This window comes from Syngnathus leptorhynchus, chromosome 6 (genome assembly GCF_054491065.1).
Source record: "Syngnathus leptorhynchus isolate UIUO chromosome 6, UIUO_Slep, whole genome shotgun sequence".
Classification (NCBI taxonomy): Eukaryota; Metazoa; Chordata; class Actinopteri; order Syngnathiformes; family Syngnathidae; genus Syngnathus; species Syngnathus leptorhynchus.
The window spans coordinates 16592635-16736813 of record NC_141200.1 but is presented as its reverse complement, the minus strand read 5'-3'; the positions used below and the strand labels follow the sequence as shown (position 1 = coordinate 16736813).

General features: G+C 40.4%; 5 protein-coding genes and 2 long non-coding RNA genes across 18 annotated transcripts in view; 5 read left to right on the top strand and 2 right to left on the bottom strand.

The window, feature by feature from the left end:
• The first annotated feature begins 16576 nt into the window (after positions 1-16576).
• Positions 16577-22078, top strand: LOC147056196 (uncharacterized). Its single transcript, XR_015066478.1, has 2 exons — positions 16577-18792; positions 18973-22078. It is a non-coding gene; the product is annotated as an uncharacterized LOC147056196 (long non-coding RNA).
• A 7625-nt stretch (positions 22079-29703) lies between these two features.
• Positions 29704-43066, top strand: LOC147056195 (uncharacterized). The gene is made up of 3 exons (XR_015066454.1): positions 29704-30218; positions 30398-30452; positions 35918-43066. It is a non-coding gene; the product is annotated as an uncharacterized LOC147056195 (long non-coding RNA).
• A 3651-nt stretch (positions 43067-46717) lies between these two features.
• Positions 46718-61102, bottom strand: chst6 (carbohydrate sulfotransferase 6). 9 transcript variants are annotated; one of them, XM_085914879.1, is made up of 4 exons: positions 60673-61065; positions 57035-57115; positions 52539-54922; positions 46718-51584 (listed from the first exon to the last, which is right to left on the bottom strand). In XM_085914879.1, the coding sequence occupies exons 3-4, from the start codon at positions 52541-52543 to the stop codon at positions 50348-50350; spliced, it is 1242 nt and encodes a 413-aa protein (XP_085771005.1). In that variant the 5' UTR covers positions 52544-54922; positions 57035-57115; positions 60673-61065; the 3' UTR covers positions 46718-50347. The 9 variants fall into 9 exon arrangements, with proteins under 9 accessions (XP_085771005.1, XP_085771002.1, XP_085771004.1 ...); XM_085914876.1 differs by lacking the exons at positions 52539-54922; positions 57035-57115 and adding an exon at positions 55529-55682; XM_085914878.1 differs by lacking the exon at positions 57035-57115.
• Positions 61103-64083: 2981 nt separating this feature from the next.
• LOC147056193 (uncharacterized) lies at positions 64084-86766 on the top strand. Its single transcript, XM_085914990.1, has 2 exons — positions 64084-64146; positions 73011-86766. Exon 2 carries the CDS (start codon positions 73166-73168, stop codon positions 73658-73660), a length of 495 nt encoding a protein of 164 aa, XP_085771116.1. The 5' UTR covers positions 64084-64146; positions 73011-73165; the 3' UTR covers positions 73661-86766.
• On the bottom strand, positions 75948-130648 carry tmem231 (transmembrane protein 231). 2 transcript variants are annotated; one of them, XM_085914984.1, is made up of 7 exons: positions 130187-130648; positions 129913-130079; positions 129692-129820; positions 91326-91469; positions 81347-81428; positions 76554-76659; positions 75948-76419 (listed from the first exon to the last, which is right to left on the bottom strand). In XM_085914984.1, exons 1-7 carry the CDS (start codon positions 130344-130346, stop codon positions 76257-76259), a joined length of 951 nt encoding a protein of 316 aa, XP_085771110.1. In that variant the 5' UTR covers positions 130347-130648; the 3' UTR covers positions 75948-76256. The 2 variants fall into 2 exon arrangements, with proteins under 2 accessions (XP_085771110.1, XP_085771111.1); XM_085914985.1 differs by lacking the exon at positions 91326-91469.
• On the top strand, positions 86811-89563 carry LOC147056192 (general transcription factor II-I repeat domain-containing protein 2A-like). The gene has a single exon (XM_085914983.1). The coding sequence runs from the start codon at positions 87439-87441 to the stop codon at positions 89242-89244; it is 1806 nt and encodes a 601-aa protein (XP_085771109.1). The 5' UTR covers positions 86811-87438; the 3' UTR covers positions 89245-89563.
• An 11811-nt stretch (positions 130649-142459) lies between the features above and the next one.
• The window catches only part of coq9 (coenzyme Q9 homolog (S. cerevisiae)), a 19525-nt gene continuing 17805 nt past the window's right edge, over positions 142460-144179 (top strand). For 2 of the 3 annotated variants that reach the window (XR_015066477.1, XM_085914986.1), the window contains exons 1-3: positions 142468-142618; positions 143138-143324; positions 143500-143617. Coding sequence is in view for 2 of the 3 variants with exons in the window: in XM_085914986.1 (XP_085771112.1) it covers positions 142561-142618; positions 143138-143324; positions 143500-143617 (363 nt within the window). In the remaining variant the exon portion in view is untranslated. Of the gene's footprint in view, positions 142619-143137; positions 143325-143499; positions 143618-144179 lie in introns of all 3 variants that reach the window. The other variant, XM_085914987.1, reaches the window with a different exon arrangement.

Here is a 144179-nt window from a genome sequence, read left to right as displayed (position 1 = left end):
TCCAGTGTCTGTGTGCCTCTGGTGGGACACATGATGTGCTGTCTATATTTTGGGAGTTCGTGTGAGAGGTTTGCTCTGTTAAAATCCCACAAAACAATAACCAGTGAGTTTGGGATTTTTTTCTCCAAGTCTGTTATATGGTCAGCTGGCAACTGCGTGCCTTCGATCACACGTGCGAGTGGTGGAATGTAACCAGCTGCCATTACGATCGAGGAGAATTCCCGCGGTGAATAAAAAAGGTGTCTCTAAGAGAAGGCTGCAAGACTCAACACTGTGACATCAGTACACAAACCTCCATTAATATAGAAGCATAGACCAGCAATGCTGGTAACGATCGTGCTGCGATTCATGTGCCTTCGTCAACTCGGCACTCTGAAGTCCCCAAGAGCATTTTTATTCTGCCAACCTAACCACAGTGAAGATAGGTGGACAATTAGAAAATGTGTTCAGCGTAGCTTGAAAATGCGATTGGAGCAATAAAAAGTGAAAGTCACACAAACACTACATCCATCTGCTCCTGGTTCGGCCCCCCAGTCAAAATTTAGAACCCAATTTGGCCCAGCCCGCAAGTGAAAATGTTTGCCCACCCCTGATCTAAACCAAATGTTGCAGGTGGTTATTTCTTCATGTGCCTTTGTCAACTCAGCATTCTGAGGTCCCCAAAAGCATTGCAGATGTTAATTTCTTCATATGCGAGGTCAACTCAGCATTTGCTCCAAAACCTTTTTAAACTGTTGTATACTGCATTTCTGTTTTACTGTACATTAAACAGAATGTTCAGAATTCATTTGTGCTGTCTCTTTGGTGAAGTAGATTACAAAAGAAAAGCCGATTGGTGGAAAAAGTTGAAGGACAAAAGTTTGATATTTCAAAAATCACATCACATTTCTCTACCTTTTACCCATTTGATGTTTTGCAAAATTTTACTGGTATTAGTAGATGGCTCACAATTTTTTAACAACTGGATTGTAAACAGTGATTTAGTACAATAGTACTGTAATGCTTCTCAGTGCGTCAAGGATGTCAAGGACACGTTTTTTTCGCCGCTTTTATTAAACAAGAAAAGGCAACGGAAAATCACATGCAGACAGGATTTGCTGGTGCCACAACTCACACCCATGTGCTCCACACACCAAATGATTGCCAAGCTAACCAGCCCGCACAACCCACCCGCATGACGTCACTTCTCACTCCTGCTCCCCCCCCTCACATGCACAACTACAAGGACAAATAATTCAAGACATTACAGTACATTATTCGTAATTAGTTTAGTATGTATGTTATTGGTATGTTACTGTAAAGTTGCAACTTTTCCTCATTTACCAACTGTTAATAAATGAAGACATGCTGCAACTTTACAATAACCGCCCTGATCTGTGACGTCAGTGCATATCCTCTATTAGCAAGGCCTGCTGAAGCTGGATAACACCCCTGGTGAAAAGCATGGCACATGCTTTCAGAAAATGTGAAGAATCAAGAACAACTAATAAAGATACACATATACACATTAAATGTGATTTAAAGCTAAAAAGATAAAAGAAAAAGTGATTTATTGGTGGACTGCACATGCAAGAAAAAGGAGCATGTTTGTGTTTCTGATGAAAGCGGAAAGCCTATCTTTGTTAAATTTGTATGTTTGTGTGCCAAAATGGTCTGGACTAAGACGTCTCCTCACTCATCTTTTGTCTGCAAAATCGCCATTCGTCCGAGAACAGTCAAACTGCTTCATCCTTCAGATGCAATGCCCATCTCTGACATTTTCACCTTTATTTTGTTCCCTTTACCACTGTCAGGGTGGATTTAAATTTTCTGTTAGCAAAACACATACTATATTAATAGATCCATTGTTTTAAAGAGCATGAATTTATCTGTATTCACCACACCATAATTTAATTAACTACGCCAAAAGGTTTCTTCTAATGTATTTTAAAAGGGAAGATTTACCTAAAGCTTTTCATGGCTGACAGGTGATGTCCTCCAGCTGCTGAGGGCCAGGGATAAAGTCTTCAGAGCTGGGGATGAACAGGGCTTGAAAAGAGCGAGAGCCAACCTGTCCCGTGGCATTAAGAAAGCAAAATGGGAGGACACGAAAAAGATATCTATTCATTTTAAGGAAAGCAGAGATGCACAACAGATCCTGTGGCGGGGCATGTGGGCCATCACGGACTACAAGCCTGCGCCACAGAAGCTGTGAGAGCAACATCTCTCTGCTGAACGACTTGAACAGTTTTTTGCATGCTTTGAAGCACAGAACAGTACATGCCCTGAGAAGACTCCTCCCCCTCCTCACAAGTAGACTGCACCTCTTCATTGACATGGTGAAATCAACCCCCGCAAAGCAACAGGACCAAATGGCATCCCAGGTCGTGTGCTGAAGGAGTCCGCAGAGGCGCTCAAGGATGTCTTCACTGATGTCTTTAACACCTTCTTGGTGAAAGCCATTGTTCCATCACTTTTCAAAACCACCACCATCATACCAGTGCCAAAGAAATCTACTCCATCCTGTTTCAATGACTGCACTGACACGCATCATCATAAAGTGCTTTAAACTGGTATAGTGGAGCCTCGGTTTTCGAACACAATTCGTTCCAGAAGGCTGTTCCAGAAGTGAATCGTTCCAAATCATGTTTTCCCATTACAAATAATGGAAAACAAATTAATCCGTTCCAAGAAAAAAAACGCCTTTTTAAAGCATTTTTTCATTTGCGCATTTCTGTCCGATCACGCAACTTCAGTGCACTGCCGAACGCGAAACCCTAGCGCGTCACCGACCGCTCAACTGCACCGCGCTGATCGCATTATTGTGACAAAGCCATCGCTGAAATTTAGAAAATATTTTTAAAGTCTTGATGTACTTTCCAAAAATTTAAGTGGACCTCAGTGCGCAGGAAGTTCAATTTTGTCCGATCGCGCAACTGCAGCGCACAGCCGAACAACCGTAAAGTGTCACCGACCGCGCAATGCACTGCACTGGTCGCATTATTGTGACAGAGCCGTCGCTGAGATTTAGAAAATATTTTTAAAGTCCTGATGTACCTTCCAAAATTTAAGTGGACTTCAGTGCGCAGTGTTAGGATACGGATTTTAGCTATTGATCTGACTCCAAATTGCGATCAACACTTAACACAAGTTTCTATGTCCCAATCCACACACTGGCGCACCTAACAATTTTGCGAGTTCGTTCTGTCAAAGAGAAGACCAGTAGATCAATCAGACCAAATTTACCAAATGTTTATTCCTAACAAAGCGCACTAATACAGACCTGGGTCCCGGGTCCCTCACACTAAAACTCGTGCGTTTTTGTGACCACCAAAAGACGACACATTCTTCCGGGTTGCCCAGTTTTAAAGAAACACAATATGAATATTAAAGCATGCAAAATATTGTGTGATGATTGGTCGATGGTCATCTCCTCCCCGTCGAGGTGTCATCACTGTGGTCAGGGGGTTGGTTGTTTTCCTCTCGAAGCCCAACCACCTGGACGTGGTATTGTTCTTTGTTCTCGTTCCTCACCGACCTTGAGGTGTTATCGTCCAGTACTCCCTTCGTCTCGTGCCATCTCGTACTGCCTGTCTGGTACTCCCTTCCTGGGCCTGTTCCATAACTCTTAGAAGAAAACAAGTTCATGCAGTGTGCCTGCACATTCCTCACCCCCCACCAATCCACACAAGCACTCCAATACTTAGATATTATATTGATATGATTATATGTTTCACACAACCTTAAAAAATAGGTTTGCAAACCGCTGAAAGCACATTTCCCTTTAGCAGGGAGCTTAATTTTGTCCGATCGCGCAACTGCAGCGCACCACCGAACGCGCAACCGTAGCGCGCCGCCGACCGCGCAACTGCACCGCGCTGGTCGCATTACTGTGACAGCGGTCGCTAAAATTTATAATATATCTTTAAAGTCCTAATGGACTTTCCAAAATTTAAGTGGACCTCAGTGCACAGAGAGCTTAATTTGGTCAAATTGCGCAACCGCAGCGCGCCGGCCGGGCGCTCACTGTCGCATTGCTTTAGGAGCGTCTTTTTGTTTCAGAATGGCTTTACTGCTCCCACTTGCTTCATTTGGAGGCATGATTAGAGTTGATGCAATTCTCAGACTAACGAGAATGTAATAACGAACGGAGTCAGTTGGCATGCGGGTCCTCTAGGCTCATCTCGCGAGGTTTGACAACCAAATTTCGTTCGACATCTGAAGCAAAAAATCTCGAATTTTTTGTTTGAATACCGAATTGTTCGAGAACCGGGACGTTCGAAAACCGAGGCTCCACTGTAGTCAGTCATGTCACACATCAAACGCAACCTCCCCACTGTTACATATCAGTCATGTCACAATTGTTCGAGAACCGGGACGTTCGAAAACCGAGGCTCCACTGTAGTCAGTCATGTCACACATCAAATGCAACCTCCCCACTGTCACATATGTCAATATGTAGTGGGTTTTGCAGCAGTGTGGTAACGCCTTCGATATCAGTGCATTCAACGGCTGTGGATGGGGCTCTTGCGCATGAGCACTGGTTCACGTCTCTCAGTTGTGCGCATGCCACCTGTATCACAAATAAACGGAGTTTGATAACCACACGACTCGGATCATCTTACACCCACCCACCATGGACAGTTTGCCCACAGAGTAAAGCAATCTAGAGTGAATGCAATCTTCTCTGCCCTCCACCACCCTCACCCACCTGGACAAGGATTCTTATGTGAAGATGTCGTTCATCGACTTCAGTTCAGCATTCAACACCATAATCCAGGGGTGTCCAAACTTTTTGCAAAGCGGGCCAGATTTGGTTAGATGAAAATGTATAGGGGCTGACCATTCGCACAGCATCCCTTGAACCATTACCATTTTAAATGAACTTGTAAATATGAAATTATATCCTTTGCTGTCTGCAGCCATTTTGTTGATATTGCAAAAGAGAATCTGTTGTCAATTGCACTACCAGAAAAGTTAAAGATTAAAATAGTAATAAATTGAATACAAATAAACAATTTCATGAAAGTTGAAAATTTTTTTTTATTAGATGTATTAGTTTGTTTTATTATTGTTCTTGTTGTATTCATGAGAAGGGTGATATTGGTGTTTGTGACTGCTGTAAACAGGCCAGGTTGCATCATATCAGATTTTTATTGCAAATTGAATTATTCTCTATTTTATCTTTTTTATTTCAACTTCATACGCAACAAATTACTTCATAATCACAAAATAATAATCCAGTCTGTTTGTTTATGATCACTGTGAGTGCGCGGCGCGGACGCGTAGTAGTGTGGTGAGTTAGTACAAAGTAGACAGCTCTCACCAGTAGTCCAGGGTTGTTGTTTTTTTTGCCTTTCCCTGTGCAGCGTCACTTGCAGTGTCTCTGATTTTTGCGTCAACTTAGTCCTTTGTGTGTGGACATTTGTGTCACTGATTATCTTGCAAATAGACACCTGTGTGTGCGTGAACTGTGAAGGGACGGAGGAGACACGCTGCAACCGATCATGAGCGCTGGCTCATGTGCACGTTCCCGTTAGGATGAGTTTCATTTCTGTGGCTCGCTCTGGGTCACGTAGGTCCCCGCGACAGTGCCAGCAGGCCACTTATTATTGATTTTATGACACAATGTTTTGGGCCAGTCTAAATTTTAACACGGGCCACATTTGGCCCGTGGGCCGGACTTTGGACATGCCTGCCATAATCTCACAACATATCTGCAAATTGGACAAGATGGGGATCAGCACCTCCCTCTGCAACTGGCTGTTAGACTTCCTCATTCATAGGCCTCAAGCTGTAAGAGTTGGCAACTTGAGTACTATCACCCTGAACACAGACCCCCCCCCCCAAAGCTATGTGCTCAGTCCTCTGCTCTTTACCCTGATGACATATGACTGCACAATATCCCAACAGTCTAACCACAGTGAAATTTGTGGACGATACAACTGGTGGGTCTTGTCACCAAGAGAGATTAAACTACAGGGAAGAGGTCTATCTTCAGACCTGTTTATACAAATACACTGTAGAGAAAGTGAGGAGCACCAAACTCATAGGGGTGCACATTAGTGAGGACCTTTCCTGTACTACCAACATCACATCTCTGACGAAGAAGGCCGAGCAACACCTCCACTTCCTGCGCGAACTCAAGAAGGCAAGTTCTCCACCATCCACCATGAACACAGGGGCACCATCGAAAGCATCCTGACCAGCTGCACCACAATATGGGCCGGAAGCTGCACAGACTATAACAGAAAATCTGTTCCAGGCATTGTGAACACACCTGCCTGTATCATTGGTGCCCCTCTCCCAGCCCTGCAAGACATACAGTCGTAAGCAGATGTTTGGGCACCCCTGATCATTTTCATGATTTTCCTTTATAAATAATTGGTTGTTTGGGTCAGCAATTTCAGTTGAATATATCATATAGCTGACAAACACAGTGATATTTGAGAAGTAAAATGAAGTTTATAGGATTTACAAAAAGTGTGCAATCATTACTTGAACAAAAGTAGGCTGGTGCATATATTTGGTCACTCCAACAGAAAAATCCTCCTTTGGCAGAAATAACAGCCTCTACATGCTTCATATAGCTTCCAATGATAGTCTGGATTCTGGTTGAAGGTATTTTGACCATTCTTCTTTACAAAACATCTCCAGTTACCGGTATTTAAGGTGGCCAGTTGCAAGTCGTTCTCCTCTTAGCATCTTCTCTGAGGAGTGGCAACATGGGAGCCTCAAAACAACTGACAAATGACCTGAAAACAAAGATTGTTCAACGTCATAGTTTAGGGCAGGGGTGTCCAAACTTTTTGCAAGGAGGGCCGGATTTGATCAAGTGAAGGGGCCCGGGGGCCAACAGGTTTTGGACATTTTTTAACTCCAAACATTTCATGCAAATTCACAGTGTTATAAAACAAATTTCATTGTCACAATTGTCTTTATTTTTCAAATGACAAAATAACCAAGTATAAGTCACTCAAGCAGATGTGAACAACTCTAAAAACAAATTCTAGATTTCCTACTGGACAAGAGTAGGCGAAACTTCCAGTCGGAAGTTACTGCTGAAACTGTCAGAAAAAGCTACTAAGGTATGACCTTGCAACTTGTCTGAACAAAAGAATACTATGGCTAGGCACAGTTCTAGTTAGGGCCCGGAGTGGCAGGCCAAGAAAAATCTCAGATAAGCAGAGGCAAAGGATGGTGAGAACAGTCAAAGTCAACCCACAGAGCAGCTCCAAAGAACTAGAACATGATCTGTGCATCGTTCAACTATTCAGTGCACTATGTACACAGAGATGCTGTATGGAAGAATGCAGAAACGTTTTCTGCGCACATGCCACAAACAGTCACTTGAGGTATGCTAAAGCACTTTTGGACAAGCCAGCTTCGTTCTGGAATAAGGTGCAGTGGACGGATGAAACTAAAATTTAGTTATTCGGACATAAGGGGCAGTATGCTTAGAGGAAGAAGAACACAGCATTCCATGACAAACACTTGCTACCCACAGTCAGATTTGGCAGTGGTTTCATCATCCTGTGGAGCTGTGTGGCCAGTGCAGGTACTGGCAATCTTGTTAAAGTTGAAGGTCGCATGGATTCAAGTCAGTATCAGCAGATTCTTGCAAACAATGTTCAAGAATCAGTGACAAAGTTGAAGTTGCGCAGGGGCTGGATACCTCAACAAGAAAACGACCCCAAACACTGCTCGAATTCTACTAAGGCATTCATGCAGAGGAACATTCTGGAATGGCCATCTCAGTTCCCAGACCTTAATATTATTGAAAATCTGTGGTGTGATTTAAAGCGAGCTGTCCATGTTCGGAAACCATTAAACCTGACTGAACTGGAGATATTTGTCAAGAAGAATGGTCAAAAATACCTTCAACCAGAAGGCAGGCTCTCATTGGAAGCTATAGGAAGCGTTTAGAGGCTTTTATATCTGTAAAAGGATTTCTAAAATATTGATGTCATTTTTCTGTTGGGGTGCCCAAATTTAGGCACCTGCCTACTTTTGTTCAAGTAATGATTGCACACTTTCTGTAAATCCTATAAACTTTATTTCACTTCTCAAATATCACTCTGTTTGTCTGCTATATAATATAGAGTATTTCACTGAAATTGCTGATCGGAACAACCAATGATTTATAAAGAAAAATCTTGAAAATGATCAGGGGTGCCCGAACTTTTGCATACGACTGTATACACCACCCACCTCACCCGCAAGGCAATCACTATTGTTGGGGATGCAAGCCATCCTGCCCACAACCTATTCAGCCTCCCGTCCTCTTGGAGGAGGTACAAGAGCCTATGTTTCCGCACCACCAAACTCAAAAACAACTTTGTCCACCAGGCTATAAGGATGTTGAACTCTCTCCCCTCAGGTCCATCAAGGCTGTCATGAAGCTGAGGAACTGTCTTCACTACTTTATTTTATTATTGTATTTATTAATATTATACTATTTATCATCGAATGTCATGCACTGTCTCTCTTACTACATTACTGAATGTTGTGCACTTTGTTATTTTAGTCCTTGTTGCTAAACTCTCATCACGAGCACTTTACTTGACTAATGTCACTGGAGTATTAGGTTGGACTTAGCATTAGGTGAACTCAGCTTTGACAGTATTGTTACTTGGTCTCTATGTCTTGTCGTGTTACCACCGTGGGATAGTGAGGAACGTACATTCAGTTCCTTTGCATGTCTGCTACATGTGAAGAAATTGACAAAAAAAACAGATTTTGAGCGCTTTACCGACTCTTTGATAATTGGAGCAGTTGAAAAGGTAATGATGTATATCATATTATTTGAAGAGATATGACGCTATCAGTGTAAAGGGAAATGTGCTTTCAGCAGTTTGCAAACATCTTTTTTAAGGTTGTGTTAAACTTATAATCATATCAATATAATATCTAGTATTGGAGTGCTCGTGTGGATTGGTCGGTGGCGAAGAGTGTGCAGGCAAACTGCATGAACTTGTTTTCTTTGAAGTGTTGTGGAACAGGCCCAGACAGGGAGTACCGGATGAAGGGAGTACCGGGCGATAACACCTCAAGGTCGGTGAGAAACGAGAACAACAACATGTCCAGGTGGTTGGGCTTCGCGGGGAAAACCCAACCGCCTGACCACAGCGATAACACCTCAACGGGGAGGAGAAAAATTGCAAATCGCAAAATTGTTAGGTGCGCCAATGTGTGGATTGGGACATAGCAACTCGTGTTAAGTGTTGATCGCAATTTGGAGTCAGATCAATAGCTAAAATCCGTATCCTAACAAGCGTTATATCTGTGTTAGCTTGGTGACTGGAAAGTAACACGTAGTCATGCCCCAAATGTGGAAAGGTTGCCGTGCTTAGAGTTATTATATTGTGGTACATGTGTACTATATTTAGCAACAAACTAACCTCCATAGGGTCTCCTTACTGTGAGGTCTGCTTCCCCTCAAGCCTCTTCTGCCTAATCTTTTTTATGTCAAATTTTCCTGTCTTATATGTGCAGTTTTTCAAAAAGTGTTGACTGTTCATATTGAAATCTTGTCCAGCTTCATATGAGGCCTCTTATTTTCTGTTTGTTTTCTTTACCCTTACCCAGTCATCCCTCTCAGTTCACTCTACTTCGTCTGTTTGTCCTACACTTCTCGCAAATCCTGCCCAACCAGCAGGAATAAGGCTCTCTAACAGCAGCACCTGAATCAACTCTTTGTTTGATCACATTCTGTGTAGAACAGAAAACTCCCTCATAACGATGTTATGTCAAGCTTCACTCATGTTTACACACATCCTGTCGAGGCTCACAATTCCACAGAGGATATTTGTAACTGTCTGCTAAATGTGCTTCAAGGGGAATGTTTTCTAAAACTACTCGGGTACTGACCCACAAATTGAAAGTTAAACCTGCTGATTTTAAAGCCCAAATATCACGGTAATAAATTCTACTGTTTTACATTTTATTCATTTAGTTGTGGTCTGTATAAAGTGGAACAACGATGCTTTTGTCTCAATTCCTCGTTTTGATACCATCACAGGTCCCTCTTTTCTACTTGTTCTCAGGTGCGGCTAAGAGCAAGCCGTTTTGGTACGGTCTCTTTATATTATCTATATATAAAAAGGTTAACCGAGGTAGCATTTACTTGCGCCGCAAACGTCTTGATTGATTAAAAGATATCAATGAGAGAAGACTTATCCATATAACCATACATGACACGTAATAAAATAAATCCCCACACAATATTGATGAATGTCTTGTAAACAAGCACTGCATTCAAGCTACTTCGTAGCCAATGCTAGCGCTAGCGAGAAGCTAACAAATGCATGAAACACATTGTGTGACCTAAGAATAATACAGCACCTTCGATGCAATTCATCTGATACAACTACTCAAAACACACCCACAAGAAGTGAAAACCTAGAGCGCACAGCTCCAATATCAGCAGAAAGACTGACGCTAATAGGTATGAAAACGAATGCAGATACAATATTATTCAAGTGAAATACTTTAATTTACTTTTTTTTTAACAAATTATTTTTGTGTCATATCAAGCTTACCGCTATACTTTGTTCGACGTTTTCATAGACTGAGGAACGTAACCATGAATGAAACAAAATCTATCAGCGAATCTTTCTCTGTACGGACAAAAGATTTCTGAAATACTCGTCCTTGAAAAAGCATGACTTTGCCCACAGACGTGGGAACACTGCTTGAAAAATGAAATTTGACCAGGCACTTCTATTAGGTTCTGATGTTGTGCAATGAATTGTGTGGATTGATGCATCCGACAAGGAAACATTTTGATCTCTCCACTTCGGCCTCCTTGAGTTGTTTGGACTACAAAGGTCTACAAAGTAATAAACAAGGCGGATTAGTTCTAAAAACATGGCAGATCTGCGAATCCACCATGTTTATTACTTGGATTTTCGTTTGGCAACACCCATTACCTTGTTTTGTCCCGCCCCAACAGATGTGACGTAATAGGTAAAAAAAAAAAAACCTAATAGAAAACGGAGAGAAAAATAGTAACGGAGTAAAAAATAGCCCCCCAAAATGATCATAACAGTATCTCTGCACAGCACCTGGAGGTATATATTACACGTTTCTACATTCCTGGATACTCCAGATACACAAGAACATTATTTTAAAAGCAAAAAAAGTAGATTTTCCATGATACGTGCCCTTTACTGTTAACCAGAATGAAAATTCAAACAAAGTAGGAAATGCGTGATTAATTATGTATTTATCTGCATGAGCATCACTCACAGTTTTGCATCTGATTGCAACAAAAATGTGAAATAATTTTGTACACTGTATGTTGTATCAATATACATTACATTTTTTAAAATATTATTTACAATATACAATATGCTGCAAACTGACTATTATTTTGGCCTTTGTACCTCCAAATGCATTTGTAATACTATGAGTGCCCCCCAATGCATACCGGCTGATGATTCTCCAAATGGAAAGCAAAACACATTTGATTGTTAAGTGAAAAACGTTTTATTGTGTTTCCCTAATTTAAACATTGTCATTTTTTAACTCCAACATAAAAACTATGTTGCCTTGAAAATAAATAAGTACAATAAAATTCATTTGAAGCCAATAATTCAGGTCTTTTACAACGGCATTTAAACTTTCAATATTAGGAACTGTTGCATGTTTTGCGGGATGTCCGTTGTTGGGAAACAAAGGTGTGGAGTTTAGAGTTGGTTCTTTATTGGCAAGATCTTGAGTTGTTTAATGGCGGCCATTACACAAGGTACGGCAACAGATGAAACAACAGCTTCTGTCTCCAGCTTGTTTTATACTGTCCAGAAAGGTGGGAGCTTGTCACATGACCATTTCGTACCTGAGGCGGGAACTTGTCACATGACCATTTCGTACCTGAGTGTGGGGGGCGGCACCCCCCAGTGTGTACGTGTGTGTTTGCCTATGTGTGTTGTATTCGTGTTCTGATTGAGCAGTTATGTTTGTATAAAATGATAAAAGAATTGTACATATATGAGCATCATATTGTACAGAGATTATCCACCCTGATAGAACATGTCCACATTGCTGTTGCTCCCTCTTCAGAACAAACCACTGAACAAGAATAATATTCAGACCCACTAAATCAGTTGTACTTTGTTTTTATCAGTCATTTGAGCGTTTATGAGACACTTGACGACACACAGCTGTTGTGATTTTGGTGCGCTCGCACCACATTCCCAATTGAACACGTGAACAAATTACGACTCATTCATCCGCAGCTCTAGTTTCCATGTACCCCTGCAACATGTTCATATAGGTCATATGTTAAGTGTACCTGTGTTTGGGAAAAACTGATCTTGGGCACTCTTCGAGTTTTATTTATGGCATTTTGCTTTTTAAATTAAAAACACTTTTGATTTTCACAGGCAGTAATCCCTCGTTTATCGCGGATAATTGGTGCTAAAACCACCTGCGATAGGTGAAAATCTGCAATGTAGAGAAAATGTTTACTAAAGTGCTTAAGAGTACAAAAACATTTAAAAGTACAATATACAGTTTAAAAACACAATAAAATACAATAAGTTTTGGGTCACTTCCGGTTTGCCTGAGGTCACTTCCGGTCTATTTGGGTTCACTTCCGGTTCATTGGGGGTCACTTCCGGTTCATTTGGGGTCACTTCCGGTCTATTTGGGGTCACTTCCGGTTGGCCTGAGGTCACTTCCGGTTCATTGGGGGTCACTTCCGGTTCATTGGGTGTCACTTCCGGGGTCCCTGGGGTCACTTCTGGTCCAATCAGGGCTCATTGGGGTCACTTTAGGGTCAATCCAAGATGCCCGCCACATAGTGGAAGTGGGGGTCAAGGGGGTGAATATGGGAAGCATAAGGTGAATAAAGTTGGAATGGGTTGAATCGGTTGAAAAATGTGGAATTTAGAGGAAAAACACCGAATTTTGTAGAATTTGGTGGAATTTCTAAATTGAAAATGCGGAATTTTGGGGAAGTGGGAATTTGGGGAATAGCGTGGAAGAATATGAAGAGTTGAAAGCTGGAATGGGTTGAATCGGTTGAAAAACGTGGAAATTTAGAGGTGAAAAACGGAATTTGGGGGAATTTGGTGGAATTTTATGGAATTTCAAATTTTAAAATGCGGAATTTTTGGGAAGTGGGAATTTGGGGAATAGCGTGGAAGAATATGAAGAGTTGAACGCTGACATGGGTTGAATGGTTTGAAAAACGTGGAATTTAGAGGTGAAAAACGGAATTTTGGGGAATTTGGTGGAATTTCAAAATTGAAAATGTGGAATTTTTGGGAAGTGGGAATTTGGGGAATGTTGAGAATCTTTCCCAATGTGATGTGAATGTGCTGAATGACGTGAATTTGAAACTGGAATGACGTGAATTTCAAACTGGAATGACGTGAATGTGAAATGTTGAATGTGCCATTGAGAATGAATGCGGAAAAATTTGTCGGGAATTTGGGAATTTTGCGGAATCTGAGAATTTGCGGAATACGAAAAATGGAAGCGCTCATCTCGTGAATATTTGGAATGAGTGAAAAGTGGAATGGAGTGAATGGGTTGAATTGTTTGGAAGAAGAAGGACAGAAATCGCGGAGAATAAAATAGAAGAAGAAGAAGAAGAACTAGAATTGGCAATTTCTGGAGAAATTGCGTGTGAAGGCGAAGGCACTTCACACTATTGTGGGACTCGAAATAATGATTAAATGAAATAAAAATGGTAAATTAATAATGATGATTAAATAAAATAAAAATGGTAAATTAAAGATGATGATGAAAATAATTATTTAAAGTGATGTGTTAAAATTGAATGAGTGAAAAATGAATGAATAAAAAATAATGGCCAAGCGGGTTTCGAACTCGCTCGCAAACATGGCTCGTGTTGAAAGCGCCATTCTCTTCTTACTGAGCTAAACAGCGACTTAGTGTTGTTGTAGTGGAATGATGCTATTAAACGAGAAATAAAAATGGTAAATGACGTTTGGTAAAAATGTTTTTAAATTAAAATTAAATGAATAAATAAATGAATGAAAAATAAATAAATAAAAAATAAATGGGTTAAATAAATGAGTTAAGGAAAGAAATCATGAGAAAAGTTGTCAGATGTCAAAATTCGAACTCGCTGGGGATCATGGCTCGTGTTGAATGCGCCATTAAGAATGAATGGGGGATTTTAAGGCACAAATTTGCTAATTATGCAAAAACGGTAAATGTTGTGAACAAATAAAATACTAGCAGTCATGCCGTGAATTTTTGGAACGTGTGAAAGTTGGAATGGGGTGAATCGGTTAAAGCATGTGGGAGTAGTTAGGTGTCAAAAAAGTGGGAGAAATAAATTGTTTAATAATAACTAGAATTGGCAATTTCTGGAGAAATTGCGTGTGAAGGCGAAGGCACTTCACACTATTGTGGGACTCGAAATGATGATTAAATGACATAAAAATGGTATATTAATAATGATGATTAAATAAAATAAAAATGGTAAATTAATGATGATGATGATGAAAATAATTATTAAAGTGGTGTTAAAATTGAATGAATGAAAAAAAAATATTGGTCAAGCGGGATTCGAACTCGCACGGGAACAGCGCTCGTGCTCCAAATTCCAGTCTCTTCTTACTGAGCTAAACAGCGGCTTAGTGTTGCTGTGGTGGAATGATGATATTAAACAAGAAATAAAAGTGGTAAATGCCGTTAAAACGGTAAAATGATGTTTTTAACTTAAAATTAAATGAATAACTAAATGAATGAATGGAAAATAAATAAATAAAAAATAAAAGAGTTAAATAAACGAGTTAAGGAAAGAAATCATGAAAAAAGTTGTCAGATGTCAAAATTTGAACTCACTCCTGAACGTCGCTCGTGTCTAATGCGCCATTAAGAATGAATGGGGGATTTTAAGGCACAAATTTGCTAATTATGCAAAAACGGTAAATGTTATGAACAAATAAAATACTAGCAATCATGCCGTGAATTTTTGGAACGTGTGAAAGTTGGAATGGGGTGAATCGGTTAAAGAATGTGGGAGTAGTTAGGTGTCAAAAAAGTGGGAGGAATAAAGTAGGATAATAATAACTAGAATTGGCAATTTCTGGAGAAATTGCGTGTGAAGGCGAAGGCACTTCACACTATTGTGGGACTCGAAATAATGATTAAATGAAATAAAAATGGTAAATTAATGATTAAATAAAATAAAAATGGTAAATTAATGATGATGATGAAAATAATTATTAAAATGTGTTAAAATTGAATGAATGAAAAAAAAATATTGGTCAAGCGGGATTCGAACTCGCACGGGAACAGCGCTCGTGCTCCAAATTCCAGTCTCTTCTTACTGAGCTAAACAGCGGCTTAGTGTTGCTGTGGTGGAATGATGATATTAAACAAGAAATAAAAATGGTAAATGCCGTTAAAACGGTAAAATGATGTTTTTAACTTAAAATTAAATGAATAACTAAATGAATGAATGGAAAATAAATAAATAAAAAATAAAAGAGTTAAATAAACGAGTTAAGGAAAGAAATCATGAAAAAAGTTGTCAGATGTCAAAATTTGAACTCACTCCTGAACGTCGCTCGTGTCTAATGCGCCATTAAGAATGAATGGGGGATTTTAAGGCACAAATTTGCTAATTATGCAAAAACGGTAAATGTTATGAACAAATGAAATACTAGCAGTCATGCCGTGAATTTTTGGAACGTGTGAAAGTTGGAATGGAGTGAATCGGTTAAAGCATGTGGGAGTAGTTAAGTGTCAAAAAAGTGGGAGGAATAAAGTAGGATAATAATAAGAAGAAAAATAAAGTAGAATAACAATAGTGTGAAGGGCTTCGCCTTCACACTAATAAAGTACAATAACAATAGTGTGAAGGCCTTCGCCTTCACACTAACAATAATAAGAAAAACTAGAATTGGCAATTTCTGGAGAAATTGCGTGTGAAGGCGAAGGCACTTCACACTATTGTGGGACTCGAAATGATGATTAAATGAAATAAAAATGGTAAATTAATGATGATTAAATAAAATAAAAATAATAAATTAATGATGATGAAAATAATTATTAAAATGTGTTAAAATTGAATGAATGAAAAATTAATGAATAAAAAAATTATCGCCAACCGGGATCGAACTCCCTCGCGGAAGTGGCTCGTGTTCCAAACGCCATTGTATTCTTACTGAGCTAAACAGCGGCTTAGTGTTGCTGTGGTGGAGTGATGATATTAAACAAGAAATCGGTAAAAACGGTAAAATGATGTTTTTAACTTAAAATTAAATGAATAACTAAATGAATGATGAAAATAATTATTAAAATGTGTTAAAATTGAATGAATGAAAAATTAATGAATAAAAAAATTATGGCCAAGCGGGACTCGAACTCGCTCGCGGACGTGGCTCGTGTTCAATGGACCATTGTCTTCTTACTGAGCTAAACAGTGACTTAGTGTTGCTACGGTGGAATGATGATATTAAACAAGAAATAAAAACGGTAAAATGATGTTTTTAACTTAAAATTAAATGAATAACTAAATGAATGAACGGAAAATAAATAAATAAAAAATAAAAGAGTTAAATAAACGAGTTAAGGAAAGAAATCGTGAAAAAAGTTGTCAGATGTCAAAATTTGAACTCACTCCTGAACGTCGCTCGTGTCTAATGCGCCATTAAGAATGAATGGGGGATTTTAAGGCACAAATTTGCTAATTATGCAAAAACGGTAAATGTTATGAACAAATAAAATACTAGCAGTCATGCCGTGAATTTTTGGAACGTGTGAAAGTTGGAATGGGGTGAATCGGTTAAAGCATGTGGGAGTAGTTAAGTGTCAAAAAAGTGGGAGGAATAAAGTAGGATAATAATAAGAAGAAAAATAAAGTAGAATAACAATAGTGTGAAGGCCTTCGCCTTCACACTAACTAGAATTGGCAATTTCTGGAGAAATTGCGTGTGAAGGCGAAGGCACTTCACACTATTGTGGGACTCGAAATGATGATTAAATGACATAAAAATGTTAAATTAATGATGATGATGAAAATAATTATTAAAGTGATGTGTTAAAATTGAATGAATGAAAAAAAAATATTGGTCAAGCCGGATTCGAACTCGCACGGAACAGCGCTCGTGCTCCAAATTCCAGTCTCTTCTTACTGAGCTAAACAGCGGCTTAGTGTTGCTGCGGTGGAATGATGATATTAAACAAGAAATAAAAATGGTAAATGCCGTTAAAACGGTAAAATGATGTTTTTAACTTAAAATTAAATGAATAACTAAATGAATGAATGGAAAATAAATAAATAAAAAATAAAAGAGTTAAATAAACGAGTTAAGGAAAGAAATCATGAAAAAAGTTGTCAGATGTCAAAATTTGAACTCACTCCTGAACGTCGCTCGTGTCTAATGCGCCATTAAGAATGAATGGGGGATTTTAAGGCACAAATTTGCTAATTATGCAAAAACGGTAAATGTTATGAACAAATGAAATACTAGCAGTCATGCCGTGAATTTTTGGAACGTGTGAAAGTTGGAATGGGGTGAATCGGTTAAAGCATGTGGGAGTAGTTAGGTGTCAAAAAAGTGGGAGGAATAAAGTAGGATAATAATAAGAAGAAAAATAAAGTAGAATAACAATAGTGTGAAGGCCTTCGCCTTCACACTAACTAGAATTGGCAATTTCTGGAGAAATTGCGTGTGAAGGCGAAGGCACTTCACACTATTGTGTGACTCGAAATAATGATTAAATGAAATAAAAATGGTAAATTAATATAATGATTAAATAAAATAAAAATGGTAAATTAATGATGATGATGAAAATAATTATTAAAATGTGTTAAAATTGAATGAATGAAAAATTAATGAATAAAAAAATTATGGCCAAGCGGGATTCGAACGTCCTCGTGGAAGTGGCTCATGTTCAAAGCGCCATTGTCTTCTTACTGAGCTAAACAGCGACTTAGAGCTGCTCTGGTGGAATGATGCTATTAAACGAGAAATAAAAATGGTACATGCCGTTAAAACGGTAAAATGATGTTTTTAACTTAAAATTAAATGAATAACTAAATGAATGATGAAAATAATTATTAAAATGTGTTAAAATTGAATGAATGAAAAATTAATGAATAAAAAAATTATTGCCAAGCGGGATTCGAACTCGCTCGCGGACGTGGCTCGTGTTCAATGGACCATTGTCTTCTTACTGAGCTAAACAGCGACTTAGTGTTGCTGCGGTGGAATGATGATATTAAACAAGAAATAAAAATGGTAAATGCCGTTAAAACGGTAAAATTATGTTTTTAACTTAAAATTAAATGAATAACTAAATGAATGAATGGAAAATAAATAAATAAAAAATAAAAGAGTTAAATAAACGAGTTAAGGAAAGAAATCATGAAAAAAGTTGTCAGATGTCAAAATTTGAACTCACTCCTGAACGTCGCTCGTGTCTAATGCGCCATTAAGAATGAATGGGGGATTTTAAGGCACAAATTTGCTAATTATGCAAAAACGGTAAATGTTATGAACAAATAAAATACTAGCAATTATGCCGTGAATTTTTGGAACGTGTGAAAGTTGGAATGGGGTGAATCGGTTAAAGCATGTGGGAGTAGTTAGGTGTCAAAAAAGTGGGAGGAATAAATTGTTTAATAATAATAATAAGAAGAAGAAAAATAAAGTAGAATAACAATAGTGTGAAGGCCTTCGCCTTCACACTAATAACTAGAATTTGCAATTTCTGGAGAAATTGCGTGTGAAGGCGAAGAAGCTTAATATTTTTTTGGGGGGAATACTGTGGAATGATTTTGGAATGAGTTGAATTTCTCGAGAAAAGTAGAATTTAGAGGTGAAAACGGAATTTGGGGGAATTTGGTGGAATATGGTGGAATTTGGTGGAATTTGGTGGAATTTCAAATTTGAAAATGCGGAATTTTTGGGAAGTGGGAATTTGGGGAATAGCGTGGAAGAATATGAAGAGTTGAAAACTGGAATGGGTTGAATCGGTTGAAAAACGTGGAATTTAGAGGTGAAAAACGGAATTTTGGGGAATTTGGTGGAATTTGGTGGAATTTCAAATTTGAAAATGCGGAATTTTTGGGAAGTGGGAATTTGGGGAATAGCGTGGAAGAATATGAAGAGTTGAAAGCTGGAATGGGTTGAATCGGTTGAAAAACGTGGAATTTAGAGGTGAAAAACGGAATTTTGGGGAATTTGGTGGAATTTGGCGGAATTTTTGGGAAGTGGGAATTTGGGGAATGTTGAGAATCTTTCCCAATGTGATGTGAATGTGCTGAATGACGTGAATTTCAAACTGGAATGACGTGAATGTGAAACGTTGAATGTGCCATTGAGAATGAATGGGGAAAAATTTGTCGGGAATTTGGGAATTTTGCGGAATCTGAGAATTTTCGGAATACGAAAAATGGAAGCGCTCATCTCGGGAATAGTTGGAATGAGTGAAAAGTGGAATGGAGTGAATGGGTTGAATTGTGTGGAAGAAGAAGAAGGACAGAAATCGCGGAGAATAAAATAGAAGAATAATAATAACTAGAATTGGCAATTTCTGGAGAAATTGCGTGTGAAGGCGAAGGCACTTCACACTATTGTGGGACTCGAAATGATGATTAAATGACATAAAATTGGTAAATTGATGATTAAATAAAATAAAAATGTTAAATTAATGATGATGATGAAAATAATTATTAAAGTGATGTGTTAAAATTGAATGAATGAAAAAAAAATATTGGTCAAGCCGGATTCGAACTCGCACGGGAACAGCGCTCGTGCTTCAAATTCCAGTCTCTTCTTACTGAGCTAAACAGCGGCTCAGTGTTGCTGTGGTGGAATGATGATATTAAACGAGAAATAAAAATGGTACATGCCGTTAAAACGGTAAAATGATGTTTTTAACTTAAAATTAAATGAATAACTAAATGAATGATGAAAATAATTATTAAAATGTGTTAAAATTGAATGAATGAAAAATTAATGAATAAAAAAATTATCACCAACCGGGATCGAACTCGCTCACGGACGTGGCTCGTGTTCAAAGGACCATTGTCTTCTTACTGAGCTAAACGGTGGCTTAGTGTTGCTGCGGTGGAATGATGATATTAAACAAGAAATAAAAACGGTAAATGCCGTTAAAACGGTAAAATGATGTTTTTAACTTAAAATTAAATGAATAACTAAATGAATGAATGGAAAATAAATAAATAAAAAATAAAAGAGTTAAATAAACGAGTTAAGGAAAGAAATCATGAAAAAAGTTGTCAGATGTCAAAATTCGAACTAGGAACGTCGCTCGTGTCTAATGCGCCATTAAGAATGAATGGGGGATTTTAAGGCACAAATTTGCTAATTATGCAAAAACGGTAAATGTTATGAACAAATGAAATACTAGCAGTCATGCCGTGAATTTTTGGAACGTGTGAAAGTTGGAATGGAGTGAATCGGTTAAAGCATGTGGGAGTAGTTAAGTGTCAAAAAAGTGGGAGGAATAAAGTAGGATAATAATAAGAAGAACTAGAATTGGCAATTTCTGGAGAAATTGCGTGTGAAGGCGAAGGCACTTCACACTATTGTGGGACTCGAAATGATGATTAAATGACATAAAAATGGTAAATTGATGATGATTAAATAAAATAAAAATGGTAAATTAATGATGATGATGAAAATAATTATTAAAGTAATGTGTTAAAATTGAATGAATGAAAAAAAAATATTGGTCAAGCGGAATTCGAACTCGCACGGGAACAGCGCTCGTGCTCTAAATTCCAGTCTCTTCTTACTGAGCTAAACAGCGGCTTAGTGTTGCTGTGGTGGAATGATGATATTAAACAAGAAATAAAAATGGTAAATGCCGTTAAAACGGTAAAATGATGTTTTTAACTCAAAATTAAATGAATAACTAAATGAATGAATGGAAAATAAATAAATAAAAAATAAAAGAGTTAAATAAACGAGTTAAGGAAAGAAATCATGAAAAAAGTTGTCAGATGTCAAAATTTGAACTCACTCCTGAACGTCGCTCGTGTCTAATGCGCCATTAAGAATGAATGGGGGATTTTAAGGCACAAATTTGCTAATTATGCAAAAACGGTAAATGTTATGAACAAATGAAATACTAGCAGTCATGCCGTGAATTTTTGGAACGTGTGAAAGTTGGAATGGGGTGAATCGGTTAAAGCATGTGGGAGTAGTTAGGTGTCAAAAAAGTGGGAGGAATAAAGTAGGATAATAATAAGAAGAAGAAAAATAAAGTAGAATAACAATAGTGTGAAGGCCTTCGCCTTCACACTAAAAATAAAGTAGAATAACAATAGTGTGAAGGCCTTCGCCTTCACACTAATAAGAAGAAGAAAAACTAGAATTGGCAATTTCTGGAGAAATTGCGTGTGAAGGCGAAGGCACTTCACACTATTGTGGGACTCAAAATGATGATTAAATGACATACAAATGGTAAATTGATGATTAAATAAAATAAAAATGGCACGGCATTGATGATGATGATGAAAATAATTATTAAAATGTGTTAAAATTGAAAGAATGAAAAATTAATGAATAAAAAAATTATGGCCAAGCGGGATTCGAACTCGCTCGCGGACGTGGCTCGTGTTCAATGGACCATTGTCTTCTTACTGAGCTAAACAGCGATTTAGTGTTGCTGCGGTGGAATGATGATATTAAACAAGAAATAAAAACGGTAAAATGTTTTTAACTTAAAATTAAATGAATAACTAAATGAATGAACGGAAAATAAATAAATAAAAAATAAAAGAGTTAAATAAACGAGTTAAGGAAAGAAATCATGAAAAAAGTTGTCAGATGTCAAAATTTGAACTCACTCCTGAACGTCGCTCGTGTCTAATGCGCCATTAAGAATGAATGGGGGATTTTAAGGCACAAATTTGCTAATTATGCAAAAACGGTAAATGTTATGAACAAATGAAATACTAGCAGTCATGCCGTGAATTTTTGGAACGTGTGAAAGTTGGAATGGGGTGAATCGGTTAAAGCATGTGGGAGTAGTTAAGTGTCAAAAAAGTGGGAGGAATAAAGTAGGATAATAATAAGAAGAAAAATAAAGTAGAATAACAATAGTGTGAAGGCCTTCGCCTTCACACTAATAAAGTAGAATAACAATAGTGTGAAGGCCTTCGCCTTCACACTAATAATAAGAAGAAAAACTAGAATTGGCAATTTCTGGAGAAATTGCGTGTGAAGGCGAAGGCACTTCACACTATTGTGGGACTCGAAATGATGATTAAATGACATAAAAATGGTAAATTGATAATGCTGATTAAATAAATATTAAAAATGGTAATTTAATGATGATGATGAAAATAATTATTAAAATGTGTTAAAATTGAATGAATGAAAAATTAATGAATAAAAAAATTAGAGCCAACCGGGATTCGAACTCGCTCGCGGAAGTGGCTCGTGGTCAGATGACCATTGTATTCTTACTGAGCTAAACAGCGACTTAATGTTCCTGCGGTGGAATGATGCTATTAAACAAGAAATAAAAATGGTGAATTCCGTTAAAACGGTAAAATGATGTTTTTAACTTAAAATTAAATGAATAACTAAATGAATTAATGATGATGATGAAAATAATTATTAAAGTGATGTGTTAAAATTGAATGAATGAAAAAAAATATTAGTCAAGCGGGATTCGAACTCGCACGGGAACAGCGGTCGTGTTCCAAATTCCCGTCTCTTCTTACTGAGCTAAACAGCGGCTTAGTGTTGCTGAGGTGGAATGATGATATTAAACAAGAAATAAAAAAGGTAAATGCCGTTAAAACGGTAAAATGATGTTTTTAACTTAAAATTAAATGAAAAACTAAATGAATGATGAAAATAATTATTAAAATGTGTTAAAATTGAATGAATGAAAAATTAATGAATAAAAAAATTATGGCCAACCGGGACTCGAACTCACTCGCGGACGTGGCTCGTGTTCTTAGGATCATTGTCTTCTTACTGAGCTAAACAGCGGCTTGGTGTTACTGCGGTGGAATGATGATATTAAACAAGAAATAAAAACGGTAAATGCCGTTAAAACGGTAAAATGATGTTTTTAACTTAAAATTAAATGAATAACTAAATGAATGAATGGAAAATAAATAAATAAAAAATAAAAGAGTTAAATAAACGAGTTAAGGAAAGAAATCATGAAAAAAGTTGTCAGATGTCAAAATTCGAACTAGGAACGTCGCTCGTGTCTAATGCGCCATTAAGAATGAATGGGGGATTTTAAGGCACAAATTTGCTAATTATGCAAAAACGGTAAATGTTATGAACAAATGAAATACTAGCAGTCATGCCGTGAATTTTTGGAACGTGTGAAAGTTGGAATGGAGTGAATCGGTTAAAGCATGTGGGAGTAGTTAAGTGTCAAAAAAGTGGGAGGAATAAAGTAGGATAATAAGAAGAAGAAAAATAAAGTAGAATAACAATAGTGTGAAGGCCTTCGCCTTCACACTAACTAGAATTTGCAATTCCTGAGGAAATTGCGTGTGAAGGTGAAGAAGTTGAATAAATACTCGGGGAATGCCGAAGAATGATGTTGAAACGAGTCGAATCGGTTGAAAAATGTCGAAATTAGAGTGGAAAAAGGAAATTTCGGAAAATTCGGTTGAATTTCAAATTTGAAAATTTGGAATTTATGGTAAGTGTGAATTTGTGGAATAGGGAGGAAGAATATGAAGAGTTGAAAGTTGAAACGAGTTGAATCGGTTGAAAAATGTAGAAATTAGAGTGGAAAAAGGAAATTTTGGAAAATTTGGTTGAATTTCAAATTTGAAAAATGTGGAATTTTTGTTAAGTGGGAATTTGGGGAATAGGTAGGAAGAATATGAAGAGTTGAAAAGTTGGAATGGGTTGAATCGGTTGAAAAATGTGGAAATTAGAGTGGAAAAAGGAAATTTTGCAGAATTTGGTTGAATTTCAAATTTGAAAAATGTGAAATTTTTGCTGAATGGGAAGGTGTGGAATAGGTAGGGAAAAGATGAACAGTTGAAAGTTGGAACGAGTTGAATCGGTTGAAGTATGTAGAAATTAGAAGTGAAAAAGGAAATTTTGTGGAATTTTGTGGAATTTTGTGAAATTTTGTGAAATTTTGAAACGTGAATATGTGAAAATTTTGAATTTGCCAAGTTTGGGAATGTCCCCAATGTGATTTGAATGGGTTGAATGATGTGAATTTCAAACTGGAACAACGTAAATGTGAAATGTTGAATCTGCCATTAAGAATGAATGGGGAAAAATTGCCGGAAATTTGTGAATTTTGTGAAAACGGAAATTTTTTTGAATGTGTAAAATTTGAGCACGCAATTCCTGAATATTTTGAATAAGTGAAAAGTGGAACGGAGTGAATCGGTTGAAGTATGTGGAAGTAGTTAAACATCGAAAAAACAGGCAGAATAAGTAAAATAATAATAATAATAATAATAATAATAATAAAGGACAGGAATAACAATAGTGTGAAGGTCTTCACCTTCACACTAAAAAATAAAGTAGAATAACAATAGTGTGAAGGCCTTCGCCTTCACACTAATAACTAGAATTGGCAATTTCTGGAGAAATTGCGTGTGAAGGCGAAGGCACTTCACACTATTGTGGGACTCGAAATGATGATTAAATGACATAAAAATGGTAAATTGATGATGATTAAATAAAATAAAAATGGTAAATTAATGATGATGATGAAAATAATTATTAAAGTGATGTGTTAAAATTGAATGAATGAAAAAAAAATATTGGTCAAGCGGGATTCGAACTCGCACGGGAACAGCGCTCGTGCTCTAAATTCCAGTCTCTTCTTACTGAGCTAAACAGCGACTTAGTGTTGCTGTGGTGGAATGATGCTATTAAACGAGAAATAAAGATGGTAAATGCCGTTTGGTAAAATGATGTTTTTAAATTAAAATTAAATGAATAAATAAATGAATGAATAAAAAATAAAAAAATAAATGAGTTAAGGAAAGAAATCATGAAAAAAGTTGTCAGATGTCAAAATTCGAAGTGTTTGTGGGAGTAGTTAGGTGTCAAAAAAGTGGTAGGAATAAATTGTTTAATAATAATAATAAGAAAAATAAAGTAAAATAACAATAGTGTGAAGGCGAAGGCCTAATAATAATAATAAGAAGAAGAAAAATAAAGTAGAATAACAATAGTCCTTCACACATTCACACTAATAAAAAAAAAATAAAGTAGAATAACAATAGTGCGCCTTCACACTAAAAAAAAGAAGAAGAAGAAAAATAAAGTAGAATAACAATAGTGTGAAGGCCTTCGCCTTCACACTAATAATAATAATAATAAGAAGAAAAATAAAGTAGAATAACATTAGTGTGAAGGCCTTCGCCTTCACACTAATAAAGGACAGGAATAACAATAGTGTGAAGGCCTTCGCCTTCACACAATAATAATAAAGTAAAAGGAGTAGAATAACATAAGTGTGAAGGCCTTCGCCTTCACACAATAAACAGGAAAATAAAGAAAATAAATAAGAGTATATATATATATATATATATATATATATATATATATAGACAAAATGAGCACAAGACCTTTATTGTAGTTTTATACACTTTAAAACTACGTGCAATCACTATTTATTATTTACTTTCTGTACATACCTCATTTATTTAATATAATTACCCACTTGCTACCCACAGTCAGATTTGGTGGTGGTTTCATCATCCCGTGGGGCTGTGTGGCCAGTGCAAGTACTGGCAATCTTGTTAAAGTTGAAGGTCGCATGGATTCAAGTATCAGCAAATTCTTGTAAACAATGTTCAAGAATCAGTGACAAAGTTGAAGTCGTGCAGGGGCTGGATACCTCAACAAGACAACGACCCCAAACCAAACACTGCTCAAATTCTACCAAGACATTTATCCAGAGGAACAAGTACAACGTTCTGGAATGGCCATCTCAGTCCCCAGACCTGAATATTATGAAAATTTGTGGTGTGATTTAAAGCAGGCTGTCCATGCTCGGAAACCATCAAACCTGACAGAACTGGAGATATTTTGTCAAGAAGAATGGTCAAAAATACCTTCAACCAAAATCCAAACTCTCATTGGAAGCTATAGGAAGTGTTTAGAGGCTGTTATTTCTCCAAATGGAGGATCTACTAAATGTTGATGTCATTTGTCTGTTGGGGTGCCCAAATTTATGCACCTGCCTACTTTTGTTTGGGTAACGATTGCTCACTTTCTGTAAATCATATTAACTTCATCTCACTTCTCAAATATCCCTGATTTTGTCTGCTATACAATACATTTAACTGAAATTGCTGATCCGAACAACCAATGATTTATAAAAGAAAATCTTGAAAATGATCAGGGGTACCCAAACCTTTGCAAATGACTGTATACACCACCCACCTCACCCGCAAGGCAATCACTATTGTTGGGGATGCAAGCCATCCTGCCCACAACCTATTCAGCCCCCTGTCCTCTGGGAGGAGGTACAGGAGCCTATGTTTCCGCACCACCAAACTCAAAAACAACTTTGTCCACCAGGCTATAAGGATGTTTAACTCTCTCCCCTCAGGTCCATCAAGGCTGTCATGAAGCTGAGGAACTGTCTTCACTACTTTATTTTATTATTGTATTTATTAATATTATACTATTTATCATCGAATGTCATGCACTGTCTCTCTTACTACATTACTGAATGTTGTGCACTTTGTTATTTTAGTCCTTGTTGCTAAACTCTCATCACGGGCACTTTATTTGACTAATGTCACTGGAGTATTAGGTTGGACTTAGCATTAGGTGAACTCAGCTTTGTATATAGAGCCACCTCATCTGGCTCCTCTCAACGTGGAGGAGCAGCGGCTCTACTCCAAGTCTCTCCCAGATGACCGAGCTTCTCACCTTATCTCTAAGGGAGAGCCCGGACACCCTGCGGAGGAAACTCATTTCGGCTGCTTGTATCCGGGATCTTGTTCTTTCGATCACGAGCTATGGGTTGTGACCATAGGTGAGGGTAGGAGTGGTAGCTCGACCAGTAAATTGAGAGCTTTGCCTTTTGGGCTCAGCTCTCTCTTCACCATGACGGATCAGTACAGGGTCTGCATTACAGCAATCCGCCTGTCGATCTCACGCTCCATCCTGCCCTCGCTTGCGAACAAGACCCCAAGATACTTGAACTCCTCCACTTGGAGCAGAATCTCATCCCCGATCCAAAGAGGGCATTCCACCTTTTTATGACTGAGGACCATGGACTCAGATTTGGAGGTGCTGATCCTCATTCTGACCGCTTCACACTCAGCTGCGAACCGCTCCAGTGAGTGCTGGAGATCATGGCTTGAAGAAGCCAACAGCACCACGTTGTCTGCAAAAACCAGAGATGCAACGAAAAAGGGCAGCCTTGGCGCAGTCCAACCCTGACTGGGAACGAATCTAACTTACTGCTGGAAATGCGGACCAAACTCTGGCATCATACAGGGACTGAACTGCCCTTATCGGTTGGCTCGGCACCCCGTACTCCCAAAGCACCCTCCACAGAAGGAACCAGAGGAACACGGCCGAACGCCTTCTCCAAGTACACTGCCAAGGGTATAGAGCTGATCCACTGTTCCATGGCCAGGACGAAAACCACACTGCTCCTCCTGAATCCGAGATTCGACCTCCCGCGGACATTCCTCTCCAGCCCCCCTGTATAGACCTTACCAGGGAGGCTGAGGAGTGTGGATTCCTCTGTAGTGGGAGCACACCTTCCAGTCCCCCTTCTTAAAGAGTGGAACCACCACCCTAGTCTGCCAATCCAGAGGCACCGTCCCCGATGTTCACGAAATGCTGTAGAGGCGTGTCAGCCATGACAGCCCCACAACATCTAGAGCCTTTAAAAACTCCGGGCGGATCTCATCCACCCCTGGGGCCTTGCCCCCGAGGAGTTTTTTAACTACCTCAGTGACTTTGATCGCAGAGATTGGAGAGTCCACTTCAGAGTCTCCAGGCCCTGCTTCCACAATGGAAGGCGTGTCGGTGGAATTGAGAAGGTCTTCGAAGTATTCTCCCCACCGACTCACGGCGTCCTAAGTCGAGGTCAGCAGCACGCCATCTCCACTGTAAACAGTATTGATGGTGCACTGCTTCCCCCTCCTGAGACGCCGGATTTTGGACCAGAATTTCCTCGAAGCCGTCCGGAAGTTGTTCTCCATGGCCTCGCCGAATTCCTCCCACGCCTGGGTTTTTGCCTCAGCAACCGCCGAAGCCACGTTCCACTTGGCCTTGTACCTGTCGGCTGCCTCCCGAGTCCCACAGGCAAAAATGGCCAGATAGGAGTCCTTCTTCAGCTTGACGGCATCCCTTACCGCCGGTGTCCACCAGCGAGTTTGGGGATTGCCGACACGACAGGCACCGACGACCTTACGGCCACAGCTCCGGTCATCCGCCTCAACAATGGAAGCACGGAACATGGTCCAGTCGGACTCAATGTCCCCCGCCTCCTCTGGGATGTGGGAAAAGCTCTGCCGGAGGCCGGAGTTGAAGCTCCGCGTTACAGGGGATTATATGTGTTGCACAGCAGCTTTGGCCCATCATTGTCATCTGTGTTACACTCCCAACCCTCATGAGGATAATAATTTCAGAGGATTAATGAATGTTTAAAAAAAAAAAAAAAAACTTATTGTCGCATGATCTATTTATTTGGAAAATGTGGGATCATTGTTCTAATTGTAATCTTGTACAATTTGTACTCGTTGCAAAGATGCACTGAGACACTGGAGACATGTATTACATTGTATGACATTTGCAATTTGATATCAATGACTAATGTCATTCTGTTGTGAATGATTGCATAAAGTTTTGGAAATCTGTCCATCCTATTTCTGTTTCAAGAAATGAGCCATGCCAATGAAGTATAACTGCTAACTAGTAACTATCGGAATACATTTTTAAAGTAATTCTCCCAACTCTGGTGGTACTGTAAGGGCTGTGTGTGGATAAGGACCCAAATGCATGGAAGCAGGAGGTGTTCAAAATTAAATTGTAATGAATTTAAAAAAAACAACAAGGTGAACAAGGTACTACTGTGTTACTGTACAAAACAAACATAAGTCTGTAACAGAAAACAAAGTATTAAAACAAAATACAAGCAAAAGGAGTTGGACTTTAACTGGGCAGCAGACAAAACTACAGCAGCAAGACGTGACACAGACGAGATGTGATGCAAACAATGATAAATACAAATAAATACAAACCTAAATACAAACAAACGAATGAGACAACAACAAAAACCTAGACAAGTCACAAAGCGGAGGAGCAAGCAGATTTAGTAACATGTGGGATTGGATAATTGAACACAATAACCTAATGGGACACACTGAGCGCAGGAACACAAATTGATAGCAGGACACAAGGAAAACAAACTTGAGACTAGATAAAATGTGAATCAAACACAGATCATGAGAGGAACATTACATACAGTTTGGTTTGTTCTAACAAGCATGATTACACGTCAGTGGCCACTCAAGCCTAGCATCTTTTTAGTTACTAATCCACTGAGTGAATTTGTATGGCAAGTGAGGGGGTTATGTTTTAACAGGCAAACCCACACTGGCTGACTGTTTGCGATGAACAAACTTTCCACTTCTTGGCACACACAGAGTGTGTGTGTGTTTGTGTGTGTGAGTGCGTGCGTACGTGTGCGAATGCGTGTGATCGTAAGCTAAGTAAACTCCATCGTGGTCCAGGCCCAAAATGAATGAAAGTGCTCTTTGTCAGGCAAGGTTGAGGAAGCAGAGTGGGTGGGGCAGGGACTAGCCAGTCTGGAACAAACATGAATGTACCCTCAGTTCCCTCAGACATTGCACGTCTCTGATGACTTTCACAGAGCCACTAGAAGAGAGGAGGTGGACCTCAATGTCGATGAAGGAGGGGCAGGAGTGTGACGGGTATCAATCCGTTCATTGGAAGTGAGGGGTTGGGTTTAGTCATACAATCAGTCAGCTTATTGGAACACCAGTAATTTTTTATCCTCCTACCCAGCATGTAGATTTTGGAAAACACTAGGGCTTCAGCTCTCTCAGTCTCCCCAGACCATGGGAGCAGAGAAGAGACCTAAGCGTTCTCATATACTTCAGCCCATCTGACTTTCCTAAGGGCCTCTTTTGGCATTCAGATGTCAATCTTGAGACTCTGAGGTTTCGATGGCTTTTTGAGTGAGTTTTACTTTTTGATTCTTGTGTTATTTAATTTTTCGTAACTTTTTCCGCATCATTTCCTCAACCGAGAAGACAGATTATTAGAGTGAGTGTAAGTTTGACTGTTTTATTTTTGTATTGCTTAATTTTTTTTCTCAGCTTGTACACTGTACTAGAATCTGGCAACCCTGTAATTGTGGGATAATTCACCTCAGAAAAGTGAAAGAGTGAGATACAGAAATATACCCTTATTGGAAATGGGTTTTTTTTCTATCTCTCCCTCAGCTGTCTGGTGCTTCTATGGAAAAGGACCCTCTTGTCTCATTGCCTCTTGGATGGGGTATGTTTCCTTCTTTTAAGTTTCAAGCCAAATTTTTATTTGGATATTTAGCATTTTTCTGAGTACAATAAACAAACCTCCACTATATTGCGGATGAGTTTCCCTGGTATTTCCCACTTTTTAAAATTGTATTCATATTTCTATTTAACCACTAAAATATAAATAAACCATCCCAAATTCTGAATCTAAGCTGTTTTTCCTCAATCACCTTGAACATCAAACAGTCTACATAGATGGATGACTAAATGGTTGAGGCAAAAATAGATGGATTGCCGTAACCTTACAATATGAATTAGCCCCAACAAAACTTTGAGCCCATGAACTTCCAAACATTATCGGAAAATACTATTGTTGGGACTCTATATTTTCCAGCATTTTCTCAAATGGCCGTAACATTAAGGGCCGTATTTTCATGCTGGGTGCTAGTCTAGTGCAAAGCGCAAACTTTCTGTCACCGAATTCAGGTGCGTCGCGGGTGAGGCTCCTTTATACACAACATGGCTACTTACATGCAAAACTTCACCTTGTGCTAGCTCAAAAATCAAGTTACTATCGTTTTTGTCATATGGGCGCCTACCAAAATAGGGCCCTAAATCTTATGTCGCACATTCATGCATGAATGTTTCTGAAAGATTCCATCTCATTCACGTTTCATGTTGTGCAGTCGCAAAGGCATGAGGTTCATTTGAGGATGGGAAAGGTGGGGAGTGTGCCCCCACAAAGGTGATTTTACTCCTACACATGCACACACCACACACACGCACACACACACCTAAGCTACATATGTTACACATGCACGCACACACACACACACTCACACACACACACACACACACACACACACACACACACACACACACACACACACACACACTCGCACACGTGGGCGATACACACACAGAAATCACAAGTTCAAATTTATTTTCATGCATTCCCTGGGATGGCAAGTTCTATGGGTAAGGACTGTTGGCCAAAGTCCTTATAGCTGAATCCTATGCAATAAAAAGTCTCAGTATTTACCATTTCAATGCCGTTTTCTTAGAAATAACAGTCTAAATTTAGCTAGCAAGCACAAGAAGTGTTACATGACGTGCTTATTACTTTGTCAGTAATAAGGGGTCAAGTTAGGAACGTTCTCGTCGTGACCCTGTTAATCTGTAAGGAGACCAATCCTAACATTACACGCCAAAAACAGTCCAACCAATTGCAATCTTGTGGGTGGTAAAAGGATAAACCCTCGGACCACTGATAACATGAATATCTGTAAAACGTTGCAATGGAGGTGGCAGTTGCTAAAATCACTTCTGATGTTTAAGCATTTTGGAATTAAACTCATTCCTGTCACACTGTCCCAGTTTTTATTCTATTGTACACATGTTCTCATCTGTGTTTACTTCCCTTAGACTTGATTTTAGTAATTGTAGTGGGTTTCTTCTGTAGCCTCAGCTTCCTTCTGGAAGGGCCGCCGAGCACATCTGACTTGAGGAGGGAAAAAACTTCTGGGACACTCGATTGAAAAAACATTTTGTTCTTCTCAATACTTGCTGATGCTATTCAAAGTGTCTTTCCCCCCCAAAATGACGCGCCGTTCACAGGGTCCCTAATTTATACATCCTTGATAATTTTTTATCTTGTCCAGCTGTTCACATTCCTCTACAGAATGAGCACCATCCAATATTTTTTTTAGGAAGCGCATCCTTCACCTTCCCTTCTTATGAGGCCCAACGTCCATACGGTTTGTGCAATCTTCAGGCACTATACCTTGAGCAATCTGATTCATTCTGAGTTTTATGTAACCATTTTGGTACTAGGCATGTATAGCTATATGGCATGTATAGATATATTCATAATATAAAATATGAATTATTTTATAATTCCACCGTGAGTCGTCACCTTATCGTGGTGGAGGGGTTTGCGTGCCCCTATGATCCTAGGAGCCATGTTGTCTGGGGCTTCATGCCCCTGGTAGGGTCACCCATGGCAGAAGGGTCCTAGGTGAGGGGCCAGACAAAGCACGGCTCAGAAGACCCCTTATGAGGAATACAATAAATGGATGTCGTTTTCCCTCGCCCGGACGCGGGTCACCGGGCCCCTCTCTGGAGCCAGGCCTGGAGGTGGGGCTCGAAGGCGAGCGCCTGGTGGCCGGGCCTTCGCTCATGGGGTCCGGTCGAGCATAGCCCGAAAAGAAAACGTGGGTCCCCCTTCCAATGGGCTCACCACCTATAGGAGGGGCCAAAGGGGTCGGGTGCATAGTGAGCTGGGCGGCGGCCAAAGGCGGGGACCTTGGCGGTCCGATCCCCGGCTGCAGAGGCTGGCTCTAGGGACATGGAATGTCACCTCTCTGGCTGGAAAGGAGCCCGAGCTGGTGTGCGAGGCAGAAAAGTTCCGACTAGACATAGTCGGACTTGCCTCCACACATAGTTTGGGCTCTGGTACAAACCCTCTCGAGAGGGACTGGACTCTCTTCCACTCTGGAATTGCCCACGGTGAGAGGCGTCGAGCAGGTGTTGGCATACTTATTGCCCCCCGGCTGGGCGCCTGCACATTGGGGTTCACCCCGGTGAGCGAGAGGGTAGCCTCCCTCCGCCTTCGGGTGGGGGGGACGGGTCCTGACTGTTGTTTGTGTCTATGCACCGAACGGCAGCTCAGAGTACCCACCCTTCTTAGAGTCCCTGGAGGAAGTGCTGGAGAGCGCCCCTTCTGGGGACTCCATCGTTCTACTGGGTGACTTCAATGCTCACGTGGGCAATGACAGTGAGACCTGGAAGGGCGTGATTGGGAGGAACGGCCCCCCCGATCTGAACCCGAGCGGTGTTCTATTGTTGGAATTCTGTGCTCGACGCGGATTTTCTATAATGAACACCATGTTCAAGCATAAGGGTGTCCATGTGTGCACTTGGCACCAGGACACCCTAGGCCGCAGTTCGTTGATCGACCTTGTAGTCGTGTCATCGAATTTGCGGCCGCATGTTTTGGACACTCGGTGAAGAGAGGGGCGGAGCTGTCAACTGATCATCACCTGGTGGTGGGTTGGCTCCGATGATGGGGGAAGATGCCGGTCGAACCTGGCAGGCCCAAACGCTCTGTGAGGGTCTGCTGGGAACGTCTGTCAGAATCCCCTGTCAGGAAGAGCTTCAACTCTCACCTCCGGCAGAGCTTTTTCCACGTCCCGGGGGAGGCGGGGGACATTGAGTCCGAGTGGACCTTGTTCCGCGCCTCCATTGTTGAGGCAGCCGACCGGAGCTGTGGCCGTAAGGTTGTTGGTGCCTGTCGTGGCGGCAATCCCCGAACCCGGTGGTGGACACCAGCGGTAAGGGATGCCGTCAAGCTGAAGAAGGAGTCCTATAGGGCCTTTTTGGCCTGCGGGACTCCAGAGGCAGCTGACAGGTACCGGATGGCCAAGCGGAACGCGGCTTTGGCGGTTGCTGAGGCAAAAACCCGGGCGTGGGAGGAGTTTGGCGAGGCCATGGAGAATGACTTCCGGACGGCTTCGAGGAAATTCTGGCCCACCATCCGGCGTCTCAGGAGGGGGAAGCAGTGCACGGTCAACACTGTTTACAGTGGAGATGGTGTGCTGCTGACCTCGACTCGGGATGTCGTGAGTCGGTGGGGGGAATACTTCGAAGACCTCCTCAATTCCACCGACACACCTTCCATTGTGGAAGCAGGGCCTGGGGACTCTGAGGCGGACTCTCCAATCTCGGAGGTCGAAGTCACTGAGGTAGTTAAAAAACTCCTCGGTGGCAAGGCCCCGGGGGTGGATGAGATCCGCCCGGAGTTCTTAAAGGCTCTGGATGTTGTGGGGCTGTCATGGCTGACACGCCTCTACAGCCGCAAAGTTAGCCGCAAAAGGAGCTGCTCAGGGACCGCACAATCTCATGGAGGGGGTGAGAGGTATTGCCCATGATGGATGGATGAATGGATGGATGGATGGATGGACGGACGGATGGACGGACGGACAGACGAGTGGGCGGACTGATGGATGGCTGTGAGGATGGATGGATGGATGAATGTAAGGATGGATGGACGGTTGGGCGGGCAGATTTTCTTCCAGTGGGTTAAGCAGATTTACCTCATATTACATCAGATAAGTGTTTCGGCAACCATGATATTGCCACACAAGAGTTTTTGCAAAAAGCTGTTTCTGTGGCATCACTCTGTTTGCCAAGAAAACAACTTGTGAGGGTCCTGACATGCACAAAACTTGTAAAACTTGGCAAAAGCTTCGTAAAACTTGGCAAACTGGTAACAACATCTATAGGATATATTTATTGTACAAATTTTCAAAAATGGCTCAGTAGCTCCCCCTTCAAAAGTTCAACAAAGCAGCCCCGTTTGTATGTCTCAGAGATCTACAAAAATCTGAAAACAGCCCGAGACCATAAAGAAACTGTAAAACCTAAACCGAATCTGGCCGCTTTTTTGGTCTTTCATAGAGGTCACATTTTAAACTCCTACAAGAAGTCGCTCTTGAAACTAGGGTTTTCACGTTATTTTTCAAGACAACAAGGCAAAGCTAGTTGTACTAAGTTCATTCTGTTTCCTTTTTTCAATCACTTTTTGGTTCTTTTATCACAAACAGGGTATTTTAGGTTGCATTACCTGACATGTTTCGGCATGAACTTCCGCCTTCATCAGAGTGTCACTGCTGTAATTGTGACGCGTCTTTATCAGCCGCTTATTTTGCTTCGGCTAGAGATGTTCAGGATATATAAGAAAAGCTTTTCATTTTAACCAATACACTTACCATGGTGACGCACTGTTTGCTAAGATTTTGATGGTTTTAACATTTGTAAAACCATATGAAACCTGGCTTACACATCACAGAAATAATCACTATTTCATAAGTTTCTTGTGCTATTTGAAAAAAAAAAAAAAAAGCTTATTTGTACCTCTGCACATTTTTAACAAAGCAGCCCCAATTGAACATTTCACCAAAATCTATCAAAATTTAGAGGCATGTGAACAGCCCAAGACATCAAAGGTCTCTGGAGCCCTACGCTAAACCCAAAAGGAATTCAACCATTTTTGGTTTCCTTTCCAATTTTGCCTCTTATTTGCCCTTTTGATAGCTCATGTTTATTTAAAGTGGCCTTTTTTTATGTACTTTCCAATGTACAATATATATATATTTTTTAGATGAGCTAGCATCTCACTGTGCTAGTAACCAATGTTGCCAGGGTTGTGAAGGCCTTTTATAGCTACTCGTTGCTTTCATTGTTTTTCTTTTTTAACCAGTTGTACACTTGTTTCACACTGTAGTTTGACTATTTTTTCCAGGAAGAAAAGGGAAAAAAAACCCAGCCTTACACAAACTCTTTGATGATATGCATTTTATTGCAGACAGCACCACTGAATATTTAAGGAAATAAAAAAGAATTCTTAATAATTTTGACTGCAAAGTAAAGCATGTTAAAATATATTTTTCTTAACCGTGCTTTGCTTTTTTTTTTTTTTTTTTTCAGTCCAATGCATGCCAAGGCATGTGAAGACCTCAGTGTCCACACAGATGATTTTTGAAGAATCATTTCAGCAGGTGCTGATCATGCTTGCCACAAATGAATACACACATATCGCTGACATCATATATAATTACAGTGATCCTTCGCCACTTCGTACCTCACCTTTCACGAATGCGCTAATTCGGGCGGAGAGAACGACGTTTAAATACACGCTGATATGTGCAACACGGACTGATTATTGAGAGCATCCGAAAAGGGTTAAAGGGGAAAAGAGTGTCTAGAACGCCAGCAGGGCGGGTGCACGAGGCGACTCACGAACCGGTCAGCGGGCTCGCGTCGTTGTGGCATCTCGTCACATGGCAGATCAGATCACAGGAATCAGGTGTCAGGCGTGCGTGTGACAAGGCAGGCAACCAGCTAGGTGTACCCCTACACAGCGGATCAGGCAAACGCGTAAGCCGGCCAGCAGGGCGAGACCAGAGACGTAACACATCCGCACACGAGGAAAAATTTTACTGCCGTGCAGAAAGAGGCGGGGCAGCGACAATGAGTGCTCATAGCACTGGGCGTGCCTCTGAGCAGTGTGGATCATAGAGTGCAGGGCGCGTGGCTAGTTGCCTCACACGTAGGAAAAAAGCGCTGCTGTCCAGGGGTCGGGACAATGACAATGAGCCCTGATAGCGTGGGGCGTGCCTCTGAGCAATGTAGGAAAAAAGCACTGCCGTCCAGGAGTCGGGAGAGCGTCCATGAGCGCTGATAGCGCCAGCCGTTCCTCTGCACAAAGTGCGTCACTGCGGACGTGACAGAGTTCAAGCGCAGAGGCGGCAGCCGGACACGCGAAGGAAGGAGCAGCAACAGGTGCAGTAGGAGTCGGGACACGTGACAATATCACATCTTTTTTTTTTTTTTTTACTGTAAATGTACAATTCATGCACAGAAAAGTTTGGGAATGTTCATTGGCGGAATGGGAAATGTTTATGTAGCGTAAAGGTATCGGGGAGGGTTTAAAAAGCCTTAATATTGTGTACTGGACCACAATGTTCTTACATGTGATTCGTGTGCAACCGTGACTTAGAAACACTACGTCTTGGAAATTTCTACACAGTCGAGTTTAATTTTTAAATAAGAGTAAACAAAATATACCATTTCTACATTGCAGATTTTTGTGTTCTGGAACGAAACTCCCGCAAAAAAAAAAAAAAAAGGGAATCACGGTATTTGGTAAATTTAATTTTTCAAAAATCTTGTTCAGACCACTTGTGTGGGTTTTATTTTCATGAGTCCAATATTAAGTATTTATGGCTTACTTGCTTTCATGATGCGATGTTAATTGTATAAGCCAGGGGTGGGCAATTATTTTTTCCATGGGGCCACATGAGAAACTGAAAATATTGTGGAGGGCCGGCCAAAAGGCTGAACTCAATTCTTCATATTATTAATTGCATTTCTTTATAAAAAGCACATTATTTTTGACAAGCTGGTAACAGTATATATCATAATTAAGTAATGAAAAAGTGAGTTTTCCTTGCAAAAAATGTCATTTATTCAATCAAATTCCCCCAAAACAATGGTAAACAAAATGTGAACGTTTTTTACTATCTGTGACATTTATCCAATAAACTTGGATGCAGGCAATCAGGTAATCAATATCTCTGAAGAAAAGCATGTAATTAAATAATTAAATCACTAAAACAACATAATAAAAACACACTAAACATGCAAATAAAAATAACCACACTACAATCAAAATCGTCTTTAAACACGGCGATCTGCTCCCCGCAAACTAAACACACGGCTTTACCTCCGACTTCAGTAAATAAATACTTAGCAGTCCAGTTTCTGTTGAAAACCCTGCATTCGGCATCTACCTTTTTTAGCAGCGGGCATTTCTGAGGGCTTAAGTCTTGTGACTTGCTAGCGACAATGATCCAATCATGCGCACGTCTCGCACGCCTTGATATACGTATTGCGTCATCATGTACGTGAATAAAGAACAACTTCAAAATAAAAGCAACGCAGCTTCAGTCCATGCATCAAGTAAAATAAGAAAATATGTTTATTTTGTCATTTCCAATAAACCTTACACGGGCCAGTCAAAGTCAACCAAAGGGCCGTATGTGGCCCGCGGGCCGTACAATGCCTAGGTCTGGTATAAGGCATACATTTCAAGGTACAAGGATTCGCCTTAAGCCAGCAATATTTAAAATGGTTTGAGTTCATTGTTTTCTTGTTGAACTTTGCAAGGTAGATCATTTGTGATTCACTAAAAATGTATAATCTATTATGTGCATCATTAGATCAATGCGTGTGAATTCATATGACCTTCATCAGAGACTTTACATCAACATGAGAGGAAAGGAATGCCTTGATTACTGTGGCAGTGCCAGGTCGGAGTTAATGATGTTGTTAAAATAGTCTTTTTGGCACGAGCAGTATGCAATTGAGCCATAAAGATTATTTCGTCATTATTGGGGCGAGAGAGCTCTTTATGAGAGCATGAGTGAAATGTTTAAATCTCACCATCAGTTAATATTTTCGGTCTTCAGTCATCAACCCAGCCCATTGTCTTCCTCATTGTGTTTGTTTGGTTATTAATTAATTGATGAATTTGTTGATTTTTTTATGTTGTTGGTGCGTCAATTGTTCATCTGTTTTTACATTGTGTCTCTGTCTCCGGTGTCACGTCAGTGGTTTTACCCTATGGTAGGTGACATCATGCTGTTCTACCACAGGGTAGAACCACGGACGGGTTGCTGGGAGGTGTCTGCGTCTGCCCGTCAACCCATATACTATCTATTTCTTCTTATATGTGTTAAGGGACAGGGATAGAGTTTTTGGTGTTGGTTCTGGTGTTGCAGCTGGTGGTGGTACTTCTGGTGTGCCTTTGCGCTCTCTAGCATGCATCTTTGTACTGCTTCACTGTTTGTTGGCTTCTTTTAAGGTCTGTTGTATTCCTAAATGTACATCTCAAACATGTTTCTATATTGTACAGTATATGTGTCTACACATAGGATGATCATGATCAATACAATCACATCAATTGAAAATGGGAATGTAAGGGAGATTGTCCTAATCAGAATGCTACGAAACCTTTTTGGGCAAAGAAAGCTTTATTGCAGGTGTTACACAATGTGTCTGAATTTAACGGGCTTGTATGAAAAGGCTTTAAATCATTTGTTCAGCTATTTTGACCAAATTACAAACATTGTTGTCCATCCTTATAAATATTTGTTTTGCAGATGCTCCACCGGTTCTTAAAAAGGTTGTGGCCAGGGGATGACGGTGGCCACACCATGAATTTAATCCCTACATATGCATAGCAGCTACAGCTTCAATGGTATTTTCTGCAGTGTGGAATGGTGCATCATCTTTCATGAGATTTATTTTAATGCAGAAAACATGTTTCTTATCAATTAGAAATTTCAGATGCTTTTTATTTCGACAATTTTGTCAATCCATCCTTTTTCTTAACTGCTTTTCCTCATAAGCGTCGCAGCCGTGCTGGAGCTTATCCCGGGTCCCCTCTGGCAGTAGGAGGGGGACACCCTGAACTGGTTGCCAGACAATCGTCGGGCACACATAGACCCTAACCCTTTGCATTCACAATCACGGCAACGGGCAATTTGGAATGGTGAATGATCCTACCATGCATGTCTTTGAAATGTGGGAGAAAACTGGAGTATGGGAGGAAACCCATGCAGACACGGAGAGAACATGCAAACTCCACACAGGAAGGTCAGAGTTGGAATCGAACTCACAACCGCCTCACTTTATAGAGTATAAAATTAATTAGTGACTAATTGTATTTGTAAATTAGTCTTTTAGGACTGACATAAATACAGCTCTATTGCTCTCTAAGGCACACCCAAATTATTTAACTGTACAGTCATTTTCTAGAAATGCCTAGTATTTTAAGAGGGGCCCAGACATGAAACTCTCCTTAGTTGAGGTTTATGATAATGAATATGTAATTCCCAGCCCAACTAAGTTCCCAAAGTTCACAAAAACAACCTGTTCCCCTTGGATATGGGGTTTTGTATCAACATAGCTCAAACAGCACTATAAAATGGGTTGTTTTAGTGGATCGGTTTTGTATGTAACTAACCCCATCTTCTCTGTATTATTCATTACTAACTCAGCGTGAACTGCACCCTCACAATTTTGACCCATCTCCCCTCTGATGTTTTAACACAGACAACTGTGTAGGTCTGCAGCACAACAACAAGAAAGCCAGGAAAGAAACCATAGGAACTGATCTGTACCACGGTGCAGCAAGGATAATAAAAACCTCTTTCCTTTTCCTACATCCAAACCACACAAAGGATTGACGTTAGAGTTTATTTATGGCCCAAAAACTCGCAAAATGTGTTAATTTGTGGCAAGCATTTTACTGATGACTGTTCCAGCAATTTGGGACAATAGAAATATGTATTATCATGGCACTTTTCACTTACGTCAGGATCAATACCAACTCTCGTTAAAACAGCAAGTAACCCTGTTAAATTAAGTCAATTTTGGGGGTAATTTCCTTCAGTATGTGATACATTGTGGCCTTCTTTGATTTGTTAGCTTCCCAGCGAACGACCCGATTGATCTATCAATGATATCAGCTCAAAGCATGAGTAAGTCACACACAACCATTCCAATATGTCCTGCAGTAGTCGACGAGTTCCTTCCTCTTCTGGTGCCTCATCGCGTGGGTCGGATTCTGGATCGTGCTGAAATGCACATTCTGTATCTTTGTCAACTCTCACATCAGCGGCACGTCAACTAATTTCGCAATGCGATGCAATTGGCCTGAGGCAATTACCAGGCGGTGTGGTATATTTTCTTTAAGAGGTGAGTCTGTCCCAATTCCCATCTAGACAAGGCTGGTTGTTGATGCAAAATACTTTCTCTGACAAAGCCATTTGTGGTGAGATAAAGATTGTATTTTATTCACATGCTAATGTCTCCCATTGCCTGCTGTCTGCACATGCGTGTTTGCGATGCGTGAAAGCGTCTCCTTCTCCTGTCCCTGTCCTCTTAAAGGGAGCAGCCTGTATATTCAAATTAACAGGCTGTGTCCTTCGAAGGCCGTTTTTAGGCTGCGTGAGGTCATTTACGGTGCGACTCGACAGCACGTCACATGACACATGAATGCAGCCATGAAACTGGTCTTTGTTTCCATGTAATAGAAAACAATCCATCTTATTATTACTTTTTGAAATATGTAGGAACTCAACATATATTGTATTTTCTGGACTATAAGCCGCTATTTTGTCCACAAGCTCTGAACCCTGCGTCTTGTCGTCCGGTGTGGCGTGTCTATCAATTTTTCATGATTTTTGTGATGTATAATACACTCGTGAGTATAACATTGGTGGAACACTGTTGTGCGGCACCGCTTTGCTTGGCGGAGGAATATGTGCCCAGACACACTGTTAGTGAGAAGAGTGGTGTGTTGATCATATGTTCGTCCGCCAGGCAAATCGTGTCGCACAAGTGACGTGAACAAGAGACAGAACGAGATCAAGACGGACATTACTGGAGAAAATAACCTTTTACACACAAATCCTCATTATGGTGGACAAAAGAAATGCATATGATGCTGCTTTTAAGTTAAAGGCAGTCGATTGGCTCTTAACAAAGGAAATAGCCACGAGAGGACACTGGGCTATTGTTAATGATATCGTGTTGCGTCACACTTTTCAGTATTTTTTTCCCGGTCATGTGCTTTGCGCGTAGCTCGTATTGCATTGCCAGCTTTACCCCTGTAAGTGGTCCCATTTTATTTATTATTAGTTGTGTGTTGCTAGTTATCCCTGCACTTTAGGTTTATTATGGTCATTGGTGAGATTTTTACAAGTTTGTATGTTTGCAGAGCTCCTTCATCTCTGTCAATAAACGTTATGTTAATAAAATGTCATGAATGAGTGGAGCAGGGGGACCAAATGCAGCTTGGACCAGGGTTTATTGAAGGGAAGGGAGGTGGTTGAACAAAGACACAAGCAGGACAGAGACTCACGGACAGCAGACAGGCAAACAGAAGTCCACTCGGACACGGAACATATTCTGACCGTGAGCCTCCACACAAGACCGGGGAAAAATGAACGACCAGGACAGGAACACTAGGTGCGGACACGGACAGACACCAACAGTAGACACCGACAGGGAGAAACACACTGGCAGGGTTTAAATACATATATGGGATAAAAAAAGGGAGCAGGTGACAGACAATACAGTAATGAAGGGGTCTGGCTGAGGGAAGCTGCCGGCTGCGTGTCCTATGGCACGGACGTGACATAAAAGATATGCGTCCCCAAAGAACCATCTCTTTCCTGACAATCCTCTTTGTGTATATTGTCTTACAAATAGTAATGAAACCAATTAAAATTAAACCCACCTGCGGCTTATAGTCCAGTGCAGTTTATATATGAACAAAACAAGATTTGCCCCTAATTTTAGCTTGTGCGGTATATAATCAAGTGCGAATTATACTCCAGAAATTACAGTAACCACAACTGGTTACAATATGGTGTCAAACATAAAGATCTCAAGCATAAAGTACTCAAATACAAGGTTTTGCGTGCTTTGGAATTCATGGATTGACCAATAGTTACATAAATAAATTTGGTTTGTAGTCAACGTATCGACATTTGTAAACATGTCATTCAGCCAGCTGTATAAGATTCATATTAGAAATGTATCTTTCTTCAGATTAGTTGCATGGATAACACTTAAGTATTTTGATTCACTCGTCTTTTTTACTTCATTGTTAAAAAAGGTATTTAGCGTGACGGCGGCTTTGTAGCAGACTATTGTGATGCCCACATTGCTCCACTTTCTACTACAGCAATGAATTTGACGCCGGTTGACACGCCAACTTGCCCAGCCTGTCGGAAACATAATTGCAGGACAAATCGGGGCACCTTCGGGTGGCTCCGCGTATTAAACGTCAAAGAAGAGGGCAGGATGTCGTAGAAGAAGAGCGAGGCACATTTTCATAGCCTTAACCTACGGCCCATCTCTATGGAAAAGAGTTAGTGAGTTGAAGGACGCTGCCTATAAATTAGTATGCAGCTATTCCGCCTGTCCAAATTTGCCAGGGCTTATGCGGCCAAGGAGGCCGAGCTTCCAGGCCTGCAAAGGACCCAACCTTTGAACTGAAACTTGGAGGACGCAGCCTGTGAATCTGGATGCCGCTACCGTCTTTCCAGCGTGCCCCGGTGGGACATGCCTGGAACACCAGGGTGGCGTCCAGGAGGCATCCTAATCATATGACTGAGCCAACTCGTCAGGCTCCTTTCAATGCTGAGGAGCAGCGACTCGACTCAGAGTCCCTCCCGGATGACCGAGCTTCTCACCCTATCTCTAAGGAAGAGTCCTGACACTTGCAGAGGCAACTTTTGGCAACGACCCATAACTCGTGACCAAAACCACCACGACAGACCGGTACAGAGTCTGTCCCCATTTGGCCCCTCCCACAGGTGTCGAACCTATGGGAAAAGGAACCCACATTGCCTTTTTGGGCTGTGCCTGGCCACTAGACGCTCTCCTTCGAGCCCCACCTCCAGGCCTGGCTCCAGAGGGTGGCCCCGATGACCCACGTCCAGGCAAGAAAAACTAGATCAATTAGTAGCATTGGGTCTTTTGAGTCACCGGCCCCAGACAACTTAGCTCCTATGACTACTATTTTAACGTCCATCCATCCATTCATCCATCCATCCATCCATCAGCCCAATTATCCCAGTTTTTATTTGTCTTGGTTGTATAACTTGTTGATAATGATAATGTACCATAAAATGTGATTTGACTTAAACCTTCAACTACCCCAACAGCTTGTTTGCTGACATCTTCGTGAGTCAGTCATATTTAAAAACGGAAAACAAACGTTTGAACTCAATGCACTTAAAGCTTACGTATCTCATGAATAAATTCTTCTTTTTTACGTTTTACTCATTCAGTTGTGGTCTATATAAAGTGGAACAGCGATGCTTTTGTCTGAATTCCTCGTTTTGATAACATCGTCCCTCTTTTATACTTGTTCTTAGGTGTGACTCAGAGCAAGTCGTTTTGATGTGGTCTCTTTAAATGCAAATGAGATACTTCACACCCCACTCCCTCCAGGCAGCAAGATGTGTGCTTCCCTTTCCGGTCGACATATTTGTAGTTTTTTAGCCAAGGTAGTGTTTACTTGGGCTGCAAACGTTTTGATTGATTAAAAGATGTCAACGGCAGAAGACTTGTGCGTACATACATAACACGGGAAAAATAAATCCCCTCAAAATATTGATGAACACGTTTTGAAAACAGGCACTGCAGTCAAGTTAACCAGTAAGCTAATGCTAGCGTTAGCGAAACGCTAACAAATGCATTTATCACATTATTGTGTTCCCCAAGCATAATACACCACCTTTGATGCAATTAATGTGATACAACTACTCAAAATACACCCGCATGAATTGGAAACAAGAGTGCACAGCTCTAAAATCAGCAGAAAGACTGACGCTAATGCTATGAGAACGAGTGCATCATAGTGTTGGAAGAATTTAGGTGAAGCCTTGGCCAGCCAAACCTTGGGGGCCTCATCTTTTTCGAGTTGAACGCCTTTCCGTTTAATTAAGTTCTTCTTATCTAGTTCCAGGGATGTTCTTTGACCCCCGTCAGTTTTATGTATCCTTCCTGTCTTTATCTTATCTTTTTTTTTTTTTCATTCTGTAAGCGGTCTCTCGCAATGAGCAGAGCTTCTTTGCACAGGCGAAATGTTGTTTAGTTCAAAGGAACTTCATTCCTTTTTGTTAACTGTAGCTTTGATTCACAGATTGTTGTTGATTGGAACTGAAGTACCGTATTTTCCGGACCAAAAGGCGCTTACTGTATTTTAGTGCTTTACTTGGCATATTTAAATACCGTATTTTCCGGACCAAAAGGTGCCCTGGATTATATGGCGCACCTTCAATGAACGGCCCATTTTAAAACTTTGTCCATATATAATGCGCACCAGATTATAAGGCGCATAAAATAGAAGCTATATTGCAACAAACTGCGATTGACTAGGGTTGCGATATGCATCCACTAGCCAATAACCAATGAGCCCTCTGTAAACAACCGCGTTTCTCAAACTATCCAATAAAATGATCAGAACTGACTAAAGTTTGATCTAACACCTTGGTACTGGTTACCTATGTTTTTCCCTTCCATATCGATCCGTAAATTTACTCAAACATTAACAGAGCAGCCGATTTTGACATAAAATGGCCTCGTCCGTATAGCAGCTATCACTATAGCATTAGCCACCCACAAACTCCCATGAGCCTCAGCTCTCAGACTCCCATGAGCCTCAGCAAAGTGTAAACAATCGCGTGTCTCAAACGAGGGCTTAAAAAAATGATCGGAACTGACTAAAGTTTGATCTAACACCTTGGTACTGCTTACCTATGTTTCCCTTCCATATCGATCCGTAAATTTACTCGAAACATTAACAGAGCAGCCTATTTTGACATGAAATAGCCTCACGGGTACAACAGCTATTCAGTAAGGCCCCCTGACCACGGTTGCCGTAATCATGGTAAGCGATGCGACCTTGTAATTTACTAGTTGTACTAAAACGTACTGAAAATTTTGGCAGAGCACTGTGTACAACCAGTATGGATCAACAAATTCATAAATTGATCCATATATGAGCCGCACCAGACTATAAGGCGCACTGTCGGATTTTGAGAAAATTTTAGGTTTTTAAGTGCGCTTTATAGTCCAGAAAATACGGTAGTTGCATATAAGTTATCCCATATTTACTCAATGTTTGTTTAAGCAACTGCATACCAGTTATCTCACATTTACTTAATGTGTGTTGAAGTGTTTAAGGCTAGTTACTCGTTATTGTTGTGTGTTGTTAGTTTACCAAGAAGATAAACTTAGCAAAGGTTTAGTTGCATTGTTCCACAGGAAAGCGGCATTCAATATGCTTCGAGTTATCTGATCACAGTCGAGGACGAGTCAGCCAAACCATGGAGAAGACAGCCGGTTGAGGAAACAGGACATAACTTGTAGCCCTTAAAAGTTGTCAACTCAGTCAACTGTAATAAATAGGTCAGCAATACCGTATTTTTCGGACTAAAAGTCGCTCCGGAATAAAGGTCGCATTAGCCAGAAAATGCACAATAACGTGAAAAAACCCCCCATATAAGTCGCTCCGGAGTATAGGTCGCATTTTGGGGAAGATTTTTTCGACAAAATCCAACACCAAGAACAGACATGAACGAGCAACAACAGGCCAAATGATAGGTATGCTAACGTGACATGAACACAAACGAAGAGCTGAGAACGGGCCTGACGTAACAGAGTTATTCTAATAACACGTTTATAAAACCATCTGTGTCACTCCAATTCATTAAAATCCATCGAGTCCTTTATGTAAACAATGCCGCGTATGCGCCCCATATGCGCCGCTGACGTCGGACTCGTAAGTTGCATTTCTAATTATTCCACACACCCATATAACGATATATAAAGTATATTTCAAATAACTGTCATATTACAACATTATCAAACTGTCTGTCACTCCAAATCATTAAATCCATCGATCAAATTCCTCGTCCTTTGTCATCAACGCCGCGCGTGCGCCGACATCAGCCTCGTTGTTATTCCACAGATCTAGTATATAACTATATTGTAGCATTAACAAAGTACAAGCAAAGACGTGGGTTTGGTAAACTGCTATTTATTTAACAAAACAAGTGTTCAACGAGGCAACAACTACTGAACTGTAACACTAAAAACATATACAAGTTGCTACACGAAATAAAATGTATCAAATAACTATAACATAAATAGTTCACCGCCACACGGCCCCAAGCACCGGGGTGGACTTTCATCCCTGGAGGTGGCATTTCCAGGCACGGAGGTGGAAGAGAGCTCCATAGAATAGGAGCGGGCGTGTGTAAAAGCCATGTCTGAGCCCCATCCACCGTCTCTGGACAGCCACCCGGCCAAGCGCTGGCCCTCGACTTTCATCCACGGAGGTGAAAGAGAGCTGCGTGGAGTAGGACCGGGCGTGCATAAAAGCCATGTATGAGCCCCATCCACCGTCCCCGGACACCCACCCGGCCGAGCGCTGGCCCCCGACTTCCATCTACGGAGGTAAAAGAGAGCTCCGTAGAGTAGGACCGGGCGTGCGTAAAACCCATGTCCGAGCCTCATCCACCGTCCCCGGACAGCCACCCGGCCGAGCGCCGGCCCCCGACTTCCATCTACGGAGGTAAAAGAGAGCTCCGTAGAGTAGGACCGAGCGTGCGTAAAAGCCATGTCCGAGCCCCATCCACTGTCCCCGGACAGCCATCCGACCGAGCGCCGGCCCCCGACTTCCATCCACGGAGGTGAAAGAGAGCTCCGTCGAGTAGGACCGGGCGTGCGTAAAAGCCATAATAGTTAAGTAGTAATAGTTAAAACTAATTTTAATCACAGGCTTCATCTGAGGGACACTCCAACACTATACTTCTCAGAGAGACATCAACAGTACCGTAATTTTCGGACTATAAGCTGCTACTTTTTGCTCAAGTTTTGAACCCTGCGGCTTGTCGTCCGGTGCGGCGTATCTAAGAATTTTTTATCATTGTTGTGCTGACTCGATCATTTATACACTCGTAAAAAGGCTGTGGACCACTGTTGTGCGGCACCGCTTTGCTGGGCGGAGGGATATGTGACACGGTCACTGAGGAGAAGAGTGGTGTGTATCGCATGTCCATCTGCCAAGCAAATAGTGCCATATAATTCACACAAAGAAGAGACAGAATGAGATCAAGACGGACATTACTGAAGAAAGGAAGCTTTTATACACAAACCCTCATTTTGGGGGACAAAAGAAATGCATTTGATGCCGCTTTTAAGTTAAAGGCAGTCAATTTGGCTCTTAACATGCAGGTTTCTTCGGTCACTAGGGGGCACTGGGCTGTTGTTGATGACATCTTGTTGCGTCACCCTTGACTTTATTCATTTCCTGGTCATGTCTACTCTGGAGCTCTATGTGTAGCTCGCTAGTGTTAGGGTTTATAAACTATCTTGATCGTATGATTATGTTGGGATGTAGACTAGAATGATGAACTTTGTTTGAACCTTTTACCTTTCCTTGACCCTGAAAAGTTTAACCATTCAGTTGTTGAGACTTTCCAAATGGTGTGGAAACATCCTTGTTTAGATGGTCATCTAAAATGCTCCACTAGGTTTTATTTCCACGACCTCGTAAAACAATAAACTGGGACCCTCTGCACTGATTAGCCAGTTGCTGAGGTGACCACCAAACATGCCAGATGTTACCCCCACCTTGGCCACTCTCACCCCCACCCTTTCTTCTCTCAATAAATACTCTCTTGCATGAATCCAACGGCAGACTTTGTTCGAACATTGCTGTACCTACAGTAACGGACAGGCTCTCCACTTGCAAGTGCTTAAAGGGCATACTGTCTCCCGTGTGGTTCTTGCAAAATAAGTGAGAGTCAGAACATCTCTAACAGCTAGTTTAATGTAACTTAGCGCTTTGTGAGTGAATAAAATGAGCATGAACAGACCCTCGTCATGGAAAATGCTAGAAGAAATGCATAAAAGCAACAATAAAAGAGATTGAGAGTGTGTGGCGACGTATCAAATATTCCAATCGACACTGAGGAGGAAGACTTTGATGGTTTCAGTGCACAGGAGGAAGATGAAGACGGCTCTCAGTGACTTTTACTGGTATTTTTTTTTCACCAGCAGTGTTAGTACTGTGCTACCGTGTTGCTGCCGCGTCTCAGTGACCTTTACCGGTATGTTTTTTATCCAGCCCTATTAGTGCTGTGTTACTTCCGTGTTACTGCGATATTACTGCCGCGTCACAGGTAATGTTTGGAAAGAAATGTTAAAGTATGTTATTAAAACTTTAAAAAGGCTTTTTGTGTAGCGTTTTTCTTTGTTAATAACCCGCGTGCACATGCGGCTTTTAGTACGGTACGGCTTATTTATGGGGAAAAACTACATTTTCCTCAAACTTTTGCTGGTGCTTCTTATCATCAGGTCTATCTTATTGTCCAGAAATTATGGTAACTAGTTAAAGGGATATGCTGAAACAGAGATTGTCCTTTTGGAATTGAAAAATGATTTGCATTAACCAATAAAAATCCTTTTGTTTCACATATCTATCAAAATTCAAATCGAGAGAGCTTTTGTGTAACTCTGAATATTAGGAAATTATCTTTTAGAAATATTTTTTTTAAAAACAAAGTAATGTATTTTCCCCAGCATAGGGTGCTTTGGGTTAAAAGGCGCAGACTCAATTTCGGGAGCTTTGTTGTACTTCAGCCACACATAGGATAGGTCGCATGCATGCCATGAGTTATGAGTCACAGGAGCAAGGCAGTCACTTCCGTTGAACTTTATTCTACTATTTAATCATGTACTGTATTGTACTCACATTGTTAATCAACATTGATATGCAAATGCATCAAAATTATCATCTTCTGTATCCAAATTAAACAGTTGGGCAAGTTCGCTATTAATCATGCCAAGTTCCCTCTCGTCATTCTATCATCGTAGTCACGTTGCTCTTCTGCAATGATCCTGGCTTTCCAGAAAGCTCTAATTGTGCGTCGTAAGCATGTCTGTCTATGCAATTTTAGAGGGTTCTAATGCTATTTGCTTTACACAAACGATAATATTTATTTGTCTATGGTGGAGGAGTTATGTACTCTACATGTTACGTACAGTCCTCTGATTGTTTTTTTGCTCCGAGCTACGTAAAACAGAATGTCCTCTGATTGATTCATCGGGTCTACATATTACACCTGTATATTACGTCTCTTTGTGGCGGAAGCCACACAAAACCACTTCAAAGATTTGCACAAACGATAGTGTTCATTTATCAATGGTGGTGCAGGGATTGTACTTTACGTGTTACGTATAGTCCTCTGACTGTTTTTTGCCCCGATCTACGTAAAACGTAATGTGCTCTGAGTGGTTCATTGGGTCTACATATTACACCTGCATATTACGTCTGTGCCGGAAGCCAGACAAAACAACTTTACAGATTTGCACAAACGATAATGTTTATTTCTTAATGGCGGCGCAGATACATACTTCTACGTGTTACTGTATATTACGTTCATTAAAAGACGCGCCTTCATTTTTTGAGAAAATTAAAGGCTTTTAACCAAGCTTTATGGTGCAGAAAATACAGTACAGTAGAAAACTGCAGTTAATCAGTATTTATGATACTGCTGCAAATCATGGAAAAATAGGAATTGACAATAGTCCTTACAGTATTCAGAGACAACCTGTGACCATGTCACAATTTTCGTAAACTATTGTTTTGCCCATAGATGTCAAAACAGTGTTTCATGACTTAATACAACTTATGAAAACTGCATGGAACAAGTCGAAACCTCAGTCGAGATAAATGTTGTTTACTAAGCACCATTTTAATTGTTACTGGAGTGCACTGTTTTTTTGCGCTAACCAGCTGAACTGGTATGGTTCACGTGGTACCAACAAATCAATATCAAGTCTCTTCTGTTCTTTATCACTGATAACGGTTGTGTAGCCAAGCAGTGACATGGCCCTCTTACACACTTCCTGGATGCGTTTGACCTTATTGTGTGGCAGCGTGGTGCGCCAAGCCTGGGAAACATCAGCAGCGTTTCTTGAAGTAATTTCAAAAGCCTCTTTTAAGGAACCTTTGCCTTTTCCATGAGTCAGCTTATAAATCCATTCCTCTAACTGATTTGTCATGTCCAGATCTACAAAGTCATACATGGCACTTATTTCCTCAAGTGGATTACGGGCTACATCCTCATATCGAACCAATTTGTACCGGCCTTTTAGAAATGGTGGGGGCTTCTGTAGGGCCCTTTCATTAATGCGCACATGGCTCCGGCAGATCTCCTGTATGACTTGGTATTGTATTTCAGCTGCAGGCATGCTTTTGTGCTCCAACACAACAGCATTATCACCAACAAAAGCTTTTGCAGACTGTTCTCTTGACCGCACCACGGCCCGGGGATCCCGAACCAGGTGAATAATGCGAAGGTCAAGGCTAGGATCCTCAAAGAGGGGGTAGAGAGATTCCAGTTCAAATATTCGCACCGATTTTATGACCACATGACTGTAAGAAACACAGGCCTCCTGCACACGTTGTAGGCCCACCTCACCACAAGTTTGAAAGCATTGAGTTTGATTGCTGAAATAGCCACGTTGTGTGAGAGAACAAGCCGGTGGTGAGCACAATGCTCGACTGTGACTCCACATGAACAAAGAGGACATGTTGTGATGCTCTGGTAAGTAGGCATCAGTCACGGAGAAATCACAATGGAACACACTACGCATGAAATCCCTTACAGCCATTCGTAGTGTCTGTGCACCAGAGTTCCTGAGTTTGGTCCAAACATGCCAGGCAGGCTCCATGAGGTAGAAAACAGATGGATGTTGACTGAACACCTGACCAACAAAGGATGATCCTGATCGCCATGATGACAGTAGCACAACATGGATTTTCCTATTGGAAGGGATGCAGTCGCAAGGGTTTAGCCTGATGTACCAATTGAAGAAGAAGACCACAGCCGCTCCATGCAAGATCAACAGGAAAACCATAGTGCTGAGGTTCACTCTGGAACGGAGCATGATTGATTGAGGATTGATATCTTGAGCTTGATGTTGATGCTTATCCCTGCAAAATAAGCAGGAAATGACAGATTTGAGATAAGGGACTGACAAAAAAAAAACCCCATACAGACCAAACATATGCACGCATATATATATATATATATATATATATATATATATATATATATACACATACACACACATATATATACACACATGTAGAGCGATCCCTCATTTATTGCTAATAATGGGTTCCAAAAAAAGTGAAAATCCATGATGTCGAGTCAATATTTTTACCATATTCACACAAGACTTTTATAATTGCATTTTTGTAATAATTAATATAATAGTAATAATTGTATTGTATTTATATAATATATTTAAAAAGTTCTTATAATAACAGATCCAAAAACATATTTGCAGTGTTGTACTTTGTTATAAAAGTTATAATAAGATACTTCTGAAAACATATCTACAGTATTGTACTGTACTTTGTTATAAAAAGTTATAATAATAAAGGAGAACTAAAATCATATTTTCAGTATGTATACTTTAGCTACATCTATAAAATGTGCATAGTGCTGGTATGGTAACTTGTCACCCCTAGAGGTCCCTGTTTAACCAAGGTTAACAACAGAACGTCACCTCTCTCTCTCTCTCTCTCTCTCTCTCTCTCTCTCTCTCTCTCTCTCTCTCTCTCTCTCTCTCTCTCTCTCTCTCTCTCTCTCTCTCTCTCTCTCTCTCTCTCTCTCTCTCTCTCTCTCTCTCTCTCTCTCTCTCTCTCTCTCTCTCTCTCTCTCTCTCTCTCTCTCTCTCTCTCTCTCTCTCTCTCTCTCTCTCTCTCTCTCTCTCTCTCTCTCTCTCTCTCTCTCTCTCTCTCTCTCTCTCTCTCTCTCTCTCTCTCTCTCTCTCTCTCTCTCTCTCTCTCTCTCTCTCTCTCTCTCTCTCTCTCTCTCTCTCTCTCTCTCTCACTCACTCACTCACACACGAAGAAGAGTGGAGTAATTGATCAACATGCCTCATATGGGATGATCATCGGTTGTTTCCGTTGTGTGTGACGCACGACCTGTTTTTGCAACTCACTCACTCACTCACTCACTCACTCACACACACACACACACGAAGAAGAGTGGAGTAATTGATCAACATGCCTCATATGGGATGATCATCGGTTGTTTCCGTTGTGTGTGACGCACGACCAGTTTTTGCAACAATTGTCGCCGGTGTCCACACCATGAGCATACTTGTGAGCGAGAATCTTATCTCCCGTTGCAAATGATCGGTGGTTTCCATTTACATGTCCTTCTATTTGAGCTGTTGACGGCGAAGAATGTTTCTCATCTTTTGAGGTCTTAAGAGATCAAGTTGCGTGCAGAATGTTAATTTAAACAAATGAAGCAGGAGACACCCATGTTGTGCCATGAGGTGTGTTTCTTTTATGACAATAGAAAAGCACTTTTTTCACAATTTCAGGAGGTGATGATTTCGTTGTGCGCTTGGTGAGGACTGAGTGTTCATTTCCTGTAGCCAGTCGGTGGCACTTCCACTACGATGAACAATAAGTTTGTATATGACTTCAGTCCTGGACACTATCAAATTTGCAAAATTTTGACAAGAAATAATCATGTAGGTAATGTTCCTGGACCTACCGATATCAAAGCTAGACCAACATTTAAAGTAAATTCAAAATGGCCAACCGCTGGATAGTTTTAGCGTATGGCTGCAAATCAGCTATTTTGTAGGTCTTGATTTATTACAGAAACCACCATATTTGTTTCGAGCTAAGTAAAACGTACAACCAGGGCTGCTTTTTAGGAAGAATTTTCGCCAGAGTCAAAGAGCCATTTTTTAAAAGCCGCACAATTAACTAATAAAGTATTGATGATTTTGCAAAGCCTGATGTTAGTTTTAAAGGTTTCAGGGTTTTCTTGCATGCATAGATTTAGTATTTTCTTGGAGAACTCTGCATTGCCACAGCAACAGCACTGGCAAAACCTCACTCACTCAAACTTTGTGTTTTAGCATCATGAAGGCCTCAACACTTCAGAGAAAATTTGAAGTACATCTGGTTAACCCTGCCAGAACAGCAGAGCGGCTTTAAAAGTTACTTTGTTCTTATTGTCGTAATATTTATAGGGCTAGTCTAAAACGGTAAACAAAGTCATGTTGATTCATATGGATTTTAATCACAGTCACTTTCAATAGTTTATTATTTACACTGTCTAAAAACTTTTTTAAAACTCACTTTTATTAAAAAAAAAAACACAATTTAAAAAAATGTATATTTATTTTTATTCAATTATTCGACTCTCCATACATATACAGAAATAGGACTTTATTGATATCGCACTTTCACATCGTCTTTCGTTGTATTATAACAAATTTTAATATAGACGCTGGTTTAACACTTAACAGATTCCTGGTGTTGGTGTGCCTTGACATTTTTCCAATGTAAAGCTGTGCCGTGGATGAAAAAAGGTTGGGAAACTGCTTTATGGAGGAAAAAAATAATAAAAATAATAATTTCTATAAAAACATTATGGCCCTCGCAGCGGTCGCAGCTTGGGCCTTAATGAAAAATAATTTCCACAAAAATATGGACCTCGAAGTGGTCGGTGCTCGGGCTTCAAAAAGAAAAATTTCTACAAAACAATAGGAACCTTATAGCGGTTGCTACTCGGGCTCTAATAATAACTCCTACAAAAACAAAAGGGACCTCCCAGTGATCACTGCTGGTGCCCGAATTGGTTATATTTCGAATACTATAACTCAATATATAGGATGATTGAACATTATTGAAAGCGGGCACTCATTCCCACAAGATTACGAATGATGATCTCAAAACTCTATACAGTGGCTTTGTAGATTATGTGTGGGCAAATATTTAACTGAGGTGTTGCAATGAGTGTTTGTTTAATGCAGGAAATCCTTCTCTGATGACTTTTCACGAATAGGTGTGTCAATCTGTTTACTCAAGGCAAGCTCTCCATGGATCGCCACCTTGCCGTGGTGGAGAGCCTTGCGTGTTCCAATGAACCTAAGAGCGATGCCGTCTGGAGCCTCGGCTCCTGGTAGGTTCAACCATGGCATTAAGGTCGAAGGGGATGTTCCAGACAAAGTGCAATCCAAAGACCTCAACGGTGGGAGTGGTGGAGGATGACACTGAGTCACAACGGCACTGAAGGCGGATGAAGGCTGCAACAGCGGGTGGTCTCCAGTAGTCATGGACTCCATGACATTGGCCCCTCTCTGCCAAGAACCATGTGGTGGCTGCAGGCGCATCAGTCTCCCCACGCTGAGGCGTCCTTCTGAAGTGAACCTATTCCATTTTACATCCTGGACAACAATCTCGTGGCGATCAGGAAGTGGTAACGGGGGCAGGACAGTGAGGTCTGGCACAACCTGGCACACAGGCGGTGGGTGTAAGATTCAGTCGTTAAGCTCTTGGACTGAGGCAGAAGAGCTTCTCGGCAGCTGCACCCATGACTGAGCAGCCCTATTCAGGATCCACTCTGCTCACCCCAGTAGGGAGGGGGTTAGAAAAAGTACCCTAAACATAGCCTGCCTCACAAAATCCTGTCTGAAATACTGCATCCAGAGGGATCACCACCACGCGGTCAGAAACAAAAACATGTACACATTGGAGCCTGGAACGTGCGGACCCTAATGGACAACCAACCCAGCGATAGACCTGAAAGGTGAACTGCCATCATCTCCAGAGAGCTAAGGAAGTTCCAGATTGACATCGCAGCAGTCTCCGAGACCCGACTGGCAGATGAAGGAGGAAAAAGGTGGATATACTTTCTTTTGGAAAGGAAAGCCTGCAAGGCTGATGGGCCCGATGGAATTCCAGCAGAGGTCTTGAAGAAAGGCGGACCTGATCTTCTCAAGCAGATCCATGCCCTGCTTCTCAAGATATGGGAAGAAGAGGAAATCCCTGCGCAGCTCAGGGATGCCTTAAACGTCTCCATATACAAGAAAAGAGACAAGGCAGACTGCGGGAATTACCTTGGCATTTCTCTTCTCTCCACCATAGGGAAAGCCCTCGCTCGGGTTCTGTCCAACAGACTCACCTCCCCTGTCAGAAAGCATCCTTCCTGAGTCTCAGGGTGGATTTCGCCCAAGCAGAGGCACCACAGACATGGTTTTCATTGCCCAACACCTGCAAGAAAAATGCCAGGAACAAAATCAACCACTATACATGGCCTTTATAGACCTCACCAAAGCCTTCGATTCAGTTAACCGTCAGGCCCTTTGGATGGTTCTGTCCAAAATTGGCTGCCCAGACAAATACATCAGAGTACTGAGACTACTGCATGATAACATGTCAGCCACAGTGCTCAGCGGCAGTGGAGACGAGACAAAATCCTTCAGGGTTGACACAGGCGTCAAACAGGGATGCGTCATCGCTCCAACACTATTTTTCATCTTTATCACTGCTATCCTCCACCCCACAAGGAAGCATCTGCCCCATGGAGTCAAAATCATGTACAGAACAGACGGTCAACTTCTCAACATCAACCGATTCAGGGCTAAAGGTCAAACCACCACCATATCCATCATGGAGCTGCAATATGCGGACGGCAATGCCCTTGGAGCCCTTTCGGAAGACCGACAGAGTATTATGTCTGCCTTCGCGAAGACATACAAACAGCTTGGTCTAGCCATTTATATAAAAAAGATCCAAATCCTCCACCAAAAACTACCAAACTGCAGTTCGCCTGTCCGCCCCCCAAACATCTCTATTGATAACATCCGACTGGAAAAGGTGGACCACTTCCCTTATCTCGGCAGTCTCCTGTCATCTAAAGCCACCATTGATGATGAAATTAACTATCGCCTCAGCTGTGCCAGTGGGGCTTTCTCAAGGCTAAGGAAGCAAGTCTTCGAGAATCGTGACCTCTAAGCAAAGACCAAAATTCTGGTCTACAAAGTTGCGGTCCTCCCCACCCTTCTGTATGGGTCAGAGAGCTGGACCACGTACAGCAGGCACTTAAGGGCACTGGAGACCTACCATCAGAGAGATGCCCACGGAAAATCCTAAGGATCGGCTGGGAGGACCGACACCAACATCAGCGTCCTGGAGGAGGCTGGCTTGCCTACCACCACTGCCACCATTGCCCAAAACAAACTCAGATGGATTGGCCATGTAATCCGCATGCCTGACTCTCGCCTCCCAAAACAAGTCCTTTATTCCCAGCTTGCTGAAGAAAGCGGGCCCCAGGAGGTCAGAAGAAGAGGTGTAAGGACAACATAAAAGCAAACCTGAAGAAGTGCTACATAAACCTTAAAACTTGGGAAGACAAGGCCACAGACTGGACAACATGGAGAAACCTTGTCCGTGACAGTGCCACTCAATATAACGTTGACCTCCACCATGCTGCTCAAGACAAATGCAGACGCAGAAAGGAGAGAGCCTCCACCAAGCAGGCCCAACCCAAACCCACCACCATTACATTCCCCTGTTCACACTGCACCAGAGTTATCGGGTCCAGAATCGACCTCTTCACCCACCAGAAGACCCACAAGGGCCAGGAAGGTGGACCGTCATACTCAACTACGAGTGACCGCCGATGAATCAAGGCAAAGAGATAGCTAGAAGCATGGGCACAAATGGCGAAGGGGGGTGGGGTTGTAAATCTTACTATTTACATTGTAAATATAAACATACAATTTGGCACATTAGACCATATAGTAATTTTAAATAAGCACATTTCATTGTGTGATTAAATCTCCCATTTCTAACGACATACATAGGGCAGTAAAATTGAAAACATAACATCCCTTTACCCATAACAAGACCCGTTGTATGAGCCATTTTTGTCCTTTTGCATTATTTCTGCATTGATGTAATAGAGGGACTGTACTGGGAAGAAAATAAAACCCACAGTGAATCTGAACATGGGAGGGGTTGAGAAGAAGCGAACAGTTTTTGACTGTGTCAAAGCCTTGGAGCTAAATGTGATTGGTAAGGAATATATACATGGATATTTTGGTTACCTTTATGTTACGAGTTATTTGCTGTGTTGATCGCTTGATTACATAAACCTGCAAGTATGGTTTTTACTTTCATTAACTGTGAGTGTTTTAAAAAATAAAATAAAATCCCAGCCGATTTGGAGCATTTTCACAATTATTTACGTGTATGCCTGAGTCGGCGATGGCTTGTGATGCGGACTTTGTTGTCTGTCGCGTACTCACAGCTACCTCCTCTAAATTCACTCCATCGTTTTGCTGTACTGCACTCACAACAAGCAATAGTTTGTTCAATTGTAAGCTACTTGAAAGCCAATTGCTTCCGTTTCACCAAAACTCCAATTGCCACTCACGAACTGTATGCCCGAGCCGGCGGTGGCTTTTGAAGCGGACTTCCGTGATTGTCGCATACTCACAATCATCTCCTCTAAATTCGCTCCTTCATTTTGCTGTACCGCAATCACGAAGAGCGATAGTTTGCTCAATTATAAGCTACTCGAAAGCCGATTGCTTCCGTTTTGGCATTACTCTCACTCTCTGACTTCTTCCTCCATGACTCTATAACAACATTCTCCATTGTTCTCATGTAGGCTTGGCTTCCAGTTTACGTCACCTCTCTATGAGCCAGCAAGCGAAACTGCTATCAAGTGGTCAGAGTTAGCCACGACATTGCGCAATGCTGGGGTGTCAAACTTATTTTGGTCGCGGGCCGCACTATAGTCATAGTTTGCCTCAAAGGGCCATTACAATTGTCTACCCAAAAAAATGTATGAAAGTCTCATACGGTATATAGGTCACACAACAAACCGATGAATAACTACTTTTCAAAACAGAGACTAATGAAAACTTTTCAAATACCGTATTTTTCGGACTACAAGTCGCTCCGGAATATAGGTCGCATTAGCCATAAAATGCACAATAACGTGAAGAAAAACATACAAGTCGCTCCGGAGTATAAGGGGAAATTTATTCAACAAAATCCAACACCAAGAACAGACATGAACGATGCTAATGTGACAAACACAAACAAAGAGCTGAGAACAGAACTGACGTAACATTAAGAGTTATTCAAATAAGTATTACATAAATAACACGTTTATAAAACTATCTGTGTCACTCCAATTAAGTAAATCCATCGATCGTCCTTTATGTCAACAATGCCAGCCGAGTGCGCGCCGCTGACGGCGGTTGCACTTCAAAATATTCCACAGGCCCATATAACGAAATATAATTTATATATCAAATAACTATTATATAAGCAATAATATCAAACCATCTGTGTCACTCCAAATCATTAAATCCATTGATCGTCCTTAATGTCAACAATGCCGGCCGGGTGCAGTGGGTAGCACGTCCGCCTCACAGTTAGGAGGGTGCGGGTTCGATTCCACCTCCGGCCCTCCCTGTGCGGAGTTTGCATGTTCTCCCCGAGCTCGCGTGGGTTTTCTCCGGGTACTCCGGTTACCTCCCACATCCCAAAAACATGCTTGGTAGGCCGATTGAAGACTCTAAATTGTCCCTAGGTATGAGTGCGAGTGCGGATGGTTGTTCGTCTCTGTGTGCCCTGCAATTGGCTGGCAACCGGTTCAGGGTGTCCCCCTCCTACTGCCCGATGACAGCTGGGATAGGCTCCAGCACGCCCGCGACCCCCTTTGTTAATGCTACAATATAGTTATATGCTAGATCTGTGGAATAACGACGAGGCTGACGTCAGGGCGCACTTTGTTGACAAAAGACGAGGAATTTGATCGATGGATTTAATGATTTGGAGTGACAGATAATATTGTTGCCTTATGATAGTTATTTGAAATATACTTTATATATCGTTATATGGGTCTGTGGAATAATTAGACATGCAAATCACGAGTCCGACGGCGTGCGTACGCGGCAGTGTTTACACGATCAATGATCGATGTATTTTATGATTTGGAGTGACAGATGGTTTGGTAATATTGTTGCTATATGATAGTTATTTGAAATATACTTTATATATCGTTATATGGGTCTGTGGAATAATTAGACATGCAAATCACGAGTCCGACGGCGCACGTACGCGGCATTGTTTACACGATCGATGATCGATGTATTTTATGATTTGGAGTGACACAGATAGTTTGATAAATGTGTTATTTATGTAATAATCATTTGAATAACTCTGAATGTTACGTTAGGCCCGTTCTCAGCCTCCCGTTTGTTTATATCACGTTAGCATATCATATTGTTTAGCCTGTTGTTGCTGGTTCGTGTCTCAAAGTCAAAAAAGTCAAAGTCAAAGTCCGCTTTATTGTCAATTTCTTCACATGCCAGGCACACAAAGAGATCGAAATTACGTTTCCCACCGTCCCACGGTGACTAGACAGTACACAACACTCACATCAAATAGCACAAAGAGTAAAAACGAACAGACAAGAGCAACAAATAAGTAATAAGCAAATAACCCAAATAATAAACAATAAATAAATAAATAAATAGACAAATAAGAGCAGTTGGATTTTGACAAATAAATTTGCCCCAAAAGTGCGACTTATACTCCGAAGCGACTTATATATGTTTTTTTTCACGTTATTGTGCATTTTATGGGTGGTGCGACTTGTACTCCGGAGCGACTAATAGTCCGAAAATTACGGTATATATATATATATATATATATATATATATATATACCGACGAGGAGTCCGTCCACGTTACATTTCATTTCTGTATTAGCTTATATATATATATATATATATATATATATATATATATATATACATAAGTACATATATATATATACACACATATACACACACACACACACACACATACATACACACACACACGTACACACACACACACACACACACACACACAATACAAGTTCGTTTTAAAAAATTCTGAACTGACACCTGAAAAATATTTAGGACAAAAATATAAGTAATATGAGCTTGAGATGAGCTCTCACGTTTGTCTCACGAGCCATCGATGAGCAAGCAAAATTTTCTTTTGGGCCGCTAACTGCCCCCCTCTCTCAAAAAAAAGCATTGACCTCAATGTCTTCGTATTGCTTCGGTCCCGTGGAAGCTACTTCGACAAATACGAGCCATCCGAGTGAAGTGAAAAGAAATGATTCCGCAGGAAAAACTTACCGTGTGGTTGCTCCAGTTTTTGTTTTAATAATTCACGCAGTTTAAGCTTACCTCGAGGGTTGTAGGGTACTGCACAGTTTTGAGAGAGAGCCGATGCACTTTCCTCTCCCGAGAACTCGCGATTCGATTCGCCACACTGCTCGCTGCTCCTATTCTTTTTCCTCTTGCAGCTGCTCGCCGACCTCGTATGTGTGCAAAGGGAAGTTTGAGGCGTGGCCAGAGACTGCTGGCCGGCCACCAATGGGCTGGGTAGGGGTTTGAGTCACAGGGAAGGTTGTTGGCGGATGGACTCTTGAGAGTTACGGTATCGTGTGATACCAATGGTAGAGCTAGACTTCTATCCTCAACAAAAACTTGAAAGCACATTATGTTTACGTTGAAAGAAGTTTGTGCAAAATAAATTTGTAATGGAGCATTGCCAGTTCTACATTTCAATCCGTAACAGCCTAAGGCAGTTTGTCATTTTGACTTTGTTTTGAAGTTTGGCACCATTTTTGTTGGTTGATCTTAACATGTTTAACATGAAAAGTTATTGAAAGCATTTCATTATATCGCACGCGGTTGCCATGGCAATGCGCTGTTCACAAAGAAAAATGATGCTATCCCGGTTGAAAACCCATGAAATTTTGCACATATATTAGAGACCTAACATTTTTGTGAGACTCTAAAAAGCATTGTTAGGGCCCTATCAGCGACAGTTTCATGGTCCTTATTTAATTATTAGGGCGCAAGCAGCAACCGCTGCGCGGTCCCAATTGTTTTTGGAGAAAATCTTTATTTTTCTAATGATCTCATTTATGGCACCAAGGTGTAGGGGTCGCAAACCCGCAGCTCCGGAGCCGCATGCGGCTCTTTACCACTCCCTAGCGGCTTCCTAGAGTTTTTGCAAAAATGCGTGAAAATGGAAAAATAAGGGGTTTTTGTTGTTATTGTTTTTTAATATGGTTTTTAGATGGTTATCATGACACAAGAATTCTTATGCTTTACAAATGTATGTAGTTGTAACTATATTAAAAATATCGAATTTAAGAATGACGCGTAATAGCAAAATTGCGTCATAGCCTGCGACACAGCACAGGAGTTGTAAATAAACAGGTGTGTGAGTGAAGGGCCATGGATTCAAAAGTCAAAAAGAGAAAGATTGCTGATGATAATAGAGCCTTTAAGAAAGAATGGACTAAACCTTTTGCTTTCATTGCCAATGCAAAGCATTGCCTGCATGTTTGATTAGCAATGAGAAGTTGTCGAATAACAAAGAGGAATTTGGAGCGACATTTTCAGCTAAAGCATGCTAAATTTGCTGCCGATCACCCTGTTGGAACTGAGAGGAAAGGTGTAATTTGAAGAACGAAAAAACGGTTTCAATAAGTGAATTGCATCTCTAAACTCTACTACTTCTGCAAGTTTTGTTGCAGCCCGGGAGATAATAAAGCGTAGGAAAACCATTCACCGGTGGTGAGTTCATGACGGATTCATTCATTAAAATATCAAAGTGCCTATTTTCAGACTTCAAAAACAAAACCGAGATCATTTAGAAAACTAAAGACATGCCTCTCCGCACAAACAATATCACCGATCAGCAGATCAAGGACATCAATTCAGCTCCAGCTTTCTCAACTGCCTGTGATGGATGAGTCGTGTGACGTGACCGATATCGAACAACAGCTCTGCTATGCAGGTACGTGAACTCTAATGGGCCGCAAGAAGAAATGATCAAATTCATCCATCCATCCATTTTCTGAACCGCGTTGTCCCCACGGGGGTCACGGGCGAGCTGGAGCCTATCCCAGCCGTCATCGGGCAGTAGGCGGGGGACACCCTGAACTGGTTGCCAGCCAATCGCAGGGCACATAGAGACGAACAACCATTTGCACTCGCACTTACACCTAGGAACAATTTGGAGTGCTCAATTGGCCTACCAAGCATGTTTTTGGAATGTGGGAAGAAACCGGAGAGCCCGGAGAAAACCCACGCGGACATGGGGAGAACATGTAAACTCCACACAGGGAGGGCCGGAGGTGGAATTGAACCCGCACCCTCCTAACTGTGAGGCGGACGTGCTACCCAGTGCCCCACCGAGCCGCCGAAATGATCAAATTGATACCACTATTTTTCTTTACATTATTTTAATGGTAGGCAATGGTAGGCAACAGTCTATGTTGCATAATAAAAGGCTTTTAGATTTTTACGGCTCCAGACAGGTGTGGGGTTTTTTTTTGGGCCAATATGGCTCTTTGAACATTTTGGGTTGCCGAACCCTGTGCTAACAAGTTTACCAAACCATCTGTGTCACTCCAAATCACTAAATCCAATCAAATTTTTATTCTCTGTGTCACTTTTAAACAACTCCGCCAACTCGGGAGGTAGAAGATGCAGCGCTTCCTCTTCTAGGTGTTTTACGTCAGACTCATCGCCAGTTGCAGTTCCAATTATTCCACAGGCCTAGAGCATCCTCATGAGGTTTAGCGTGAAAATAGCATGCAAAATTGTACAATAACGTGTTAATAATTCCACACATAAGTCCCCCCTGAGTATAGGTCACATCCCCGGCCAAACTACTGTAACTGTGACTTATGGTCCTATGGTACTCCTTTATCTCACCTTTATGATTCACAAAAACATTAAATTTGTACTAAACCACTGTTTGTCTTCATCCTCCTCCTTATGCCCAATAAAATGTCTAATTATAGTGACCGAATTTTCTTGTACTTGTTAGATGATCCGAGTCGTGTGGTTGATTTGCTAGACAGGTGGCATGCACACAGCTTAGAGAGAGGTGAGCCATTGTGCGTGCGCAAGAGCACCCTCCACCGCCGTAGAACGCACTGACATCAAAGGCATTACAACACTGCTGCAAAACCCATTAAATATTGACATGTGACATCTCCCCCTTTTCAGGTTAAACTTTTTTTCACCACATTACAAACTCAAACAGCAGCTGTCCCAAAATATCCATCTTCCTCTCTCTCTCAACAGTAACAGACGTACATTCTTCAGGCCTCACTTGTATAGCCCTCCTGCAATTATGAACCACAAAAAGAACCAGAAAACATTAATCAATTTGAAATCTGCATGTGGATATCAGCTAATAACACTTGAACATTCACATTACATGACCCGTTTACGCACTACTCTTCACTACTATGTTATATATATATATATATATATATATATATATATATATATATATATATATATAAAAAATATGTGATATATCTTGTCACCGTGGGATAGTTGGAAACGCAATTTCGATCTCTATGTGTGTCTTGACATGTGAAGAAGTTGACAATAAAGCAGACTTTGACTTTACAGATGTGTCCCAACCGTGTGAGAGGTTGCCGGGTCGGTGACAACACTTGGTATTGTAGGGATCGTCTCTGACTTGGTGACACTTGTGGATTGGAAGTCACACCTCACACTTCTGAAAGGGTGCGGTTGGACAGCGGACGTCGGAAGAGGAGTTGGTCTCGTGTGGAGATGAAGCCTGTTCCGGCGTAGCACCGTCTCACCGTCCACATCGACGAGGTAAGATCTCGGGGAGGCAGCCTCCTTCACGATGACTCCTGGGGACTTCCAAGCCTTTTTGTGATCCAATTTGGTGTCAACTGTGGCTCCAGGAAGAAGGGCAGGTAGCGGCCTGGTGCCATGTCGTCTATTGTAGTAAAAGGCTTGTCTAGCCTTCTCCATCGCGTCCTTCTGTTTGACAGCCAACCTGTTGGGCCATTTAGGTTACAGGTTCTTCTCCAGCGTAGGTAGCGTCGTTCTTATATTCCTACCCATTAGCAGTTCTGCAGGGCTGACCCCTGTGGAGGTGCACGGAGTCGACCGATAGGACATGAGTGCCAATAACAGGTCATCCTGCTTAAGAATCCTCTTAGCCATCTGGACAGCCCTCTCCGCATGGCCATTATTCTGGGGGTGTGAGGACTGGATGTGATGTGGACCAAGTCGAGCCGCTCAGCCAGCTGTCGAAATTCCATACTGGAAAATTGAGGTCCGTTGTCACTGACTACCTCGTCCGGGATGCCAAATCGAGCAAAGGTAGCTTTCAGTGTGAGTATGACCTGCGTGGTTGTCGCCGTTGGCAGGTGCAGTATCTCCAGAAACCGAGAATAGTAGGCGGAGACCACAAGGTAGCTTCTTTTGTTGTGCTCGCAAAGATCGAGACCAATCTTTTCCATGGACGACTTGGCAGCACTGTAGAAATAAGTGGCTCCTGGTTTTTGCTTCGTTTCATCTCCAGACATGCCTGGCATGACTCGAGCATACTCTGGATTTCCACAGAGAGTCCGGGCCACCACACTGATGCTTTGGCCCTATATCTGCACTTTGTTAGCCCCTGATCTTCTGAAAGATCTCTGCACGCATTGTCTTTGGAACTAAAATCCTTGTTCCTCTTATTAACAGTCCCTCAGCTTCTGATAGCTAGTTTTTCACCTTTGCATAGTTTTTAATATTTAGCAGAAGTTTGCTGTCGTACAGCAACAATTTAATGACCTCCTGTAGTTCACTGTCAGTTGCTGTTGCCATTCTGATGCTCTCCATCTTTGCAGCCGATGCCGGGACTCCACGCAGCACTGTGGCTACATAGCAGGCCACATCTCCATGTGTGTCCGCTTCGTTCATTACCTGTGTTTGAAGGCTGCGAGACAGGGTGTCTGCCACAATGAGGGTCTTCCCAGGTACATATTCCGCCTTAACATTGTATCTCAGGAGTCTCATCATTAAGCACTGGCACCTCACAGGAACATTGTCTAACCTTCGGCTGTTGATAAGTGGTACCAATGGCTTGAGGTCTGTCTCGAGCCTAAACTGGTCCAAGTCACAGAGGTAAATTTCTTACACACCCATACACTGGCAAGAGACTCCTCAATCTGCGGGTAGTGAGTTTCTGCCTCTGTGATACGCCTCGAGCAGTACGCAACAGGCTTCCATTCTTCTCCATGGAGTTGGAGGAGCACATCCCCCAGACCGTAGCTGCTCGCATCGGCTGACACATCAGTGGGCTTGGCAACATCATAGAATGCGAGAACTGGTGCAGTTGTTAACATCGTTTTGATGCTCTGGAAAGCTGACTGTTGTGAGTGGCCCCACATCCAAGTGTTCCTACTCTTAAGGAGCTCGTAAAGTTGCAGTCTCTTTGTGGCTAGGTTAGGGACATATCTTCCAAGATAGTTCACCATGCCAAGGACTCTCTTCAGATCCTGTACATTTTCAGGTGGTGCTCGTTGTCAGAGGGCTCCCACTTTTTCCGGGTCAGGCCTAACTCCCGTCTTGTCAATGAGATGTCCCAGAAAGCGTAGCTGGCTCTGTCTGAATGAGCATTTGTCTCTGTTGAGTTTCAGGCCTGCCGCCTCGACACGCCTAAGGATCTTTTCCAGTCTCTCATCGTGTTCCTTCATTGTAGTTTCACAAACAAGAATGTCATCCATGAAAACTTCAACACCGTCCAGCCCCTGCAGAACCTCTAACATTTTTCATTGGAAGATCTTAGGTGCTGGAAATACCAAAAGGTAATCTTTCAAAGCAGTACCTGCTGAAGGGTGTGATGAACATTGTCAATTTACAGCTGTCCAGGTGCAATGGAATCTGCCAAAATCCACTCGCAGCATCCATGGAAGAGAACACAGCTGCTCCACTTAACTTGGCTGTAATTTCGTCACCACTGGGCAGGACGTATCGCTCTCTTCTTACAGACTCGTTTAACCTCTTCAGGTCAACGCATATCCTTGCTTTGCCTGTGTGTTTCTTTAGAACCGGTACCATGGGCGCACACCATTCAGTCGGTTGCGTCACCCGTTCAATAACGCCAGCCTTCTCCATCTAGTGTAGTTCCTCTTTCACCTTGTCCAAGAGCGGGAAGGGCACGCGGCAGGCAGTGTGCACGACGTATGGGGTTGCGTCGTCCTTCAGCTGGATTTTTACAGGATCCGTTTTTAGTGCTCATCAAAAGCTTGCTGAACGTCGTGGATGGCTTGTGTCACACCGTCTACTCGCAGTACAAGGTTCATTTTAATACACAGAGGTCTGCTTAGTAAATTACTGACAGTTGGGCCTCGCACCACATACGCATTCAGAGGGTAATTCTTTCCCTTGTAGTGGATGGTTGCATTGATGCAACCCAGGCACCATAGCCCACCTCCAGGGCTATTGAGGTGAATTTTGGCTGGTAGCAGAGCTTTAGGTGGGTTGAGTTTCTGGAATGAATCCTCACTTAATATGCTGACATTTGCTCCTTTATCAATTTTGAACTCCATCTTAGTGGAATCCACCTTGAGCTGCACTGTCCACTGTCTTTTGTCCTCCGCAGTGTTTACCGAGCCCAAATAAAAAGACATCTGGTCTTTCTGTTCAGTCTCTGTAATTTCGCCGACAGACTTGCTGCGGCACATCTTTGGCCAATGGCCTGTTTTGTGGCAGTGGTTACATGTAGACCCTAATAATGCAGGGCATCTTTTTTTTGCCATGGGGTGCTTTTCCACAACTACCACATTTATTATCATTTGGTCCTCCTTTTCTTCCTTTAGGGTTTGCCTTTTTGATTCCAGCGACTTTTGTCACGTCTGCGTTACACCTCATGCACTTGGCCCATAGTGTTGCCTTGTGCTGCGACCTCCTCAGACTGCCTGACTCTCTGTATTGTCAGAGCGAGCGTCACGTCCGGTATCATTTGCAACCTGTGCGAGAGCTCTTTATCAATTATCCCGACGACAATGCGGTCGCGGGTATTTTCTTCCCGAGTCACTCCAAAGTCACAGAGTTCTGATAGGTCGTAAAGAGCTCGGATAAAACACTCCGCACTTTCGCCTGGCCGCTGCACGCGCTGGTGGAAACGGCTCTCTCATGGATGATATTCCTCCGCGTAAAAAAGTAGTCATCAAACTTTTTTACCATGACGCCAAAATCATCTCTGTGCCCCTCTTCGGTAAAGGTGAATACTTACCGGCTTCATTACCCACGGCATATATCAGAGAGCTCACCTGAACTCTCCTGTCATCCTTGTCCAGCTTTGTTGCGAGCCGAAAACACTCAAAACGTTGCCTCCAGTCCGGCCATTCAGTTGGCTTATCAAGCAAAAAACCCGATGGGAGATTAAACTTTGCCATACTGAATTGTTTATCCCACTTCTGACACAATGTAAGATGATCCGAGTCGTGCGGTTTATCGAACTCTGTTTATTTGTGAGACAGGTGGCATGCACACAGCTTAGAGAGAGGCGAGTCAGTGCGCGGGCGCAACAGCACCCTCCACTGCCGTAGAACGCACTGATATTGAAGGCGTTATGACACTGCTGCAAAACCCATTACATATTGACATATTTGACAGTAATCATTCATCAGGAGAGAGAGAGAGAGAGGTAGGGTGGGGGGTCTGATGCGGTGGGGATGAGTAGAAAAATACACGAATGAATGAAAGAGAGAATGCTATGAATACTTTGAGTGATGTTAGATACATGGACTCTTTAAAGTAGATGTTTTATCCATCCATCCATCCGTTTTCTGAACCGCTTTGTCCCCACGGGGGTCACGGGGGTGCTGGAGCCTATCCCAGCCATCATCGGGCAGCAGGCGGGGGACACCCTTAAGCGGTTGCCAGCCAATCGCAGGGCACACAGAGACGAACAACCAGCCGCACTCGCACTCATACCTAGGGACAATTTAGTCTTCAATCGGCCTACCAAGCATGTTTTTGGGATGTAGGAGGAAACTGGAGTGCCCGGAGAAAACCCACGTGGACACGGGGAGAACATGCAAACTCCACACAGGGAGGGCCGGAAGTGGAATTGAACCCGCACCCCCCTAACTGTGAGGTGGACGTGCTACCCAGTGCGCCACCGAGCCACCTGTATGTTTTAATAGGACAAATTAATCTTAAAATTTAACAGGTTTTATCAGGAGATGTATATAAGTAGCCAGTGCTTATGTCACTGGAAAGTCCTTAACTGGTCACTCATCAGTCCCGCAAAGGATCTGCTGAATGATGCCACTATGACTCAGTCAAGGCTCATTGGCCAAATGCGGCCCGCGTCTAATATTGGACTGGCCCGAAGCATTGTGTCATAAAATCAATAAGTGGCCCGAAGTATTTTATAAGGCAACATAGACTGTCAATACATAAGCTGTATGCTTACTAATAAAATAATTAAAAAAAAAATAATAATAGTGGTATCAATTCAATCATTTATTCTTGCGGCTGTTGCGTGTTGTGGGGGATGTCCATTGTTGAGCCAGGAAAGCAAAGGTGTGGAGTTTAGAGTTGGTTCTTTATTGGCAAGATCTTGGGTTGTTTAATGGCGCTCAATACACATGGGACGGCAGTAGATGAAACAACAGCTTCTGTCTCCAGGTCAGCTTCTTTTATACTGCCCGGAAAGGCGGAAACTTGTCACATGACCATTTCGTACCTGAGTGTGGGGGTCGTCACCCCCCTGTGTGTGCGTGCGAGTTTGCCTATGTGTGTGTTCATACAGTTGTGTGTTGTATTCGTGTTCTGATTGAGCAGTTATGTTTGCATAAAATAATAAAAGAATTGTACATATATGAGCATCATATTGTACAGAGATTGTCCACCCTAATAGAACATGTATACATTGCTGTTGCTCCCTCTTCACGGCCAATTAGAGTTCATAGAGTGCATAGCAGAGCTGTCCAATATCGGAATTGATATTGTTTGTGCGGAGAGCCATGTCTTTACTTTTCTGAATGATTTCGGTTTTATTTTTGAAGTCCGAAAATAGACACTCTGATATTTTAATGAATGAATCCCTTCATGTACTCGCCATCGGTGAATGGTTTTCCGCGCTTTCTTATCTATCGGGCTGCAACAAAACCTGCAGCAGTATGTTAGGATACGGATTTTAGCTATTGATCTGACTCCAAATTGCGATCAACACTTAACACAAGTTTCTATGTCCCAATCCACACACTGGCGCACCTAACAATTTTGCGAGTACGTTCTGTCAAAGAGAAGACCAGTAGATCAATCAGACCAAATTTACCAATTGTTTATTCCTAACAAAGCGCACTAATACAGGCCTGGGTCCCGGGTCCCTCACACTAAAACTCGTGCGTTTTTGTGACCACCAAAAGACGACACATTCTTCCGGGTTGCCCAGTTTTAAAGAAACACAATATGAATATTAAAGCATGCAAAATATTGTGTGATGATTGGTCGATGGTCATCTCCTCCCCGTCGAGGTGTCATCACTCTGGTCAGGGGGTTGGTTTTTTCCTCTCGAAGCCCAACCACCTGGACGTGGTGTTGTTCTTTGTTCTCGTTCCTCACCGACCTTGAGGTGTTATCGTCCGGTACTCCCTGTCTGGTATCCCTTCCTGGGCCTCCCTGTTCCATAACTCTTAGAAGAAAACAAGTTCATGCAGTGTGCCTGCACATTCCTCACCCCCACCAATCCACACAAGCACTCCAATACTAGATATTATATTGATATGATTATATGTTTCACACAACCTTAAAAAATATGTTTGCAAACCGCTGAAAGCACATTTCCCTTTAAGTAGTAGAGTTTGGAGATGAAATCCACTTCTTGGAAAAGTTTTTTTGGTCCTCAAATTTCTCCACCAGCACTGCACAATTGCACGTTTCCTCTCAGTTACAACTGGGTGATCGGCAGCAAATTTAGCATGCTTTATCTGAAAATGTCGCTCCAAATTCCTCTTGTTATTTGACAACTTCTCATTGCAAATCAAACATGCAGGCAATGCTTCAGCATTGGCAACGAAAGCAAATAGTTCAGTCCATTCTTTCTTAAAGCCTCTGTTCTCATCAGCAATCTTTCTCTTTTTGCCTTTTGAATCCATGGCCAGTCACTCACACACTTGTTTGTTTACAACTCTTATGTGCTGTGTCGTAGACCATGATGCAATTTTGCTATTTGACGCCATTCTTAAATTTGGTATTTTTAATATATTTACATCTACATACATTTTTACATCATGAGAATGGGTGTGTCATGATTACCATATAAAAACAACAACAACAAAAACAACATATTTTCCCATTTTCTCGCATTTTTGCAAAAATTCCAGGGAGACGCTAGGGGCGTGCTAAAGAGCCGCATGCGGCTCTGGAGCCGCGGGTTGCCGACCCCTGGCCTAAGAGAACAGAGAAGCACAATGAGGTGGAAAGAGTGGAAGTGGGTCTGGAATCGAGTCAAACTGGGCTTTGTGCGGGCTTCGTTGGAGAGAAACGAACATAGGGGCCGCAGCTCAATCAGGTCTTCAGTGTTTTTCCACTCTACTACTACTACTATTCTTATACTACACTTGACCGCCCTCGTGCAAGAAGGCAACAAGGTGACCTTGTAGTTTTAACTGAGATCAACCTCTACATATGTGCAATGAGTGTCATAGAGAATGGAAAACCAGTGAAAGCTAGAGATAGGTTACAGCGATATGATGGCATAGCTCAAGCTACTTAGCTAATCACAAATGCCAAAGAGGCCTATCCGAACAATGGCAACTTACATAGGTCCTCGGTTTACGACGTTGATCCGTTCCTACGTGTCGACGCAAACCAAATTTTGGTGTAAGTCGCAACATACTATATTACACTGTGTGTAAATACCATACCATGCAGTATACCATACAGTACCATACATGATACTCTAAGCCAGTGGTTCTTAACCTTGTTGGAGATAACAAACCCCACCAGTTTCATATGTGCATCCCTTTTTAATTACAAATAAAATCTTGTTCAAACTGCAAAATCAACACAATGCATGAACTCAAAACAAATTACCGTATTGGCCCTAATATAAGACAATGTTTTTTGCATTGAAATAAGACTGAAAAACTGGGGGTCGTCTTACATTCAGGGTCGGGACATTATACCCATTCACTTGTGCGCAGCCGTAAATTAAAGGTTGCTGGTATCGACTGAATATTTTGCTGTGATCGTGTGCGTCTTTGACACAAAGTGAGTCTATACATTTCATTGTTACTATTGTGCACTGTTGTCCGGTTTGTCCGATCGCGGTTTGCTTCGTGTGCGCGCCGTTTGATTGACAGCTCCGGCGCGCTCCTTTAAGTTTGCCTCGCATCGTACAAGTAGCCGTTACGCAGCACTACGGTGACTAACGATCGCCAGCAAATGTATTTTGTTGTCTCGATGACTTATGTTTGGTGTGTTGCTGAGAGTATTTCATTTGTGGTTATATACACTGCTCAAAAAAATTAAAGGAACAGTTTTTTTAGCAGGGTATGGTATGAATTCTATTACACTTTTCTGATAAGGTTTTGGTCAGGCACGTGGCAGAGGGGGTTGTTAATCACTTTCAGCTGCATTGGTGTTGATGGAATTAACAACAGGTAGACTAGAGGGGCAACAACGAGATGGTCCCCAAAGCAGGACTGGTTTTGCAGGTGGAGGCCATTTCAAGCTCCTCCCTCTTGATCTTTTTTAACTGTTTTTCCACAAGTGTTGGCTTTAGCAACAGTCATTATCACGACTGGAAGCATGAGGCAATTTCTTAACCCTCCTGAAGTTGCGCAGATTGTCCAACTCCTCCAGGATGACACATCCATGCGTGCTGTTGCAAGAAGATTTGATGTGTCTCCCAGTACAATCTCCAGAGCATGGAGGAGATTCCAGGAGACAGGCAGTTACTCTAGGAGAGCTGCACAGGGCCGTAGATGGTCCTCATCCCAACAGCAGGACCGATATCCGCTGCTTTGTGCAAGGAGGAACAGGTTGAGCACTGCCCGAATCCTACAGAATGACCTTCAGCAGGCTACTGGTGTGAATGTTTTTGCCCAAACAGTCAGAAACAGACTTCACGAGGGTGGCCTCAGGGCACAACGTCCTGTAGTGTGCCCTATGCTCACTACTTAGCACCATGGAGCTTGATTGGCCTGGGTTCCTCCTGATTCACGACATTCCCGGCCTCATGTGGCAAGAGTATGCAGACAGTATCTGGAGGATGAAGGAATTGACACAATTGAATGGCCCTCACAATCACCTGATCCAAACCCGATAGAACATCTTTGGGACATAATGTTTCGGTCCATCAGACGCCGCCAGGTTGCTCGTTAGACTTTGCTGGAGCTCACTGATGCCCTTAGACAGATCTGGGAGGACATCCCACAAGACACCATCCGTCGTCTCATTAGGGGCATGCCGCGATGTTGTCAAGCATGCATACAAGCATGTGGGGGCTACACAAGATATTGAAAAGAGTTTTGAATTGCAGAAATTGAATTTAGGCAAAATGGACGAGCCTGCCACATCATTTTTTCTGTTAGATTTTTGGGGTGTCGATATACTGAGCCCTCTGTAGGCTGAACATTTTTATTTCCATCAAAAGATGTGGCATCCTTTTGATCCTGAGATATTAAACTGTCCATATCAGTATAGATATCCAACAACCTCAGGTGACTCTCCTGTGAAGCTCCTGAAGTATGCAGACGACACGACTCTCATCGGACTGATCCGGGACGGTGATGAGACTGCGTACAGACAGGTGGAGCGGCTAGTCCACTGGCGCAGCCAAAATCACCTAGAGCTGAACCCGCTCAAGACCGTGGAGATGACAGTGGATTTCAGGCGAGATCCTTCACCACTTTCACCCCTCACTATCCTTAGTAATACTATACTCTTCTCAGACTTCAAGTTCCTGGGTACCACAATCTCACGGGACCTGAAACTGACCGGCCATATAGACTCTGTCCGGAAGAAGGCCCAGCAGAGGCTGTACTTCCTGAGACTGCTCAAGAAGTACAACCTGCCGCAGGGGGCTGCTGAAGACCTTCTACACTGCCATCATCCAGTCTGTCCTCTGCACCTCCATCACTGCACAAGCACAGACTGCAACGGACAATCAGGACTGCAGAAAAGATCATTGGAATCAACCTCCCATCTATCCAAGACTTGTACATGTCCAGGACCAGGAAATCCGCAAGCAACATCTCTACATCCTTCTCACCCAAGTTACAGTCTGTTTGAACTACTCCCCTCCGGACGGCTCTGTACGCCAAAACCAGCAGACACAGAGACAGCTTCTTCCCCCAGGCTGTTGCTCTGATGAACTCACACTACTCTTAGAGTCTCAGAGTTATTGCTGTGCAATAACATCCTGCTCTCCACACCTTTTTGGATTGTCTACACTGCACTATGTGTCTTCTCTGCATCCATTGCAGCCTGGTCATCCTGGAAGAGGGACCCTCCCATCTGTGGTCTCTTCTCAAGGTTTCTCACTTCCCCTAGTCGGAGATTTGAGTTTTTCCTTGCCCTCATGGGAGTTTAAGATCAGGGGATGGCTGAGAATATTGTCATTTTCACATGTCCTGAGTGTTGTTAGTCACCTAAATGTTGAACAGAGACTGTGATGTAACAAAGTCAAATTCCTTGTTTGGCACGCTCAAACATGGCGAATAAATTCTTCTTGAATCTTGAATAACCTTCCTTTTTTTTGATGCAGTGTGATCAGAAGAGTCTGTCTTATGCCTGGGAGCCATAATGAAAGGAAAAAGGTTCACAAACATGATAACACGCAAGAGAGACAACGCATCAGGCCAAAATGGTGTATACCATATGAGTGGGTAACGCTGTCTTCCTTGGTCCACAGCCTTTCTCGTGGTGTATTCCGCCGCGCGCACCAACTAGTTCCCGCACACTACGAATCACTTCCTTTCCCTTTACGACGCTTAAGACGAGGAACCGCTTAGGTAAAAAAAAAGGCTTTAAATATATCAGACGTGTCGTAAATATTCTCTCTCCTAGTCTGACCTGTCATCTTGTGACCACCAACAGGTGCAAAAGCAGCCAGTCAACAAAGTGTAAATCAAGTAAAACATTTTCTTGGCAATATGTTCTGTGTGCTCCTATTAGTCAAAACACAGTATTCTGATTAAATGGTAAATGGCCTGTGCTTGTATAGCGCTTTTTTACAATTGGTACTAAAAGCCGGCGGCTTGGTGGCGCACTGGGTAGCACGTCCGCCTCAGTTAGGAGGGTGCGGGTTCGATTCCACCTTCGGCCCTCCCTGTGTGGAGTTTGCATGTTCTCCCTGAGCCCGCGTGGGTTTTCTCCGGGTACTCCGGTTTCCTCCCACATCCCAAAAACATGCTTGGTAGGCCGATTGAGCACTCCAAATTGCCCTTTGGTGTGAGTGCGAGTGCGGATGGTTGTTCGTCTCTGTGTGCCCTGCGATTGGCTGGCAACCAGTTCAGGGTGTCCCCCGCCTGCTGCCCGATGACGGCTGGGATAGCCTCCAGCACGCCCGCGACCCCCGTAGGGACAAAGCGGTTCAGAAAATGGATGGATGGATGGGTACTAAAAGCACTTTACACTGCTTTCTCATTTACCTACTGATGACATACCATCAGGAGAAACTGGAGGCTTTGTGTCTTGCTCAAGGACACTTTTACATGGTCACAATTGCTGCGAATCAAACCCAGAAGGGTTGGGAAATGACTACTATTTTCAGTTCAAGCTCCAGCCTGGTCATATTGGGAGGAGGATTCTTCCCATCTCCGGCCCTTTCCCAATGTATTTTGTTTATTTATTCCCAGCTGATTTTTTTATTTATTCCTTGCCCTCCTGTGGGGTTAAGATCAGGGAATGTCCTCAATATTTGTCAACCGTGAGACTATTTTGTCATTAAGGGCTCTATAAATAAATTTTACTTTACTTTGACACGTAGAGAACTTTGTTTCAGCTATGGAGGTTTTCAGCACCCTGGTTAGCATGTCCGCCTCACAGTTCAGAAGTGCAAGGTACTGCGGTTTCCTCCCTCATTACAAAAGCATACATGGCAGGCCAATTGACCGATTCAAATTGTGTGAATATGACTGTGAATGGTTGTTTGTCTATAACAGAGGTCGGCAATTACTTTTGGACGCAAGCCAAAACAAATTCTGACAATGGCATCGCGGGCCATTGCTTTTTTTTTGGGGGGGGGGCTACTATTTAAATTATTAAATTATATTAAAATAAACATCATCTTACTTTAATATGCATTTAAATTCTATTTGAACAGACCTTGTTATGTTGTTAATTTAACACTAAGGACGAATTTGATGGGATTGTTTTATGGCATACAACAATCCCATCAAATGTATGCCCTTTTTTTCTTTAAAAAAATTATGGGGTTGAAAAAAAATTTTTTTTTTAGTACATCATATTTACGTTATCTCGCGGGCCAGAGAGAATAGATGGCGGCCCAAAATTGGCCCGCGAGATTGGGTGGTGGCCATTTCAGGGTGTACCTTGCCTACAGTCCAAAGACTACTGGGAAAGGTTCCAGCATGCCAGCAACCCCCGTAAGGATAATGCAGTTCAGAAAATTGATGGATGTTTTTTCAAAAGTGTTTGCAAAAAAAGTTGAGCTGATTCTTTATTTGAAACAATTTTTTGCAAAATGTCATTAAATTACAGAATGGATGCAACCACAACATGTTCAATGGCGGGGGGCAGAATATAGTTTTTAATTTGTCATGGTGCCTTCTCTAAATAAAATTAGCTATTTTTTAAAAGGAACAGGGTTGGGACATGCGGCAGATATCAGATATATTATTTAGTCATCATTAAAAACACTAGTTCTTATTTAGCCCGGATCAGTGCTTACCCCACATGCATTAATTTCACTAATTTAATGAAATGATTACTGTCACACATTATCAAGGCTGGTGAGGTTTTTCAATACTTATGGGTACAGTGGTTAAAACTTGGTTCTGAAAAACAAATGTCTGGATTCGTTCAAAGACCCAGAGAAAGATCAGAAGAACACTGACATACTGGATCCAGGCAAACTTGATGGTTTCCCAGAAGCCAGGATAATAGGTGAGGGCAAACAGTTAAAGAAGTAATTACTATGCACAAGTTCACACATTTATTATAAATTAATTTTGTATAGTGCTGTGATGTTAATTGCAAATTAAAAAAAACTTTGATCAAATATATTTATGAAAGGATATCTAATGACCTCCATAGGGTAGTGAATGTCTGCAATAAGATGAAAAGGAGAACCAGCAGCCCGTCCAGTAGTCCACACCAGTGTGGGACAGGAAAGTACCGTGGTCACTGAAATAAAATGTTGAGTTAAAAAAGAATTTTAAAGAACAATTTCATACAATACATATACAATCGATATAAACGTATGTAGAACATTTGTATGCATAAAACATAAAACCTATATAACAAATTTTACACTACAATACTTGGAACTTTCCCCTGCAGCTGAAAGCTTCCCTTTCTCAATTTTGTTTTAAAATGATCATCCTTTTGACTGGACATTTGAGTTGAAAATTGCATTGATCCCCACTGACCAGCACCCCTCCAGTCAGTTCTCAAACTCTGCTGATCCAATGGAGTGATTGGAGCCTACACTTGTACAATCACTCAAGGACAAGCATAATGTATACGTTCATATCGTCGGCCACATGGTAAAATTGCCTAAGGCACAAGCAAGTCTCAGAGGGCTTCACATGTACAAAAATTGACAATTATTCTCAAACATCCCCTAATCTTAAACTCTGAGGCGAACAAGGAAAAACTCAGAAAACCCATACTGGTGGAAAAATGAGAAACCTTGAGAAGAGACCACAGATGGGAGGATCCCCCTTCCAGGATGACCAGGCTGCAATGGATGCAGTGAGGGCACATAGAACACAATATAAAACAATCCAAAGAAAAAGTGGATGTCCAATTCAAAGTGAAGAGCTGCAGGAAGTGCCCTCAATTGTCCTGGCAGTGTCTTTGAGGGTAGTAATCCGCCGCATTTCCCTCATCCCATCCCGATTGGTCCACGAGAAATCCAGGCATCTGTTATAAGTTTGGGTGTCACCTAACCACCTCCCCAGGCGGGGAGAGGGGGGCGAAAACACAAACTCCAGCCGAATCAGCCACCACAGGTTAATTGAAGGCCATGTCATAAAAATGTGTCTTTAATCGTGTCTTAAATGTTTCAACTGAGGTAGCAGTTCGAATATCTATCGGTAGGGCATTCCAAAGCTCTGGAGCCCTTATAGAAAATGCTCTAGACCCTGCAAACTTCTTTTTGGCACTCGGGGTCACTAAAAGACTGGCATTTTGCGAGCGGAGGTTACGGGACGGAACGTATGGAACAAGATACGACGAGATACGAAAGCGCTAAGCCATATAGTGATTTATAAGTTAATAGAAGAACCTTGAAGTCACATCTTAAATCAGGCATGTCCAAAGTCCGGCCCACAGGGCAAATCCGGCCCCCGGTCAGATTTCATACGGCCCGCAGCTTCGGTCTTATAATGTATTATTTAGGGCCCGCCTGCACTATTAAACTGAATAAAAAATCATGAAACTTGAAACTATAATTCCTCCTTTTACCAAAAGGCGACAGCACCACTAATAATATCAGTCTGCATCCGTGCAGCGAACACCTCTCCGCTCATTTCTGCCATGCCGACTGCAAAAAAACGAGGAAAGTTGACATTGAGGGCCGTCACTTTTAAGAGAGATGGGAATTACAATACTTCACTGAAAATCAAGGCAATTGTGTTTGTCTAATTTGTAAAGAGACGGTTGCCTTGTTAAAGGATTTCAACTTAAAGAGACACTACCAGACTAAACATGCTAACACATACGACAAGCTAACAGGGAATGACCGTGCTGATAAAGTGAAACAGCTCCAAGCTGAACTGGCATCACAACAGGGATTCTTCACGCGGGACTGTGAGTCAAAAGTAAATATTACTAAAGCAAGCTACGAAGTGGACATTTTAATACTGTTGATGTTATGACCCTGTATACGTGACACAAACTATAGTTTTCTGAAAGATATTGTAAATGACAAGAGCAAAATTCACTTGTTTTAAGTTTTAATCATAACAGACAACTTTGCATTACTTATAACTCCTGTTTAAAATGTTCATTAGGGAAAAATAATTTTAAACACATGTAAAGGTATTTCATAAATTTTTTTTCAATGTTATCTGACTCTTCATATATAAATGAAAGGCAGAATTTGTGTTTTTAAGAGTTGTTCACATCTGCCTGAATGGCTTATATTTGGTTATTTTGTCAATTGAAAAATAAAGATAATTGTGACAATGAAAATTGTATGATAACACTGTTTTTGTATGAAGTTTTTGTAGTTAAAAAATGTCCGAAAAAACTATTGGCCCCCAGGCCCCTTCACTTTATCAAATCTGGCCATCCTTGCAAAAAGTTTGGACACGCCTGTCTTAAATGGACCGGGAGCAGATGTAAGTTGGCTAATATTGGGGTAATGTGATCAAATTTTGCCGTCCGTGTGAGCAGTCTCGCTACAGCATTTTGTACTAACTGTAGACTTTTAAGACTGGATTTAGGAAGCCAGAGAATAATGCGTTACAATAGTCAAGGCGCGACATAATAAACGCATGTATAATAGTTTCCGCATCACAAGTCGAAAGAATCGAATGAACCATAGCAATATTACGGAGGTAAAAAAACGCAATTCTAGTTATGTTCTTAATGTGTTTTTGAAACCAGAGCGTTTGGTCAAATATAACTCTGAGATTAGTTACAGTATCACTATGAGTGACAGGACGTTTATTGATATTTATAGTGGTTTCCTTAAATAAGTGATGATAACAAGCAGGACCAATTATCAACATCTCGGTTTTATCTGGGTTAATACGTCAGATATTGAGAGACATCCATTATTTAATCTCTGCAAGGTACACCAAGATTCCAACAGTCCCACGGATTTTCATCGATAACGGCATATATTATTGAGTGTTATCCGCGTAACATTGAAAAGTAATGTTGTATTTACGTATTATGTCCCCAAGCGGAATCATATAAATACTAAACAGTATTGGTCTGAGTACCGATCCCTACAGGACACCACACGTAACGTTATTGAGCTCAGAGGTCGTGTTGCCATGGACCACTCGGTGGGTCCTGTTGGATAGGTAGGAATTAAACCAGTGAAGTGTTGACCCTGAAATACCAACGCAAGTTTTAAGGCGCTCTAATAAAATATTGAAGTCTACAATGTCGAAGGCAGCACTAAAATCGATTAATAATAAGACGAATGTTGTGTTTGAATCTATAGCTATGAGGAGCTCATTAGTCACTTTAGCAAGTGCTGTCTCAGTGGAATGATTCGCTCTAAAACCAGACTGTAAAGATTCAAATCGATTATTGGTGACCATGTGATCAAAAAGATGCTGCGCTACTACTTTTTCAAGAATTTTTGCTATGAATGGGAGATTTGAAACCGGCCTATAATTACTGAAACAGTCCGGGTCGAGATTTGGTCGCTTAAGTAGCGGTTTAATGATAGTGGTTTTAAAAACTGTTGTCACTATACCAGAGGAGACAGACAGATTATTTACCGTAATTTCGGACAATAAATCGCGTTTTTTGTCATAGTTTGGGTGGTGGGGGGGAGCGACTTATACTCAGGAGCGACTTGTATGTGATTATTTTTCACAAATTTTCAAAATTTAAAAATCCGCAATGTAGTGAAACCGCGTTAAACGAACCGCGATATAGCAAGGGATTACTGTCAAGTGACGTCACCCGCGCGGCGGTTGTGTACATAAGTGAGGAGTGACACAAGATGGTTTGACAAAATTGTTATTTGAAATATACTTTACATATCGTTATATGGGTCTGTGGAATAATTAGAAAGGCAACTTACGAATCCGACGTCAGCGGCGCGGCGCATATGCGGTGCATACGCGGCATTGTTTACATAAAGGACGATCGATGGATTTAATGAATTGGAGTAACACAGATGGTTTGATAAATGTGTTATTTATGCAATACTTATTTAAATAACTCTGAATGTTACGTCAGGCCCGTTCTCAGCTCCTCGTTTGTATATATGTCACGTTGGCATACTATATTGTTTAGCCTGTTGTTGCTGGTTCATGTCTGTTCTTGGTGTTGGATTTTGACAAATGAATTTGCCCCAAAAGTGCGACTTATACTCCGGTGCGACTTATATGGTTTTTTTTTTCACTTTATTGTGCATTTTATGGCTGGTGCGACTTATACTCTGAAGCGACTTATAGTCCGAAAATGACGGTACTTAGGCACAACTAGGGCGAGTGTGCGCTAGTGTAAATTAACGAATCCCTGAGGTCTTTACAAAGACATCTAAAAATATCCGAGACTTAAAAAAAGCCACAAATCACAGAAGGGAGCCATCGGTAGGGCGTGGTCATTCTGACGACGTGTCTCAATTTTAGTTACACATTACACCGAGCGTCGTTAGACTTAGACGGAATTGGCGTTAAAAAGATTAGATTCAGATTTCAGAATAATTTAATAAAGGTGGTTCGAACTCGGACGAGTCTCCTCACCCCTTCAGTCAACCCTTTAATGGGAAGCCGGTCGCTTTAATATAATGAGTGCAGAATTAAAAATGTCGATGATCAAATTAATTGTCAATGATTTTGATTTTCCACATCATTGTGCTCAGTCGCCTTATCTTGGCAGATCAAGTAAGTATAGCCTAAGATCATGAAGCACCAAATAAATACATTAATTAACGACATCAATGATGAAATTACTCAATGATCAATGATTTTGATTGTCCACATTGTTGTGCTCAGTCGCCTAATCTTGGCAGCTCGAGTATGTATAGCCTGAGGCAATTGCTGCCTAGTAGAGTTTGGACTTCTATCCACTGACAGTGGTATGACAGATTTGCAAACTGTCTAGGTCCAAAATTCATATTTTGCATGAAATATCAGCAGTATTGAACAAAAACATGAGCTGTTTTAAACCTTACAGTTACGGTCCTGGTAGCGCCTCATGATGTCGTCAAGATCATAAGCACTTGTAAAGGGGCTGGAGCCTTCAATCACAGAAACCTTGAACGAAAAAAACACAAATAAGAAAATTATTTTGAGAGGAATGACTTTCTTTGGATTGCAATTATTTGAGCCAACTACATTTTGGTGAATCTGATGTTTTTGTTTGACTGCTGACTCGTCTTCCTTACACTGACCAGTGCTGAATTTTTAACCCAATTCAAATTGACATTGCAATGTAGCAGAATGCTATTTTGAAATTCCAAAAGGCAAAAATTTTGGACGGAAAGGTTGTCTGCTTCATTTTGGTCGGTATGCTTTGTTTTGTCAAGTCAAGTTTATTTGTATAGCCCTAAATCACAAGCAGTCTCAAAGGGCTTCACATAAATAATCAATAGACAAACAATTGACAATTATTCTCAATGCATCCCTTGATCTTGAGCTCCCAAAAGGGCAAGGAAAAACAAAAAAAAACCCTACCAGGGGAAAAATGAGAAACCTTGAGAAGGGACCACAGATGGAAGGATCCCCCTTTGAGGATCACCAGGCTGCAATGGATGCAGAGTACTTAAAGGCTCTGGATGTTGTGAGGCTGTCATGGCTGACACGCCTGTACAACATTGCGTGGACATCGGGGACGGTGCTCGACCCACAGCAGTAGTCGCAGGGGCCAAGCCCCCCGGGGGAAAGAGAACGCTACTCTTTGTCCGAACGAACCTTTTATACCGGTCTAGTTCGTGGGTAGGTACTGTGCCTGCTTGGTCACCTACCAGTTTTTTTCCATGACATCTTACATAGGCCTCAGATGACCCAAATGCTTCCAGAATAGACTGCACCTGCATCTCGGCCGGTCTCAACCGGATTCAACCAGATGAGGTGCCCATTTTCTCAGGGATGCTTCATCCTGTTTCCCACTTCCAAATCTTGTCAACTATCCGTCAACTTGACATTTGCAAATGTTTTTTCTCTGACTTGTGTTCCGTCAAACAGCATTTTGTTTAGACCTCAACTGAGTATCACCCAAACCCTTTCCGCCTCCTTGTCTTCGCTCACATTTATACATTCATATGTAAATGGAACATTAATATTACATACATGTTTGATACTGATTAAACATCGTGACAATAATAACACATACTTTCACAATAATCAATTTAACACATAATCATAACTATGATCGTGGATTCTCTTCGTTAGCAGGTTACAACACTCAAGCATCTTAAAAACAAATTTTGACAAGCTGGTGACCTCTAGGTCAAGCGTGGGATTGCAGTCTTCCACCCACGGTATCACTGTAACCCCTTGTCCTTACTCAACTATTAATACATTCATGTGTAAATGAAACATCAGTGCTATGATGCTGCTCAAGTTGCTACTAACTATACAATATTGCAAAGCAAAATAAAATAAAGTATATTGCAGCTTACTCTAACTGTGATTAACATATCTCATTCTCATTACTTAACGATGAGCACGGGCTTCCCTAGTTAACAAATTAAAATATTCAAGCAGTTTCAAAGTATATTATAGCATAACAAAATAATATAACATCATCCAAAATTGTGTGATGCTGTGCTTCAGAACAAGTCTTCATCTAATCGATGACTTTTTAACCTATTAATTTACCATGTTAAGTCATCTTCTGGTGAAATTTGGAATGGGAATGGTGGTTTACTGGTTCAACCAACAAATTCACCTTTACCAATTTAACAATAGTTCATTTTGAAGAACTAACTTAAGTAACCCCTACTCAGGCCCCCTTCTTCAGGTCTTCCATGTCAATCTTTGAAATTTGGAATTTCATCTTAGCCAATTTGTCTGGGCCAAATCCAATACACACTCACGCACCATCATTTACCATCCTATCCACCATGTAACTCGACAACCTGGATTAAGGACTTCTTGACCAACAGGCCCCAGACTGTGAGACCTTGCCCCCACCTTTCCGCTACACGCACACTCAGCACTGGTTCACTATAGGGCTGCATGCTGAGCCCCCTCCTCTACTGTCTCTATACCTACGACTGCAGTCTGGCCCACAACATGATTGTCATATTTACTGACGACACCACAGAGGTCGGGCTGATCTCGAATGGTGACGAGACACCCTATAGGGAGCAGGTCCAGAAGCTCACGACCTGGTGCTCCACAAATAACCTGGCTCTGAATACCACAAAGACATTGTGGACTTCAGGAGGAAGAAAAGGGATCCCCCCTCTTCATCAACAGCGAGAGTGTGGAGAGGGTCCACGACGTCAGATTCCTGGGAGTCCAGATCTCTGATGACCTCCCCTGGACACGCAACACCTCAACTGTCATCAAGAAGGCTCAGCAGCGTCTACACTTCCTGAGAGTCCTCAAGAAGAACAGTATTCAGTAGTCAAATTGCTATTGCGACGACACATTATCAGTAGGGTTAAACTAACCTGTCTCACGACGGTCTAATCCCAGCTCACGTCCCCTATCAGAGGGGGGGAAAAAAAGAATGATTTCATGAATAAGTTGCTTGTCGGCTCTTACTATCATTGTGAAGCAGAATTCACCAAGCGTTGGATTGTTCACCCACTAATAGGGAACGTGTGCTGGGATTAGACCATCGTGAGACAGGTTAGTTTTACCCTACTGATAATGTGTCGTCTCAATAGCAATTCTGCTGCTGTCAAGACTACGTGCAATAACTATTTATTATTTACTTCCTGTACATACCTGATTCATGTTAATATAAATAGCCACATTGTATATACTGTAAATAAGATACTTTTTTTTTTTTTTTTACTTTTATTCTTGATACTTCCTTTATACTTCTTAATTTTTGTAACGTTTATTGTCGGGATTTCTTTTTCTTCATTCTTATTCGCACTGGAAATGGAGAAGCTCTCGAATTTTGTTATACAATTGCATTGTGAAATGACAATAAAGGGCATTCTATTCTATTCTATTCTATTCTATTCTATTCGCTTCATTGTGAAAATGCTTAACAGCCAGTATGATGAACATTTTAGGGCATTTATTTTAGACCACTCCGGAAAAATGTCCCCCCTAAAGCACAGTGAACTTGGGGACAGGAATCCATTGGCAGCATATTTTGTGGGAGGAAAACTCATGGTTACATTGAAACGTCACATTGAAACGTCACATTGTTGGCCAGTGGCAGGCAATGAGTCTAAATGTTAAAAACAGCTTCCTTCTTTCAGGTTATATATATATTTTTTTCTGTCCAGATAGATTTGGTTGCCTTGAAAGTTATTATTGAACATCGAAGTGAAAAGCTTACACTGTCTGCAGGAATACCCAGTACTGTTGAACAGTTACATGAGCCTGTAAGAGACTTTTGGACTCACTGAGGATTTTACCCCGCATTACTTGGATGAGGACTTTGATGATTACTTCACTCTCCATTCTACCAACCAGATTAAGCACAAGGGGACAATCAAAATTGTGATTATATCACCTGTGATTCCTACATTGACTGCATTGACTGAAAACCAGGCAGATGTAGTGAATGACAGTTCAAAGTCTGCTACTGATACAACAGCAGATACAGTGTATTCAACAGACACAATTCTCCTCTCTCCACCCGAAAGCCAATCATGGCCAAATAAAATCAGCATTCCATTTTTCTCTGTGGCAACAGAGGCAGTCCTGAGGATGTCTAATGAAGAGTTTCTCAAAGATGGTACTCGGGTCCGATCTGACATCATGGAAAAATTAGCTGACTACATGTCATACACTACTACACACCCTACACCACGGGCCTTCAAATTGGTGATGTGGCAGAGGCTTTAGTCAAAAAACATCAGTGCCTGACAGAGCTCGGCAGTCGTAATGGCTGGCTTGGATGGATGTATGGTTTGAAATACAAGATGGGAAGTTACAGGTCGAAGCTCCGAAATTTTGTATTTCCTGAGGTTGCCTACAACTCACTCAAGAAACAAGCACCCAGATGACATGTTTGCTGCAAAGAATATAAAGAAAGCACGGAAAGGCGAGGTGGTGCTTCTCCCTCACTATCCTGCAGGAGAAAGTAAGGAAAGAACAGTGCTAGACCAAAACCAACTAATTGAAGAATCAAAGAAGAGAGACAGCACAGTCATTAAGAAGTTGATGTCCAGAACTTTTGCACATAGGAGACATGATGTTGTCATCCTACAGATGAGCATCAGTGACATCAAGGACATATGCTTACCTTGTTTGATGTTTCACAAGTGAGTACCGTAATTTTTGGACTATAAGTCGCAGTTTTTTTCTTAGTTTGGGTGGGGGGGGGCGACTTATACTGAGGAGCGACTTATATGTGAATTTTTTTCACAAATTTTCAAAATAAAAAAAAAATAAAAAAAGGTGGAATCCGCGATAAACAAACCGTAATGTAGCAAGGGATTGCTGTAATTTGAATTTAAACTGACGTCAGCAGCGCGGTGGTTGTTTACATAAAGGACAAAGATTCGATCACGGGATAACGATGATGACGAAGGGCCCCACGTACTACCGGCATCATTAGCAGCTTTGTTTGTAAGTGACACGGAGGACGAAGAGTTTGAAGGATTTAATGATTTGGAGTGACACAGAAGGTTTGAAAAACTATTATGGCTTTTACGCATGCCCGGTCCGACTCGATGGAGGTCTCTTTCACCTCCGTGGATGCAAGTCGGGGGCCGGCGCTCGGCCGGGTGGCTGTCCAGGGACGGTGGATTGGGCTTGGACATGGCTTTTACGCACGCCCGGCCCTACTCTACGGAGCTCTCTTTCACCTACGTGGATGGAAGTCGAGGGCCAGCGCTCGGCCAGGTGGCTGTCCGGGGACGGTGGATGGGGCTCAGACATGGCTTTTACGCACGCCCGGTCCTACTCTATGGAGCTCTCTTCCACCTCCGTGGCTGGAAATGCCACCTCAGAAGTCCACGCGGCCGCATGCCTGGAAGTCGACGCCGGTGCTTGGGGCCATGTGGCGGTGAACTATTTATGTTATAGTTATTTGATATATTTTATTTCGTGTAGCAACTTGTATATGTTTCTATCATTACAGTTCAGTAGTTGTTAGCTCGTTGAACTCTTGTTTTGTTAAATAAAGAGCAGTTTACCAAATCCACGTATTTGCTTGTACTTTGTTAACGCTACAATATAGTTATATACTAGATCTGTGGAATAACGACAAGGCTGACGCGCGGCGTTGTTGACAAAGGACGAGGAATTTGATCGATGGATTTAATGATTTGAAGTGACACAGATGGTTTGATAATATTGTTGTAATATGATAGTTATTTGAAATATATTTTATATATCATTATATGGGTCTGTGGAATAATTAGAAATGCAATTTACGAGTCTAACGTCAGCGGTGCGGCGCATATGCGGCATTGTTTACATAAAGGACGATCGATGGATTTAATGAATTGGAGTGACACAGATGGTTTTATAAACATGTTATTAATGTAATAGTTATTAGAATAACTCTGAATGTTACGTCAGGCCCGTTCTCAGCTCTTTGTTTGTGTTTATGTCACGTTAGCATACCGATCATTTAGCCTGTTGTTGCTCCTTCATGTCTGTTCTAGGTGTTGGATTTTGTCAAATAATTTTCCACCCAAATGCGACCTATACGCCGGAGCGACTTATATATGTTTTTTTTCACGTTATTGTGAATTATATGGCTAATGTGACCTACCGTAATTTGCGGACTATTAGTCGCTCCGGAGTATAAATCGCACCACCCATAAAATGCACAATAACGTGAAAAAAAATCATATATAAGTCGCTCCGGAGTATAAGTCGCACTTTTGGGGCAAATGTATTTGTCAAACTCCAACACCAAAAACAGACACGAACCAGCAACAACAGGCTAAACCAGATCTGGGCAAATTACGGCCCGCGGGCCACATCCGGCCCTTTGTACGTCCCTGTCCGGCCCGCGTGAGGCCAATCATAAACACCAAATATTAAACTTTTTTTTTAACTTTTATTTTGAAATTTTATTTTGAAAAGCGTTACGTCGCTACATCGTCGTAGACGTAGCACCTTCACTCGCGTATACACGTGTGTGAGTGAAGGTGATGCTGTTCGCCAGGTTAAGATGTCGGCACACCCCAAGAAAAGAAGAGTTGATAACGAATGCCGTATTTTCAACAAAACATGGACTTCCAAATATTTCTTTTCAGAAATTAAAGGCACAGCAGTGTGCTTAGTCTGTGGTAAACAGGTTGCTGTGTTTAAAGAATATAATTTGAATCGCCACTACACCACCAAGCATGAAGATATATACAGAAATCTGTCTGGTGAAGAGCGTGCAAGGGAGTACGATGCATTGCTTGCAAAACTACAAACCCAACAAGGATTTTTCACTAAACTTCATACTCCCAGAGATGCAGCCGTCAGGACAAGTTATGTCATTTCTCACAAAATCGCCAGAAAAAGTAAGGCGTTTTCCGACGGAGAGTTTATTAAGGAGTGTTTATTGGACTCTGCTGCGCTGATGTGCCCAGAGAAAAAAGGCGCATTTGAGAACATTTCACTCTCCCGACGCACTGTAACGAGGCGGATTGAGGACATCGCGGGGAACTTAGAACTTCAGCTGAAGAACAGAGCGGCCGACTTTGACTTTTTTTCTCTGGCTTTGGATGAGAGCTGCGATGTACGTGACACTGCCCAGCTGCTCATCTTCTTACGTGGAATAGCCGCAGACTTTCAAATCACGGAGGCGTTGGCAGCCATGCAGTCAATTAAAGGGACAACCACCGGTAATGACTTGTTCAGAGAGGTAAATGCATGTATGGACATTTTAGGACTGAAATGGGACAAGCTTGCAGGAGTGACAACAGATGGTTGTCCAAATCTGACAGGGAAAAATGTTGGACTTTTAAAGAGAATGCAGGATAAAGTGACAGAAATTAACCCTGATCAGAAATTGACATTTTTGCATTGTATCATACATCAGGAAGTGTTGTGTAAGACAGTGTTAAAAATGAAACATGTCGTTGATGCTCTCACTAAAATAGTTAATTTCATCAGAGCAAGAGCTTTAAATCACAGACAGTTTGTTGCTTTGTTGGAGGAAACTGAGGCTGAACATGGTGATATAAGCTATCACTGCACTGTTAGGTGGCTCAGCCTTGGCAAGGTTTTGAAAAGTGTCTGGGACCTGAGAGACCAGATTCAGGAGTTCTGTATTCAGAAAGGTCATGACATCCCAGAACTTTCAGATAACAACTGGTTGGCAGACCTCGGATTCGCTGTGGATGTGACTGCACTAATGAACGAACTAAATGTCAAAATGCAGAGCAAGGGCCTTTTTCTGCATGAGATGTACAGTGCAGTGAAGGCTTTCATGAGAAAACTGCAGCTTCTCTCAAGCCAAGTGAAGGACAACATTCTGACCCACTTGCCAACACTTAAGGAAGCCAAAAGATCAGGTGATCACCTCCAAAAGTACTCAACCATGTTAGAAGCATTGCATGCAGAGTTTTCAAGGAGATTTCAAGATTTCAAAACTCTTGAGAGTGAAATGCACATGGTTTCTTCTCCCTTCAACTGCAGTGTGGATGATACACCAAGTGAAGTTCAGATGGAACTCATTGATCTGCAGTCTGACACACATCTGGCAGATCACTTCAAGTCAGTCTCACTGCTGGACTTTTACTCCGCCCTCAAAGAGGAGAACTTTCCACACCTGAGGAGGAATGCTCAGAGGATCCTAGTCCTCTTTGGATCTACCTATCAATGTGAACAGACATTCTCAGTTATGAAGTTCAACAAATCCAAACACAGATCCTCTATGACTGATGACCACCTCTCAGCTGTCCTTCGCATAGCCACTTCAGACATTCCGCCAAATTTCAATGCCCTTGTTCAAGCCCAGAACAGACTGGATTATTCTCACTGAACAGGTAAAACGAGGTGGAAAGCATTACAAGTTATTGTTTGTGGAGATTAACAAGTTAAATCATAAATTGGACTGGTTCAATAATTGTTTTTCTTATTTAACCAATAGACCACAGTTTCACATAACCTAATATACATATTTACAGAGTGCTTTATTCTTCTGATTATCAGTACCAGCTATTCAAAATATTTAATTTAAGTATTTTACAATGAAAGAAAGTTGGTGGCCCTCTGACACAATTCAGGCTTCTCATGCGGCCCCTGATAAAAATTAATTGCCCACCCCTGGGCTAAACGATACGGTATGCTAACGTGACATACACAAACGAGAGGCTGAGAATGGGCCTAATGTAACATTCAGAGTTATTCAAATGATTATTACATAAATAACACGTTTATCAAACCATCTGTGTCACTCCAAATTATAAAATACATCGATCATCGATCGTGTAAACAATGCCGCGTACGCGCGCCGTCGGACTCGAGATTTGCATATCTAATTATTCCACAGACCCATATAACGATATGTAAAGTATATTTCAAATAACTATCATATAGCAACAATATTACCAAACCACCTGTCACTCCAAATCATAAAATCCATCGATCATTGATCGTGTAAACAATGCCGCGTACGCGCGCCGTCGGACTCGTGATTTGCATGTCTAATTATTCCACAGACCCATATAACGATATATAAAGTATATTTCAAATAACTATCATATAGCAACAATATTACCAAACCATCTGTCACTCCAAATCATAAAATACATCGATCGTGTAAACAATGCCGCGTACGCGCGCCGTCGGACTCGTGATTTGCATGTCTGGCGTGATGTGTGCTTGCATGCTGTCCATCACAAGCAGAGCTTGCATCCTAAATTGCATTGCTGCCCCTACTGTTTTTTGTTTGTTTGTTTGTTTGTTTTTTTACATCACGACACTAAATTCTCTTCACCAGACCTGTGCTTTTTAAAAACTCAAAAAAACAGCGCTTTCCCCTCCCAGTTGTTGCGTCACGGCCAATGGTGAAATTTAAATCACCTTCGTTCAGTTTAGTTTGAAAATAACTAGATTTCTTTTTCAGTTGTTTTTTTTTTTGTTTTGTTTATTTGTTTCATGAACTTGAATATTGTGCTTTAAAGTGTGAATTGCTTTATTCGTTTTTTCAGTGTATTAAAAATAATATGTGAGGTGATCAACTGTACTAGTAAGTAATGTGTTAATGATCAAGTAAATTTTTTTGAAAAAAAGACATATAAGTCGTTCCTGAGTATACGTCGCCCCCCCACCCAAACTATGAAAAAAAACGCGACTTATAGTCCGAAAATTACGGTATTCATATTCAACCTTTTTCTACCTCAGACCGGTGTGAGATTTTTATTTTACATCAGACAATAGAGACTGGTTTAGAATAGAACAGATTTTTATTCATCTTTTTCCTACCTGAGAGCAGTCTACAAAGTTTTCATTTATATTTTATTCATTTAAACAATGTTGGCTGCTCTTAAGAGAAGTTTTTTTTAAATTTATTTTTGTTATACCGCAGACTGGTTCAAAAACAGTTTCAATTGTTTTATTATGACAAAGTTAACTGATCATAAAATAAATTTTTATTTTAGTATTTTTGGCTAGGTTAATTGAGGTTAATTAGAAGTACCTAATTATTGAGGACTGGTCTAAAGAGATGTTATTATAACATATAATTGAATCATGTACATGTTCTTGATATTGCAATGAAATCAAGACATTTTGTCTGGAAGAGTTGGTATGGAGAACCGTTACACCACATTCACGTCGACTGGGAAGATCAGCACAACATTGTTGTTAGTTGTTCACTTGGTGCATAGTTGTTAGTCACTTAAATGTTGTACAGAGGCTGAGATCAAATTCCTTGTTTGGCATGCACAAACTTGGCCAATAAAGCTGATTCTGAATTAGATCATTTGAAATGCAGTGCACTGTTTTAAACAAAGAAACTGATGTTAGTTTAAGTGTGCTTTTATACAACACAAACAGCCATCCATCGAATACATAATTAAAAATATGCATTTTTAAGAGAAAATCCGTAAATACACTCACGTTGTAAATGTTGAACAGGCCACGGTGAGACAAAGGTGTTCTCTGCTGCAGCCTCAGATCTCCACTAATGAACAGCTTTGCTCCAGAAACAGAGGAGGAATGCTGCACGTAGGCCAGGCTCTGCATCACCACTGTTGACTTGGTCTAACAAACACGCATAGAATATCATTTGTTTGGCTCATGTCTCTCCAGGGGGGTATTCCAGAAAGCAAGTTCAACATACTCGAGTCTATCCCTGAACTCTGAGTTGACTTACTCTGAGACTCTTTGTATTCGGTTCAAGAACAACTTATTTGAGTTAGTTCAATCAACTCTGAGTATGTTAACCTGGAGTTACACACATGCACAACCACTAAAAAAAGCCATCATCAATGGAGTCCCGATACCATGAGTCACCATGACAACTGAGGAAAAACAGATCACCTTATTTTACCACAATGGAGTTGGAGGTACTCATGCAAGCCTACGGCGAGTACGAATGTATTTTTTGCCGCAAATTTAATACGGCTGCAGCAGCAAAGGAGAGAGAGACGTCATGGGAGGAAATTGCTGCCCGGTGCGCAATTTTAAATGAACTATTTTATTGCTGTAACATCTAACCATAAGATCGTAGCATAGCTTATAGTTATGAATTTAATTAGGAATGAAATCTGATTTTCATTTAGGTGCAATCCAACAGGAGAAAAAAGAACTTGGAAGCAGCTCAAAATGAAACAAAAACGGTCAAAAAGGTAAGGCATGTTTTGCTAGGCTGTGACTGCACCTCACTTTAATCTTAATTTAATGATTTTAAATGGATTTACGCTACTAAACAAAGTAAATATCAATTTAAACTAAAATATAATTCAGTGGCTACTTCAAATAATTTAAACTCCAAACAAAATGTTTTCCAACATGCTCTCAGTTAATTCTACACTGTGGATTAACACTTGACACAAACGCATTTATGTTTTATACCTATCATAGTCATTTAAAATGTGACGCTGTAGCCTACACCAAGACTCATTAAAATACTATTTTAAAACAAACATTGAGTTCTGCTCAGCCAACAGGAAAAAGTAATGCTCTGCATCCCTGATATTATTAAAAAAATAAAATAAAACGCCATTTGCTCCAAAAAAAAAAATCGTAGTGCTATGCATAGAGTTTCCTCTGATATGAGTGCTTGGCTGCTGTGTGTGAGAATCGAACTTGGGGTACCTGTACATATGACAGGCGAGTGTACCACTACACCATCAGGCATCCCATTCCCGGAGAAGGTTATTGAGATAAATTATACTGTTGAAAAAAGAAAAGCGGTACCGTTCAAAAAGATATTCTTCTAGAAATGATAAATCTAATGCGGGTCGGAAGATTCTCTCACAACGTTAAGTGTTTAGAATTATTACAGCTTCGATGTCGCTGGGATTTTGAATGAACGGCCAATCCATGATTAACCGCTTTCTTTGTGTGGGAGGAGACAGGTTGAAATTCTGTGTCTCTTATAGTAAACCTGCCAGCGAGCAGGTTATGTTCAGAGTAAGTTACTACAGTAACTGACCCAGAGTTTAAATTACCTCTCTTTCTGGAACGGATAACTCAAGAGTTTCCCTTATTTCTGGGTTAATTTAGAGTTTTCACATAACCCACTTTCTAGAATACCCCTCGGATGCTACTTTGAAGTTGCCAAATAAGATACAGCACATACAGGTCCAGCAACAACAGTTACACTCCAGCTATAACTACAGCTATGAGCAGCTCTCAAGCCTCTCACAGCCATGGAGTATTGGAGTATTGCGACGTTGGAATTTTTATTTTCAAATTAATTACATCAAATTAAAAACGACTTTCATAAAATATTTTTGATCTCTATAAAAGGCCAAAAACAAAGCATATATGAAAGTACCGTAATTTTCGGACTATAAGTCGCGTTTTTTTTATTAGTTTGGGGGGGGGGGGGCGTCTTATACTGAGGAGCGACTTATATGTGAATTTTTTTCACAAAAAAAAAGAAAAAAGGGGAATCCGCTATAAACAAACCGCGATGTAGCAAGGGATTGCTGTAATTTGAATTTCAAGTAATGTCAGTGGCGCGGCAGTTTACATAAAGGACAAAGGATTCGATCACGGGATGACGAAGATGACGAAGGGACCCACGTACCACCGGCATCATTAGCAGCTTTGTTTGTAAGTGACACGGAGGACGAAGAGTTTGAAGGATTTAATGATTTGGAGTGACACAGAAGGTTTGAAAAACTATTGTGGCTTTTACGAACGCCCGGTCCGACTCGACTCTTTCACCTCTGTGGATGGAAGTCGGGGGCCGGCGCTCGGCCGGGTGGCTGTCCGGGGACGATGGATGGGGCTCGGACATGGTTTTTACGCACACCCAGTCATACTCTACGAAGCTTTCTTTCACCTCTGTTGATGGAAGTCGGGGGCCGGCGCTTGGCCGGGTGGCTGTCCGGGGACGGTGGATGGGGCTCGGACATGGCTTTTACGCATGCCCGGTCCTATTCTATGGAGCTCTCTTCCACCTCCGTGGCTGGAAGTTGTTGCCTCGTTGAACTCTTGTTTTGTAAAATAAAGAGCAGTTTACCAAACCCACGCCTTTGCTTGTACTTTGTTAACGCTACAATATAGTTATATACTAGATCTGTGGAATAACAACGAGGCTGACGTCAACGCCCACGCGCGGCGTTGTTGACAAAGGACGAGGAATTTGATCGATGGATTTTATGATTTAGAGTGACACAGATGGTTTGATAATATTGTTGTAATATGATAGTTATTTGAAATATACTTTATATATCATTATATGGGTCTGTGGAATAATCAGAAATGCAAATCACGACGAGTCTGACGGCGCGCGTATGCGACATTGTTAACATAAAGGACGATCGATTGATTTAATGAATTGGAGTGACACAGATGGATTTATAAACGTGTTATGTAATAGTTATTAGAATAACTGAATGTTACGTCAGGCCTGTTCTCAGCTCTTCGTTTGTATATATGTCATGTTAGCATACCTATCGTTTAGCCTGTTGTTGCTCATTCATGTCTGTTCTTGGTGTTGGATTTTGACAAATAAATATGCCCCAAAAGTGCGATTTATACTCCGGTGCGACTTATATATGTTTTTTTTTCACTTTATTGTGCATTTTATGGCTGGTGCGACTTGAACTCCGGAGCGACTTATAGTCCGAAAATTACGGTAAGTTAAAAACGGCCAACTTCCTATTGAGTTTAGAGACCTTTTGTAGGTCTTGGACAGTTAAATAAGTCTCCAACTTTTAGTAAATCACAAAATGTATGTAATTTTTCTTGGCAAACATATCTCTACTGCAACAGTGTTTGCCAAATTAAATAGCTAAATAGGTAAATTTTTGTAGGTCTTGATGAAACGTACAACCAGTGCTGCTTTAGTAAAAATTTGTGGTAAAAATGCCTGGAAAACAGCTTGTGACCATTTAAAATAGGAGTTTGCTAACAAGTAGATGGACAAAAAAACTAAATGCAAAGGTGTACAGTATGAATTGTTTTCACATAAATTTACAGCTCATCTTTGAAGGTCTGCCATTTTTTTAAAAATCTAGTTTTTATAACTGCTACGGCATTGCTAAAACAACTACTGTTATGGTGGCAAAGTACTGTCCACATATGCACAGACCCCCCCTTCACTCACTCACGCACGCACACACGCACACACTCACACACACACTCAGTGTGACAGAGTTGACTAAATAGTTGACTAAATGGTTCAGTTCAATTGTTTGTTTTGTGCTCATGGCTTTGGGTCCAGTTCAGTCCGCTTGGTCTCGCGAAAAAAAACATTTACCGTATTGGTCCAAATATCAGACGGTGTTTTTTTGCATTAAATAAGACTGAAAAAGTGGGGGTCGTCTTACATTCGGGCTCTAGACATTATACCCATTCACAACGCTAGATGGCGCGAGATATCTTTAAAGCGAATACTGAGCTTAACTCCTCAGGCCAAAGCGAACCCCTGTCACGAAGAATAAAAACAAAAATAGCGGTAGCACAAAGAAGAAAAATAAAAAATAGCGGTAGGAAACAAAAGAGAAGAAAATAAGAGAAGAGATAACAGAAAATCGAGAAACATAGCCTACAATCTGGAAAACAATGGGTCGAAGATCGGGCAGGTTAACCAGCAGCTGAGGAGAAGTTATGATGCAAACTTCAAGATGATGGTGATAAATGAGGCAGTCTTCAAACAATTGCAAAGCGGCTGTGAAATATGGTGTCACAGAGTGTAATGTACGGAGATGGAGAGCTCAAAAAGATTGCCTAAAAATGCTCACAATCAGAGAAAAGCTTTCCGTGGTCCTCAGAGCGGCCGCTTTCAAGAGCCCGTACGTGGACAGTGACACTAAGCACAGCGAGGCAGAGGATGTTTGTGAGAAGTAATGTTCTGACATGACAGATCTGAGCTACTCTCAAGTTCAAACCAGTTTGCATTATTTTATTGCAACGTTTTTCCTCATTCAGATTTTTTTCAAGACTACAATTACAGTTAGACTTTACTTTGATGGTTAATGCAGTTAGGGTTAGGGTTAGTCAATTTTTATGTTTTATCACAGTAGATTAGTAGAAAACATATATAAGTCGCACTTTTGGGGCACATTTATTTGTCAAAATCCAACACCAAGAACAGACATGAACCAGCAAAACATTCAGAGTGATTCAAGTAAGTATTACATAAATAACACGTTTATCAAACCATCTGTGTCACTCCAATTCATTAAATCCATCGATCATCCTTTGTGTAAACAATGGCGCGTATGCGCCGCTTATGCTGACGTCAGACCCGTTGTAAGTTGCATTTCTAATTATTCCACAGACCCATATAACGATATATAAAGTATATTTCAAATAACTATCATATTACAACAACATTATCAAACCATCTGTGTCACTCCAAATCATTAAATCCATCAATCAAATTCCTCGTCCTTTATGTCAACAATGCCGCGCGTACGCCGCAGAGATCTAGTATATAACTATAATGTAGCGTTAACAAACTACCAGGAAAGACTTGGGTTTATATAACAACAATATGCGCGCGTGCGCCGCAGAGATCTAGTATATAACTATATTGTAGCATTAACAAAGTACCAGGAAAGACGTGGGTTTATATAACAACAATATGATAATATTGTTATAATAATATAATACAATCTGTGTTACTCCTAATCGTTAAATCCATTGATCAAATTCCTTGTCCTTTATGTCAACAACGCCGTGCGTGCGCCGCACAGATCTAGTATGTAACTATATTGTAGCGTTAACAAAGTACCAGGAAAGACGTGGGTTTGGTAAACGGCTCTTTTTTAACAAAACAAGAGTTCAACGAGCCAACAACTACTGAACTGTAACAATAAAAACATATACAAGTTGCTACACAAAATAAAATATATCAAATAACTATAACATAAATACGTTTTTTCAAACCTTGTGTCACTCCAAATCATTAAATCCTTCAAACGTGGGGCCCTTCGTCATTTTCGCCATCCCGTGATCAAATCCTTTGTCCTTCAGTCAAAGTCTGCTTTATTGTCAATTTCTTCACGTTAAGACACACAAAGAGATTGAAATTACGTTTCCCACCGTCCCACGGTGACTAGACACATTACACAACACATACAAGCAAATAGCAAAGAGTAAAAAAAGAATAGACAAGAGCGATGAATGTAATAAGCAAATAACCCAATACATAAACAATAAATAAATAAATAGACAAAATGCTGCTGCAAGGCTGCTCTCACGGACAAGAAAATGTGATCACATTACCCCAATATTAGCCAATTTACACTGGCTCCCGGTCCATTTAAGATGTGACTTCAAGGTTCTTCTATTAACCTATAAATCATTGCATGGCTTAGCGCCTTCATATCTCGTCGACTTAGTTTTTCCTTATGTTCCGTCTCGTAACCTTCGTTCGCAAAACGCTAGTCTTTTAGTGACACAGAGGGCCAAGAAAATGTCTGCAGGGGCTAGAGCATTTTCTATTCGGGCTCCAGAGCTCTGGAATGCCCTGCCAATGGATATTAGAACTGCTACCTCAGTAGAAACATTTAAGACCCGTTTAAAGACGTATTTCTATGATATGGCCTTTAATTAACCTGTAGTAGCCGATTCGGCTGGAGTTTGTTTTTGCTCCCTCTCCCCGACCCCACTCCCCCCACTCCTCCCCGGCTGGGGAGGTGGTTAGGTGACACCCAAGCTGACGACGGCTATCTAGATTCTCGTGGACCAATTCAGCATGAGGGAACTGCAGCGGAATACCCTCCTAGAGGACACTGCCAGGACAATCGAAGGCACCTCCGACAGCTCTTCGCTTTGGCCTGGACATCCACTTTTTGATTTCCATATTATGTATTTTATGTGCCCTCTTTGCATCCATTGCAGCCTGGTGATCCTGAAAGGGGGATCCTTCCATCTGTGGTCCCTTCTCAAGGTTTCTCATTTTTCCCCTGGTAGGGGTTTTTGAGTTTTTCCTTGCCCTTTTGGGAGCCCAAGATCAGGGGATGCTTTGAGAATAATTGTCAATTGATTGTCTATGTGAAGCCCTTTGAGACTGCTTGTGATTTAGGGCTATACAAATAAACTTGACTTGACGTCGCCCTCACAGTTCTGCGGCGCGGGCTTGTAGTCCGTGATGGTCTGAATGCCTTGCCACAGGTTCCGAGCATCCCTGCTGTCTTTGAAGTGGGTGGTAATCTTGGAAGAGAATGCCTTTTTCGCTTCCTTGATACCCCGGGACAGGTTTGCCTTAGCCGATCTCACGCCCGCTTCATCCTAATTACCCTAACCCTAATTATCACAAACTCCGCCAGTGGCGAGCAGTGTCTGCGTACAACTACAGAGTCCCGGCACCATTCGTCACGGATCCAGACACAGATTCCTCCTCCACATGATTTTCCCCTTTTTACAATGGCCCGGTCCGCTCTATAGCACGCAAGCTGCTCCAGTTGCACAGCAGAGTCCGGAATGTTGACATGCAACCAAGTCTCAGTGAACACGAGCACACAGCAGTTACTCACTGTCCGGTTTGTAGATCTCAGCAGTCGAATTTAATCCATTTTGTTGTCCAGCGACCGAACGTTCGCCAGAAGAATGGAAGGCACGGCCGGGCGAGTTGGGTTCGCCGTGCTTGCCCCTCTTCTGCCTCCTCGCACACCGCTTCCGACGCTTTCTATCCGGGGAAGGAGTAGCAGACGAGTCTGGCGTTGTTGTAGGCCGGAGTAGTCCTAGTGCCTTTAATGTCTCTATTTCAAAGTTCAAAACGCCGCAAAACTTGCTTTCGCCGATGTCGAGCAGAACCTGCCTGCTGTACTTGTAGCACGACGCGGTAAGATCAGACGAACACGTAAAACGGTCAGACAAACACTTATTAAACTAGAATTGGCAATTTCTGGAGAAATTGCGTGTGAAGGCGAAGGCACTTCACACTATTGTGGGACTCGAAATGATGATTAAATGAAATAAAAATGGTAAATTAATGATGATTAAATAAAATAAAAATAATAAATTAATGATGATGAAAATAATTATTAAAATGTGTTAAAATTGAATGAATGAAAAATTAATGAATAAAAAAATTATCGCCAACCGGGATCGAACTCCCTCGCGGAAGTGGCTCGTGTTCCAAACGCCATTGTATTCTTACTGAGCTAAACAGCGGCTTAGTGTTGCTATGGTGGAATGATGATATTAAACAAGAAATCGGTAAAAAAGGTAAAATGATGTTTTTAACTTAAAATTAAATGAATAACTAAATGAATGATGAAAATAATTATTAAAATGTGTTAAAATTGAATGAATGAAAAATTAATGAATAAAAAATTTATGGCCAAGCGGGACTCGAACTCGCTCGCGGACGTGGCTCGTGTTCAATGGACCATTGTCTTCTTACTGAGCTAAACAGCGGCTTAGTGTTGCTGCGGTGGAATGATGATATTAAACAAGAAATAAAAACGGTAAAATGATGTTTTTAACTTAAAATTAAATGAATAACTAAATGAATGAACGGAAAATGAATAAATAAAAAATAAAAGAGTTAAATAAACGAGTTAAGGAAAGAAATCGTGAAAAAAGTTGTCAGATGTCAAAATTTGAACTCACTCCTGAACGTCGCTCGTGTCTAATGCGCCATTAAGAATGAATGGGGGATTTTAAGGCACAAATTTGCTAATTATGCAAAAACGGTAAATGTTATGAACAAATAAAATACTAGCAGTCATGCCGTGAATTTTTGGAACGTGTGAAAGTTGGAATGGAGTGAATCGGTTAAAGCATGTGGGAGTAGTTAGGTGTCAAAAAAGTGGGAGGAATAAATTGTTTAATAACTAGAATTGGCAATTTCTGGAGAAATTGCGTGTGAAGGCGAAGGCACTTCACACTATTGTGGGACTCGAAATGATGATTAAATGACAGAAAAATGGTAAATTAATAATGATGATTAAATCAAATAAAAACGGTAAATTAATGATGATGATGAAAGTAATTATTAAAGTGATGTGTTAAAATTGAATGAATGAAAAAAAAATCATGGCCAAGCAGGATTCGAACTCACTCGCGGACGTGGCTCGTGTTTAGGGACCATTGTTTTCTCACTGAGCTAAACAGCGACTATGTGTATTTTGTGGTGGAATGTTGCTATTAATCAAGAAATTAAAATGGTGAACTTTAAAATGGTAAAATGATGTTTTTAACTTAAAATTAAATGAATAACTAAATGAAAAATAAAAACGGTAAATTAATGATGATGATGAAAGTAATTATTAAAGTGATGTGTTAAAATTGAATGAATGAAAAAAAAATTATGGCCAAGCAGGATTCGAACTCGCTCGCGGACGTGGCTCGTGTTTAGGGACCATTGTTTTCTCACTGAGCTAAACAGCGACTATGTGTTTTTTGTGGTGGAATGTTGCTATTAATCCAGAAATTAAAATGGTGAACGTTAAAACGGTAAAATGATGTTTTTAACTTAAAATTAAATGAATAACTAAATGAATGAATGAAAAATAAATAAATAAAAAATAAAAGAGTTAAATAAATGAGTTAAGGAAAGAAATCATGAAAAAAGTTGTCAGATGTCAAAATTCGAACTTGAACGTCGCTCGTGTCTAATGCGCCATTAAGAATGAATGGGGGATTTTAAGGCACAAATTTGCTAATTATGCAAAAACGGTAAATGTTATGAACAAATAAAATACTAGCAGTCATGCCGTGAATTTTTGGAACGTGTGAAAGTTGGAATGGAGTGAATCGGTTAAAGCATGTGGGAGTAGTTAGGTGTCAAAAAAGTGGGAGGAATAAAGTAGGATAATAATAAGAAGAAGAAAAATAAAGTAGAATAACAATAGTGTGAAGGCCTTCGCCTTCACACTAATAATAAGAAGAAAGAACTAGAATTGGCAATTTCTGGAGAAATTGCGTGTGAAGGCGAAGGCACTTCACACTATTGTGGGACTCGAAATGATGATTAAATGAAATAAAAATGGTAAATTAATGATGATTAAATAAAATAAAAATAATAAATTAATGATGATGAAAATAATTATTAAAATGTGTTAAAATTGAATGAATGAAAAATTAATGAATAAAAAAATTATCGCCCACCGGGATCGAACTCCCTCGCGGAAGTGACTCGTATTCCAAACGCCATTGTATTCTTACTGAGCTAAACAGCGGCTTAGTGTTGCTGTGGTGGAATGATGATATTAAACAAGAAATCGGTAAAAACGGTATGATGTTTTTAACTTAAAATTAAATGAATAACTAAATGAATGATGAAAATAATTATTAAAATGTGTTAAAATTGAATGAATGAAAAATTAATGAATAAAAAAATTATCACCAACCGGGATCGAACTCGCTCACGGACGTGGCTCGTGTTCAAAGGACCATTGTCTTCTTACTGAGCTAAACGGTGGCTTAGTGTTGCTGCGGTGGAATGATGATATTAAACAAGAAATAAAAACGGTAAATGCCGTTAAAACGGTAAAATGATGTTTTTAACTTAAAATTAAATGAATAACTAAATGAATGAATGGAAAATAAATAAATAAAAAATAAAAGAGTTAAATAAACGAGTTAAGGAAAGAAATCATGAAAAAAGTTGTCAGATGTCAAAATTCGAACTAGGAACGTCGCTCGTGTCTAATGCGCCATTAAGAATGAATGGGGGATTTTAAGGCACAAATTTGCTAATTATGCAAAAACGGTAAATGTTATGAACAAATGAAATACTAGCAGTCATGCCGTGAATTTTTGGAACGTGTGAAAGTTGGAATGGAATGAATCGGTTAAAGCATGTGGGAGTAGTTAAGTGTCAAAAAAGTGGGAGGAATAAAGTAGGATAATAATAAGAAGAAAAATAAAGTAGAATAACAATAGTGTGAAGGCCTTCGCCTTCACACTAACTAGAATTGGCAATTTCTGGAGAAATTGCGTGTGAAGGCGAAGGCACTTCACACTATTGTGGGACTCGAAATGATGATTAAATGACATAAAATTGGTAAATTGATGATTAAATAAAATAAAAATGTTAAATTAATGATGATGATGAAAATAATTATTAAAGTGATGTGTTAAAATTGAATGAATGAAAAAAAAATATTGGTCAAGCCGGATTCGAACTCGCACGGGAACAGCGCTCGTGCTTCAAATTCCAGTCTCTTCTTACTGAGCTAAACAGCGGCTCAGTGTTGCTGTGGTGGAATGATGATATTAAACGAGAAATAAAAATGGTACATGCCGTTAAAACGGTAAAATGATGTTTTTAACTTAAAATTAAATGAATAACTAAATGAATGATGAAAATAATTATTAAAATGTGTTAAAATTGAATGAATGAAAAATTAATGAATAAAAAAATTATCACCAACCGGGATCGAACTCGCTCACGGACGTGGCTCGTGTTCAAAGGACCATTGTCTTCTTACTGAGCTAAACGGTGGCTTAGTGTTGCTGCGGTGGAATGATGATATTAAACAAGAAATAAAAACGGTAAATGCCGTTAAAACGGTAAAATGATGTTTTTAACTTAAAATTAAATGAATAACTAAATGAATGAATGGAAAATAAATAAATAAAAAATAAAAGAGTTAAATAAACGAGTTAAGGAAAGAAATCATGAAAAAAGTTGTCAGATGTCAAAATTCGAACTAGGAACGTCGCTCGTGTCTAATGCGCCATTAAGAATGAATGGGGGATTTTAAGGCACAAATTTGCTAATTATGCAAAAACGGTAAATGTTATGAACAAATGAAATACTAGCAGTCATGCCGTAAATTTTTGGAACGTGTGAAAGTTGGAATGGAGTGAATCGGTTAAAGCATGTGGGAGTAGTTAAGTGTCAAAAAAGTGGGAGGAATAAAGTAGGATAATAACTAGAATTGGCAATTTCTGGAGAAATTGCGTGTGAAGGCGAAGGCACTTCACACTATTGTGGGACTCGAAATGATGATTAAATGACATAAAATTGGTAAATTGATGATTAAATAAAATAAAAATGTTAAATTAATGATGATGATGAAAATAATTATTAAAGTGATGTGTTAAAATTGAATGAATGAAAAAAAAATATTGGTCAAGCCGGATTTCGAACTCGCACGGGAACAGCGCTCGTGCTTCAAATTCCAGTCTCTTCTTACTGAGCTAAACAGCGGCTTAGTGTTGCTGTGGTGGAATGATGATATTAAACGAGAAATAAAAATGGTACATGCCGTTAAAACGGTAAAATGATGTTTTTAACTTAAAATTAAATGAAAAACTAAATGAATGATGAAAATAATTGTTAAAATGTGTTAAAATTGAATGAATGAAGAATTAATGAATAAAAAAATTATGGCCAACCGGGACTCGAACTCGCTCGCGGACGTGGCTCGTGTTCTTAGGATCATTGTCTTCTTACTGAGCTAAACAGCGGCTTAGTGTTGCTGCGGTGGAATGGTGATATTAAACAAGAAATAAAAACGGTAAATGCCGTTAAAACGGTAAAATGATGTTTTTAACTTAAATTAAATGAATAACTAAATGAATGAATGGAAAATAAATAAATAAAAAATAAAAGAGTTAAATAAACGAGTTAAGGAAAGAAATCATGAAAAAAGTTGTCAGATGTCAAAATTTGAACTCACTCCTGAACGTCGCTCGTGTCTAATGTGCCATTAAGAATGAATGGGGGATTTTAAGGCACAAATTTGCTAATTATGCAAAAACGGTAAATGTTATGAACAAATAAAATACTAGCAATCATGCCGTGAATTTTTGGAACGTGTGAAAGTTGGAATGGGGTGAATCGGTTAAAGCATGTGGGAGTAGTTAGGTGTCAAAAAAGTGGGAGGAATAAATTGTTTAATAACTAGAATTGGCAATTTCTGGAGAAATTGCGTGTGAAGGCGAAGGCACTTCACACTATTGTGGGACTCGAAATGATGATTAAATGAAATAAAAATGGTAAATTAATGATGATTAAATAAAATAAAAATAATAAATTAATGATGATGAAAATAATTATTAAAATGTGTTAAAATTGAATGAATGAAAAATTAATGAATAAAAAAATTATCGCCAACCGGGATCGAACTCCCTCGCGGAAGTGGCTCGTGTTCCAAACGCCATTGTATTCTTACTGAGCTAAACAGCGGCTTAGTGTTGCTATGGTGGAATGATGATATTAAACAAGAAATCGGTAAAAACGGTAAAATGATGTTTTTAACTTAAAATTAAATGAATAACTAAATGAATGATGAAAATAATTATTAAAATGTGTTAAAATTGAATTAATGAAAAATTAATGAATAAAAAAATTATGGCCAACCGGGACTCGAACTCGCTCGCGGACGTGGCTCGTGTTCAATGGACCATTGTCTTCTTACTGAGCTAAACAGCGGCTTAGTGTTGCTGCGGTGGAATGATGATATTAAACAAGAAATAAAAACGGTAAAATGATGTTTTTAACTTAAAATTAAATGAATAACTAAATGAATGAACGGAAAATAAATAAATAAAAAATAAAAGAGTTAAATAAACGAGTTAAGGAAAGAAATCGTGAAAAAAGTTGTCAGATGTCAAAATTTGAACTCACTCCTGAACGTCGCTCGTGTCTAATGCGCCATTAAGAATGAATGGGGGATTTTAAGGCACAAATTTGCTAATTATGCAAAAACGGTAAATGTTATGAACAAATAAAATACTAGCAGTCATGCCGTGAATTTTTGGAACGTGTGAAAGTTGGAATGGAGTGAATCGGTTAAAGCATGTGGGAGTAGTTAGGTGTCAAAAAAGTGGGAGGAATAAATTGTTTAATAATAACTAGAATTGGCAATTTCTGGAGAAATTGCGTGTGAAGGCGAAGGCACTTCACACTATTGTGGGACTCGAAATGATGATTAAATGACATAAAATTGGTAAATTGATGATTAAATAAAATAAAAATGTTAAATTAATGATGATGATGAAAATAATTATTAAAGTGATGTGTTAAAATTGAATGAATGAAAAAAAAATATTGGTCAAGCCGGATTCGAACTCGCACGGGAACAGCGCTCGTGCTTCAAATTCCAGTCTCTTCTGACTGAGCTAAACAGCGGCTCAGTGTTGCTGTGGTGGAATGATGATATTAAACGAGAAATAAAAATGGTACATGCCGTTAAAACGGTAAAATGATGTTTTTAACTTAAAATTAAATGAATAACTAAATGAATGATGAAAATAATTATTAAAATGTGTTAAAATTGAATGAATGAAAAATTAATGAATAAAAAAATTATCACCAACCGGGATCGAACTCGCTCACGGACGTGGCTCGTGTTCAAAGGACCATTGTCTTCTTACTGAGCTAAACGGTGGCTTAGTGTTGCTGCGGTGGAATGATGATATTAAACAAGAAATAAAAACGGTAAATGCCGTTAAAACGGTAAAATGATGTTTTTAACTTAAAATTAAATGAATAACTAAATGAATGAATGGAAAATAAATAAATAAAAAATAAAAGAGTTAAATAAACGAGTTAAGGAAAGAAATCATGAAAAAAGTTGTCAGATGTCAAAATTCGAACTAGGAACGTCGCTCGTGTCTAATGCGCCATTAAGAATGAATGGGGGATTTTAAGGCACAAATTTGCTAATTATGCAAAAACGGTAAATGTTATGAACAAATGAAATACTAGCAGTCATGCCGTGAATTTTTGGAACGTGTGAAAGTTGGAATGGAGTGAATCGGTTAAAGCATGTGGGAGTAGTTAAGTGTCAAAAAAGTGGGAGGAATAAAGTAGGATAATAATAAGAAGAAAAATAAAGTAGAATAACAATAGTGTGAAGGCCTTCGCCTTCACACTAATTTGCAATTTCTGGAGAAATTGCGTGTGAAGGCGAAGAAGCAAAATTTTTTTTTGGGGAATACTGTGGAATGATTTTGGAATGAGTTGAATTTCTCGAGAAACGTAGAATTTAGAGGTGAAAAACGGAATTTTAGGGAATTTGGTGGAATTTAGTGGAATTTGGTGGAATTTGGTGGAATTTCAAATTTGAAAATGTGGAATTTTTCTGAAGTGGGAATTTGGAAAAAAAACGTGGAAGAATATGAAGAGTTGAAAGCTGGAATGGGTTAAATCGGTTAAAAAATGTCAAAGTTAGAGCAAATAATAAATCTCCATTGAGAATGAATGGGAATTTTAAAAAAAAATTGCGCCAAAAAGTTTTGAAATTTGGAACAAAACTAAATATATGGCTTTCTAATTGTCACTTTCGGAGTTAAATGTTGAAACGAGTTGAATCGGACAAAAATTGAAAAAGTTAGCGAAAATGTAGCTATTTGGGGCACTTTTTGTTGCAATCGTCACTTCCGGTGTGATTTGGGTCACTTCTGGTTTTATTGTGGTCATTTCCGGTTTATTTGGGTCACTTCCGGTTTACCTGAGGTCACTTCCTGTTTATTTGGGTCACTTCCGGTTTACCTGGGGTCACTTCCGGTTTGCCTGAGGTCACTTCCGGTTTATTTAGGGTCACTTCCGGTTTGCCTGAGGTCACTTCCGGTTTGCCTGAGGTCACTTCCGGTTCATTGGGGGTCACTTCCGGTCTATTTGGGGTCACTTACGGGGTCCCTGGGGTCACTTCCGGTCCAATCAGGGCTCATTGGGGTCACTTTAGGGTCAATCCAAGATGGCCGCCACATAGTGGAAGTGGGGGTCAAGGGGGTGAATATGGGAAGCATAAGGTGAATAAAGTTGGAATGGGTTGAATCCGTTGAAAAACGTGGAATTTAGAGGTGAAAAACGGAATTTTGGGGAATTTGGTGGAATTTGGTGGAATTTCAAATTTGAAAATGCGGAATTTTTGGGAAGTGGGAATTTGGGGAATAGCGTGGAAGAATATGAAGAGTTGAAAACTGGAATGGGTTGAATCGGTTGAAAAACGTGGAATTTAAAGGTGAATAACGGAATTTTGGGGAATTTAGTGGAATTTGGTGGAATTTCAAATTTGAAAATGCGGAATTTTTGGGAAGTGGGAATTTGGGGAATAGCGTGGAAGAATATGAAGAGTTGAAAGTTGGAATGGGTTGAATCGGTTGAATAATGTGGAAACTAGAGGTGAAAAACGGAATTTTGGGGAATTTGGTGGAATTTGGTGGAATTTCAAATTTGAAAATGCGGAATTTTTGGGAAGTGGGAATTTGGGGAATAGCGTGGAAGAATATGAAGAGTTGAAAGCTGGAATGGGTTGAATCGGTTGAAAAATGTGGAAACTAGAGGTGAAAAACGGAATTTTGGGGAATTTGGTGGAATTTCAAAATTGAAAATGCGGAATTTTTGGGAAGTGGGAATTTGGGGAATGTTGAGAATCTTTCCCAATGTGATGTGAATGTGCTGAATGACGTGAATTTCAAACTGGAACGACGTGAATGTGAAATGTTGAATGTGCCATTGAGAATGAATGGGGAAAAATTTGTCGGAAATTTGGGAATTTTGCGGAATCTGAGAATTTTCGGAATAAGAAAAATGGAAGCGCTCATCTCGGGAATATTTGGAATGCGTGAAAAGTGGAATGGAGTGAATAGGTTGAATTGTGTGGAAGAAGAAGAAGGACAGAAATCGCGGAGAATAAAATAGAATAATAATAATAAAGTAAAAGGAGTAGAATAACATATGTGTGAAGGCCTTCGCCTTCACACAACTAGAATTGGCAATTTCTGGAGAAATTGCGTGTGAAGGCGAAGGCACTTCACACTATTGTGGGACTCGAAATGATGATTAAATGACATAAAATTGGTAAATTGATGATTAAATAAAATAAAAATGTTAAATTAATGATGATGATGAAAATAATTATTAAAGTGATGTGTTAAAATTGAATGAATGAAAAAAAAATATTGGTCAAGCCGGATTCGAACTCGCACGGGAACAGCGCTCGTGCTTCAAATTCCAGTCTCTTCTTACTGAGCTAAACAGCGGCTTAGTGTTGCTGTGGTGGAATGATGATATTAAACAAGAAATAAAAATGGTACATGCCGTTAAAACGGTAAAATGATGTTTTTAACTTAAAATTAAATGAAAAACTAAATGAATGATGAAAATAATTGTTAAAATGTGTTAAAATTGAATGAATGAAGAATTAATGAATAAAAAAATTATGGCCAACCGGGACTCGAACTCGCTCGCGGACGTGGCTCGTGTTCTTAGGATCATTGTCTTCTTACTGAGCTAAACAGCGGCTTAGTGTTGCTGCGGTGGAATGGTGATATTAAACAAGAAATAAAAACGGTAAATGCCGTTAAAACGGTAAAATAATGTTTTTAACTTAAAATTAAATGAATAACTAAATGAATGAATGGAAAATAAATAAATAAAAAATAAAAGAGTTAAATAAACGAGTTAAGGAAAGAAATCATGAAAAAAGTTGTCAGATGTCAAAATTCGAACTAGGAACGTCGCTCGTGTCTAATGCGCCATTAAGAATGAATGGGGGATTTTAAGGCACAAATTTGCTAATTATGCAAAAACGGTAAATGTTATGAACAAATGAAATACTAGCAGTCATGCCGTGAATTTTTGGAACGTGTGAAAGTTGGAATGGAGTGAATCGGTTAAAGCATGTGGGAGTAGTTAAGTGTCAAAAAAGTGGGAGGAATAAAGTAGGATAATAATAAGAAGAACTAGAATTTGCAATTCCTGAGGAAATTGCGTGTGAAGGTGAAGAAGTTGAAGAAATACTCGGGGAATGCCGAAGAATGATGTTGAAACGAGTGGAATCGGTTGAAAAATGTTGAAATTAGAGCGGAAAAAGGAAATTTCGGAAAATTCGGTTGAATTTCAAATTTGAAAATGTGGAATTTATGGTAAGTGTGAATTTGGGGAATAGGGAGGAAGAATATGAAGAGTTGAAAGTTGAAACGAGTTGAATCGGTTGAAAAATGTAGAAATTAGAGTGGAAAAGGGAAATTTTGGAAAATTTGGTTGAATTTCAAATTTCAAAATGTGGAATTTATGGTAAGTTTGAATTTGGGGAATAGGCAGGAAGAATATGAAGAGTTGAAAGTAGGAATGGGTTGAATCGGTTGAAAAATGTAGAAGTTAGAGCAAATTATAAATCCCCATTGAGAATGAATGGGAATTTTAAAAAAAAAATTGCGCCAAAAAGTTTTGAAATTTGGAACGAAACGAAATATACGGCTGTCTAGTTGTCACTCTCGGAGATAAATGTTGAAACGGGTTGAATCGGACAAAAATTGAAAAAGTTAGCGAAAATGCATAAGTTGAACATAGTGAATACAATTGGAATGGGTTGAATCGGTTGAAGAATGTTGAAATTAGAGTGGAAAAAGGAAATTTTGGTTGAATTTCAAATTTGAAAAATGTGGAATTTTTGTTAAGTGGGAATTTGGGGAATAGGTAGGAAGAATATGAAGAGTTGAAAAGTGGAATGGGTTGAATGGGTTGAAAAATGTGGAAACTAGAGGTGAAAAACGAGAATTTTGCAGAATTTGGTTGAATTTCAAATTTGAAAAATGTGAAATTTTTGCTGAATGGGAAGGTGTGGAATAGGTAGGGAAAAGATGAACAGTTGAAAGTTGGAACGAGTTGAATCGGTTGAAGTATGTTGAAATTAGAAGTGAAAAAGGAAATTTTGTGGAATTTTGTGGAATTTTGTGAAATTTTGTGAAATTTTGAAACGTGAATATGTGAAAATTTTGAATTTGCCAAGTTTGGGAATGTCCCCAATGTGATTTGAATGGGTTGAATGATGTGAATTTCAAACTGGAACAACGTAAATGTGAAATGTTGAATCTGCCATTAAGAATGAATGGGGAAAAATTGCCGGAAATTTGTGAATTTTGTGAAAACGGAAAATTTTTTGAATGTTTGAAATGTAAGCAGCCGTGTCATGAATATTTGGAATAAGTGAAAAGTGGAACGGAGTGAATAGGTTGAAGTATGTGGAAGTAGTTTAACGGCGAAAAAACAGGCAGAATAAGTAAAATAATAATAACTAGAATTTGCAATTCCTGAGGAAATTGCGTGTGAAGGTGAAGAAGTTGAATAAATACTCGGGGAATGCCGAAGAATGATGTTGAAACGAGTCGAATCGGTTGAAAAATGTCGAAATTAGAGCGGAAAAAGGAAATTTCGGAAAATTTGGTTTAATTTCAAATTTGAAAATGTGGAATTTATGGTAAGTGTGAATTTGGGGAATAGGGAGGAAGAATATGAAGAGTTGAAAGTTGAAACGAGTTGAATCGGTTGAAAAATGTAGAAATTAGAGTGGAAAAGGGAAATTTCGGAAAATTTGGTTGAATTTCAAATTTGAAAATGTGGAATTTATGGTAAGTTTGAATTTGGGGAATAGGCAGGAAGAATATGAAGAGTTGAAAGTTGGAATGGGTTGAATCAGTTGAAAAATGTAGAAGTTAGAGCAAATTATAAATCCCCATTGAGAATGAATGGGAATTTTTAAAAAAAATTGCGCCAAAAAGTTTTGAAATTTGGAACGAAACGAAATATACGGCTGTCTAGTTGTCACTCTCGGAGATAAATGTTGAAACGGGTTGAATCGGACAAAAATTGAAAAAGTTAGCGAAAATGCATAAGTTGAACATAGTGAATACAATTGGAATGGGTTGAATCGGTTGAAGAATGTTGAAATTAGAGTGGAAAAAGGAAATTTTGGTTGAATTTCAAATTTGAAAAATGTGGAATTTTTGTTAAGTGGGAATTTGGGGAATAGGTAGGAAGAATATGAAGAGTTGAAAAGTGGAATGGGTTGAATCGGTTGAAAAATGTGGAAACTAGAGGTGAAAAACGAGAATTTTGCAGAATTTGGTTGAATTTCAAATTTGAAAAATGTGAAATTTTTGCTGAATGGGAAGGTGTGGAATAGGTAGGGAAAAGATGAACAGTTGAAAGTTGGAACGAGTTGAATCGGTTGAAGTATGTTGAAATTAGAAGTGAAAAAGGAAATTTTGTGAAATTTTGTGGAATTTTGTGAAATTTTGTGAAATTTTGAAACGTGAATATGTGAAAATTTTGAATTTGCCAAGTTTGGGAATGTCCCCAATGTGATTTGAATGGGTTGAATGATGTGAATTTCAAACTGGAACAACGTAAATGTGAAATGTTGAATCTGCCATTAAGAATGAATGGGGAAAAATTGCCGGAAATTTGTGAATTTTGTGAAAACGGAAAATTTTTTGAATGTTTGAAATGTGAGCACCCATGTCATGAATATTTGGAATAAGTGAAAAGTGGAACGGAGTGAATCGGTTGAAGTATGTGGAAGTAGTTAAAGGGCGAAAAAACAGGCAGAATAAGTAAAATAATAATAATAATAATAACTAGAATTTGCAATTCCTGAGGAAATTGCGTGTGAAGGTGAAGAAGTTGAAGAAATACTCGGGGAATGCCGAAGAATGATGTTGAAACGAGTCGAATCGGTTGAAAAATGTCTAAATTAGAGTGAAAAGAGGAAATTTCGGAAAATTCGGTTGAATTTCAAATTAGAAAATGTGGAATTTATGGTAAGTGTGAATTTGGGGAATAGGGAGGAAGAATATGAAGAGTTGAAAGTTGAAACGAGTTGAATCGGTTGAAAAATGTAGAAATTAGAGTGGAAAAGGGAAATTTTGGAAAATTTGGTTGAATTTCAAATTTGAAAATGTGGAATTTATGGTAAGTTTGAATTTGGGGAATAGGCAGGAAGAATATGAAGAGTTGAAAGTTGAAACGAGTTGAATCGGTTGAAAAATGTAGAAATTAGAGTGGAAAAGGGAAATTTTGGAAAATTTGGTTGAATTTCAAATTTGAAAATGTGGAATTTATGGTAAGTTTGAATTTGGGGAATAGGCAGGAAGAATATGAAGAGTTGAAAGTTGGAATGGGTTGAATCGGTTGAAAAATGTAGAAGTTAGAGCAAATTATAAATCCCTATTGAGAATGAATGGGAATTTTTAAAAAAAATTGCGCCAAAAAGTTTTGAAATTTGGAACGAAACGAAATATACGGCTGTCTAGTTGTCACTCTCGGAGATAAATGTTGAAACGGGTTGAATCGGACAAAAATTGAAAAAGTTAGCGAAAATGCATAAGTTGAACATAGTGAATACAATTGGAATGGGTTGAATCGGTTGAAGAATGTTGAAATTAGAGTGGAAAAAGGAAATTTTGGTTGAATTTCAAATTTGAAAAATGTGGAATTTTTGTTAAGTGGGAATTTGGGGAATAGGTAGGAAGAATATGAAGAGTTGAAAAGTGGAATGGGTTGAATCGGTTGAAAAATGTGGAAACTAGAGGTGAAAAACGAGAATTTTGCAGAATTTGGTTGAATTTCAAATTTGAAAAATGTGAAATTTTTGCTGAATGGGAAGGTGTGGAATAGGTAGGGAAAAGATGAACAGTTGAAAGTTGGAACGAGTTGAATCGGTTGAAGTATGTTGAAATTAGAAGTGAAAAAGGAAATTTTGTGGAATTTTGTGGAATTTTGTGAAATTTTGAAACGTGAATATGTGAAAATTTTGAATTTGCCAAGTTTGGGAATGTCCCCAATGTGATTTGAATGGGTTGAATTATGTGAATTTCAAACTGGAACAACGTAAATGTGAAATGTTGAATCTGCCATTAAGAATGAATGGGGAAAAAATTGCCGGAAATTTGTGAATTTTGTGAAAACGGAAAATTTTTTGAATGTATAAAATTTGAGCGCGCGATTCCTGAATATTTGGAATAAGTGAAAAGTGGAACGGAGTGAATCGGTTGAAGTATGTGGAAGTAGTTTAACGGCGAAAAAACAGGCAGAATAAGTAAAATAATAATAATAATAATAAAGGACAGGAATAACAATAGTGTGAAGGTCTTCACCTTCACACTAACTAGAATTTGCAATTCCTGAGGAAATTGCGTGTGAAGGTGAAGAAGTTGAATAAATACTCGGGGAATGCCGAAGAATGATGTTGAAACGAGTCGAATCGGTTGAAAAATGTCGAAATTAGAGCGGAAAAAGGAAATTTCGGAAAATTTGGTTGAATTTCAAATTTGAAAATGTGGAATTTATGGTAAGTGTGAATTTGGGGAATAGGGAGGAAGAATATGAAGAGTTGAAAGTTGAAACGAGTTGAATCGGTTGAAAAATGTAGAAATTAGAGTGGAAAAGGGAAATTTTGGAAAATTTGGTTGAATTTCAAATTTCAAAATGTGGAATTTATGGTAAGTTTGAATTTGGGGAATAGGCAGGAAGAATATGAAGAGTTGAAAGTTGGAATGGGTTGAATCGGTTGAAAAATGTAGAAGTTAGAGCAAATTATAAATCTCCATTAAGAATGAATGGGAATTTTTAAAAAAAATTGCGCCAAAAAGTTTTGAAATTTGGAACGAAACGAAATATACGGCTGTCTAGTTGTCACTCTCGGAGATAAATGTTGAAACGGGTTGAATCGGACAAAAATTGAAAAAGTTAGCGAAAATGCATAAGTTGAACAAAGTGAATACAATTGGAATGGGTTGAATCGGTTGAAGAATGTTGAAATTAGAGTGGAAAAAGGAAATTTTGGTTGAATTTCAAATTTGAAAAATGTGGAATTTTTGTTAAGTGGGAATTTGGGGAATAGGTAGGAAGAATATGAAGAGTTGAAAAGTGGAATGGGTTGAATCGGTTGAAAAATGTGGAAATTAGAGTGGAAAAAGGAAATTTTGCAGAATTTGGTTGAATTTCAAATTTGAAAAATGGGAAATTTTTGCTGAATGGGAAGGTGTGGAATAGGTAGGGAAAAGATGAACAGTTGAAAGTTGGAACGAGTTGAATCAGTTGAAGTACGTATGTTGAAATTAGAAGTGAAAAAGGAAATTTTGTGGAATTTTGTGGAATTTTGTGAAATTTTGAAACGTGAATATGTGAAAATTTTGAATTTGCCAAGTTTGGGAATGTCCCCAATGTGATTTGAATGGGTTGAATGATGTGAATTTCAAACTGGAACAACGTAAATGTGAAATGTTGAATCTGCCATTAAGAATGAATGGGGAAAAATTGCCGGAAATTTGTGAATTTTGTGAAAACGGAAAATTTTTTGAATGTATAAAATGTGAGCGCGCGATTCCTGAATATTTGGAATAAGTGAAAAGTGGAACGGAGTGAATCGGTTGAAGTATGTGGAAGTAGTTTAACGGCGAAAAAACAGGCAGAATAAGTAAAATAATAATAATAAAGGACAGGAATAACAATAGTGTGAAGGTCTTCACCTTCACACTAATAATAATAATAATAAAGGACAGGAATAACAATAGTGTGAAGGTCTTCACCTTCACACTAACTAGAATTTGCAATTCCTGAGGAAATTGCGTGTGAAGGTGAAGAAGTTGAATAAATACTCGGGGAATGCCGAAGAATGATGTTGAAACGAGTCGAATCGGTTGAAAAATGTCGAAATTAGAGTGGAAAGAGGAAATTTCGGAAAATTTGGTTGAATTTCAAATTTGAAAATGTGGAATTTATGGTAAGTGTGAATTTGGGGAATAGGGAGGAAGAATATGAAGAGTTGAAAGTTGAAACGAGTTGAATCGGTTGAAAAATGTAGAAATTAGAGTGGAAAAGGGAAATTTTGGAAAATTTGGTTGAATTTCAAATTTGAAAATGTGGAATTTATGGTAAGTTTGAATTTGGGGAATAGGCAGGAAGAATATGAAGAGTTGAAAGTTGGAATGGGTTGAATCGGTTGAAAAATGTAGAAGTTAGAGCAAATTATAAATCCCCATTGAGAATGAATGGGAATTTTTAAAAAAAATTGCGCCAAAAAGTTTTGAAATTTGGAACGAAACGAAATATACGGCCGTCTAGTTGTCACTCTCGGAGATAAATGTTGAAACGGGTTGAATCGGACAAAAATTGAAAAAGTTAGCGAAAATGCATAAGTTGAACATAGTGAATACAATTGGAATGGGTTGAATCGGTTGAAGAATGTTGAAATTAGAGTTGAAAAAGGAAATTTTGGTTGAATTTCAAATTTGAAAAATGTGGAATTTTTGTTAAGTGGGAATTTGGGGAATAGGTAGGAAGAATATGAAGAGTTGAAAAGTGGAATGGGTTGAATCGGTTGAAAAATGTGGAAATTAGAGTGGAAAAAGGAAATTTTGCAGAATTTGGTTGAATTTCAAATTTGAAAAATGTGAAATTTTTGCTGAATGGGAAGGTGTGGAATAGGTAGGGAAAAGATGAACAGTTGAAAGTTGGAACGAGTTGAATCGGTTGAAGTATGTTGAAATTAGAAGTGAAAAAGGAAATTTTGTGGAATTTTGTGGAATTTTGTGAAATTTTGAAACGTGAATATGTGAAAATTTTGAATTTGCCAAGTTTGGGAATGTCCCCAATGTGATTTGAATGGGTTGAATTATGTGAATTTCAAACTGGAACAACGTAAATGTGAAATGTTGAATCTGCCATTAAGAATGAATGGGGAAAAATTGCCGGAAATTTGTGAATTTTGTGAAAACGGAAATTTTTTTGAATGTTTGAAATGTGAGCACACCTGTCATGAATATTTGGAATATGTGAAAAGTGGAACGGAGTGAATCGGTTGAAGTATGTGGAAGTAGTTAAACATCGAAAAAACAGGCAGAATAAGTAAAATAATAATAATAATAATAATAATAATAATAATAAAGGACAGGAATAACAATAGTGTGAAGGTCTTCACCTTCACACTAATAACTAGAATTTGCAATTCCTGAGGAAATTGCGTGTGAAGGTGAAGAAGTTGAATAAATACTCGGGGAATGCCGAAGAATGATGTTGAAACGAGTCGAATCGGTTGAAAAATGTCGAAATTAGAGCGGAAAAAGGAAATTTCGGAAAATTTGGTTGAATTTCAAATTTGAAAATTTGGAATTTATGGTAAGTGTGAATTTGTGGAATAGGGAGGAAGAATATGAAGAGTTGAAAGTTGAAACGAGTTGAATCGGTTGAGAAATGTAGAAATTAGAGTGGAAAAGGGAAATTTTGGAAAATTTGGTTGAATTTCAAATTTGAAAATGTGGAATTTATGGTAAGTTTGAATTTGGGGAATAGGCAGGAAGAATATGAAGAGTTGAAAGTTGGAATGGGTTGAATCGGTTGAAAAATGTAGAAGTTAGAGCAAATTATAAATCCCCATTGAGAATGAATGGGAATTTTTAAAAAAAATTGCGCCAAAAAGTTTTGAAATTTGGAACGAAACGAAATATACGGCTGTCTAGTTGTCACTCTCGGAGATAAATGTTGAAACGGGTTGAATCGGACAAAAATTGAAAAAGTTAGCGAAAATGCATAAGTTGAACATAGTGAATACAATTGGAATGGGTTGAATCGGTTGAAGAATGTTGAAATTAGAGTGGAAAAAGGAAATTTTGGTTGAATTTCAAATTTGAAAAATGTGGAATTTTTGTTAAGTGGGAATTTGGGGAATAGGTAGGAAGAATATGAAGAGTTGAAAAGTGGAATGGGTTGAATCGGTTGAAAAATGTGGAAACTAGAGGTGAAAAACGAGAATTTTGCAGAATTTGGTTGAATTTCAAATTTGAAAAATGTGAAATTTTTGCTGAATGGGAAGGTGTGGAATAGGTAGGGAAAAGATGAACAGTTGAAAGTTGGAACGAGTTGAATCGGTTGAAGTATGTTGAAATTAGAAGTGAAAAAGGAAATTTTGTGGAATTTTGTGGAATTTTGTGAAATTTTGTGAAATTTTGAAACGTGAATATGTGAAAATTTTGAATTTGCCAAGTTTGGGAATGTCCCCAATGTGATTTGAATGGGTTGAATGATGTGAATTTCAAACTGGAACAACGTAAATGTGAAATGTTGAATCTGCCATTAAGAATGAATGGGGAAAAATTGCCGGAAATTTGTGAATTTTGTGAAAACGGAAAATTTTTTGAATGTATAAAATCTGAGCAGAATTGTCATGAATATTTGAAATAAGTGAAAAGTGGAACGGAGTGAATAGGTTGAAGTATGTGGAAGTAGTTGAACGGCGAAAAAACAGGCAGAATAAGTAAAATAATAATAATAACTAGAATTTGCAATTCCTGAGGAAATTGCGTGTGAAGGTGAAGAAGTTGAAGAAATACTCGGGGAATGCCGAAGAATGATGTTGAAACGAGTCGAATCGGTTGAAAAATGGCGAAATTAGAGCGGAAAAAGGAAATTTCGGAAAATTCGGTTGAATTTCAAATTTGAAAATGTGGAATTTATGGTAAGTGTGAATTTGGGGAATAGGGAGGAAGAATATGAAGAGTTGAAAGTTGAAACGAGTTGAATCGGTTGAAAAATGTAGAAATTAGAGTGGAAAAGGGAAATTTCGGAAAATTTGGTTGAATTTCAAATTTGAAAATGTGGAATTTATGGTAAGTGTGAATTTGGGGAATAGGGAGGAAGAATATGAAGAGTTGAAAGTTGGAATGGGTTGAATCGGTTGAAAAATGTAGAAGTTAGAGCAAATTATAAATCCCCATTGAGAATGAATGGGAATTTTAAAAAAAAATTGCGCCAAAAAGTTTTGAAATTTGGAACGAAACGAAATATACGGCTGTCTAGTTGTCACTCTCGGAGATAAATGTTTAAACGGGTTGAATCGGACAAAAATTGAAAAAGTTAGCGAAAATGCATAAGTTGAACATAGTGAATACAATTGGAATGGGTTGAATCGGTTGAAGAATGTTGAAATTAGAGGTGAAAAACGAGAATTTTGCAGAATTTGGTTGAATTTCAAATTTGAAAAATGTGAAATTTTTGCTGAATGGGAAGGTGTGGAATAGGTAGGGAAAAGATGAACAGTTGAAAGTTGGAACGAGTTGAATCGGTTGAAGTATGTAGAAATTAGAAGTGAAAAAGGAAATTTTGTGGAATTTTGTGGAATTTTGTGAAATTTTGTGAAATTTTGAAACGTGAATATGTGAAAATTTTGAATTTGCCAAGTTTGGGAATGTCCCCAATGTGATTTGAATGGGTTGAATTATGTGAATTTCAAACTGGAACAACGTAAATGTGAAATGTTGAATCTGCCATTAAGAATGAATGGGGAAAAATTGCCGGAAATTTGGGAATTTTGTGAAAACGGAAAATTTTTTGAATGTATAAAATGTGAGCGCGCGATTCCTGAATATTTGGAATAAGTGAAAAGTGGAACGGAGTGAATCGGTTGAAGTATGTGGAAGTAGTTTAACGGCGAAAAAACAGGCAGAATAAGTAAAATAATAATAATAAAGGACAGGAATAACAATAGTGTGAAGGTCTTCACCTTCACACTAATAATAACTAGAATTTGCAATTCCTGAGGAAATTGCGTGTGAAGGTGAAGAAGTTGAATAAATACTCGGGGAATGCCGAAGAATGATGTTGAAACGAGTCGAATCGGTTGAAAAATGTAGAAATTAGAGTGGAAAAGGGAAATTTTGGAAAATTTGGTTGAATTTCAAATTTGAAAATGTGGAATTTATGGTAAGTTTGAATTTGGGGAATAGGCAGGAAGAATATGAAGAGTTGAAAGTTGGAATGGGTTGAATCGGTTGAAAAATGTAGAAGTTAGAGCAAATTATAAATCCCCATTGAGAATGAATGGGAATTTTAAAGAAAAATTGCGCCAAAAAGTTTTGAAATTTGGAACGAAACGAAATATACGGCTGTCTAGTTGTCACTCTCGGAGATAAATGTTGAAACGGGTTGAATCGGACAAAAATTGAAAAAGTTAGCGAAAATGCATAAGTTGAACATAGTGAATACAATTGGAATGGGTTGAATCGGTTGAAGAATGTTGAAATTAGAGTGGAAAAAGGAAATTTTGGTTGAATTTCAAATTTGAAAAATGTGGAATTTTTGTTAAGTGGGAATTTGGGGAATAGGTAGGAAGAATATGAAGAGTTGAAAAGTGGAATGGGTTGAATCGGTTGAAAAATGTGGAAATTAGAGTGGAAAAAGGAAATTTTGCAGAATTTGGTTGAATTTCAAATTTGAAAAATGGGAAATTCTTGCTGAATGGGAAGGTGTGGAATAGGTAGGGAAAAGATGAACAGTTGAAAGTTGGAACGAGTTGAATCGGTTGAAGTATGTAGAAATTAGAAGTGAAAAAGGAAATTTTGTGGAATTTTGTGGAATTTTGTGAAATTTTGTGAAATTTTGAAACGTGAATATGTGAAAATTTTGAATTTGCCAAGTTTGGGAATGTCCCCAATGTGATTTGAATGGGTTGAATTATGTGAATTTCAAACTGGAACAACGTAAATGTGAAATGTTGAATCTGCCATTAAGAATGAATGGGGAAAAATTGCCGGAAATTTGTGAATTTTGTGAAAACGGAAAATTTTTTGAATGTATAAAATTTGAGCGCGCAATTCCTGAATATTTGGAATAAGTGAAAAGTGGAACGGAGTGAATCGGTTGAAGTATGTGGAAGTAGTTTAACGGCGAAAAAACAGGCAGAATAAGTAAAATAATAATAATAATAATAATAATAATAAAGGACAGGAATAACAATAGTGTGAAGGTCTTCACCTTCACACTAATAAAGGACAGGAATAACAATAGTGTGAAGGTCTTCACCTTCACACTAACTAGAATTGGCAATTTCTGGAGAAATTGCGTGTGAAGGCGAAGGCACTTCACACTATTGTGGGACTCGAAATGATGATTAAATGAAATAAAAATGGTAAATTAATAATGATGATTAAATAAAATAAAAATAATAAATTAATGATGATGAAAATAATTATTAAAATGTGTTAAAATTGAATGAATGAAAAATTAATGAATAAAAAAATTATCACCAACCGGGATCGAACTCCCTCGCGGAAATGGCTCGTGTTCCAAACGCCATTGTATTCTTACTGAGCTAAACAGCGGCTTAGTGTTGCTGTGGTGGAATGATGATATTAAACAAGAAATCGGTAAAAACGGTAAAATGATGTTTTTAACTTAAAATTAAATGAATAACTAAATGAATGATGAAAATAATTATTAAAATGTGTTAAAATTGAATGAATGAAAAATTAATGAATAAAAAAATTATGGGTAAGCGGGACTCGAACTCGCTCGCGGACGTGGGTCGTGTTCAATGGACCATTGTCTTCTTACTGAGCTAAACAGCGACTTAGTGTTGCTGCGGTGGAATGATGATATTAAACAAGAAATAAAAACGGTAAAATGATTTTAACTTAAAATTAAATGAATAACTAAATGAATGAACGGAAAATAAATAAATAAAAAATAAAAGAGTTAAATAAACGAGTTAAGGAAAGAAATCGTGAAAAAAGTTGTCAGATGTCAAAATTTGAACTCACTCCTGAACGTCGCTCGTGTCTAATGCGCCATTAAGAATGAATGGGGGATTTTAAGGCACAAATTTGCTAATTATGCAAAAACGGTAAATGTTATGAACAAATAAAATACTAGCAGTTATGCCGTGAATTTTTGGAACGTGTGAAAGTTGGAATGGAGTGAATCGGTTAAAGCATGTGGGAGTAGTTAGGTGTCAAAAAAGTGGGAGGAATAAAGTAGGATAATAATAAGAAGAAGAAGAAAAATAAAGTAGAATAACAATAGTGTGAAGGCCTTCGCCTTCACACTAATAAGAAGAAAAACTAGAATTGGCAATTTCTGGAGAAATTGCGTGTGAAGGCGAAGGCACTTCACACTATTGTGGGACTCGAAATGATGATTAAATGACATAAAATTGGTAAATTGATGATTAAATAAAATAAAAATGTTAAATTAATGATGATGATGAAAATAATTATTAAAGTGATGTGTTAAAATTGAATGAATGAAAAAAAAATATTGGTCAAGCCGGATTCGAACTCGCACGGGAACAGCGCTCGTGCTTCAAATTCCAGTCTCTTCTTACTGAGCTAAACAGCGGCTCAGTGTTGCTGTGGTGGAATGATGATATTAAACGAGAAATAAAAATGGTACATGCCGTTAAAACGGTAAAATGATGTTTTTAACTTAAAATTAAATGAATAACTAAATGAATGATGAAAATAATTATTAAAATGTGTTAAAATTGAATGAATGAAAAATTAATGAATAAAAAAATTATGGCCAACCGGGACTCGAACTCGCTCGCGGACGTGGCTCGTGTTCTTAGGATCATTGTCTTCTTACTGAGCTAAACAGCGGCTTAGTGTTGCTGCGGTGGAATGATGATATTAAACAAGAAATAAAAACGGTAAATTCCGTTAAAACGGTAAAATGATGTTTTTAACTTAAAATTAAATGAATAACTAAATCAATGAATGAAAAATAAATAAATAAAAAATAAAAGAGTTAAATAAACGAGTTAAGGAAAGAAAACATGAAAAAAGTTGTCAGATGTCAAAATTTGAACTCACTCCTGAACGTCGCTCGTGTCTAATGTGCCATTAAGAATGAATGGGGGATTTTAAGGCACAAATTTGCTAATTATGCAAAAACGGTAAATGTTATGAACAAATAAAATACTAGCAGTCATGCCGTGAATTTTTGGAACGTGTGAAAGTTGGAATGGAGTGAATCGGTTAAAGCATGTGGGAGTAGTTAGGTGTCAAAAAAGTGGGAGGAATAAATTGTTTAATAATAATAAGAAGAAAAATAAAGTAGAATAACAATAGTGTGAAGGCCTTCGCCTTCACACTAATAAAGTAGAATAACAATAGTGTGAAGGCCTTCGCCTTCACACTAATAAGAAGAAAAATAAAGTAGAATAACAATAGTGTGAAGGCCTTCGCCTTCACACTAACTAGAATTGGCAATTTCTGGAGAAATTGCGTGTGAAGGCGAAGGCACTTCACACTATTGTGGGACTCAAAATGATGATTAAATGACATACAAATGGTAAATTGATGATTAAATAAAATAAAAATGGCACGGCATTGATGATGATGATGAAAATAATTATTAAAATGTGTTAAAATTGAATGAATGAAAAATTAAAGAATAAAAAAATTATCGCCAACCGGGATCGAACTCCCTCGCGGAAGTGGCTCGTGTTCCAAACGCCATTGTATTCTTACTGAGCTAAACAGCGACTTAGTGTTGGTGCGGTGAAATGATGGTATTAAACAAGAAATAAAAATGGTGAATGCCGTTAAAACGGTAAAATGATGTTTTTAACTTAAAATTAAATGAATAACTAAATGAATGAATGAAAAATAAATAAATAAAAAATAAAAGAGTTAAATAAATGAGTTAAGGAAAGAAATCATGAAAAAAGTTGTCAGATGTCAAAATTCGAACTTGAACGTCGTTCGTGTCTAATGCGCCATTAAGAATGAATGGGGGATTTTAAGGCACAGATTTGCTAATTATGCAAAAACGGTAAATGTTATGAACAAATAAAATACTAGCAGTCATGCCGTGAATTTTTGGAACGTGTGAAAGTTGGAATGGAGTGAATCGGTTAAAGCATGTGGGAGTAGTTAGGTGTCAAAAAAGTGGGAGGAATAAAGTAGGATAATAATAAGAAGAAAAATAAAGTAGAATAACAATAGTGTGAAGGCCTTCGCCTTCACACTAAAAATAAAGTAGAACTAGAATTGGCAATTTCTGGAGAAATTGCGTGTGAAGGCGAAGGCACTTCACACTATTGTGGGACTCGAAAGATGATTAAATGACAGAAAATTGGTAAATTGATGATTAAATAAAATAAAAATGTTAAATTAATGATGATGATGAAAATAATTATTAAAATGTGTTAAAATTGAATGAATGAAAAATTAATGAATAAAAAAATTATGGCCAAGCGGGATTCGAACGCCCTCGTGGAAGTAGCTCGTGTTCAGAGCGCCATTGTCTTCTTACTGAGCTAAACACCGATTTAATGCTATTCTGGTGGACTGATGCTATTAAACGAGAAATAAAAATGGTACATGCCGTTAAAACGGTAAAATGATGTTTTTAACTTAAAATTAAATGAAAAACTAAATGAATGATGAAAATAATTATTAAAATGTGTTAAAATTGAATGAATGAAAAATTAATGAAAAAAAAAGTTATGGCCAACCGGGACTCGAACTCGCTCGCGGACATGGCTCGTGTTCTTAGGATCATTGTCTTCTTACTGAGCTAAACAGCGGCTTAGTGTTGCTGCGGTGGAATGATGATATTAAACAAGAAATAAAAACGGTAAATTCCGTTAAAACGGTAAAATGATGTTTTTAACTTAAAATTAAATGAATAACTAAATGAATGAATGGAAAATAAATAAATAAAAAATAAAAGAGTTAAATAAATGAGTTAAGGAAAGAAATCATGAAAAAAGTTGTCAGATGTCAAAATTCGAACTTGAACGTCGTTCGTGTCTAATGCGCCATTAAGAATGAATGGGGGATTTTAAGGCACAAATTTGCTAATTATGCAAAAACGGTAAATGTTATGAACAAATAAAATACTAGCAGTCATGCCGTGAATTTTTGGAACGTGTGAAAGTTGGAATGGAGTGAATCGGTTAAAGCATGTGGGAGTAGTTAGGTGTCAAAAAAGTGGGAGGAATAAAGTAGGATAATAATAAGAAGAAAAATAAAGTAGAATAACAATAGTGTGAAGGCCTTCGCCTTCACACTAATAACAATAGTGTGAAGGCCTTCGCCTTCACACTAATGAACAAAACACCAATCAGTTGGGACACAGAGAGATCGCTGCGCGTGCACGCGCCGCCATCTTGTTTTATGTAAACAACCGCCGCGCGGCACTGGTCACTTGCAGTTCAAATGACTCAGGAGCGACTTATGTGTGATTTTTTTTCACAAATTTTCAAAATTCAAAAATCTGAGATGTAGTGAAACCGCGAAAAACGAACCACGATGTAACAAGGGATTACTGTCATTTGAACTGCAAGTGACGTCACCCGTACCGCGCGGCGGTTGTCTACATAAAGGCCAAAGGATTCGATCACGGGATGACGAAGATGACGAAGGGCCCCAGGTACTACCGGCATCATTAGCGGCTTTAGTTGTAAGAAGACACGGAGGACGAAGAGTTTGAAGGATTTAATGATTTGGAGTGACACAGAAGGTTTGGACAACTATTATGGCTTTTACACACGCCCGGTCCTTCTAGACGGGAGCTCTCTTTCACCTCAGTTTATGGAAGTTGGGGACCGGCGCTCGGCCGGGTGGCTGCCCGGTCCTTTTTATGGAGCTCTCTTCCACCTCCGTGACTGGAAGTTCAGTAGTTGTTGGCTCGTTGAGCTCTTGTTTTGTTAAATAAAGAGCCGTTTACCAAACCCACGTCTTTCCTGGTACTTTGTTAACGCTACAATATAGTTATATACTAGATCTCTGCAGCGCACGCGCGGCGTTGTTGTCGATGGATTTCATGATTTGGAGTGACACAGATGGTTTGATAATATTGTTGTAATATGATAGTTCTTTGAAATATACTTTATATATCATTATATGGGTCTGGAATAATTAGAAATGCAACTTACAACGGGTCCAACGTGAGCATATGCTGCGCATACGCGGCATTGTTTACATAAAGCACGATCGATGGATTTAATGAATTGGAGTGACACAGATGGTTTGATAAACGTGTTATTTATGTAATACTTACTTGAATAACTCTGAATGTTACGTCAGGCCCGTTCTCAGCTCTTCGTTTGTGTATATGTCACGTTAGCATACCGTATCGTTTAGCCTGTTGTTGCTGCTTCATGTCTGTTTTTGGTGTTGGATTTTGACAAATAAATTTGCCCCAAAAGTGCGACTTATACTCCGGTGCGACTTATATATGGGTTTTTTTCACTTTATTGTGCATTTTATGGCTGGTGCGATTTATAATCCGGAGCGATTTATAGTCCGAAAATTACGGTATTTGGGCTTCTCACCAGCAGGTTCTACAGTTATTCTCAAAACATCACTGCTCTAGAGGAGATCTGCATGGAGGAATGGACCAAAATCCGTCCAAAGTCATCTCGGTCTACTGGCCCTCGCACCTTGGTCATAGGTAACTCCATCACCCGAAATATCACGCTTAAAAATCCAGCCACGGTAATGTGTATTCCTGGGGGCAGAGCACCCGACATAGAGGTTAATCTTAGGGAGCTGACTCGCAATAGGACTAGTCACCAGCGTAGTTCCAACAACACTAGCTACTCTGATATAGTGATACACGTCGGTGCCAATGATGTTAGGATGAGGCAATCTGAGATCACAAAGAGAAACATAGCGAGGACTGTGATCTCGCCAGAAAGATGAGTCGGCATCGAGTATTTGTCTCTGGCCCCCTGCCTGGGAGAGGCTCTGATGAGAGGTTTAGTAGATTAGTCTCCCTTAATCGATGGATGGATGGGTTCTGTAAAAAGCAGGGACTGTATTTTATAGATAACTGGTCCTCCTTCTGGGGCCGCCCCGACCTGCTGAGGAAGGACGGCCTTCATCCTAACCGTGAAGGCGCCTTCACTCTTTCTAGGAATATAGATTACCGTTTGAGCCACTCATGACAGGTCACCTTAGAGCAGGCTGGAGCTAATCATTTTTTAGAGCTAATCATTCCACTGAGACAGCACTTGCTAAAGTGACTAATGATCTCCTCTTAGCTATGGATTCAAATACTTCATCGGTATTGTTACTACTCGATCTTAGTGCTGCCTTCGACACTGTTGACTTCAATATTTTATGAGAGCGTCTTAAAGGTTGTGTTGGTATTTCGGGGTCAGCACTAGGCTGGTTTCATTCGTATCTATCAGACAGGACGCACCGAGTGGTCCATGGCAATGCGTCCTCTGAGCTCTATAAAGTTACGTGCGGTATCCCACAGGGATCTGTACTAGGACCAATTCTATTTAATATTTATATGACTCCGCTTGGGAACATAATACGTTAATATAATATTAGTTTTCAATGTTACGCGGATGACACCCAATTATATATGCCGTTATCAATGACAGATCCGCGGGACTGTTGTAATCTTGAGGCATGCCTTGCGGAGATCAAACAATGGATGTCTCTCAACTTCCTTCGTCTGAACCCAGATAAAACTGAGATGTTGATAATTGGTCCAGCTCGTTATCAACATTTATTTAAGGAAACCGCTATAACTCTAGATAACCGTACTATCACTCAGAGTGATACTGTAACTAATCTCGGGGTAATATTTGACCAAACGCTCTCCTTTCAAAAGCACATTAAGAATATAACCAGAATAGCATTTTTTCACCTTCGTAATATTGCTAAGATTCGCCCAATCCTCTCGGCCGGTGATGCCGAAATTATTATACATGCATTTATCATGTCACGGCTGGACTACTGTAATGCATTATTCTCTGGTCTTCCCAAGTCAAACATCAAAAGTCTACAGTTAGTACAAAATGCTGCTGCAAGGCTACTTTCACGGACAAGAAAATTTGATCACATTACCCCAATATTAGCCAATTTACACTGGCTCCCGGTCCATTTAAGATGTGACTTCAAGGTTCTTCTATTAACCTATAAATCATTGCATGGCTTAGCGCCTTCATATCTCGTCGACTTAGTTTTTCCTTATGTTCCGTCTCGTAACCTTCGTTCGCAAAACGCTAGTCTTTTAGTGACACCGAGGGCCAAGAAAATGTCTGCAGGGGCTAGAGCATTTTCTATTCGGGCTCCAGAGCTCTGGAATGCCCTGCCAATGGATATTAGAACTGCTACCTCAGTAGAAACATTTAAGACACGTTTAAAGACGTATTTCTATGATATGGCCTTTAATTAACCTGTAGTAGCCGATTCGGCTGGAGTTTGTTTTTGCTCCCTCTCCCCGACCCCACTCCCCCCACCCCTCCCCGGCTGGGGAGGTGGTTAGGTGACACCCAAGCTGACGGCGGCTATCTAGATTCTCATGGACCAATTCAGCAAGAGGGAACTGCAGCGGATTACCCTCCTAGAGGACACTGCCAGGACAATCGAAGGCACCTCCGACAGCGCTTCGCTTTGGCCTGGACATCCACTTTTTGATTTCCATATGTATTTTATGTGCCCTCTTTGCCTCCATTGCAGCCTGGTGATCCTGAAAGGGGGATCCTTCCATCTGTGGTTCCTTCTCAAGGTTTCTCATTTTTCCCCTGGTAGGAAATACCTACCAGCATAAACTGCCCAATATGCCCGGATACAAGCGGCTGAAATGAGTTTCCTCCGCAGGATGTCCGGGCTCTCCCTTAGAGATAGGGTGAGAAGCTCGGTCATCCGGGAGAGACTCGGAGTAAAGCCGCTGCTCATCCACGTTGACAGGAGCCAGATGAGGTGGCTCGGGCATCTCATCAGGATGCCTCCTGGACGCCTCCCCGGGGAGGTGTTCCGGGCATGTCCCACCGGTAGGAGACCCCGGGGACGACCCAGGACGCGCTGGAGAGACTACGTCTCTCGGCTGGACTGGGAACGCCTTGGGATCCCCCGGGATGAGCTGGAGGAAGTGGCTGGGGAGAGGGAGGTCTGGGAGTCCCTCCTAAAGCTGCTGCCCCCGCGACCCGACCCCGGATAAGCGGAAGAAGATGAAGGTGAAGAAGGTGAAGGTTTTTTTTTAGTTTTTCCTTGCCCTTTTGGGAGCCCAAGATCAGGGGATGCTTTGAGAATAATTGTCAATTGATTATTTATGTGAAGCCCTTTGAGATTGCTTGTGATTTAGGGCTATACAAATAAACTTGACTTGACAAAATACCAGCAACAGTGTGTGAAAACCTTGTGAAGATTTACAGAAAACGTTTGACCTGTCATTGCCAACAAAGGGTATATAAAGTATAAATATGAACTTTTGTTAATGCCCAAATACTTATTTTCCACCATAATTTGCATATTTTTTTCATTTTGTCTCTCATAGTTGAAGTGTACATATGATGAAAATTACAGGCATCTCTCATCTTGTAAGTGGGAGAACTTGCACAATTGGTCGCTGACTAAATACTTTTTTGCCCGACTGTATGTCCAGTCGGTTGAGAAACTACAACACACGCTTCACTATAATACACCAACCAGTATCTCGCATACAACCGAGCCATTTGTCCAATATATGGCGCGCCGAGATCTAATCACTTCAGGCCTTTTTTTACCACTTTGACAATAGGCCAGCAGCAAACTGAGTATGTGCCGATGGAACACAATCAGACCGACACAAGATGAAATCTCAAGATTCTCCAAATAGCCGCGCATAGGCGATCAGCAAGTGCCAGACCAGGCTTTGCGCTAACTGACCGCCAATCCTATTTACAATGCAGTGTGTAATTAATATTGAACAATTTCACACAACACCAGTGCCGCGGCAAAGTGGTTGGCAAATACTGACATTGAAAACAACCAATCACACCAGGGCTCACAAAAATCTGCCAGGCACCTGCTCGCTCATTCACTCACCAGGCCACATAGAAAACAACCAATCACACCAGGTCTCATAAAATCACTAGCCCGACGTCCAAGGGCTCTATACTTTTTCACTTGGGCAAAATGTTACACACCCTGCCCAACGGATTACCTAAATAATATGCCCGATATCTTGGCTGGCTGAGAATGATTAGACGGCGCCGTCCTTCTGTGTTATATGCGCAGTCAGGTACCTGCCCACTCACTCACTGACTCACTCACAAGTAGGGCTGTCACAAGAACTGACACTTCTGGTACCAATTCGGTACCAACATGCAAAAACTATGTCAATACCTGCTTTTTATGGTACCGTCAGAACAGAATATTTAATTTTTCACTCGGCGAGTTGTGTCAATTCTTGCCAGAACTGAAGGAGGCAGTATAGGCATGTGTGGAGCACAGAGCAGTAGTCAGCGGCGCTCAAGAAGAAGAAAACTTTCGGCCTTTAATAACAATGGGTTCAGCAAGTGGGACTGGAAGTCCAACACGCCGGCTTGTTGAGAAGCCAGGTCGCTCAAAGAGTCGTGTGTGGAAATATTTTGCTTTCAAGGAGAATATTGTCCGTTTACTATCACGTTACGTTAAAAATATATGAACCCAAAAATGCCTACGTGCCGTCATTTCAGCACGAGTCAGCTGGGGCAAATGTCAAACACAGACAAAATCCGCAGACAAAAGCTCAAATATGCAAAATTAAGTTTGGGCACATTTTGAGGGTGTAAGCGTAAGCCTTCTTGGCTATAGCAGATGGATTAGTAATTTTAAAAGTACATGGATTCTTTTGTTTTGTTGTTTTTTACCGTGGTAGTGAATTAGTGTGGAGAATCATGGAAAATCATAGGTATTGGTACCGACTACTGAAATTCTGGTATTGTGACAACCCTACTCACGAGCCAGCCGCATGTTCCTGAAGCACCGAGTACGATGGAGAGGGAAGAATAGGAAGCAAGGCAGTTACTATTCATCATGTGTCATCATTCATGATACTATATCATGCGTTGCCGTGAATCGCTTGAAAGACAAAAGTACAAATTCTGCATGATGCAGTGCGCCTAATATGCATGTAGTGGCATAAACGGTCACCGTGAAGGAACTGTTTCAATCCTGCATGTTACAGGTTCAAATCTTTACAACATCTTGCAGCCGTTTCTTTGGATGTTGTGGAGCTAATGTCAACAGTAATTGCACGTAGACGATTTCATCGACTTCCATCTTAGTAACGAAAGGATGAAGTGATGTACGCCGTAAAGATTTGTAGTTTTTTGTGAGGCACACTGCCATACTTCTCAAAGTTTTTTTGTGCCAGTAAATGCAATACAGACGCCGTGAGGGCATGACAATGGTACCATTCAACTAGTTGTAAGTCAATGTTTCATCACAGGAAATGTATGAAGGTTGAAATGTTGTCTGCTTTAAATGTGAAATAAAAATGCATTCTCACTGCTTTCTGGACTCAAATTGAGGTAAGTAGTTATAATCATGCTATAGATGGTGGCTACTGTAGATGTTCAATTATTTTACTGTTTTAGTGTAACATGGTAAATACATACAAAGAGCTGGTAGCTGAATGTCAGTAGCAGCTGGACACTGTACACATTTTCCTCATTCTTCAGGGGTAACTGCAGTTGAAAAATCAGACGGTCAAACTTTCCATCCTGGTTTTGGTCCTCTTCCCTCACCTGTGGATTGCATTAATTAACACCATGATAAAAAATTAAACAAAATCTAACAATTATACATTTGCGGAAATTGTTGAGAAAAAATGTCCTACAGATACAGCAGGGATTCTCAGCTTCTTTCCGAGCATGTTGTTCAGATGGGGAAAGGTGCTCCACGCCACATAATCACCATTTGTATCTGTTGCAGCCACCAGCAACGTTTCATAATGGAACCGAACTACTGCTTGTTCTTCATAAGTGTTCCTTTTAATCCAGAAACCTACAATAAGGCAAAATCTATTGGTTTGAACCACAAGTATTTATTTTTTTACTTTAACTCAACATTTTAACAGATTGATTTAATACACGTAACTTTAAGATACTGACCTTGGCTCCTGTACGCCACCAGTAGCGGTGAGATGTAAGTGAGGCACACAACTACAACGGCAAACACAGTCGCGCTCGTGCAAACACCAGCTTTGTACCGAATCAAAGCGGGATGAGAATAAATTTCATAAAAACCCATAATTTGTAAGTTTACGTTCATTCATAAATGTGATGAATGACTGATGAATGACGCAACAAGCTAACGACAAGACGGTTGATTCAAGCTATCAAAGTAGTAAACCAACTGCATGCTATGGGAAGACAAATTCCCTACACACTCACAAAGACAAGGCTCGCCCGACCGCTGCTGAAACAAAATGTTTTGATATAATGCTCATCTTGTGTGCTGCGTCATCTCTTCAAAAAATCGAACCCTAAAGTCCTCGATAAAGTGTACACTTAATAGAAGTGTCAGAGTATGCAGGCTGGACATGCGTGAAACGTCATCGATCTGCGTCACTGTGTTAGCACTGGGTAGTCAATCATGGCTACCGTATTTAAAAAATAATTATTTATTGAAGTCTATGTGAAGTGTGAACTGTAAAGCTACTTCAGATTTTATAAAAAAGTCTGTAGCATATACAGTATATATATATATATATATATATATATATATATATATATATATATATATATATATATATATATATATATATATATATATATATACACACACACACACACACATATTACACACACACACACACACACACACATACATATATAAAAAATGTATATATATATATATATATATATATATATATATATATATATATATATATATATATATATATATATATATATATATATATATATATATATATACAAAATTGATATATATATCCATTATGTGTGTGTGTGTGTGTCCGTCCATCCATCCATCCATCCATTTTCTTTACCGCTTAGTCAGGTCAAGTCAAGTTTATTTGTATAGCCCTAAATCACAAGCAGTCTCAAAGGGCTTCACATAGACAATTAATTGACAATTATTCTCAAAGCATCCCCTGATCTTAGGCTCCCAAAAGGGCAAGGAAAAACTCAAAAACCCCTACCTTTAGTTACAGTATCACTGAGTGATAATACGGTTATCTATACTTATAGTGGTTTTCTTAAATAAATGTTGATAACGAGCTGGACCAATTATCAACATCTCAATTTTATCTGGCTTCAGACGAAGGAAGTTGAGAGATATCCATTGCTTGATCTCCGCAAGGCATGCCTCAAGATTACAACAGTCCCGCGGATCTGTCATTGATAACGGCATATATAATTGGGTGTCATCTGCGTGACATTGAAAACTAATATTATATTTACGTATTATGTCCCCAAGCGGAATCATATAAATATTAAATAGAATTGGTCCTAGTACCGATCCCTGCGGGACACCACACATAACTTTATAGAGCTCAGAGGACGCATTGCCATGGACCACTCGGTGCGTCCTGTCTGATAGACACGAATGAAACCAGCCTAGTGCTGACCCCGAGTACTGTTATATTAGAGGTTGCCAGTCATCGGGATAATACCAGATCTAAGGTATTACCATTCTTATGCGTTGCTACCTGTACGGCTTGCGTAAAACCTAATGTATCAATTAGAGTCTGAAACGCCGAAGTAAGTGGCTCTGACGGTAAATTCATGTGGATGTTAAAATCGCCCATGATTATTATATTATCCGCATTTGTCACTAGATCAGCCACGAATTCTGAAAATTCATCCAGGAAGCAAGAGTAAGCCCCAGGTGGACGGTAAATAACAGCAAGATAAAATGATGGTAAAGCGGTTGTTAGGATACGGATTTTAGCTATTGATCTGACTCCAAATTGCGATCAACACTTAACACAAGTTTCTATGTCCCAATCCACACACTGGCGCACCTAACAATTTTGCGAGTTCGTTCTGTCAAAGAGAAGACCAGTAGATCAATCAGACCAAATTTACCAAATGTTTATTCCTAACAAAGCGCACTAATACAGGCCTGGGTCCCGGGTCCCTCACACTAAAACTCGTGCGTTTTTGTGACCACCAAAAGACGACACATTCTTCGGGGTTGCCCAGTTTTAAAGAAACACAATATGAATATTAAAGCATGCAAAATATTGTGTGATGATTGGTCGATGGTCATCTCCTCCCCATCGAGGTGTCATCACTGTGGTCAGGGGGTTGGTTGTTTTCCTCTCGAAGCCCAACCACCTGGACGTGGTATTGTTCTTTGTTCTCGTTCCTCACCGACCTTGAGGTGTTATCGTCCAGTACTCCCTTCGTCTCGTGCCATCTCGTACTGCCTGTCTGGTACTCCCTTCCTAGGCCTCCCTGTTCCATAACTCTTAGAAGAAAACAAGTTCATGCAGTGTGCCTGCACATTCCTCACCCCCCACCAATCCACACAAGCACTCCAATACTAGGTATTATATTGATATGATTATATGTTTCACACAACCTTAAAAAATATGTTTGCAAACCGCTGAAAGCACATTTCCCTTTATTCCCTCTCATGACCTCATTTATGAGGTCATCACCCGCTACTCTAGCAAATAGCTACCAGCGCGCTATCGGTCCTTCCTTCCTCCCGCGGCTCATGTTGAGCCACCAGGGTATATTGGCCCATTGGTGGCAACGGGCCAACGGTTTTCTCGATCAACCGGACAGTGAGTGATCTAATACATGGAACACAACAACAACCGCATAACATCATAATTGTAGTAAAAATAGCCACAGCAACAAGCACAGACATGATCAGCCCTTTCCAGTTTCCGAACGTTTTCATCTAATCAGACCAAATATCGGTGTGTACACCTGAATGATCTTTCATCTTTTTATTCAGTGTTCTTAGTCCTTCCAACGCCTTGGTCAGTCGTCCCCCTGGTGCCGTGTTGTTTGGAATGAAAGTACAAAATGCATCACCAAACATTCCACACACACCATGTTCCTTAGCCAATAGCAGGTCCAACGCAATTCTATTTTGGAACGCCATTAATGACGTTGCGGCCAATTGTTCATGAACTGCGGCAAATGATTCAGCTGTATAATTACCCAGTCGTTGGACATTGTAATGAACGTAATTAATACGGTCTACATTTTTATTGGGGGTGATCCATAGGAAGATACTTTCGAATCCCGAGGCCACTTGATTAACGAGTTTATACTCATCTGGTACACCTCGGGGCACTCCTATAGCGTCAATATATGTTGGATCGTCGTCACTCAACCACGGGGGCAAAACGTCTCTTTTGGCTCGCTTCAGGAGCTCCGCCAATGGGGACTCCGGGTCCCAATTGGTATTCTGTATTTCAATGGGGACAACCACCACAGGCATTATCAAAGACACGAGGGCACAGATACCTGATGCATTCTTTGGCAAGCGATCAAATAATTTGTCATCACCACACCACAACCAGATGTCTGCACGAGAGAGAGGAGAGGTTACAGTCAGTGACAAATTGAATTTGCACCATGTGGAATCTATTGTCCCAATACTTATGCCGGTCCCCTTTAACTTTAAACATGTCATATTTTGTTGAGTCACATGGTTGTCAAAAATGGGCTTTCTTTTTTCCACGCCTACAACTGGGTAAATATCATCATAAATCAAACAGTCACCATTGGTACTAGACTGGGTCAACACCTGTAAAATACAAGATAATTCTATTGCAGCTGGAACAACTTTTAACACTACTCTTGCTTTGAGACAGACCACACAATCTTCACCAGTAGTATTAGCAGCTTGTTCTGCCATTAAAAGCCAATTATTATTTATAGCGGTGACTCCCGTAGTGACCCTAAACCAATCATCTATGCTTCTGACTGCTTTCGCGAGGATTCGAGGGTTTGTCGAGGGACTCACGGATACTTCTTGTTTGTCATCCTCACCTTGACATAGGAACACCTGCCAATACGGGTATCCATGCACATATATGTTTAACTGGAAACCCCAGCATCCCACTGTGTGTCTTCCTAAATGTAAATCGTGCGAAGTATTAACCCACAAAGTGATGCCTGTCTGCGTTTTTTCCCCTTTTATCATTTGCTGATGTTGTTTCGCTTGAACACTAGTCCCCCATGACTTATACCAATCTTTGGTGTCCCATACCAAGTTTTTCCAATCTCTGTTAACTAGCTCGTTGGTCAAATACCAATCATAATCCCGATAATCCTGTCCTCTAATCTGCCCGTTTACCAAACTATCAAACGGTATGGTAATTTGTACTGTCACGTTTTTAGGGATGCAAACCTGGATTCCCCATTTAAATGATTGAACCGGTTCGCAGAGTCCTTGGTGTGTCTGAGTTACCCCAGCCACCACTTGCCTTTTGGACCGGAATTTTAAATGGTACTCAGACACGTTACTGTTTGTTTTGTGGCACCTCGTTCCATTACAGTACCACAACGGTTCCATGATTGGGGCTGGGTTTTTCAATTTATCGTTTAACCTGCCTTGATTTACGTTCCCCGCCATCTGCGTCATCTGAGTGAATAATTGTATGCCGTGACTCCCCAATGCCCTCTCAACCGAAGACAAACTAAACTCACCCCCTAAGCATTGAGAATAAAACAACCACATTTCTCCGTATGTTAACTTACCTTGTCCCTGACATGAAGCAACTACAAATCGTCCATCCTCTTTACATTGGTGAATACATGTCCCTTCTCTGTCTGGTGGGGCTAAATCCAATATTTCCCTTACCTGTTCAATTTGCTTCCTTCACACCCTTCTCTGGTACTTTTCCAGTTTGTCCTGTAACGTTTGGTTTGTCTCTGTCCAATTAAACAACGTGACATGCATTTGCCAATTTCCGCTGTCACATCTCTGTCTCAAACCTCCCTGTTCTTCTCGTGAGAGCTCTTCTGTTGTGTTCACCTCAGCCTCAAAAACTACTTCTCCTTTGCATCGGTATTGTTTATAAGTGGGTAAAATTTGAATCTGGGACGTTTTCTGCTGGATAGTCTCATCAATTGTCATCAATGTCCACACAAAAAGACAATAAAAATAGCACGACTAAAATTAATTTTGAAAAATCTGAAAAACCTTTCGAGCCCTCCCCTTTACTTTTCCGTATTGCTGCTCCTTCTCCTTTTATCCCCCCCCTCTTGGCCGGGTCCGGGACACGGCCAAACAGGAATACCTTCATCCTGACGGAACAAACTCTGGGGCCGGACGTAGGTGTGAGTAGTGATACCACCGGCGTCCTTTGAAGTCGAGCTGGGCCGCGTGAGACGTCCTGGCCAAGACACGAAAGGGACTCTTCCATCGGGGGTCCGTCCGCTTTCTGGAGATGACTCGTACGTCCGGTGTGAGCTGTTTTTCCACCGACACGCCTTCCTCCGCCACAGCTGCAGCGGATTTCTCTCCACTCTGTGCAGAAACACTGGACACCAAAGCAGACAAATAGGACCAGTATGCTGTATGAGACAAATTTGGTACCGTAACATCCTCCGATGGGACGAGCGTCGTTGCTGGTCCCGGCATTAGACGACCTGTCATCAATTCAAACGGTGCAAATCCAGTGTGCCTGTTAACAGATTGCCGCACAGACAAGGCAAGCGGAATCGCTTGGAGCCAATTCATTTTCATTTGAGCAATAATTTTGGCCAGTTTTTCCTTCAACGTCCGGTTCATTCGTTCAACTTTGCCCTGGCTCTGAGGATGGTAGACACAGCCAAATCGATGCTTCAAACCCAAAATTGATTCCACCTATGCCAAGGCTTTGTTGTTAAAGTGTGTACCATTGTCAGAGCGGATCAGGGCCGGAAAACCATGTGTGGGGATGCAATCGGTGATCAAAGCCTTGATCACAGCAGCAGAATCTTCTTTCGAGCACGGATATGCCTCAGGCCAGCCTGAGTAAGCGTCAACCAACACAAGCAAAAAGCGTTTCCCATTCACTCTTGTATACATGTCGGTGAAATCAATGATCACCTCTGCTCCGGGCCACGGGGTCGGCTGAAACAGGCCGGGCTTAGGCTTCACGTAGGACGAAAACAGGAGTCTGGGTGTTCCCCGTCCAGATTACTGGACCGTGGGACACCAACATAATCTCCAGCAATCCTGTCTGCCATGGGTTGTTTAATTTGGTATGCATTCTGAGACTCAAACCAGTACAAATTAGGAATGTGAGTTTTCCGCCAATCGGTCTGTTGCAACAACTGCTTGACCATTGAGCCTAATTGTCTGGCCTCGTGTCCTGGGGCAATAGCCAGCGAAATGTGTGGCACCCTTTTCTCTGTCATTTTGAACCACTGCATTTGTTCGTATGTCAGTTCAGTTGCCGCTGCAACTCCCTCTTTACCAATCAAAATACGTGATGAAGTTAAATCCCACATGTGCCCTTCAATTTCTTCAAAAAATCCCGATATACATCATCACTTTTTCGGTCATAATATAGAGTGCAATGCAAAGGATCAAGAGGTGGGTGGTATGGCGCCAGTGAGCAGATCCAAGGTTTCCACAGAAGGTAGGTCGAGAACACACCACCACCAGCAGGGCTCTCTGGCTCCAGCCTGGCCCAGTAGATGGTTGCAGTTTCTGCTTCTGTCGGTAGGGGCGCCATCAGCCACCGACCATGTTGTTGTATTTGTTGTGAGCACTGGATGCTGACGCCATCTGGAAATTGAATAATCACTCCCTCTGGCCCACACAGAATTCTGGCTTCAACGGCTGACAACAAGTCCTCCCCATCAAATTGATCGGAGTGTCTGTGGAATGGATGTATTTGTGCCACAGTCTACACCCCGTCCGGGTGATCACAGTTTCAAGTGGTTTGGTAAAAGGCAGAGTTCGTGGTTTTCCCGAGAAGCCGACTAAAGTTGTTGTTTTCTTTGACAGTGAGGATACAGGAAGGGCAGTGTTTATGGATGAATAAATTGCTCCTTGTTCCACCAGCATCTGCACAGGTTTTCCCTTCACTGTCGCATGAAGCATTGGCTCCGCCGGGCCACTGCTTCTCTGGCTCCTCGGGCAGCCCAGACGGAGCTGTTCCTGCTTGTTGCATTGGCGCCTCGGGTTGATGTGGCGGGCCTCCGGCTGGGCGGGCGGCTCCGCGCGGTCGATACTGCGGGCATTCTCTTGCCCAGTGATCGGTTTCGCCGCAGATGAAGCATGCGTTGGGCGAATGGGGTTTGTATGTTGCCCTCCCCGGGTAAGCAGGTGCATTCCCTCCCCGGCCTCTGTATCCGCCCCGGAACTGGCCCCTTCCGCGCCCCACCACCTGAGGAGCCTGTGACATTTGGATTTCCTTTTTCTGTGATTTAGACTGTTTAGCTTCACCATGCATTTTTGCCAACTGTAATTTCAACAACTGTTTGGATAATGCGTCTGTCTCGTTATCTATCAACTTTAGCTTGTGACTCAGTGAACATTCTGCAGTGATGCAAAATATGACGTTTAAATCGTTCCTCGGCACAAACCAGAATGTCAGGGTGTGACATTAGCTGCTTCTTCACATCTGGCGGAAGTCCATCCACCAGCGCCGTCCGGAAGAGCACCTCTGCCTCGTGCCTGAGAGTCGGATGGCAACCTGTGGTTTCAATCCAACTCTCCACACGTTACATAATGTTGGGCAGGTGACATTTTCACATCACAAGGAAACATAGTGGGGGCCAGATCAGTGGGTTGTGGGAAAGTCATTTTAATGTTTTCAAACAGGGGCGCTGCTACTTGTGGCAAGGGCACCTCCCTCCCCAGTCTCGCTGTGCATGCTGCTTCCTCAATCGCCTGTAATTGCACTAGGGAGCATGCTCCTGCCAACATCTGGCGACTGTCACCAAGTGTGCAGGTCTGCCCACTCATCAGAGCCAAAAATTTGTTCAGCCACACCTTGCCTCCTCTGCTTTTCTCACATTAACAACACTTTCTATGGACAGTTTCTTCTGAGTGGCAAACAAAGCTGTTGCAGCTGTTGCCATATTATGCAAAGAGCGTCGCTCTTCCTCTCTCTCCCTAATGTGCTTCTCGAGCACCTTGCGCTCACGCCAGCCGGCCTCTTTCTGCTCGTATTCTAAGGAGAGCTTTCTTTTCAGCACCTGACCCTCTTTTTGCTGCAACTGCCGTGAGAGACGTTCCATGTCCCAAGTTGTTGAAAAACCCTGAAACAATTTGTCAGCTTCCAATTTCGCGAAGACTTTTCGGTGTCTCACACGCTCCTTTGCCACTTTCTTTCTGTCAATGCCACTCACAATTTGCGCTACCACATTGCATACATTCTTTCAATCTCACTCCATTCATTCCTCTCAGCGCACACACACCTCTCATTATTCACAGCCTGTTCAATCAACTGTATGGTCGCTGGCGTCATCCGTGAACCGTCATCTTCCACATCTAAAACCATTCTGCCCCCCAAAGTGACTACGGGGGCCATCACTGGCGCCGTCGGATACGGGCCGAGCTCGGCAACTGTGGATAAATGCCTCTAAAACATTCCGTCTTTTCTTCCACCTTTTCAATCACTTCATCCTCTTTCTTCACTTCATCCTCACTCTTTTCCTCTTTTATCGCTGCCAGCGCAGTAGCAATAGTTGCCAATTGGTGAATGCCTCGTCTATCTTTCTCCACTTCCTTCACTTCCTTCTTAAGTTTATTACGCTGTCGCCATCCGACTTGGCTCTGTTCCTCCTTCATATCTCGAATATTTGCCAACATTCTGTCTTCCTTTTTCTGTAACTGCCGCGCTAACTTCGACATGTCCCATGTTCCAGGTTCTCCACGAAACAATTCATCCCTCTTTAATTTCAGAAACAACTTCTGACCCCGTTCTTTTTCCTTCTTAATTTTCTTACTTTCTATTCCACTAATCAACTGTGATTCCATCTTAGCGTAATGACCATTAATCTCCGACCAGACTTCAGTCCGTTCGTCTGAAGGGACCCAGAGGGACCCTTAATTTGAAGGGACCCGAGACCACTATCACACTTCCTCTTATTCGCCATCTTGAAATCCACTCGTGCGTCTCCCAACCACTTTTTACGCAGAACAATTTTAGTTTTCACACTCACACCGCTTCCACACTGATACGTAAATCCCAGATTTTAAACCGTATCGTAACCACGAATAGTTCCAAACTATTCTAGTAGGTAAATCCCAGATTTTATACCCTACTAACGTCCACACTATTACACTTTTACGCCGTTCCGCTCCTCCTTCCTCTTATAATTTAGCGTTGCCAATGTGCAGAATTGAAAAGGAATCTGCTTACCTTGTTTCACTGTGGGCCCAAGAGGAAAGACGGTCGGACGTGTGGCTCCTTTATCAGGTCGTCACCTGGTCTGGACGTGGGTCCCAGACCCGAGTCCCAGACTCTTGTGGTTTTTATCGAAGTCCCGGACTTCTTTTACCTCTCTTGCATCACGTCGGGGTCACCATAAATTGTTGGAATTTATTTCTACATCAACATAAACTCAAGTTAGTAATCTGACTCCAATTTGTGACCTTACCCAACTGCCACTCATCCAACAATATGCGCGCTCGTTCTGCAATAGAAAGGTATCAGGAAGCCGGCATTTTCACACACGAGTGGATTTATTCCTAACACACAGATCTAATACAAGCACCTGGGTCTCGGGTCCCTCTCAATACAGCTCTGTACGCCTCTGTTGCCACCAGCAGACGTACTCTCTATCCGAGTTGCCCAGCCATGAGTTATACTACACAATATGCAAATGGCACAGCAACAAAGGCATTCTGGCATTATTCTATTGGCTATGTGTATACTGCAGTTAACTTTAGCTTGCTCTCATTGGTCTTTCTTCTCCTGCAGAATCACTTGCTGGCTCCTCCTGGTTGTAGTTTTCCTTACAGTTGTTGTTGTTATCCACCAGCTGCTGGGTTATCTCGTCCTCCTTGCTGCCTCTGGGTTATCTTGTCCTCCTTGCTGCCTCTGTGTTATCTCGTTTGTTCTGGAACATTTTATTCTTGCACAGCCTTGCACCACACATCAAACTCTTCTGTTCCTTTATTAGCCATCCATCGATTAAGGGAGACTAATCTACTAAACCTCTCATCAGAGCCTCTCCCAGGCAGGGGGCCAGAGACAAATACTCGATGCCGACTCATCTTTCTGGCGAGATCACAAGTCCTCGCTATGTTTCTCTTTGTGATCTCAGATTGCCTCATCCTAACATCATTGGCGCCGACGTGTATCACTATATCCGAGTAGCTAGTGTTGTTGGAACTACGCTGTTGACTAGTCCTATTGCGAGTCAGCTCCCTAAGATTAGCTTCTATATCGGGTGCTCTGCCCCCAGGAATACACATGACCGTGGCTGGATTTTTAAGCGTGATATTTCGGGTGATGGAGTTACCTATGACCAAGGTGCGAGGGCCAGTAGACCGAGATGACTTTGGAGGGCTATGCGTCTTACCTGGCTCATCGCGATTAGCAAGCCGCTTGGGGCTAATGCTAATGGGGCTAGCGACTGACTACAGTCTGCGACTGTGTCCGCCACATCTACTGTTATCGCACTATTCTGCTCTAACTGGCGAACACGTCCCTCTAGCAGGGACAACCTCTCTAACAGAAGGGTGCAGTTGGTGCACGAAGCAGTACAAACCTCTTGTTCCGCAGCCATACTTACGTGTCCGATGATCGAGGGTAGACAAACGGCTACCACAGTAACAACCCGGAATTCGAAAGTAGTCCCTACGGGGGTCGCGGGTTTGATGGAGCCTATCCCAGCCGTCATCGGGCAGTAGGCGGGGGTCACCCTGAACTGGTTGCCAACCAATCGCAGGGCACACAGAGACGAACAACCATCTGCACTCGCACTCACACCTAGGGACAATTTGGAGTGCTCAATCGGCCTATCAAGCATGTTTTTGAGATGTGGGAGAAAACCGGAGTGCCCGGAGAAAACCCACGCGGACACGGGGAGAACATGCAAACTCCACACAGGGCCGGAGGTGGAAACGAACCCGCACCCTCCTAACTGTGAGGCGAACGTTCTACCCAGCGCACCACCGAGCCGCCCCTGTCCGGAACCTTCAGTAATAATCCAAGGATGGCGTCTAGCATTAGGCAAAATACGACATCACATCAAGCATTCATCAAAACATAAGATATAATCAAGTACAGAACATTCTTATACACCTTGAGCAGTGTCCGTGATTTAGAATGACATCAAGCATGCATAAAATAGTACCTCAAGGGTCGTTATGCTATTCAGGCAATATATCAACAAACATTTGTTATTTCAAAGTGCACAGAAATACATATCAGATTATGAATTTATTAAAACCTATGTCATTACCATATATAAAAATGTTTAGTTATGTCTTCTTTATTGGTTTGGTGTGGAGGTATAATTATATGCTTAAAATGTTTCTTTTATTGATTTAATATGTGAATATACTTGTCTGCTTATGTACTTTATTCAATGGGGTTTGAGCATATCTGTTTTTGTAGCAAGGCAAGACTTTTTGTATTTCGACCCAATTCCTTCAATACACACACACACACACACGCACGCACGCACGCGCACGCACACACACACACACACACACACACACACACACACACACACACACACACACACACACACACACACACACACACACACACACACACACACATACACACTCACACACACACACACATACACACTCACACACACACACATACACACTCACACACACACACACATATATGTATGCTCGATCCGAAAACGAGGCCCGAGTACCATCAACAGGGACGAGGGAGCCTACATGCTCTCTACCACCTGGAGCAGTATTTTGGAGAGGTGAAGGAACAGCAGAGGGCGTGACTCATCTGTCAAATCTGACAGGTGAGTCACGCCTTCATTCATCCATCTGCTGATAAAGACGCGTCACAACTACAGCAGTGACACTCTGATGAAGGCGGAAGTACATGTCGAAACATGTCAGGTAATGCCACCCAAGATACCTTGTTTGTGATAAAATAACCAAAAAGTGGTGGACGCAACATATTCACAGACTGATCCGTTGATGCACTGGAAGGCAGTTCATTCATTGACTCGTTCGCGAACGGGAAAGCCAGGATTCGTTCCCTCACTGATCCGTTCTCGCGATGAACTGGAAATACGAATCACTCAGTGAGTGATTCACTCACTGAGTGATTCGTTCACTAACAGATTCGTTCGTTGGTGAACGGGAAATGCAATTCACGACTCGTTTGTGAACGGGAAGTAACGTCATTTTCTTCTTCGTTTTGTGTACGGCGAGGTGGCACCAGCTTCAAATGGGCATTACTGACATCTACTGATTCAAGTTATATTAAAAAAATGAACGAATCACTTTAGGAAGTGATTCGTTCACTCTCGTTTACTGAAAAGATTTGTTCTATTTGAACGAATCTTTCACTCACGAGCCAACACTATGACGCATCCTGTTCGTCCCTAAATCAGACATGGCGGCGCTGGTGCGGGCAATACGTGGAGGAAGGGCATTCCGCGGCCTGTGTAGCGGTAACTACTTTATTTTTTAGGATATGCGTGATTAAAATGGAACTCTTAAATAAAAAGTATTCCTTTTGTTATTGTCGTGAGTCCAAAGCTGACGCTAGCCAAATAATCCGAGTCACTTTAGCTGATCGTGAAGGACAGAATTAGACAACGTAAACGTTGTTGTGCTTCTAAACGTACAGTTTTTGTATGTTTGTATGTATGTATGTATGTATGTATGTATGTATGTATGTATGTATGTATGTATGTATGTATGTATGTATGTATGTATGTATGTATGTATGTATGTACGTATATACGTGTGTGTGTGTGTGTGTGTGTGTGTGTGTGTGTGTGTGTGTGTGTGTGTGTGTGTGTGTGTGTGTGTGTGTGTGTGTGTGTGTATGTATGTATATGGATGGATGGATATATTCAATTTAATTCAACAGGAATTTCATAATAGCGGATGTTGGCAATCGCATCGTGTTTAGGTCTCTTTTAAATAAATTCTTTATAGTCAAATGACAGCATTGCTTCTTGCAGTTGTGGCAGCACCAACATCAAAACTGCAGCATCGCAGTCTTGAAAGAGACTTCCGCTATGCCCAGTGGCTTCAGGATGAATTCAAATCAAACAAATACACACATTCTGCTGGGCATGATCCAGCAGCTTCACAAAAAGACTCAAAAGCTAACCCAGTAGCAGATGAGTTTACCAGGCCAAGAACTAGGTAAGTGCTGCAAAAGCTAATCATGTAAAATGCTCATACTAAAACATGTTGCAGGAAGTCTATGCATTAAATTAAATCCTCCTCTTATTATTATTATTGTTGTTGTTCTTACTGAATTTTTCTTGTGCGTATGGAATTTCTTCGAGAGAGAAATAATTCCCCGTTTGTGTGCAAGTTACCAGGGTGAGGAGTATGAAACAGAGGAACAACTTCAAAGTAAAGTCCTAAATGCTGCTCTGGAATTTGTCCCACAGCATGGCTGGACCATGGATTCAATTGCGGCTGGTGCTGAGGTGAGACACGGTCAAATGACAAATGCAGGTGTTTTTTTTTTTACCTTCCCACAGTTCAAATTTAATCCCTGAATTTGAAAGGGTGTGATTAAAGATAGGAATTGATAAGATTTTTATGATTTTTATCCTGTTTATTGAGTCTCAACAGTTTTCATTTGAGAAAAAAAAGAAGCACATAAATGATTATGATCATTTGGTTCTAGATATTACAACTTTGTGTAAAGATGACTTTACAAACTAAGAGTGAAGAATGCAAACATTATTTTACAGTAGAAATAATCATCTACCAAAAATCTGGGGCTTCAACAGTGGCAAATGAGTGCAAGCCTTTAACTACAAACTTTGTCACTGACATGACATTCCTCAGTCTTTTCCTTCGACATTTTGCTCCTCCCTGCCTCCGTGAACGCATAAGCTTGAGGTACAGTGCTGCTGGCATCTGAACCAGTCAGACGATGTCTCACATCATCTAAAATAAAACATTGTACAATTATAGAAATAGAACTTGCATGAAAAGCAATTTTAGTTATTACCAGTAAAACTGCATGCGAGCTCGGGCTAA

Coding starts and splice junctions, on each gene's coding strand:
- tmem231 (XM_085914984.1), bottom strand. CDS start 130,346: ATGAACGTAAACTTACAAATTATGGGTTTTTATGAAATTTATTCTCAT. Junction 130,080..130,186: donor GGTGGCGTACAGGAGCCAAG/GTCAGTATCTTA, acceptor GCCTTATTGTAG/GTTTCTGGATTAAAAGGAAC. Junction 129,821..129,912: donor TGAGAATCCCTGCTGTATCT/GTAGGACATTTT, acceptor TGCAATCCACAG/GTGAGGGAAGAGGACCAAAA.
- LOC147056192 (XM_085914983.1), top strand. CDS start 87,439: ATGTCGGCACACCCCAAGAAAAGAAGAGTTGATAACGAATGCCGTATT.
- chst6 (XM_085914876.1), bottom strand. CDS start 55,554: ATGGTGGAGAGAAGAGAAATGCCAAG. Junction 51,585..55,528: donor GAGAGAAGAGAAATGCCAAG/GTAATTCCCGCA, acceptor CTTATTTTGCAG/GGATAAGCATCAACATCAAG.
- LOC147056193 (XM_085914990.1), top strand. CDS start 73,166: ATGACAGTGGATTTCAGGCGAGATCCTTCACCACTTTCACCCCTCACT.